Here is a 144,179-nt window from a genome sequence, read left to right on the forward strand (position 1 = left end):
TCCGCCTATTATCAATTTCTAGGGCCATGAATTTGGTGTTGCGCGGCTTAACCTCGGACACAGTATTAGCCTTTTTAGACGATATTGTAGTCCTAGGGCATTCTGTTGAGGATCACTTGCAGAACTTAGAGCAGGTTTTAAGCCGATTCGCAAGCTATGGGTTGAAATTGAAACCCAAAAAGTGTGTTCTCCTCCAGGAGAAGGTTGAATTTCTGGGTAGAGAGGTAAGCGCGAATCGGATTGAACTCCGTGAAGAACACATTAAGGCAGTTCAGTCCTGGCCAGTACCACGCAGTACCAAGCAGGTGGAGCAGTTCTTGGGACGGGTGAATTATCACCGCTCATTTATCAAGAACTTTGCGGCAATCGCAGTTCCACTATATCACATCACTGGGAAGTGGGAATTCCAGTGGAATGCAGAACAGGAGGAAGCATTTGAGGTCCTCAAGCAGCGCTTAGTGGAAGCTCCTGTTCTGGCTATGCCAAATTCCCATGATTTGTTCATCTTGGATACAGATGTATCCAATGATGCCATGGGGGCAGAACTCCTACAGTTGCAAGAGGGGGAGGAAAAGGTGATCGCATATGGAAGTAGCGCACTCTCCCCTGAGCAGAGGCGATATTGCGTCACAAGGTGGGAATTGCTAGCCGTTGTAAAATTCACACGGCAATACCGCCATTACCTACGTGGTAGGAAGTTCACGGTCAGAACAGACTATAGTAGTCTGCGATGGCTACTCAACTTCCGTTACCCGCAAGGGCAGTTGGCCCGTTGGCTGGAAGAGCTGAGCCAATATGATATGGACATTCAGCATCGTCCAGGTAGGCGCCATGGTAACGCAGACGCACTATCGCGGAGAGGTATCGACTCTTCATACTGTGAGGGGTATAAGCATGGCGTCGATTTGGAAGATTTACCGTGCAAGGGGTGCAAATATTGCACCACGGCCCATAGTAATTGGGCACAATTCGAGGACGAGGTAGACTATGTAGTCCCTCTCACTGTGAAGCCAAAGGCACAGCTAGTGAAGGCAGCGACAGAAGACAGCATACATGTAAATGTAGTGCACGCTGTCTTAGACGATTTTGGGAGAGATTTGCAGTGTTCCCAAGGTCACTTAGAGGAGATAGCTGTGGCTCGGGTAGGTGATGGAGGGGCAGGGGATGTTCCCCATGAGCGCGTTAGGGCAGAGCAAGAAGGCGACCCTCATTTAGCGCATTTGCTAGAATGGCTGAAGGAGGGGACAACCCCTAATGAGGCCACTACCATGCTGTGGAGTCCAGCGGAGAAATACCTGTGGATCAACAGGGATGTCTTCCGCAAGATCGATGGACTCTTGTACTTTCATAAAGATGGAAGGGATCGGCTGGTAGTCCCACGCTCGTTAGTGCGGGACGTCCTGCAGTCTATCCACGACCTCCCATCAGTAGGCCATGCAGGGAGGGACCGTACCAAAGCCTTAGTAAAGGAGCGTTACTTTTGGTGCGGCTTGGGACATGATGTCGCGGAGTACGTGGCTTCCTGTAAAACCTGCAATCAGAGTAAAAAATCTAGCAGGTATGGACATAGTCCCATGAAAATGTACCATGCAGGATCTCTAATGGAGAGAGTACACCTCGATTTTTTGGGTCCATTACCAAAATCTTCGAGGGGCAATGAGTACATTTTGATGATGGTGGATCAATTCACCAAATGGGTGGAGTGCATTCCACTCCCCTCCCAGACAGCGGTGCAGACCGCTCGCGCAGCAGTAGGGGAGTTCTTTAGTAGATTTGGCTATCCCCTTGAGATTTTTACTGATCAAGGAAGGAATTTTGAAAGCCAACTCTTTAAAGAGCTGTGTAAGGTGTTGACCATTTCCAAAGCGAAGACAACGCCTTACCGCCCTCTGCCAATGGCCAAGTGGAGAGGTACAATCGCGCATTAATGAACGCCGTTAGGTGCTATGTAGGGAAGACCCACAATAAATGGGATGAGTTTTTATCCCAGATTGCTGGGGCACTCCGAGCCACGGTGAACAGGAGTACTGGCTTTACAGCAAATATGCTGATGCTAGGGAGGGAGGTTAATCTTCCCTCTGCTTTGATGTATCCGGCACCGAGGAAGCAACCCCCTATCGATTTAGGGGAGTATTCTATGAGTTTGGTGGATTCCATGAGCAAGGCCCACAAAGCTGCCCGTGAGACCTTGCGTTCCACACAAAGGAGGATGAAGCGAGATTACGATGTGCGTTCACATCGTAGACAGTTCTCAGAAGGGGATTTGGTGTATATCTTGGATAGTGCCAAGATCAAGGGGGTGTGTAAGAAATTAAGCTCCCCTTGGAAGGGACCAGCCCGCATTAGGCAACGGCTTTCCCCTGACCTCTATCGTGTGGAATTAAGGAATATTGTTTCCACCAGACACCATGATAGGTTGAAGCCCTGTAGGGACAGGGATATCCCTGCATGGTGTAGAAAGGACAGTCACCCTAGAGAGGATGCTCTCTATTGTATTTGTCATGGACCAGACAATGGTGCCTTCATGATACAATGTGATTATTGTGCTGAGTGGTACCATGGCTCCTGTGTGGGAGTGACTCCACAGGAAGGGGAAGCCATGAACAAGTACAAGTGTCCCCCTTGTCAGCAGAGGAATTGAGGTGAATAGGATTCCATTGAGGGGGAGTATTAACTGTTCTTTCTTTTCACTGGTAACCAGTGAGGTGGAAGTTTGGCAATGTGGGTTCCACAATGCCCACTTCGGGTTCACTTCCCGAGTAAGGTTTTGGTGCAAGCCAAAAGGAGGCATTGCGGAAGGTACCACTTGCTCATTTGCTGTTGGAGAGTGATTCTCCACACCTTCCTTCCAGTAGGGGCTTACCCTACATGACCCCAGTGTACATCGGGGAGGTAGCTTCCCTGGTAGCTGAGGTATTGGGGAAGGAGATTCGCGTGACTCGCCTCCTGGAGGTGATGAGGGAGAATGCCCTCGAATTGTATGGAGGTAAAAGCCCCATAAGAAAGGTAATTCACCTCCTAGTGGTGAAGAGGGGAAATGCCCTCAAATTGTATGGAGGGTAACTCCATATGTATGGAGGGCAACTCCATATGTGTTCGCGGGGTTTTATTTATGTGTATACCCGCGTTGCAGCCATATATATTTTTGTTGTTATTGGCATCCTAATCACCCATTTATTACAGGTAGGCAGGGGTATTTTATTATGTTCAGGGACCTTTTTACTCGTGCCTGTTGTATATAGAAATCGGTTATATATTTTTTTTTTTATAGTAAGGATTTCTATTTTAATATAACCGGTGTTTTCAATTGAAAGAGTTTTTCGCCAGTTGGCTGTTTTTATTGTTAAGCTCAGTTGAGTGTTTTTAGGCTGCTGTTTTGCTTATGGCAATTGCTGAAGTTTGCCAAGTTTTGTATTCAAAACAGTTTGCCAGATTGTTGCACAATAGGTGCGGTATAGTGTACATGACCATGTTGGTCATTGTGCATTTATATTAGTAGTAGTTATTCATCTTGCTTGGTTTTTGTTTTGATGCCAAGAGAGGTGTTCAATTTGTACATGATTGGGTGATTTTGGGGTGATTTAATTGGATTTCGTAGGATGGGCGTTTTCCCGTCCTATGGTCCTTAATATCTGTTTTATCCCAACAGGGGGGTTATGGGTCGTAGGGTTTTTCTCCCTCCCAATATCGACGGTCCCTTGCACCCCCATTTGGTACATGAGTGACCTAGGCGGTGGTCCGCCGAAATGTCCTTGACAGACCCCCCAAGGACGGGTCAGATTGTACATTAAGACGGGTGGGGCTCTGCGAGATCCCCGGTTGTGAGGGATTTGGGAGTTCATATCCTAAGTTTTACATTTGGTCTGGGGCCATTTATTTCTATTATGCCCCCAGTTTTTCAAAACGGGGGGGGGGGGGGAGTGTAGTAGGAGCACCCCTGTGGGGAATAGCGGGGCGTACCATACACCCGCTATGGCTATAGCGGGGCACATCACACATCCGCTATGGCTTCCCATAGACCCCTTATGGGAGCCTACCCATATATAAGGGGGCACATTTTCCAGCATCCGCAGTTGGTGCTCAGGTTATGAAAGTGAATGGTTATAGACAGTTTGATACGGACAAATCTACCAAGTACCACAGTGCCAACTCGAAGGAGAACGAAAGGACAACCACGGAAACAGGTAAATACTTATTGTGGATGTGCGATTTACCTACCGGGACTCCACGTCCACAACAAGTCTAACGTTAGAAAAGAGACGCAAGACTCAAACGTTACTGTCTAGACAAGTCTTAGACTTGGACTTGGATCTAAATATAGGGTCTAACATGTTTAGTTAGTATAACGCGACGTTTATCCGATACAACACAAATAGATCTAGGTCTATTGCCTTTCGACGAAACCTTCAGATTTGGAGCCTGAGGAATTTTGACAAGGGTCAAGCCTATCAAAGTTACTTCACAACAAGTTAATATTGAAATAGTACGGAAGATGTTCATCATCGAGGTAGAATATGAAAGAAAAGCTGATCGTTAATCACACGAAGCGAGGTAAACATGCATTTGTGTTTAGAACTCTAACGTTACCTCGCTTCGTGTGACAAACATGCATTTGTGTTTACCTCGCTTCGTGTGACAAACGATCAGCTTTATTCTTTCAATATTGAAATAGTTTTGAATTACTTACTCATTATCTGCAGATAAATTTTTCTTGAGGGCTAGGCTCACGAGTAATTTTCCCCGCGACAACATTTTGTTTTAATCCAAGACAAGTAGGGTTGGGGGTACCACGTATCGTCACCCTAAGGATCTGTAGCTTGTTTATTCTAAAAATATAATACAAATCCGCCTAATTCTTACCTCAAATATGACATAAATACTGCAGTTTTGAATGTCGTGACCGTCTCGTTGATTATGAATCTCAGTTTTTAAATAGCGCAATTTTAGTGCGTGCGTTCCGTTTTCTTCGCGCAGCTAAAAAGGGAACCTTGCGATCGGCACCCCCTCCCCTCCATAGGTATACACGTGAATTTCACAGCATAGGTAGTACACGTGAATTTCACAGGCCATAGGTAATACACGTGAATTTCACAGCATAGGTAATACACGTGAATTTCACAGGCCATAGGTAATACACGTGAATTTCACAGCCATGCGTCGTTTCTGAGTGGATATGTAATTTTTAGCTTGGTTTGTTTGAGTTTGATTTTCGTTTCTTCGTTTTTATTGTTTTTATAGCTAATGACACTAAATCCCGCGCGTACTTTTTCGTTCTATACGCAAACAGCCATGATACGCAGGGTGCCAATGGGAAGGTGCCCTGCCGATAGGTGGTGCCCCAACCATACACACTCACACTGTATGCTGACTAGTCGGCTGGGCCCTGTGCAGCTGACTGCATGCTCAGTGCAGCTAATATGCAAGCTGTCAGTGTTGTGCTGTATTGTTTAATGTGCACTCGGTTAGTCTTAATCACACACTGTGTTTTATATTAGGATCACGATCTCATCGAAATATTTACTAATCAGTATTGTTTCGGTTAGATATTTTGAACATTATGTCTTATTTTTGAGCAAGTATATCTAAAGAAAGTAATTTACGTTCAAATTGCAGAACAACCGGCAAAGAATTCACATATATAAATAACAGTGTCTGGTAATTAAGACTAGCTTTGTAGATACTGCGTTTTTCCTTGGGGTAATATTCATCATGTAGATACTGCGTTTTTCCTTGGGGAAGAATGGCCTATGGGTGTACATAATAAAAATATAAAAACTGACAAAATATCTGGTCGGGAAAGGGGTTGCCAGACTGTCCCCCCTGGCCCCCCCCCCCCCCCCGGCGGGTGTAATTTACCCCATGCAGCCCATGCACCAAACTTGGTCCAATGAAAGTACTATGGGTGTACATAATAAAAACATAAAAACTGACAAAATATCTGGTGGAAAAGGGGTTGCCAGATCCCCTCACCCCCCCCCCCCCACCGCCCAAAACACCCCTTCGTGGGTTTAATTTAACCAACAGCACCCATGGATCAAATTTGGCCGAGGAAAGTAGGCCCCACTATGGGTGTGTAAAAAAGAAAAATAAAAGCTGACAAAATATCTCACTTAGAAAGAGTTATCAAACATATCCCCTACCTTTGCTACTCTCCCCCCCCCCCTCCCCCCTTTGTGAGTGTGAAGGGCCTATGCGGTTTGGAGGTATGAATGAGCATGTCATAAAAAATAATAATATGGAACTTCTTGAAGTCAGATGGAGTCATAACAACAAAAGCATTGTGTGTGTGCATATATTTATATCCACATGCCCCACCCCACTCCCTCCCCCCAAAAGAATGGAGTTATCGATATCTACAATAGAAACATACTCAGAGAGTGCAGACCTTTGCCAAGCAGCTCATTTCCACCCATCCATACATGCTAAAAACTGCCAAATTTTCCATATAAAAGCATTTTGCTTTTAAATGCCATCAACTTCCAGCTGTGTGGTAGCGCCTTATACCTTGAGCACATGCTTTTATCTTCAGTGCATGTATGCAAACCTCAAATTCATGCAGCTTGAACTCCCAATTTCATTGATCTCATCTGCCATAAGATAAAAATCATCAAAATTTCATAAAAATTCCGGGATCACTACCAAAATTTATATTAATCATCTGTTCTTAAAATGTAATTGTGTTATTACACGTAGGCCTATCATCTTTTCATACAAGTTTCATCCAAATGTGTTCTCAACCTTTCAACTTGTTTTGCATACAAACAAAAATGCAGACAGTACTACTATATAAGTAACATGAACTCCTCAAGAGGCAGAAATAATTACAACTGTATCCAACATCCTACAGTTCAACTGTGTTACCATGCATGTGGAGCAAGCTCATGTACAAGAAACTGTATTGATACAAAATTGTACATGCAGTGCCTGCATAGGCCATAGTGTGGTTAATTGCATGCATATATTTGTATGTTGTATATACATTTTATTCGTTGCATGCAATTAATCTCTACATTTCGAAGATCTGCAACACGTGTATCATTAGTCTGCAAACAATGAAAAAGCGGTGCTTTCCTGACCTTGGTAAGTGAACTGGGCTTTCCTATTGTAGGTACTAAAATACTGGTAGGCCCCTATGACAGTAGTACATGTAATGATGCATTTCATCACTGGATGACAATTATTGTCAGTAACAGAGCAAGCAAAGAAAGGTCAAGAGTCTAAATCTTGGACTAGATCTAGGTCTCAAATATGCTATGATATGGCTAGATATCTAAACCTATTTCCTATACACGCTATAGCTTGCAGAGTACCTGGTACTATTTGGCGAAACCAAATGAACTGGAACAGGAGATGGATTGTCAGCTAGACGTAGTGTATTATGAGTCATTACTGAAAACCCAATATATAGAATGTTCATTGAATGTTCTCAGCCTATATAGGTTTAAGTGTCAAAGGTGTGCATTGCTTTAAATTTGCATAGAACTCTTAAACCCTGAATTTGATAAAGTCACTGCACTTCCTATCATTCATAGGGTCAAAAAGGCAGAATTATACTACATTTCAATTTCTCTATCTAGGACATCTTTGACTTCAGGATTAGAAATAGCCTTATAAATATGTATCATAAGTGTTGAAGATGCAGATGTTCCAATGAATGAATACTTGGAGAATTGGGTAGGAAGATTAGGCAAATAATCTGAAACTCTCTTTAAATATAGCAAAAGAAATAACAAACAGCCTGATTAAAGTTGCAAAAATTGTGATACTGATGTCTTAACAAGATACAGTACATGCAGCATGTCTACCATGCCAGAAACATGGACAGAGAGCCTTATGATTGAAGACTGTGACAAAATGAAGCGTCAAATTGCATAAATTGCAGATCAAAACCATTGGTAGTAAGATAATATTTTAAATACCTGTTCATTACTTTATAGATATGCAGATGATATGTCCCAAACTATGAGATGACATACACTACTGAGTGTGTAACAATGGATGCATATCATATCTGAAACCATTTCTCCTTGTAAATCCAGAGCTACCAAGTCTCACGCATTCTGCGTGAGACTCAAGCATTTGGGGCCGTCTCACGATCTCACGCATGGCACCCATTTTTCTCACGCATCGGGCAAAGTCTGCAACTTGGGCCTATAATAAGGAGCATAGCTCAAAAGATTAAAGTGATAGTTGCAATTGAAGGTATATTTCCCTTTTGTCTCTCAAAATAAGTAAAAAAATAGTCACTTAAGTATGCACCTGATCGCACCATTAAGAGCTAAAAATTGAAAAAGCTCCCTACCGTGGGAGGCCACCGGGGGAGAAACCCCTCCCACACCCTCGCTCGCTGGCACATTCGCGCGCCGAGATGCCGAGCGATGCCGAGTCATGGAAATCTCACTCATAAAAATTTCTTGAACTTGGCATCCCTGTAAATCTAATGCAGCTTATTCCAACTGGAATTTACTAGAGCCACCGTAATGTGAGCCTGAATGTTGTGATCCTAGCACTACCTCATACAAAATAAGGAAATGGTGTTTTTGTCAGCTAAAAACATGACAGGTTATTATGAGGTTTTAAAAAGAATCTGAGTGAAGGACTGATAGTTGTTATTTGCATGTTATTAAAGGCATGTTGATGAAAAGATAAACTTTAATTTGGTGTACAACTGGCCTTAAGTATTTGTGGTGTTGGTGTGAAACCGTAGTGTACTCTCAACAAAGGCTTTCTTTAAGCATTTTTTTAATAGCTACTTGTTTCCTATAAGGTGAATACATTATATAAGTACTCAGTAGGCTGTATATAGAGTAAAACATGATGCAACTTCACACACATAGCTTTCAAAATCTGTTCAGTGTTCCTGCTTGGAGGTCCACTGATAGTATGCCTGTACAGTATAACATTCAAAAGGTATGAACATCTTACAGACCTACACTGTATTTGGTTTTGGTGTTGTTCTTTTATTTTCATATTTACTTCTGCCACAACTGTGAAGATTCGATATGCCTAATATCAGATAATTTATGCACTGACATAGCAATGCATCTGAGTCATTCAATTCCCCATTTAATCACTTTTTCTTCATATGTTGGACGCTCCACATTTATGATTGATGTACAAGCTACAGTGTTATAATCCGAAATAGTCTTAAGTCCGACCAGTGCAAGTAACCACGGTTGTGAGACATTTTATTTACCACTATGTACATACAGTATAAGAATACATGTATGTCCATGGTCATGTGTAAGCAGTATGCATGTGTGTGTGTGTGCGCACGCACATGCCTACTGTTACAGCTTATATACACACCACAATATCCAAAATTATATACAAAATTGATCAAAATAGGCATATAACTACTACATCTAATATACAGGTTGTGCTCTATGGATGATAGGCCACACAACATGAATGGATATCAATACTTAACCCTTTCTGTATGGACTTAAAAGATATGTATCACCATACAACGTACCTCTTCCTTCGGAATGACTTGGTACATTACAGTACACATGTGGGTGCGTATTGCTTTGTGTGTAAATGTGTGTGTTTGTGTGTGTGTGTGGGGGGGGGGGGTATAGGGGGAGTAGTTGTCCCAGGGGCAGTTTAACCCCTTTCCTGCCCAGATGTAATGTCAGCTTTTCTAATGTTATTATGTACATGTAGACTTCTACCTCTCTGCACACTACACTGAGAAATCTCAACCCATAAGGGGTGTTTATGTGTGTAGGGGGCCTCAGGGGGGCCCGATGGGGCAGTCTGGCAACCCCTTTCCCGACCAGATATTGTGTCAGTTTTTATGTTTTTATTATGTACACCCATAGTATTTTCATTGGACCAAGTTTGGTGCATGGGCTGCATGGGGTAAATTACACCCGTGAGGGGGGGGGGGGACGGTCTGGCAACCCCTTTCCCGACTAGATATTTTGTCAGTTTTTATATCTTTATTATGTACACCCCTAGGCCATTCTTTTAGACCAGGTTTGGTCCATGGGGTCCATGGGGGTAAATTACACCCGCCGGGGGGGGGGGGGGGGAGCGTTTTGGGGGGGTCCCTGGGGGATGACCCCACCCTCAGGTATCAGGCTGACGCCCAGTTTTGTAATGAGGGGGGTGGCCCCAGTAACTTTGAGGGGTCAAACCTTTTGGGCTTGATGGGGTAAATTGACCAGCAGCCAGCTCCTGGTCTATGTGTTACTCTGTCGTCTTAGTGGGCTTCCAGACTTTTTTTTTTTCAAATATTTTCCCAGCCCTTTTTACCTTTGTGCATCAGTTTATTTTTGTATTTGACATTCTGTACCTGAGGGGCCTACATTCTACAAGCTTTGCGTTTAGCGGGTCCCTCCATTTTTCGATGATGGCGTGTTGTTATTTCGGTTTTATCACTTCAGTTCTCATGACAACGTATTGTTACTCCAGGGTTCCACAATTATATTTTTCTCAGTTTACTTTGTTTTGATTACATGCAATCTTATTCTCTGTTACCAAAGAAAGTGAAACGTCTATGTTCTTTTCGAAAAATTTGATAAAATTTGAATTTGAATCGAAATGAACATAGAGCTCCCTTTTATTTTTCAAATTTATTTCTTTTTTCTTTTTCACTTATAGCGCATCGACCAGTCAATATCGCCCGAAATGTAATTTACGGTGGAGTGAGTACAAACTGAAATTTGTATTTGGCCTCTCAAAATCACCAACTCATATTTGTCAAATGTGTCCATCAACGGTATTCGTCAAAAGTAACATTCAATTCAATCAGAAGTCACTAATGTGTTTCTTACTTGAGGTGAGCAAGCAGTAATCTTGGGCAATTGACTAATTCGTGTGTATGCATGTGTGCGTGTGAATTTGTGTGTTTGTGTTTGAGTGCTTGCAATACGTTCAATGACAATTTTATACAATATCAATAATTCCTTTAACGGCGCTAGTCGTTAAAAGGGGTTTACACTCGCTCACTGGCTTGTTTTTGTTTTTTTGTCTTTGTTTTTTGTTTGTTTGTTCTTTCCTTGGGGGCGCCCGGTGCCAGTCAGGCCTGATAGCAGGCGGTATGCGGCAAAGGGCGCGGCCGGTAACATGAACAAGTGATCTCCTTTGATAGTTCCCGACGGCGGAATCGCCTTAGTACGCATAACACTGCGCGTGGGAAAGCTTAATATTTAGCGTGGGAAAGCTTAGCCGCTGACATCAGAAAGGATCATTCTGTACGTGGATTTCATGGAGATAACATCGATTTTGGGCTCTCGCTTAAATTACCCACCCCACAACCACCCCCTACACTTCTTCCCATTAACAATGCATTGTGTATTTGTGATAGACGTCGGTACACAAGTAAATTTGGAATTAGTATGATTAAATGCCTATTGACCTATATCGATGTGGTAGGTAGTAGACGTTGAGTAAAGTTGGGCCGTACAATTCAAACTAATTACTGATGTAATATGATTTTAATTCTTGGTGTCTAATAGTTCGAGATCGTTGTCCTCCTTAAACAGGTGTGGTGTGTACCGATATCGCGATAAAAGCGGATTATAGGTCTGAGAAATAATACACTTGATATAAGTCTAAGTGATTATGGATTCGCAATGCATGATCGTCTAAGGGATCCCAGACAGGTTTATCTTGTTGTCGAAGTCTAGCTTGGCAGGTTGGGGCTTTTCTGCCATTTTTTTTTTCCTCAAAAGTTTTTTTTTTTTTTTTTTTTTTGCAGTTTTTTTGCAGTTTTTCACCCAATCCTGGGGTCTCATTCCCGCCGGGGATACGAACGGCTCGCGCCGTGGGCGCGCGGCGGTGCTGTGGATAATATGAAGAGTTTGTTTGCAAAAACCGATAAGTCCATATTATTTGCCAAATGGAGATATTTGCGATTAAAGGTCAAGAAAAATAAAGAGAATAATAAGAAAATTTTTGCTTCTTTTGACCATAAATTCAAAAATGTACCTCTATAATTATGTAGTGACCAATATATCATTTAAAAGGTATTATTTTGTACTTTATGACAGAGACCGTACTTCAAAATCTTCAAAAATGGACATCTGTTTTTGCAAACTCTTAATGTTCTTAATGTTCCTCACGGTACGGTGGGGTGACACAAATTTGGGTGGTGTCGCTTTGTGTTCGGATGTGGTGCTGCGCGTCCTTTCTGGTGAGAATTGGTAGAGGCGGAAATTATTCATTTCTGGGCCTCTGCGCAGATGTAGTTTATACAGTACATGAGATGTTTTCCACTTGTTATGCCATACTCGTAGGGAAGGTTGTACTTCGGAATGTTTGCTTTATTAACAATTGTTATTGTGGCCATTTATGTATCAAGAGGCACCGTGAGGAAAGCCGGTCGGGTCACGGACACGCCCGCCTGAGGCAGGGGGCTTTTGTATATGGGTCCGTACGCGCTTGTGGGTTCCGAGTTGAGTGGGCTCGCCTGTCAATCTGAGAAGTCCATTGTAGTTATACTCGACGGGGATACTTCTCGAATTACCATGCAGGGAGGAGTCCCGACAAGGGCCTAAGAGGCAAGACGGGATCCGGAGTGATTGTCTGTTGGTGGCCCGTATGCAGAGAGCACTGCCATGTTGTTGTATTCCACGGTGCAGATGCTTGTCATGAATTGAATACGAAGTTGCGAAGAGAAAACCCGGATCCTTCTAGAGTAAGACATGGCAGTGGCGTGCTTGAAAGCATTTAATGCTTGGATAATATTTATGTTTGTCGATGTAAAATTACCGAATCCTGAAACCGGAAAGTATAATTATGTATAACAAGCATTGGTATGATCATGCTATTATTTTCACGTCTATAAAGTGTACAACCCTGTCATGTAATCAGGGGTAACTATCTTATGGAATGTGGTGAGCATTTTTTTTTTTTTTTTTTTGTGGTAAACTTGTACTCTCCAATAAATCCACGAACATGCATACGCCATTCTCAGTTGTATTTATGTCGGAAGTGAAGTGAGTGTAAATGAAGAAAATACTCTTTAACCCGATATAACTCAATAATTAATAAGAAATGTTTATTACAGCCATTCAAAATAATTAGAAACATTATTAATTCATCAAATAAAACAATGTACACACTAGCTACGATTTCATATACCATCGTCATTGCAATATCTAGTTTATAGCCATACCGTGTAATATTTTAGGCGCAAAAGTCCCCAAACAAACGAAAAAGCAGGTGATGAAGTTAATGAACTTCAACCACATTGAATGTAGTTAATTTATTTTTCACAGTTTGTGTAATTTAACTCAATTTTAGAAACCAGTTCTGTTTCTCAATTTTTTTTTAATGCATGTCCATTTCAATTGTTTCGTTCCACACTCTGTTAAAAACAAGAAAATATATAAGGTTTCGATAATTGGAATTTTGAAAAGATCGTTTAACTTTCCCCATTTACACATACCTGCTATCTTGTCTACATGAGTGAAAAGACAATAAAACTATATGAATGATTAACATTTCTTTCCACACGTAATAATGACAAAAATTCATTGTTGGTGTACTTTTGTTTTATATTTCTAATTAGCTGACATTGTCATTACTTATGATGTGAATTACGGAATACGGCAGTCATGAACAACTACTGTATAAGGGCCGACATTTTATTTTGTTTCTTTGTTAATACGAGTTGAAATTATCTAACGACATTCCAATATAGAATACAAACAAAGTGTGAAGTGTGTGTGTGTGTGTGTGTGTGTGTGTAAGTTTTGCATGTATCGGTGTTTAGTGGTTTTCATTCATAGTTATGTTTCCTGTGCATTTATTGAGTGGAGATAATATGTTTTGTATATTTGAAAATTGGTATATTTGTTTACATGAACATTCAAACAGAATGGTTTTGATGATATAGACTTCTTGACCAGGAGGTACATTGTATTTTGTGAAGTATTGCATCTATAAATAATTATATATAATTCATATATATCAGATATATATGATTATATATCTATATATATATATATATATATATATATATATATATATGAATGTATTTATATTGTACATGTGTCTACTTCAACATTCAAGTAGAATGATTCATGTGCACTCCTTGATAGGAAACATTCTGTTTCGTGTACTCATTGATTTTTGTTAATTCACACATTGTATTTTAAGTGGAATGTACAGCAACGAATGAAATCGTATTAAGACAAAAATTTAGAGTAAAATCTTTTTATTTCTTTCGACTCCAGGACAAAACGTGGCACATACTGATTTTACAAACTAACATTAAAACACTACGTTACTTTCCATACTCGAACATAGTTATCATTACATTATATACTAATTTGTACATCGAATGAAAAGAGCAGCCGCAAAGTACTTCAACCTATCTATTCCAAAGAATTGATAGGGTAATTGATTAGGCGTATCATTATTATCATAATTATTATTACTATTGGTATATACTAAAGGAAATTGGCTCCAGATAAAACACTTGTCAATTATTGCAACTCTTGGCTTATATGTGTGGTATGTATTCAAGTATTTAAGATTATGAAATTGTCTTTCATACAGTCCTTTGTGTTAGTATCAGTGTTTCATTCAAGATGTACGTCGAATGAACGATAAACTGGACAGAAATGACATCAGAACAAATGGTAAGTTTTTTTTTCTTTTTTAAACAATTGTCATGTTCCAGGCCCAAATGTACAACTTTAAAATGACAATTTCATAGAACAAATATTGTTGACAGAAAACATTTTTACACATTACACAATTTTTCAACACCTACTCATACATTTGCACTTTATGACATTAGGCATCCGATCGATCAACGCTGAACGCAACATCGCCGGCTCCGCTCATTCTCACTGCATTCTTCAATTCCTACAGCAAAACAGGAGAAATGTGGGAGGAAAATTTAATCTTGTATATCAAAATTGAGTAATCGCTACGACCGACAACAGGTACTACTGCTTCTACTACTTTAACTAATAATAATAATGCTAGTAATGGTAATAACACTAATACTAATAATAAAAGTAGTAATACTTATACTAATACTTATAATGATAATAATCACCATCACCATCATGATAAGACACAATAGAAAGATAGAGAAAAACATCTTGACGAAGAATGTCATGAATTTGAAGTTAGAGAAAGTATAACAAGTTGTATACATATGTAGGTTTTTAACAGATTTGACAAATTTCCAATGTCCTGATGCTAGGTTATGAATTATAGGAAATGAATTAGACAGACTTGAACAAACGTGACTTTTGTCCGAGCCTTAATAAAGTCTAGCGAGGAAAGCTCTGAGTATAGAAATTAAATATAGGATGATGACTGTCACACAAATTTGGGGCAATTAGAGAGAGAGAGAGAGGGGGGTCCCTTTTTAATTTTCCTGCGTTATAGCCGCGTCATACGATCAGCGTCGCATATCTATCAAACGGAAGTAGGGACATATCTAGGCGTTGATTACTGCAGAGTATTAGATTCAATAGTGTTTAATCTTGACAGGGCACAAACCTATTCTCATTATACGATGATGAATTCACGCCGTGTACCATAGTAGCAAAGGTAAGGAATTACAAGTAACGTGGGCGTCGTAGTTTTATTCAAAAAAGACTTTATTTATCAAAAAGACTCTATCTATCAAAAGATTTGAAACCACATTCATGTACTGAATTCAAATATGTTAGTTTCAGTACAGATATTTGATGTAGAGTGTTTTATCTAACCTTATGTTTTTTCAAAATGCGTTATCAAATTTAATATAATTATAATGAATGAATATCGAACGCATTCTTTAAAAGACTTTAAAAGGTGATAATGAATCGTTCCTTAATCGAAACAACACATTTTTCTCTCTCGCTATATTCTTCCATCTAACGTCCTACACCGTGCTTATAGGTAGGCCTATTATATCCAACTTATTTTGTTACTTTGGAAAGATATTATAATACCTTCCTTAGAGCATAAAAGAGTCGTGTCCCCCCCCCCCCCCCCCCCACCTCGCACACCTTTTCGACTCTGTCACCGCAAAACCAGTTTGTCCGATCAGGGCCCCGTCTTATAAAGACTTGTGATGGATTCAAATCAATCGCAACTTTACGATTGAATGCAAACCCATCTTATAATCTTATGATTGAAATTAAGACGGCGAAATGCAATCAGCCAATCACAGGTGCGCCTGATTGCAGCTTTCAAGAGATTTGTGATCGATTGATTGATTGATTTGATCACAAGTTTTATAAGACAGGGCTCAGGGCACCATATCTGTTAGGCTATGGTCACAACCCCCAAAATCAGCCTGCTCGGCGACCGGTCGGCGAGTTTTTAGCTAAGAACGACCGGTGACCGACCAGTAACCGACCAGGCGCCGCTGATTTTTAGGGCATCGGTCGGTCGCCGCTGAAGTTTTAACGCGGAGTTAAAATTTCAGCGGCGACCGACCAGTTTTCACTCGCTGCCCAAAATACGCTCGGTGTGCGAGCAGGAACCGCCCAGGTACTGACCTAATCGAGCGGTCGCTGCCGAGCGATTTAAGGAACAAAAATACTAGAGACAAAAATAACAACAGCACAGAAGAAAACCAAGAGAATAGATCGAGCGGTAGCCATCGAGCGATTTGGGGACTAAAAATGTTAAGATAAAAATGACAGAGGCACTGAAGGAAATCAGGGCCTAGATGGAGAAGATAATCTAGCGCAATGTGGAAGAAGCAGGGGGAGGAATAAGAGGCAAGGAAACCCCACCAACAGATCAGCATCTCAACGTCTCGACAACCAACATGAGGGACATGGAAGTCAGAGGCAACCACTTTGGGGCAAAAGTTAGTGTCGATATGTTGACGTAGTAAAATATGGTTTGGTTACCTTATCATTCATTAAATGCATATTGATCGAAGAAGAAATGAATAACAAGAGATGGGGAAAATTAAAATATGAAATCAAATAGGAATAGAAAATACTGTAAAATATAGAAGCAAAAAAAGATATTTTGGAAAATTCAAATCTATTCTAATCTTTGTTCCATCTTGGGTGTTTCTCCCTTTTGTTTTATTTCCTAATTTCTAGTTATCTGTGGTATCACATGGCGGCGTTTTGTTAGTTGATAATTTAACTATTAGATGTTTTGCCTCAAGTTTTCTCTTAATTAATTAATTAATTAATTAATTAACACATCACAAATCACATAGGAACATTAATAAACACAGGTAGCTCGTGAGAAATTTCTGGCAGAGACCGGCGGGTGGCCGCCGGTACGCCTACGGGTCACCGGTAGATGACCTATCGATCACCCGTCGGTCGCAGAGCTCACACATACGTTGTATCAGCTCACATGGATTTATCTCCCCGTTCATTATTCTGTCAATTTCTCGCCTTCTCTTCTTCTATCTTCCCGGCCTCAAAGTTATAAAATCGTCGGTCCTATGCCAAAAGGGCCTTAAAGAACTTCCCCTATTATGCCAAAAGGGCACTAATAAATGTTGTGTACAAAGTCTATAGCGTTAAGGGTCATTTGACATAACACTGGAAATAGTGTACAAAGTCTCGTTAAGGCCCTTTGGCATAAGACCAACGAAATACCCTTTATGTGCGTGTACTTGAACCCCATCCGACTGAGTTAATGTCAGTTTATAGACACTTTAAGCTAGGTGCATAGTGACATAAAGGTATTTGGTATGATTTTTCTCGTTTCCGTATTACTATTGGGGAAAAAGGTAATAATGAATCGTTCCTTAATCGAAACAACACATTTTTCTCTCTCGCTATATCCTTCCATCTAACGTCCTACACCGTGCTTATAGGTAGGCCTATTATATCCAACTTATTCTCTACTTTGGAAAGATATTATAATACCTTCCTTAGAGCATAAAAGAGTCGTGTCCCCCCCCCCCCCCTCCCCCACCTCGCACACCTTTTCGATTCTGTCACCGCAAAACCAGTTTGTCCGATCAGGGCCCCGTCTTATAAAGACTTGTGATGGATTCAAATCAATCGCAACTTTACGATTGAATGCAAACCCATCTTATAATCTTATGATTGAAATTAAGACGGCGAAATGCAATCAGCCAATCACAGGTGCGACTGATTGCAGCTTTCAAGAGATTTGTGATTGATTGATTGATTGATTGATTGATTTGATCACAAGTTTTATAAGACAGGGCTCAGGGCACCATATCTGTTACGGAATTCCATCCGTCTGTACCAGTGTATTCCTTTCCATACAAACTTGTTAATAATACATGCAAGTAAAGCTTACATTGTCATATCCTGGATTTGGCACGCCTTTATCGAATGACACAGCTCCCCTGCATGAGAATGAAAAATGACAATTTAAAGCTGAATACTATCTTTGAGCATGATAGTAATTGAAATAAACACCTCTTATATATACTATAATGAGACCATACACCTTGATTACATTCAAACTATAGAATGATGAAAGGGAAACAAACTTTCATGCAAGGACGCACTCATACTTGTGAGAGAAGAGCCATGTTGTAATCACATATAAAATTTGCATGAATTACACGTAAAGGAAAAGAATGTTTAACCCGACATATATTAACATAAAAGCGATAGTTCTTTTCTTGTTATAGTTTTACATTTGCAGTTAAGAAGAACCCTTGAGACCTACAGATCCACAACACCGTGGCGCTGGAATTTTTCTTGTGTTCATAATGTTGCAAAGAGCAGAGTCGATACTTTCATTGTTTTTATAGAAGAAATAACTCCAAGAAGGTACATAGTTTCCTCCTTAAATAATACATGTAAATAATGGACACTCTTTCCTCACATTTTCTCTCAGGAAAAAAAAAAGCAAAAACATATTTGCCAGTCTTCGTCATTGTGCGTTGAACCTGACGTCATAATTATTACTATATACTGTACTTTATATCATGTACCGTATACTATATACTATACCGGTATACTAAATGCAATCTTATAAAGAAAATGAATGAAAAATTCAACAGAAGTTCATTATTCATTCCATTAACTCAATCCATCGACTTTTTAGTGACATTTATATGTTGAGTGCAAATTCATTCCCCACGTTTTCTGAGAGGTTGAAAGTCAAGTGCTCTTACATAATGTTAGAAAAGGGAATATGTTAAATTTTCTTTATATTTTCTTTATATTGTTGTCCATAATGCCGTCCAGAAGTGTGTCAGTCTCCCTGTACAACAATGACTGCAGTGAAAATGCTTAAGTTTGGGATCCATTGTCCCATTTCCCCCCAAACTTTCACTGATGTGTTCTATAGGCCTACTGATGTTGCTACTTTCACTCAATCCACATTTACATTTGGGTTTTGGTTTCCTCTAAAGAAATAATTGACATCTAATGAACTGTACCTGTTAAGGCTGCTTAGAAGACTACTCTTAGCCCTAACCCCATCCAATTCTGAGAATTCGACAAGCAAGACAGCGCTATGCTATACTTACGGCTTTTTCACGCTCCGTTGTCTGTTGACTAAATAGAAAGCCAGGGCAGCAGCACACACGATGGCCAGAATACCAAAGGTCACACTCAGGCCAATGATCAGGGATGTATCTAGACAGAAACGTTATCACCAAACAATATTAGAGAAGTAACAAAAGAATTTTCACCTTTTGTCACGGGTGTTACAAGTAATCATTTAAACAGTATTACAACTCATCTCAGGGTCATCTTCTCATTTCAGTTGTTTTCACCGATTTCTGGTGAAAGGGGGCTTTGCCGCCTCCCGACCGTTTAGCATTAGCCTGAAATGGATGGTATCAGATCCTCTTCCGTGCACACGTGTCACGAGAAGTAGTCTCGCGAAAGTCCAGCAAACTGTCCTAATGATTAAAACATTTTTTTTTTTTAAATAATCGAGGAATAAGTCATTTCTACACAGATAAGAACAGGCATGTTTTCTTATATGCAACCAGACCAATACGTGGGATATACATTGACTAATTTGCTACTTGAATGTTTGTTGTTTCTTTTGTTGTCACGGCAATGTTACAGACTTGTCGCCAATCAGGCATATACATGCGTTTGTAGTGCACTGTTATGTATTACTCATCGTGGTAACTTTTTCTTTTCTTTTCTTTTTCCTCTTGCCATAAGGTTTGAAACGCCGGACAAGAAGTTGAAAACGTGACTGACAATTTACTGTGCCGGACGAAGAAGCAAAACACACTATCATAATCGCAGAGAGGCCTGATTGATATCATTTGTATTTGCAAAGAAAAGGTAATTGTATACTTACTCTTGGGATTAGCTGAAAGAGTCAGGAGATAAAAGAAATTAACAGCAAATATCTAACACAATTCCATGGCAGTTTTACTCAACAAATAACGAAAACAACAACAACAATAACAACGCAAAACAGAAACATAATCAATGAATAAAAAGGTCGTTATTCCTTAACATATTACTACAACCATTTGGAAGATTTGAGACTGGAAAGACAATGAACTCCTGACTATAACAATGTGTTTACACCCCGTTCTTGATTGCATACACTTTGAGACATTGGAGTGCATCCACCGAGGAAAGCAATATAGCTGCGTGAACTCGTGCTCCCTTGTTGTTTTGTTTTATTTTGCATTGTGCGTCTCTCTGTGGTGGTTGGGGGGGGGGGGGCATAGGAAGGGGGAGAGGGAATGGGGAATATGGAGAAGGGTAGTTTGGTCATAGGAGGGTTGAGGGAGAGGGAGATCTCATGAATGTTACACTATTACCTTGTCATTACAAACACCTCAAGAAAAATGGATTCCTTCATAAAACAGAAAAAGTCAGCCATTAAAGCTTCAGCACTCAGTCATTAAGAAATTGCTTTAAGTAATGACGTAAATATAGGATATAGAAATTGACTGCATGATCGTCCCATACCCTAATGACACATTTCACTTTAATGTCAACTTCATTATTAATTCACTTTCATATGTTTCTAGAAAATGTCATACAGAATACAAAATACAATCAGTACAAAGTAAAAACTAGGTTAACCTTCACTTGAATGTACTGTCTCGATATGGAAATGTAAACAAAGATTTGTAAACAACAGTACTGGAGTATATTGAAATCAAATCACATGAAATATGATGGGGCCTATAGGTTATCATTTTCCGTGTTCTAGAAAAAACCGACCAACCAACCAACCAACCAACCAAAAACAAACAAACAAACAAACAAACAAACAAACAAACAAGCAAGCAAACAAGCATCAAACAAACAAACAAACAAACAAACCTACCCTTACCCCCAGCCTTAACCCAGTGCCCTTGTCAGGGTTCGAACTTTCGCATCTCGATCAAAGTGGGAAATTGTGTTGGGACAGAAACGACTTGTTTAGAGATAATTATTAACTAACATGTTCGTGTCCCTTCTTTCTAGAAAGCGTATGCATGGCCTTAAATCTATCATTTCATAGTAAGGAGTAGCTACCAATTTTCCGAAACGGAGTTGCAAATCTTTGATCGGTCACTTACGGCAATCTTCCTCGTCTTCGCCGAGAGAGCAATCGTTGAGGCCGTCGCACACCTGGCCGTTGTCGATGCACGTCTTGCTGGAGGGACACTGGTAAAAGCCGGGATCACAGTTTGATGCGGTGGGATTCACAGGGGTACCTGGGATGAGAAGTAGGCGGACAAGATAATTTAACCCGTTGAGGACGATTCCCGAGTATACTCGGGCAGGTGTCTGTGGGAAATGCGTGTCATTTTGTCTTCAACGGGTGAAGAGGGCTGGACAGCGAAAAGTTGTCAGAAATGGAGGGGACAGTGGCGTATCTAGGGAAAACGGCGCCTGGGCAAGCACGAAAATTGCGCCCCTAATTTCTGAAAAAGTGTTCAACCCCAACCCCATCCCGGTAGGGACTTTAAACAAGGTCCACATGATGCTTTTTTCAAGCACTTAAAAGGGATCTTTTGAGGGTGATTTAAATGTAATAAATTTTGATAGATTTTTGCGAGCGAGCGCAGCGAGCGAGCCGAAAATGTTTGTATTTCAGCTTACAAAACATGGAATTCTTGTCAATTTTTGCTTACCAAATCTTACAATTCTAAACAAGATATAGTGACGGCCTTATAGATAACGATTTATACCAAAAAACTGAGGACTTAAAAAAAATACTCTACATTAGTACGCGCGAGTGAGCTGAAATTTGTGTATGTCCTCGTCATCATCACGTATTGTTCATATCTTTTCTAATATAAATTTTGGCGAGTGAGCGCAGCGAGCGAGCCGAAATTTTTTGTACTTCAGCTTACAAAACATGGAATTCTTGTCATTTTTTGCTTATTAAATCTCACAATTATAGTGACTACCTTACAGATAACGATTTATACCAACAAAGTGAGGACTTGAAAAAATACTCTAAATTAGTACGAGCGAGTGAGCCGAAATTTGTATATTTCTGCGTCATCATTATGTTTTTTTCTTATCTTTTTTGATTTTTTTTTTGCGCCCCCTCCCCCGTATGTTCGAAACCGTTGGCGTCCTCTTTCGATAAAATCGGCGATCGCTTCAGAACGAATGAAATTGCAGACGCTGCTCCGTGTAACATTTTTCCTGCTAAATATAAAATGACATGAGTGAACACAATAGACATTGTCATTTTGTCCGCGTCATCGTCACGTTTTGTTCTTATCTTCTTTTTTTTATACAAATTTTGGCGAGCGAGCGCAGCGAGCGAGCCGAAAATTTTTTATATTTCAGCTTACAAATCATGAAACTCTTGTCATTTTTTTGCTTATTAAATCTTACAATTTTAATCAAGATAATAGTGACGGCCTTATAGGTAACGATTTATACCAACAAACCGAGGACTTGAAAAAATAATCTATTAGTACGAGCAAGTGAGCCGAAATTTGTATATTTCCGCGTCATTACGTTTTGTTATTATCTTGTTTGATTCGGGTTTTTTTTTTGCACCCCCCCGTATGTTCGAAACCGTTGGCGCCTTCTTTTGATCCAATTGGCGATCGCTTCAGAACGAAAGAAATTGCAGCCGCTGCTCCGTGAAACATTTTGCCTGCTAAATATAAAATTACATGTGTGAACACAATAGACACTGTCATTTTGTCATCATCACGTTTTGTTCTTACCTTCTTTTTTATATAAATTTTGACGAGCGAGCGCAGCGAGCGAGCCGAAAATTTTTGTATTTCAGCTCACAGAACATGGAATTTTTGTGTGAACACAATAAACATTGTCATTTTGTCCGCGTCATCATGTTTAGTTTTTATCTTGTTTGATTTGGTTTTCTGCCCCCCCCCCTTTCCGGGCGAGTTTTTTTTTTTTTTTCCCTTCTTCTTCTTCTTTTTTTTTTTCTTCTTCTCCTTTTTTTTTTTTGCGTTTTTCTTTGCGCCCCCAAGGAGTGGCGCCCGGGGCACGTGCCCCCCTTGCCCCCGCCCCCCCCCCTAGATACGCCACTGGGAGGGGATTGCTATGATGGACCCTCTTCATTTAATATTTCAAATTGTTCCGTTTTATACCATGATTTGTGTCTCCTACGGAAAGAGTCGCTGTATTCATGATCGTGACATTATAGCATCTCGTCGGTGGCGTACCTCTTGGTAGGTGCGTCAAGCGCAAAGCTAATCTATCACACTTTGACTCGTAGCTGTTCAAACGATTAGACACCTACATATTCTGAATATGAGAGGTATGATGTGTGCCTCCGTCACTCTGTCATTTTGCTATGAGCAAGACTGTGAGGACCTTTTTTCAGATTTTCCTTTAGACAATCCTGTATAATTATAGCAGAATGTATGAATAGACACTCATAAATCCTGATTTCAAGTCCTTAATATAATCATTTGTTGTTCCTTATACAATCTCGTCTCTATGCCGTGGTGTATTTCTGCCTTCCGTGCATTATTTGAATCCTTCAATTCTTCTTCCTTCGCCCTGATCCTCTTGTCCACTTCAGTCTCTCCCTATACAAATATTCCTTCATTTTTTTCTTAAACAATAGAGCTGCCTTTGTTGTGTGTGTGTGTGTGTGTGTGTGTGTGTGCATTTCTTTTTGTCTTTCTTTTTTGTTCAAGACAATTTGCCTAGTTTTGATAGTCCGGGAATAAGTTATTGTTTACAAGCCGACTGCAACTACAAGCCCCCCCCCCCCCCTTAAAGTTTATAGTCTCCTCCATTTCCAACAACATACGACTTAGATTCGGTATTTAATAATAATAATAATAGTCAATTCTTAGAAACGCATAATACCATACAAATAGTCTCTATGCGTGTACAAAATAATGAAACAAAATCTATCACATATTTCTCTAATTCAAACATGTAATCAACAATTGTCAAAAAGGTGAGTTTTTAACACAGATTTGTCATAATTTGTCATAAAATTCACAGCATTGACTAATTTCAGGTCACAGTATTTTCCTGGATGACACTGTTGTACATTACTTGTACTGACTTATTTTCTGTCATTGTGTTTATTCAAAATGTCTTACAGCAGTTGTTTCTTTGGTTAGAAATGAAACTCACAAAATGAAAGTGAAATAAAAACTGGTTTACTCACTCGAACAACCTTGTTCGTCCTCCCAGTCAAGACAGTCCTGGACACCATCACACACTCTGCTTTGCAAAATACACACCTGGCTGGAAGTGCACAAGAATCTACCGGGCAGACACTGCGGCAGGGTTCGTGGAGCGTCCGTTACTGTCAGCAGAAAATCCGAAGAAGTATGGGGGTATGATAAAATGGCAGTGTTCTGTGATACATCTTCAGCTATTTCCATGTGTGAACGCCATTACGTGCATGATATTTTGCCCGCAGAATTTTCAACTTGTAATCAAGGACCAAATCATTCCAAAATATTAGCGATAGCATCTGCTTAGGAAGACAAAATATGTTACCGGTAAAATTAAGCGGTCATAAAATGTTGACAGTTTATCTGTTGAATGTACATATCAATCACTAAATGTCATGAAAAAAAACAAAACAGAGTGAACGAAACGAAAATGAATGTATATCATTTCCACTATAGAATCATGTTACGTTGATTAATTCTATATTACTTATTTCAACGTTTCTTATCTTATTATAACAATTCACGAACTGATGTAAATATTCATTTAAAATGTTGTCTTCATTCAATTGCTTCATTGCGTTGTTCTCATATATCTTACATGACGTAACAATTCACGAACTGACGAAAATATTCAATAAAAAAAAAATCCGTCTTCATTCAATTGCTTGATTGCGTTGTGCTTATTTATCTTATCATGTGACAATTCACGAACTAATGTAAATCTTCAATAAAAATTGTCTTCATTCAATAGCTTGATTGTGTTGTGCTTAAAGGTACTAGCCCACATTTGTAAACCTGCAGCAATTGGTCTCATAGTTAGCATGGAGTTTGGGTATGATTGCAGTAACACCTGTGCAAAATTTCGTTCCAATTAGTCCATTACTTTCATAAAAATAAATGAAAATGCACCGTATGCATACGTATAACGCTCGCTAGCTCCGGTCCACGTACGTACTACTCGCATGTGATACATGTGTAAGTTACATGTACGTACTAGTAGCTAGCCCCGGAGACCGCGCCGCAAGGGGCGGTCCTGGCGGCAACCTCGCAGCTGAGCGGGAGAAAAATCACTGCCACATTCACGGCGACTTCACAAATAAAGCACGGCTAAATTTCTATCATAAACACAGTGACAATTAATACATTACCTTTTCGACTTGGTTTTTCTCACCCATTTATCTAGAAACTGCAACATTTTCTACATTTTTTTAGGAGTAATAAGCGGCCTGCCCTAGTGCAACAGTGGAGAGACTTGCTGCTATATCCATTAGTACGCACTACGCATGTTCTCAATGCACTGCACTGCATGCATGCTGCGCGCCTGTGCAAGTGATTGTGAGTTTCAATGAGCATTGGTGAGCTGAAGATATTCGCGTTATAAGACAACATTTTCTGCATCATAAGCAATGAAATGCATCAAACAGTCGCCGAAATTAATCATTTAGGTTTAATCGACCCATGTAAGTATTCCTAGTAGTTTTTGTTGAAAAATTAAGGAAATATAGCGCCGAAACGGCACCCGTTTTGTACAACTCCTCGATCTGAATGCGAAAACGGCACAGCCCCAACGCTGCACGTTGGGGCTGGTCGCAGATAGTACGTAGCTAGCCCGCGCTCGTAATTCGATTTTGGGTCGGGTTGACCCGGTTTGAAAATTGATTTTAAAACGATGATTTTCTCTCTTTTATCGAATGGTATAGACAAAGAGCAACAGGTGAGGTATGTTACTGTTATAACTTGTACTTGAAGTCATATTGGACCTGTTTTATGCAGTTTTGATTTTCGTGGGTTTGCAAATGTGGGCTAGTACCTTTAAATGATCATGTATAATTCTCGTTGGAAATGAAATGAAATGAAATAAAATGAAATTAAAAGAAAAAAAAAACAAGTAGGCCTACTCTCCCAGGCTATTCAGACAGAGACAGAGAGGGAGACAGAGAGAGGAAGAGAGAGAGAGAGAGAGAGAGATGGAGAGAGAAAAGAGAGGGAGGGTGATAGGGGGCAGGAAGAGAGAGGGAGGGGAGAGGAAATTGGTTTGAAGGGGGAAAAATCTAACCTGGTTTTGTCGTGGAGATTACAGGTAGGGCATTCGCAGAGCGTTCACACTGTGGCGTCAAGCTGATGTCATCAAGCCCAATGTCTCCCTCTATGGTGTATCCAATCACGCCCTCAAGGATGATCTGACGTGGGAAGGGAAAACGACCAAAAACGATCAAATTCCTTATTAAGTGATGATCAAAGACATGAAAACCCGACATCTTCAAAAAGGGGAAAAGGGCAGAATTATGACAAGTATCTCCGCTATCCACATCAAAGAAACATATCAAAACATAAATTATGTATTGATCTATGTCAACTGCTTTTCTATCGGATAAAAGGGGCAAACAAGTATTAGTAGTACTTGTTAATGTGTCATCATTGCAATGCTAGCAAGGAATATTTTTGAAATATCGGTGTCGACAAGCGTATTCACAAATGTGAGAAGGAAGGATAACTTGCACATAAACGGTGTCTTGAAATTTCGTATCTCTCGATACTTGCAGAATTCATAAAATTTTTCTTTTGTACAATGCATTCTGTTATTATTCCATGCTCAGTTATATATCATCAGTACTTTTTTCTTACTTGACATGTTTCAATATTTCAAATCAGCGACTATATCAGACATTATACACTCTGAGTAATCGAATTCCTATTTCGACACTGTCGGTTACAACGATGCTTTCTTATGTGCTTAAAACCAGACAACACATACAACACACAAAGCTACCAACTCCCCCGCCCCCCCCCCCCCCCCCCAAAAAAAAAAAAATGCAATCTTCAAATGCAAGACTTGATTGATCAGCCTCTTAGAGTAAAATCCTCATCATTGAAACATTTGGGAGTATAACTGTAATGTAATTGTCTGAATTTTAAACGTGATTGACTTATACGTCAGACGTGCCAAAGGGGAAAAAAACTACAAAATCATGGTCGGTAAATGTACTTTTTAAATTGACCTTAGAAAGGGCTCTACAAAGTAAAATATGAAAAATTAGATTAAAAGTTTGATGAGAATATTTCTTCCTCTTCGGGAATCTATGATGAAAATAATCGATTTCCGAAGACTTTATCTAATACTGTAAGCGTCATTTTATAGCAACAGTATCGCTGCACCTCGTCCCATATCACATGTTCAATTACTGTTACCTGAATGAAACCAAACGTTTGTTGAACGTAAAGATATGCCTATGGAAGACTTTGCAGGATAAACTAGACTCGTTCTGCGGTGTAAAAACAAAAACACACACACACACAAAAAAAACTATAGTATTCCTCGTCCTGACCAGGAGAAAACAAACAAATAAAACACCCTAATAGTCTTCTGACACCAGTCGTTTCTCTTTTAAAGGCTAGTCCTCAATGCATTCCATACTTCGATGATCGATTTGTGTATTGTGGCGTCGAGTGCACAAAAGTATGGAAATTCACACGAGAGCTTGGCATGTCAAAAATTAAAGGCAAACATTTCTACACAAACCTGGAAATCCTGTGTGCTGGAGATATCTAGAGCCTTGTATGTCCAGTCGCCGCCCACCTGTCGGTCCTCCGACCACAGAAGGCTGAGCGGACCGTTGATGGCCGTACGGGTGTAGACATTCAGGGTTCCTATTCCCTTCCCTTTCATGTGGTAGAAGAACCTCACCTGGTGTGCAGTGGTGTAGAAGTTAAGATTTTCGAAGGTAGATACTTTTCGATCGGAACACCCCTTTTCCGAAACACCTTTAAGAGACAACAAACTCAGGGGCAGAAATTTAAAAGAGAATGCAAACCAAATGTATGGATAGAGGGGATAGTGATATGAGCAAGATTTAAAGGGGAATGAACTCCAAATATACATGTTGATTGAGTGAATGCAGCAATATTAACTAGAACACATCAGTGAAAGTTTGAGGAAAATCGGACAATCCGTTGAAAAGTTATGAATTTTTGAAATTTTGGTGACGAGACCACTGGATCAGAAGACTACTACAGATCATGACATCACATTTGGACTACGATATAAAGAAAGTGCAAAGAAAATTCCACAAAATATCATTTCATATGAAAAGAGCACATTCCCTGGACTTGTTTACTGACATACGTCAAGGGTAATACTATTCCCCCTGCTTTCTGAAAGAGGTAAGTCTAGTGCTCATTCATTATGCTAGAAAAGTGAAAAATGTTTAATTTTCTTTATATTTTCTTTATAATAAATGATAATAATAACATATTATATAGTGCATAATACAATCATACAATGTAAGTCTCTATGCGCTTTATGACATAACATTATATGGTAGTCCATGTGTGATATCATGATCCGTAGTAGTCTTCTGATCCAGCGGTTTCATCACCAAAACTTCAAAAAGTCATAACTTCTGAACGGATTGTCCGATTTTCCTCAAACTTTCACTTATGTAATCTACTAACATTGTTCCATTCAGTCAATCAACATGTATTTTGGGGGTTAATTCCCCTTTAATAGTAGAACACATCAACGAGGTTTGAGGAAAATCCGACAATTCATTGAACAGCTATCAACCATTAAAGCTTTAGTACTGCAGCCGTCATTGGGTGATGACATTGCAACATTTTGTGCCGTCAGTCATGGATGACTATATGAACAAAATATTAAGAAAATGCACCATATTTTCTCTTTCCCTGCATAATGAAAGAGCACATGACTTACCGCCTTCGGAAAGCAGGAGGAATGATATTACCCTATTGTGTATAAGTCTAGGGACTGTGTACTTTTCATGAAACAATTGAATTTTATGGAAATCTCTTTGTTTTCCTTACAATTATGGTTATTTTGCAGTGACGTCACGAACTGTAGTAGTCTTCCCATCCAGCGATGGTCACTTTAATAATGTCCAACTTTTCAACATGAGCGTGCGTCAGTTTTGAACCAAGGAAGTTGTCTTGTCGGTATTTTTGTTTGTTTGTTTGCTTTTTCTCCGTTCTTCTGTCTGCTTGTTTTTGTTTTTCTGTCTGAGTGTACCACCTTACACAGGATTTGGATAAAACCTACTGGGAACTTAGGAAATAAGCAAAGGAAGAAGTGATTAAGGTGGTGACAGAAAATAAACGTCTTGGTCCAACATTATTTTCTTTTTAATTACTTGTTATCCTGTTATCCTTACGAAAACGTGTGAGTTTCACATAAAACTTAGACAGGGGCAGGATTTAAATAAATCACTGTCAAATAATGGGACGTCTCGTCAAGATGATGTTTGAGTCAAGCTAATGCCAAACGAGAAGGAAATTATAACATTTCATGGGAAACAAACAAACAAACAGACAAACAACGGTAAGAAGAGGCAATATTTTGGATTGCGAATGTACGCACTAGGATAACTTCTTTCTTTCTATATAATTCTGTATACAGATGACTTCAAAATCAAAAGGGCAACGCGCGGCGACGCAAGTGGTACTCGGGCATTTACCAAAATTTTGTTTGTTAGTTTGTTTGTTTGTTTTCTTACTTTATAGTATGATAGAGTAGTGTATGAGAGTTCAGGCTATAAAAGGTTTAAAGACGGCTACTGCACTTGTAGTAAAGGACAGGAGTGAACGATCTATTTCGGTAACTGTTATCTGCGGGTTCACCATGGCGTATAGAGAAGCATCCCTGTTTTTGACACTGTACCTCGCACTGTCCCATTAATGTACGGCTGATAGTGAAGCTGGCTAGCTGGGCACGGTCACCGTTGCGCATGGGATTGCTGGCCTCTGTGTATAGGTAGTAACCTTTGGTGCAAAAAGGACAACAAAAGAAGATAAATAAATAAAAATGGAGGGTACTGGAAAAGTACTCTACAATAAAAACTAGAGAATAAAAGAGAAGGCAACAGTTTTGTATTCTGATTAATAAAAGCTATTATAACTTGGGTAAAATTGAGAAATCACACAAATATAGGGAATAATGGGTAATAGCGGAAAGTGCTCGTGATCTCTAAACTTTTCTTTTTAAATTTAAATTTGTTTACCTTTTTATTCCTTTATCTATTTCCTGGGGGGGGGGGGGTTGACGAGTCCCTTTTCATCGAAGGAAGGTTACAACGTTTTTGCGTATACGGTTTGCACGGTTTGCAGTGATTTGTTCCAACCTTTTTGAAATCACAATGAAGTATTTTTTTATATTTTTTCCATACATTTGTAAATTTTTGTTGGGTTTCTATAGCTTCCAGCAATTGCTTGTCACGATCTGACCCTCCTCACTTTATCAAAATTGTATTTATTCTATCAAACAAGGTTTAGTATCGAATGCCCGTCTATGCACACTGAACTATTTGTATGTTCTGAGCGAGAAGGTCTTACTTGTAAGCTATATTATGAAAAATGCGGACTGAAAAAAAAGACTAGTGTGCAAATCTAAACGCCATCGGAGTTATCATACTCATTAACAGTTGCGTTAAGGTGAAAAATTCAGTCAACAGTTTATTAGCAATGTGATAGTATGTTCGTAGCCGTTGTATTTATATTGTATTTCATATTCATATTCATAATCATGTAAACATCATCAAATTAGTCTTAGACTTTAAACTTCGTTTTCATTTGAATTTCAGCCACCACGTTGCAAATGTTGAAGTATTTTTACGTTCCATGAACGTTTAACTCGGAAGGTCAAGGATTCAAAATTTATTTTCTGTTTTTCTTTTCAACAGAATGTACAAAGAAATATGTAAAATTTGACATGCGTGTCGTTAAAATATACACAGCCAGCTGGAGAATAACTACATGTCCATGTCTATATGATCAGTAAATACACACACATACACGTAAACACACACACACACACACACACACACACACAAAGACATACAATCGTATTTATACACTCTGCGCAAAAAGTGGAGGTACCCACTCTATGTGCTTGCATTACGTGAGTACATCTGAGGAAAGGGGGAAAGAGGTGTGAAGGGCTTACAACTACAAAGAGTGCGGGATATTGGGGATAGGGAATATAGAATAATTATTCTACAGAATAGAATGGAATGGAATAGAATGGAATGGAATAGAATGGAATGGAATAGAATGGAATGGAATGGAATGGAATAGAATAGAATGGAATGGAATGGAATGGAATAGAATAGAATGGAATGAAATGGAATGGAATGGAATAGAATGGAATGGAAAGAAATAGAATGGAATGGACTAGAACAGAATATAATAGAATAGAATAGAATAGAATAGAATAGAATAGAATAGAATAGAATAGAAATGGAATGGAATGGAATAGAATAGAATAGAATAGAAATAGAATATAATGGAATGGAATGGAATGGAACACAATGCAACAGAACAGAATAGAATTCTACAAAATAAAAAAATAATAATTTATAGAATAATATTATCTATAGAATGGAAAATAAATAATTCTATTCTAACTCGCACCAGATCCCGTTGTGTGGTCATGGTCCGGGCCTGTGTCGTCGCTGCTCGTTCTACCGTTCTCTCTCGTCCAGTCGAATTCATCATTGGTCAGCTGTTCCCAGTCACCCTCACACTGGTCAGACTCGAAATCACACATGGAGTAGCCCAGGTCGACTTATTCATAGAAGATAGATAGAGAAATAGATAGATAGATAATTATATATGATCACCACGGAGACTTCACAACGCACAATGACACTTGTGAAGCGCGGAAAGGTGAGACCTCTTTTGGGCATTGCTTCATTGGAAAATTGCCGCGATCTAAAAAGAACACCAAATTTACTGGAAAGAAAAGGTTTAAAGTTCTTCCTTGCAAAGAGGGAAATGCGTTTCCATTCTCAGTTTCACAATCAATTAATTCTAGAGTGAGAAAAAATAAAAAACTTAGAGAAAGGTCTATTTCTTTGTGAAAAAAATGTACAGTAGATAAGAAGATTTTACAAATAACTAGTACAGACGAACAGAAAGAAGGACCAGATTCACTGACGTTACGAAAGTGAATGTGTACTGTATAAAGAATCATATAAAGAGTAGGCCTACATGTATAATACTGCTACAGAATTATATCATACAGGAAAAAGCTGAGCGGTGGAGGCCGTCAACAGAATCCTGTTTAACTAACAAGACCTCGAAGTTGTTTCTAGAAATTGTTCTTGAAAAACGTAATGATAATTACACACATTTCTATTGTGATTAACAGGGATTTTATGTTCAGAAATTTGGCATCTCAGTTTAAGAAAAGAAAAGGAAATATCAAACAATTCCCCCTCCTCCCCCTCGAAAAGAAAAAAACAAACAAACAAACAAACAAAACCCACCAAATCGAGAATCATCCGAAATGTGCCCCTGAACTTACTGCACGTGGCACGCAATTCATCAGACCCGTCGCAACAATCTGCGGTGAAGTCACATGTTTGCGCGGCCGGATAGCATTCGCCCGCCTCGCACTGCGCCTCCCCAACGCCGCAAGCCCCGTCGGCCACTGGCGCCGGGTAGGCACAGTCCTGGAAGAGCATGTCGTCCACCGCAAACCCGCCCTCCGTATTCGGAATCAACTGTCGATCTTCGGCATCGAGCACAATCTGCCCACAAGTCAATTTTTCAATTCAATTCAATTCAATTCAATTCAATCAATTATAGTGTATAGATTGACTGATGAATCAATCAATAAATCAACCAACAATTACTCACTGGGTTAATCAATCAATCAATCAATCAATCAATCAATCAATCAATCAATCAATCCTATAATGAATCAATCAATCAGTCAGTATAAAACTCACCAATCACATCATGCATTCAGACGCAATTACTCATTCACTCATCCACTCAATCAACAAACAAATCAATCAATCAATCAATCAATCAATCAATCAATTAATCAATTAATCAATCATTCAATCGATCAATCAATAACGAATCAAGTTATTGATGATTCAATCAATTAGTCGGTAAATCAGACAATACACAACCAGTCAAGGTGACTATGAAAGGACCCCCATTTTTAAAATTGCACACACGTCATTACTTTTACGACAAAGCTACGTGTCCACAAATACATACCGGCGGTAGACACACACGCAATTAAACACGTGCAGCACATACACACATGTAAAGGGCCTACTCAAACCTTTCCCCCTTACCTGGAAGTTCGTAGTGCATGGCGGAATCTCGGTCTGGTGTCGGATCCACTCGTTATAGTCATCGATGTCGTCATCGGCCTTGGTCAGCTTGACGTCGCTGTCCGCCGTTAGGAGGCGCACTTCGAGGTCGCCGTACTCGGCACCAAACATGTAGTACCACATGCTGAAGATGCAGCCCCGGCGAGCCTTCTTGAAGAGTGGACTCACCAGGCGCGCTCTCTGGTCTTTCTGCGACGTCGTGCCGTCCACATAGATGTAGTGGCCTACACGGAAGCCGAACAATCATCATCATTGTGATTGTGTTTGTTATTATGTCGAATGACACACTACTACTACTACTACTTCTACTACTACTACTACTACTACTACTAAGGTCTTACCCAGGGTAGCCTCTTCAGTGTTGCCACTGCTCTACCAGGAGAGCCCTGCCATTATTACCCTAGCGTTGCCATGTACCCATTTCTACATCTGGGTCGAAAGGAACATGGAGGTTAAAAACATCTTGTCCAAGCACTGCTCAAGCACTTGGCGGGATTCGATCTCGGGTCCTCCGATCGGGAGTCGTGAGTCTTATCCACTATGCCACATATTGTTCCCACAATGCTGTCATTCATCATCTTTCAGACCAGAAACCTCCTCATTTTTAAGTAAACAGATGACAATATTATACTGCCAACCACGTACTTTCGACATTGTGGTTACCACTTCAAGTCTGGCGGCAGCAGATCGAGGTGGTACCTGAAGGCAAGATGACGTGTCAGGGGGGATCCACATGGGGGGGGGGGGGCGCAAAGCAGTTTATTTACCATTTTCGGGTTTAATCAGCTGACAAAAAAAGTCTCCCATTCATTTTTCCCTGTTATTTCTTGTTATTTCTTTTATTCAAAAAACACACACAATAATTAAAAGGGCGCCCGTTACGCTCCCTCCTGGACACGTGTAACTTTTTTTATTCTCTTTGGAGGAGACTTGAGACCATCATCTTGTAGTTTCAATGATACAGAGTAGTTATTCCATCGTTGCCTTTACAAATCCTCAACCAAAACTCAAATTTAAAACACAAATTCCCTAAAACTAAAAACGAACAAAGAAACAAACCCAACAACCTCGAATTCGGAATCGAACTCGAACACAAAATAATGTAGACTCAGACTCCAACTCAATCAGAAATATGGCTTAGAGGTCGAAATCAATCGAGCTCGAACTCGTACTTAAAATTCAAACTCGTACTAGAGCCCAGACTTACCGACTGCTGTGAACGTGGTGTGGTCAGTCTCTGGGCCTTTGAAACCCGGGTCGATACCTTCATGTGGCTCTAGCAGAGTCCAGTCGAAATCATTGGCGTCGTCGTGTGTCCAGTAGCATAGATGCTCGTCTTCAAAATCGCAGAAGACGGCTGCAAGGCAACATGACGACGGCGGTAAGGCAGGCGTTTAAAGAGCATCACTGCGTTTCATCAATATGCTATTCTTCCTTTCTAATCTATTACAAATTTTACAGTCTGATTCACATCAGCTGTTTGTTAAATTACACGTACCTTTATAGCTTGATATTAGAATTCAGCACAAATTCATATTCTACGTTAGTATACTCATTCCCGAAATTATAAGTCTCGTATGTAAAATCACCCTGTGACAGCGCTCACCTCATGAGGGCGTGTTCGGGAAAACACCCTAAAGTACGTCTGCGGGAAACAAGTGGAAATGCTTCCAAGCGAGCAGAATATTCGCCAATTGCCATGTTTTACATAATGCACTGTACTTCTTTTCGTCAGGGAGTATTCACTTAAATGTTGTAAGGGATTTTATAGATAAACTGTGTCAACAAAGACTTATTCAAGTTTAATTCCTCAATATTGCTTCCTTAAATGATATCACTCTTTACCAAGATAGTCTTGCCTTTGGTTTGGTGATAACGTTGATAAAAACAAAGCAAAATCAAACAAGATGAAATACGGAGTGACGCTTATTTGCGACTTTCGAAAATGAAATTCAATATCTATATATCGAGGAACACATTAAAGTGCATGTAGCATATAAAGTGGATGTCGTTCCTAGTCACATCCAAACTCCTTGATTTTCAACCGGACTTGGATCTGAGATGCGTTCTTCTATTTTTCTTCGTTAAACAACGCCCTGTATATTTGGCTGTAATTATAATCTCTTTAAATACTCACGACATTTTTCTTCGTCCTGTTCGTCAGGCATACAGTCATGTATGAAATCGCAGTAGCTAGACTCATCTATACAGCCGTTATTACAAGGCAGTGTACCTGCCTGACATGGTATTTGAGCTGAAATACAGGGAGGAAAAAAAAAAATATGTGTAGTCTGGTGGTAAAAGTTTCGCAAACAAATGGTCGGTCGTCCTTCCTTTCGACTATTTTACCTCGAACCTTTTGACAGACACACTACTTCGATTTTCATCAAAATATTTCGATGGATTTCAAAGAAGCTGGAGAAGGGTGAAGGATAACAAACACAGACATTAAACGACGATTTTATGGCGAAAATGTATGCTTCTCTCCTTCCTAGTTCTTCTTCATCCCCTCTTCATTATCATCATTCTCTTCTTCTTCTTCTTCTTCTTCTTCTTCTTCTTCATATTCTTCTCCTCCTCTTCCTCCTTCTCCTTGTCTACTCTTCTTCTTCTTCCTCCTCCTCCTCCTTTTGCCCATTTATTTCCTCTGCTTTGATTTGTGTCAATAGGCGGTGGCGCTCTATTACAAGAGCGAATAGTGAACAAAGCGATTGATTATTAGTACAAACACTGATCTTCATAAGAGATGTCTTGATATTCTATAGGTCAATCGCTTTGAAGCCACCTTGCCGTCATCTTACCACGTACATCTATTTTGCGTATGGAGCTCTCGACATCACGTGATCTTCGTGACAGTCTTTATTCGAAAATGCGTGCCAATTAATTCCCATAGAGGCGTGCGTGGTAAGATGGCGGCGCGGCGGCTTCTATCGTTTATACTGCTTGAATGGGCCAATGAGATAATTATCTAGATATCTCCAATAGGGATCATTGAAACGTAAACGTTTGTGAACATTACTAACATGATGGAGGGGTGGTGACAAGAGGAAGACTGGATCCAAGAGCCTCGCAGCCCGGTGTCAGACTGATGTCATCAAGGGAGATATCTCCATAGGCCGTAAGACCCGCCGTTCCCATAAAGATGATCTAGCGAAATGAAATAAATTATTTTGTGTGATCTCAAAACAAAGGGAACTTCCACATCGGTTAAACATACAAGGTTATGATGCTGGGTGACTCTTCAGAAGTGTGTTGTTATTTTTAACTGACATGAATTAATTGTATATACTTTCCATTTCTGAATAAAGTTTACACCATTTCAAAGAAGCATATATCTTTTTTCCATGGCATATAAGTTCAGTGGTATACAAACTTTCGGAATAATCACTTAATGAAGAGACTGACAGTGTATCGTCCAAGCCATATTTGTATTTGTCAGTGATATGTTGCACGGTGTACTTTCAAAATACGAAACACCCACAGGAAGCTGACAGCTTAACGGTATTAGTACACAAATGATACGCATCAATGAGGGCATTCGTGAAACAATGTACCCTTGGAACAGGCAAACACACCCTAGGCGATAGCCGAGGGTGTTCGAACTGTTTCGAAGGTACCGAGCCATGGGTTATTGTAGAAACGCCCAAACAAAATGATGTGTGTTATTTGTTTTATAAAACCATGAATCCGATCCTTGTCGAAAGAATGACAATAATAATGTAGACGTTTTGGATGCAGCAACAGTCGATTTCGTGCCGTAGGAAAAAAACCCCAACAACAACGATGAAATGGTCACCATGGCGACGTGAAAGCGCTAATGACAGTTCATTATACTTCATTCATGACCAGTCATTAGGAAAATTACGTATAAGTTAAGCAAGATAAATGCATGGTCACGTGTACACTCTTAACCAATTATGTGATTAGGATCTGCTTCATCATTTCATCATACAAAATAAACACGGAGGGCAGCTGGAAAACGTTAAACATTTGCGGGAATATCTCTCGGCTGTTTTCGACGTTTCCAGCGGGTTTTCATCGACTCACTTCGAAATCATCGTTGCTCCTGATGTCGACCGTCTGAAAGATCCACTCGTCTTCATTGGGCTGGTCCCTCGACCACTCCAAACTCATCGGGCCGTTGATGGCGGTCCGGGTGTACACTCCTAGCTCACCAATACCACCGCCAACCATGTGATAGTAAAACCTCAGCTGCACGAAGTTACAGAGATCATGATCAAAATAGATAAATAGAATTATGATCAGGTGTGAGTTTCTTCAATTTGTCTCCCTCTATGAATTAAATTTGTTAAGATCGCAACTGCATGCTTGTCTGTAAATTAACAAACATGTCGAGGAAAAAAGGAGATAGTGGGACTCGAACCTGTCATCTACTGCTTTCCGGTCAGCGACACTACCACCAGGTTGTCCCTGGTTGCCGGCAGTGACACGATGAACAGTCATTATGATGATGGTCATGCCAGCAATGGTGCCTATTTCAATATAAAGGTTAATGTGTATTCATTTCAATCAAATTAACAAAAATATTCAAACAGCAAAGATATTACACGTGAATTACCAATTCTGCTTTGCTGTTTTCAACTAGTCTTCTAATAGTCTCTAAAAGATTATTTTGGGTTTTGTACAGTCTATGGTTCCAGAGGTCAGGGCAGACTGGTTTTAACTGCGAACTGCCTTGTAGCAGATGAAATGGTTTTCACAAATGAAATAATGTGCAGTCTAGCCTAACAAGACACCGTGAGGACGGCGTCTGATAGCGAAGTGCTCAATGGAGCGAGAACAGGGTCGAAGAAGACAAGGATAAATTATGGAAGAAAAAAGAAGGCTTACCACATTTCAGGCAAACGGGGCTGCCGTGGCCATGGAAACATGATGTAAACATAACATTAAAACTCAACGACAGAATATGCTTTCTACCATACAAAGCATGATACCAACAAATTGAACGCACATGGATGGCGCCTGTCTCGGAAAGATAATCAATAGCTTTCCGCATCCTTGACTCCGCTGCAGAAAGCAACAATGTTGACGAAGTGAATTTGAACACCGCCCTCAACGGCGTCTAGACTAAGAGTCCGTGGTCAACTCACCTCACACGCGGAGGCAACAGACGTCGCCTGTAGTGGGATGCTGACCAGCTTGGCTCGGTCTCCACGGCGTCTGTCGGAGACTTCCGTGTATATGTAGTAACCTGTGTGAAAGGTCAAGGAGTAAAGGTAAAACAAAAATGATTTTATCATATTCTAATTCCATATTCAAAAGATGGCAAAATGGAAGATGACAGGTGTGAAACCAGTTGTTCCTGCGACGAAATGCCTCTGAAAGGCTTTAAATCGTATTAAATATGGAACAAAATTATGGGGGGACAATTTGAATAACGTCAGCTGAATATTTAGCAATGTCAGTGATGGTAATGAAAGGATGAAGGGATACCATAAGACTTTTTTTTCATACATAGTTATGTGTAAATCGTAGTGCTGTGCATTTTCAATGACTGACAAGCAAAGGGAACACTTTATAGTCGATCCCCCCACATGAGAACTAAAGATATGACGAATTGTGACTCTCCATTGCATTCTCCACTGACAGATTCATGGATAAAAGCTACTGAAAAGAAATATCAAAATCCCGTTTTTTTTTTTTTTTTTTTTTTTTTTTTAGCACTATGTCTCGGTAGAGAAGCAAAATATAAGGAACACAAAATGCTTTCTTGTCATTACACAAATTAACGCAATAGAGATGTCGGCCACCTATCTCAACAATTTCACTGACAGCATCTCCCAAATTGCAATACGACAAAGGGCTTTGATCACGTCAGAACTGTGCAATACTTAATACCAATCACCTACACTGTACTATGTTTTGAATTGCGCCTTTCTTTCCTTACTAATCAGGAAAAGCTTGACGCAGGCCCTGTCTTCTGGGCCCAATTTCATAAAGAGTTGATACAATAGGAACTCTTGCTGGAATGACAATTGTCATGGTAATGACAAGAATCCAGCTTCCCGATTGGCTGTTGCTGTTGGAAGATGCCATTCCAACAAGAGTTGCTATCCTTACATCTTTTATGAAATGGGGACCGGGGCCCCGTTGCAAGAAAGTTGCAATCAATTGCAAATAATAGCTAATTTTGAAACAACCATTCTGATTGGCTCAGGGTCTGCCCTACTAAGAAGACATGCATGCAACAATGATTTTGATTGGCCAGTGACAATCAGTTGCAAGTTGCGTTTAAACGCAAAGTTTCTAGCAACGGGGCCCTGGTCTTCGGCCTCCGCGGGCGGGATTGCTTACCGAAAGGGGTACCTGTCGTGTGGTCTTCTGTTGGGCCAGTGTTCTCACTCCCCGTATTACCTTGGTGACGCCTCCAGTCAAACTCGTCTGTTGTCATTTGGCTCCAGCCGCAAAATCCATCCTCGAAATCACACAGCGTGTATCCAAACGACTCTACCCGACAACATAAGTATTCAAAAACAGGGAAACGCACTTATCAACTATAGTTATCATAATTAATAAGTAGTTCATAATGCATAATGACAGGTTAGTCAATACGTAGTTTTGTGATCTTCGCTAAGAAAAGAATTCCCCGAGTTTGATGATATTACGATCTTTTCTGGCCAACGGATATTTTGCGTTCTTACTTGTGTCAACAGTCAGAAGTAAAAAAAAAAAAAAAAAAAAAAAAAAAAAATGAATAAAAAAAAAATCGCCATGTAATCCTGTTTTCGCTCTAGGAATAATACCTACAGAACGAACAATTGTCATCCTTCAAACAGTAAAATAGCAGTTAGCATGCAATTCGTAAAAACGGAAATGATTTTGACTATTATTTTCTTTTTTCGAAAATACGTTATTTTCAACGCTTGGCCAAACCGATAAACTCGCTGTAGGCCACCATGATTAACCGTTAACTGTTACATATTATCGTCCCCGTGCACAAGCATGCTGCTAACGGTGATAAGAAAATTAGTAAAGAGATGGTATGAAAAACAACAAACAAGCATAGTCCTTACCGCAGTCCACTCGTAGTTCGTCCGAGCCGTCGCAGCAGTCCACAGTGAAGTCACAATACCTGTCGCCGTGGTAACACTCCCCGGAATGGCACTGCGCGGTGTTCAGTCCGCTGCACGACCCCGTCTCGTCTGGCTGCTCGAAGGCGCAGTCGGTAAACTTCACGTCGTCGACAGCGAACCCGCCTTCGGACGGAATCCTCTGTCTGTCTTCTGCGTCGATTACGACCTGGCAAGAAAATGTCACTAACATTGGAACATTGTAATAAACAAAGCGACACAACCCTACACCACACTATTTTTTTTTTCCGTGCCTCGTGTAGGAAGTGTCAAGCAAAACGGAAATATTTCTAGTCTAGTTTCCCCCTCTCTTTCAGACCTCGTGTCGTAAATGATAGTAGCTAGGTCGAACATTTCATAGAAATTATCATCTTTCTCGAGAGTGTTTTACAAAGAGCGAATTGAAGACGTAGGTTCATTATACAATATTTCCGAAATTCTTGCTTGCTCTGCATGTGAATCGTGTCATGTATCTACCATCAATCCTTTACCATTAGAATAAAATGAAATCAATAGAAAACAAAACAAAGCGTTCTTTAAAACTTCGTCATACACCTTGGAATTCGATGCTGAGATACGAAACTATCCGTCATTATACCTACACCCTAAAGAAGTAATATATGCCATAATCGCAATAGTGGACATGTTGTATTCTACCGCGTACATGTTCTCAGTGTTTTATGTATAGCATCTATACTTTTACACCTTGGAATATGACGTTGCTGTGCCGGCTGCCGGCTGGGAGGGGGGGGGGGGGGGGAACTGTACTGACAAAGTGGGCACCTGCTCAGAGAAAATTCTCATTTGTGTTTCCTCTCAGTACCTACCAGTACCGGTTCTTATATTTGCTAGCACCTTTTGAGGTGTTGCACTTTAGCCTTTTAATGAAAATGAATGCTGAAACTCTTACCCGGCCAAATTCGTTAGAACAATATGACGAACGTAGGCCTATATATTCAATTTCATGTGATTGCTAGCGATGTGCAAATTATTCGTTAACGTACTTCTTTTTGCATAATGCATTTAAAGGGACGGTACAGTATTGGTGGAGATGAGAATTGGGCTTTTAACTTTTTGCGAGATACCAAGAAAACGCTTATGAAATAGTACAGAACATACCATTTTAAAGGGAATTCAAAGTTTATTTGATGAAAATCAGGTTTGGAATGACTGAAACATCCAAAAACAAAGTAAAACAAAGAGATTGTAATAAATGGTGGGTCCCACACTTCAATTAGAATCGATCTGTTTTGGATATCTCAGCCTTTTCAAAACCGATTTTCATCAAATAAATGTTTTTTTTTTTTTCATGGAATTACATACACTTTAGCATTTCATAAGAGGTTTCTCATTATCTCACCAAAAAAAAAAAATGTTAGAAACCTGAAATTAGGTCTCAACCAAAACTAAAAGATTCCCTTTAATGTAAGCAAAAGTTATCCAGTTAAAACCACCACCACTATCCACTACCACAACAACAACATGGCAATGATACGAGACTATAGGGTTCACACACAGCATTCAATAAACTCTCGGTGAAATCTGTCGGCTTTCAGGTCAAAGGTTGACTGCCGACTTACCTGGAATCTGCCAATGCATGCTGGGATTGTCACGGTCTGTTCGATCCACTTGTTATAGTCCAAAAGGTCATCACTGACCTTCTTGAGAAAGGTATCCTGTCCGTCGTCCAACGTTAGGAGGCGCACCTCGAGGTCTCCATACTCCAGACCAAACATGTAGTAAAACATGGAAAAAGTGCAACCTCTCGCCGAATTCTTATAAATGGGACTGATAAGCTGTGCTCTGGTATTGATTCTGGACGTTGTCCCGTCGACAAATATGTAGTGTCCTAAAAAGGTAAAATTACAGAATAAGCACAGTCAAATTAATATTGACCGACAGTTGAGAGGTAACACATAAGGTCAATCGTAGTACCAGTATGCGGATTGATGACGGGGCTATCTTATTCTAGACGATGGTTGCGACAATGAATCAGGCCAATAAACTTATCAAAACTTTTAAAAGAAAGAACATCATTATTTCAGAAATTTGTGTTTTATCAAGGCCCCTTACGTGGAATTCAATACCAGATGACATTCGTAAAGTTACCTCTTTTAATGTATTCAAACGTAAACTTAAGGAGAATCTTAAACAAAATTATCATTCCTAACTTCTTGACATGCTTTGCTGGCATTATCTTATCTAATGATCATAACTTATTTTGTGTTTGTAATGTCTTCGTAATGTAATGTAGTGTTTTGTTTATCATTGATGTATTTCTTTTGTTTTGTTCTTACATGTATATTTGTTCATCCCTCGTTGTTTAAAAATATGAAAATGATTACCACCAATGCATTTTTTATTGATTATCCGGGTCGGCCAGATTTTAAGGAAACTTTTAATTCTTCGTTGGCTGCTTCCCTTCAGCTTTATGTATTCCAAAGATCCGTCTTTACTCTGTGCTTGTCATGATTGTTAATCATTGTTATTCTCTGTTGTTGTTTTTATGCTGAACAAATAAATTCAATTTCATTTCAAAAGATACGGTTATACTGAAAGGTAATATCGCTTCTTTTTTTTTCGGAGCGTATCAGGGAAGCAAATTTAGCAAGCACTGGACGACCATGCAAGCTATCGAAGGAGTAAATAATGAATCTGATTGAGATAGAATAGCTCTGGCATTGTTGTAGCGCTGAATATAGATAGAAACTATAACTGTTCGCAACATGAACATTCATCTTTGTGAATAAATCTTAAAAGGAAAGTTAAAAACCAAAAAAGACAAAAGATCCTCTAGAATAAAACATGGAGAGCACCAATGCCAATATACGAGTTTGTCTCGCAGATACATGAAACGAATGAGTGTTGCTGAGAATTCCTCGCCATATTTCTAACAACAATCTTTAAGATTTCTGCATAATAGTTGGTATAATATCGCACTTGAGAATAAAGATAGCAACGAACCAGTTATGTAATACATATACTATCGATATCACCTTTCCTCAAGAGATTTACATTATTATGATTATTTTAAACTTGTCACATCTCTCCTGTGTTTTCTATGCTCTACGCAACAGACAGCTTAAATTGTCTGATGACATAAAATTCTGTTAAACAGTGTGTTCCGTTCGAAAACGTTCGATTTAAAGGGTTCTATAGACATGTTACCATGAATACAGAGCGCGAGTCCGTAAGCGAAAGCTTCAACCCCTTTATTTGAGCCCCTAGATTACTCATGATAATACGAAATATTACTTTGCAGTTATCCATGACTGAATTGTCTTATGTATAGGTTTTACCTTGTGTAGTATCGTGCAAACTAGATTTGCATCAAGCTATTAAAGCAGCAAGGATATAGTAGGCCTATATTCCCATTATTGTCGGGTTGCCAGGGAAGTAGAATCACGTAATTACTCTGTTGCCTTACAAGTGCAGGATAAAGTTTGAAGATCATGGTCATGAAATCATCTCTCCCTTGCCTTAATTCTCTGTTAGTGCGCTTCATTGTGGCTTTGGTGGTGTGTAGATGCAGACCACTGATCTTTATAGGGAGTGTATCTATATTTCATTGCCCCGTTCATGCTGTACAAACAATACATTTATTGAAGGAGCCGCGTCGCCATGCTCCGCACACTTCACGAAGCAGAAACTTTCACCCAGATCATGTACAGATTGTACGTGATGTCGTTAGCTCCGCGCACAAGTGTGTGGGCGCTGAGCGTGATAAGATGAAGGCCTCTTGGCTTCAAAGTGAATGGCCAGAAAAATATCCCGCTACTTCCTACAGGGATCAGTTGTTCAGACCCTGCGGAACATGTGGAAATCTCAAGTCATTTTTTTTCTTTCTTTTTGTTCTTTTTTTTTTTATTTGCTCACCCAGATTTGAACCCGAGGTGTGATCTGTCCCGGGTCCCTGGTAGTCGTCAGACATCGATGGAGCGTCGAACCAGGACCAGTCGAAATCGTCGTTGACGTCCTGACTCCAGTAACAGAAGCCGAGGTCGAAGTCACAGACCGAGGCTGGATATGAAGGGATAATAAGACAGTACATGTGATCCAGTGATCAAAACAAGTACAGTAGCAGATTTTTTTTTTTATGCCGTTCTTTTTCTTTGTCGAGGAAAACAACGGCCATGCCCACAGCGTCTAAGTAGTAATAGTGAGGGACATAACAACCGAAACGTCACATGAACATTTGCTAAACAGCAAGAATCATCGGGATTTTGTTTTTGTTTTTGTTTTGTTTAATAGATACTTTATTTTCTGCAAATCACAAAATCAATTAGCAAATCAATATACAGAAGGTACATAATCATGAACATGTGGGAAATATACAAAGTAAATTCAGAACTGAGAACAGGGTCGTTTGACTTGCATAAACAAAGATATAAAAGGAAATGAATGATATGATATACTGCATGCATGTCTATGCAGCGGGGATTACAATTTCTAGTTAAGAAGCGATTATGCAGAGGGCCGCCATTGTAAGCATAGCTTGAAAAGATGCCCGGCCCGAGGAAAAGGTATGATAGGGACGTATAGATTCGTAACAGTACAAATTCTGCTGCGAAGATAGCAGGGGAAAATAAACTCTGGTGTGTGATGGTGATGGTGAATGTGCGTGCAAGTGCTTGAAAGTGCACAAAGGCAGATAGGCTGGAATTTAGAATAATAGAAATGGTTTGCTGGAACAAGGAACGATATGCGATGTTGCTATCGGGAGACCAACATTAGCCATATAAATTATTTGTTTTTAGTTCGTATTTGAAGTATACTGTAATAAAATGTGCTTCTTTAAGTTTGCTTTGAATGAAAACAAGGAGGCACACTGTTTCATTTACGATTCCTTAAGAATAGCTTTGAATAGCCTCAATGGAACTTCCTATCATTACTTATGTCTGTTACTGTAATCAATCATAATTTATGGTAACGTCGAGTTGATCAGTCAGAAAGCCTTCCGCGATTTTCATCATGTTCATAGAGAAAAGAAATAAAAAAAAAACCCGAAAGAATTATTTTTCAAACGTTTCCTCTTCACAGGAGCCACGACAGAGGCTAATGGCTGACGTACAAAACACGCCAATTTTATCCGTTATCTTTATTTGTGTATCATATGTATTATGATACCCTATCATACGACCCCTTGCGCATTGCATGGATTATCAAGTATTTACAAAACTGAAATGCTGACATAATCACTGTACACAAGTCATAGTGGACTTTATACGCATGACTGAACTTCAAGGAGGAGACTTATTACTTTTTTTTTAATGCAAAGAGTGGAGAGCAGATTGCCAGTGTAATATGTTATCCAGGATTAATTTGAGAAACCTCGTCAAGGGTGATTCTCATTTTAGTGTACGTATTTACTTTTAATGTACCTTGGCTCTCAAAGAGCGGGGACAACATTATACGTCCAATGCGCGGACATAGTGGTGACGTCATGTCAATATATAATAAATGACAGAGGGCGTGACGTTTTTCTAATTTACCTTATGAAATGAGTGTGTGCATTTCACACACACACACGCACACACACACACACACAGACACACACACACAATTTGTGTTTGTAAATGTACATGCATGTTTATCATATTCTCGACATTGAGCAATGAACATGGAGCCCGAGTCTTCGACGTGGACGGGAACAGTTCTACCACATAAAACTTTGACTTTGCTATACTAGTATAACTCTATAGAAAAAGCTCTCGATGCCTTCGAACAAACAATCAAAGGTGACAATTAGATACAGTGTCCATTAAAATGTTTACATACTTAAGTGCCGAGGCATCGGGCAATTACGTACGTATCTACAGGTGCATAGTCTCCTTACTGATCTTAAATTCAATCGTAAAACCTTTATTATTTCAACGAAGGCTACAAATACTTTTCAGTTTAGCATTTTTAAAGGCGCAATGATCTGATACTTCTAAAGTTCAGCAAAACTCTGGGGAAAAAAAGCAGAGAGAATATGAAAGCAATCAAAGACTTACGACAATATGCTTCGTCATCGCCAAGTTTAGTGCAGTCGATGTTGAAGTCGCAATATTTCGATTCGTCAATGCACGTTTCGTCGTTGCACGGCCGCTGTCCGGACGGACACGTCACACCTAGACGATAGGAAGAGAGGAGCATCAAGGAAGTGAACGCCCGTTCCACAATCATTGCCAAATTGTCATTTTTTATTTGTTTGTTTGTTTTTTCATTTCCATCTGAGAAGATGGCTGGATAGCCCATATTCAGCTACGTTAAGCTGGTCTTCCATGGGGTCCAGTTGGATGTGAGGTGGGACCACTTCACCGGGTTAAACACCCTGCTCTTTGTGATGAATGAATGAAGCGGGAATTTTTTACGTGCATGAGTTGTGACTCTCTCATACACGGGACCTCCATTTTATGTCCTATCTGAGGGACAGAGTCTTTTGCTTCTTGCTAGAAGGGACGGTATGTTTACACACAACATTGCTCAGTCCAGACTCGGGTTCGGATCGTGAGGCAGACGCGCTACCGACTGAGCCAACTCACCGCCCTATTTATATATATATTTATCTCTCTTGTTTTCTACAGTTGGCAAATGTATATAGTTTGTACCTGTTCCCCTACTTAGTTGTTAAATGATTATGGAGTCTTGAGCTAGTTCGATTTGCCTTACTGAAAAAAAAAACGCAGGAAAAGTTTGACAATTCTAATTGATACTTAGAGTACCTAATAATGCAATAATGCGTACGTTTTCTTTACGATGAATCACCAGTGCCGTCACATTCTAATTCCAACTGCATTTCATCTGCTTGTACAAATTATCATCATTTGTGATTCTTTTGTATTATCTAGATATGGAAAGTAAGTGAAATGGAAATGAAAATGGAAAATTATCGACTATAGGGTTTTTATAAGGAGTTGTGTTTTTCAGGAAAACTGCAGAACGCAGCAAATTAAAACAAAAAAGGAAGAAAAGAAAACGAAACTTTTGCCAAACTGTTGGTGTCTTTATTACAGGCCTCCTGGTACGGCTCATGTTTACCTATTAAGTGCGCCTCTGACAGTGCATATAATGCATATCCATTACATTACGTTGTAGGTCTGTCGTCTACAAATTACATGATTGATGACAAGCTAAAATTAAATCAGATTAAAACTCTGATCGTTCCACTCTTATGATGTTCCCATGCAAATTATTTGTTCTCAACTTTAAAATCGAGTAGGAGGATTGGGCATGTCTATAACGGACTGACGATGAGTTGAACAAAATGCAGCTAACCTGGTGTCGGGGTTGCATCTGAGTCCGGCAGCGGATCGTTGGACTTGACACATCCAGGTGTGAACGAGATATCATCCACGGCAATGTCCCCAATATTGCTGTCTCCCCTAATGCCTTCGATGATGACCTAAGCAAGCACCGAAAACAGCAAACCGGGAATTCAATCAGCTCGAGTCGTTCTACCTCAATGATTGCATTGTTAATATACACGTACATTTGAAATCAAATGTTACTCACAAAGCCACCGACAGGGCCTACTTGAAGTTGGAACGTCCTATGGACCTGCATGGTCCTAGCAACAGACCAAAGCCCACTCCACTGGACGAAACCGCCGAATACCTTATAACGCCATGGGCAGATTGGGGGGGGGGGGGGGGGAGGGGGGCAAGCCTAAATCTAAGGCGCTGTCTCCAAATTTACTGCCTAGATCAGCTCGGGCCTCAATTAGCTTGTATCCGTCATAAGATCAGTCGAAAAGCTGCCATTAAAAACATGGTAAACGTGCTACTGCGCCTTCGAAGATCACCTTAGCCACATGAGACAAAACTGAGAAATAATTAGAAATCGTTAACCACAAATTACGTTTTACCAGGAATAAGCAATAAGAACTCTGTACTTTGTCAACATCGGTGCTAATTTGCACCCGTGAGAATGCAGCAATTTTGTCTCGCATGGGAGTGCAATGTTGTACCTTTTTTTTCTTAGATTGTATATTTATTATCAATGATGTTGAAAAAACAAAATAAATTTGAAACCTGAAACTTGACATTTTAATCAAATAACTATCCTTCATGATGGTATCATCCCGATATTTTCATGTTGATTAAGCACATGCATAGTGCCGTTGCGTGTTTCTGCACCTTTCCTCAATGCAGACTTCCAGATGACGAGTGAAAACTAAGTATTGCAGCAGCTGATACATAGTGTGATAGGAATCACTGATGTTTTACACGTCTCCCTGTCTTACCTGGAAATCAGCAATTTCATCGTCTAGGTCGATGGACTCGTACAGCCAGTAGTCGCCATGGGGCTCTAAGGTTAGCCACTTTATGGCCATAGGTCCGCCGATTTGTGTCCGCGTACGGACACTCAGCCTGCCGATTCCCCACCCTTGCTGGTGATGGTAAAAACGCATCTGTAAATGCGACAGACAACGATTTATTAATCTTTGCTGTGTCAGGAACTTTGGACAATGTCTTCAACGCCACGAAATTATGTGCGCAAAATGGCACTCAAAGCACAAAAAAAGATTCAGTACCGAAATGAGGAACACAAACTTTTTGACTTGTTTTATTTCTCTATGTACGTGTGTGAGTATATTCTTTTATACTGTATTTATTCGAATAATGTGTGGTTCTTTAGGACTTTATTTAAAAGGTGTGGTTTTGAAGCGCCTTGTGCCGATGCCGCAATTGCCACCTATGAGAACGTGAAACTGAGACTGACAATCAGAATAAACGCATAATGCCTTCCCTGTTTAAAGGGATCGTACAGTTTTGGTTGAAACCTAATTTCAGGTTTCTAACATTTGTGTGTGTGTGTGTGTGTGTGTGTGTGTGTGTGTGTGTGTAATAATGAGAAACCTCTTATAAAATATGAAAGAGCATGTAATTCTATGAGGAATTCAACATTTATTTGACGAAAATTGGTTTTGAAATCGCTGAGATATCAAAAAAAGAGCGATACTAATAAAGTGTGGGACCCACACATTACGATCGCTTTGTCTTACTTTGTTTTTGGATGTTTCAGTCATTCCAAACCCGATTTTCATCAAATAAACTTTGAATTCCCCTTAAAAAGGTATGCTCTGTACTATATCATAAGTGTTTTCTTGGTATCTCACAAAAAGTTAAAAAGCCCAATGCTCATCTCCACCAATACTGTACCATCCCTTTAAAACCTACACGAACACAGCGTGGACACAATGCCACCTTTTGACCAAAATGTCCATACTCTAACAACAGAGAGTTCTCAACATTTTTTATTTAAATTAGAGTCCCTTTCTGGGTATTAAGGAAGGCTGATCAAAACACGTGAAAGGTTCGGTTTGATTTGATTTGATTTACATTGTAATTTGATTGCTGCATACTTTTTCTTCACTAAGTAAATATATGTGACCCTGCATCACAAAACCAACAAAAGGTCGTCTGACGTGGGTTTTTTAGTTAAAGGTAGATCTAGATTTCAAAAGAACTGAATCCAAGCATTAAAATGATGTATATCTGAATGCAAATGGACTTTACTAACCTATCTGAATGAGAGAAAGAAAAGTACACACTCTGGAGAAGTGTTTACTGAGAAAAGATGCCCTGCAGTTTAGGGTCTATTCATAACAGCGCCTAATCTCGCACGAAGCTATGCTCTGTCCAGTGAATGGAACAAAAATTAGGAAGGAAAAATCCACAATAAACACAATGAAAGGATTATCAGATTGAGCTGAAATTTAGCACACTCTTTAAGCACATTCTTTCCATGAGTAATGCCGACCTTCAATGCATTATAAACATCCTTTTAAGATTTACTAGAGCTGAAAGTTTTTTTTTTTTTTAATTGAATGACTAGGGGCCAGTCAGACGTATCTAATCATGATAGTCCGCAAAAAAGTGTTCCAGAGAAACTACCAAAAAGAAGCAAAAAAAAAAAAAAAAAACAATCATTGCATATTCAATTAAATTACTATGAACGGGTGTAGACTGCCAAGCGGAATGTTGATTTTGGTGGCGCCTCTGGGAAGAACAAATGCCCATGATCATCATTTGACATTGTGAGGATTATTACCTGACAATCTGTTGGGTTTCCTTGGATGTAGAAACTTCCAATCCTGTACGTATCCCCTGGCAGGGCGTCGTTTGCCTCAGTGTAAATATAATATCCTGAGGAATGGTAAAAATAAGTAATTTAAACCTATTGCCAGTGGAACGTAAAACGAAAATGCAATACTCGTAAACACGTTGTTTTCGCTGTAACGCATCATCATGTCATATTTTGAAGCACGCAAGCACACACACACACACACATACACAATAAACAATAGTAAATAAAATGAATGGACACTAAAAACAAAGGATGTGATACTCAATTACCAAACAAACGATAAGAAAACAACAATTCTGATAATTAAGATTTAAGCCGGACACCTTATCAAAGAGTTATAACATTGCACATTACTGTTTATACACACTGTTATAATGTAGATGATAATGGCGTGCGATACACAATTTTCTTTTTGTTGTTGTTTTAATCATAAAAGCATTTCCCGCTTTCCTTATTTAGTGTAATGAAATCACCTGGTCTTAACTTTTATCCGTGCTCCGTTTCCTTTTCACAAACACTGATTACTATAAGGGCTTACAGCCAAACAAGATGGCTTTCATGTAGGTCCCATCATACTTCTCTTTATACAACCCGAACCGAGATTTCGACCAATTATCATTATAACTACATGTACTGTATATACGATGTATGTACATTATATATGTTTTGTTTGTTTTGTGTATCATTGATAATCTACAAGAACATTAATTATGCTATTACTTTTGATGTAATATTGAAGTATCAAATAAATTGAAATTAAAATTGAATTGAAATTGAATTACAATCATTTTTCCTTATGACGTCATGTCATGAGAGCATATTTTATATCACAGCGTTAAGAATGTTTTCATATTTTCAAAAAAGTAAGTAGCAATGACAGAAGCACTATGATTTTCACAGGAACCAGGAATCGGCAGCCACAGTGCATTCACTCCCGCAAAGCCGCCAGGGAAACGCAATTCCAACCTCATCAGAGTTCAGATCCATTCTCGTGTAATCCATATGTACACTCGCGTAAAGAAATGCGAAGTGAATAAAATATCTTTGCTAAATGACATTTTGAAGTGTTAGTAGTGATAGGGCTCGAACCCTAAACTTGCGGTATGCATCAAAATGGGTGGCTAGTAACTGATCAGTGGGAATCAGTGGGAATGCTGGGGGATGATTATTTCAATCCTTGGGGGATGATTGTTCCAATCCTTGTGGGATTCATTTAAAGGGGATGGCTAGTAACTGATCAGTGGCAATCAGTGGGAATGCTGGGGGATGATTGTTCCCATCCTTGTGGGATTCATTTAAGAGTACATTGTATATCTATTGTTGTGTGAAAATTATTTGCTTCAGAATGGTCTCGTATTCAAGTAATGCGCAGTTTGATGCTTCCAGGTTAGTATGTCTGTATACAGTGACGGGGCATTAAACTGCACATTACTTGAATATGAGACCATTCTGCAGCAAATAATTTTCACACAACAATAGATATACAATGAACTCTGAAATGAATCCCACAAGGATTGGAACAATCATCCCCCAGCATTCCCACTGATTCCCACTGATCATTTACTAGCGATCCCCTTTAATTGCAACGAAACCACAAGACTGTATGGTCGCCAAGAAATAATGGCTCACCGCTGCCCGATGCCGTGGTGTGGTCCCTTGCTGGTCCCGTGTTGCCGGTCCCCGTTGTTCCCGACCGCCTAGTCCAGTCTCTGTCGTCATCGGTCAACTGTCCCCACTCACACCATCCGGACTCGAAGTCGCACTGATTATATTCCACTGTGAAAAAAGAGGGGTTAAGACAGTAGACATCATCCTTTACTCTCCACCGCACCGGGTTGTCGTCATTTCGTAGAAACGACGGTAAAATCATGATTAAAAAAAAAAAAAAAAAAAGCTCTCGATGACGTAACGATAAAAAATATATTTGGTTCTCAGGAGTAAAATTCATCTGAATTGATTATGATAATAATAATGATATGATGATGACAATAGTAATAATAATGATGATAATAATAATGAATAATTACTATTAAATGTCTAAATAAAAAAAAATAATAATGATTTATGGGACCGTGCAAGACAAAACTTAGATACAGGTACATAAGAGAAAGAAAACGACAAGTGAAACAGTGCAGGACATTTTTTTATAGGTCCCTATACAATAATGATGATCAATTATTGCAAACGAAACAAACATTCAAACTCGCATTCAAGCTCAAAGTCAAACACTGCTTTCAAAACCATAATCAAAGCAATCATTATGAACATTGAAATGGGTATTACTATTAGGATAATCATTATTATCATAATCGCCATTATCATCATCATCGTCATCATCATCATTATCTTTATCTTTAAAGGTATTAGATACCAGTAGATTGGGACATCGCTGATCTCAACTCATGGTTCGAAAAAACATATTTATGACAATAAAATTGTGTTGGAGGTATTGTATGATAAATCTCCTGAAAATCCTGACCACAAAAAAAAAAAAAAAAAAAACTGCTTCTTACTTATTCTAGAGAAGAAAAACATGAGGCCTTCCGATCGGCTAAATTCCCTTATTTTTAGGGCTATTCCATGTGAAAAGTTACGATTGACCGTTATTGTAATGCTGCCACCATGCGGTGAGGAGCGTGAAATGCCACACTGAGCGTGCGAAGGAGTGTCCCCCGAACTCTAAATTACTAAATTCAACCGTACCACAGTTGGAGAGTAGCTCGTCAGTCCCATCGCAACAATTCAGTGTTAGGTCGCACTTCTCGTACTTCGGATAGCAGTGATTCGAGTCGCACATCTCTTCGTCTGCTTCGCAGGAGCCGCCCGGAGCCAGGGGGAAGGTGTAGGCGCAGTCCACGAACCTCATGTCGTCTATGGCATAGCCTCCTGTGTTGGCATTGTCCATATTATCCTTAGCCTCGATGGAAAGCTAAAGGTGGAAGAGTGAAAGGTTGATGAGTTAACCAACTCATCTCGATTTGATTCTCTGTCTTATTTAAGTATCTCGTGGTTGATTAAAGAGGTTGATACGGGCAGCTGCCCATTGAATGTTGGTATAAATGACGGATGAGGAGGCTGCCAAAGATGCCTGGAGCTGTGGTGTATCTCTGAGAGTTCGTGCGGTACTGAAGTATTTTATTGCCCTCAAGTCTAAACATGTCAGTATTGAGTGTGGCAGGTTTGTTCCCACAAGAAAAGAATACACACACACACACACACACACACACACACACACACACACACACACACACACACAAACAAAACAAAACCAAAACAAAACATATCTACTCGGCATCATGAAAGTATTCTGGAGCATTAAAAAACAGTACATGCAGAGTGTATATTAACAAAAGTCTAATGCTATGAAATGACAGATTACTTTCTAGCTTTCCAGCTCGGGCACCTGACTGCCTGAGCACTGCCTGTCGCACCTTCTCACGACCGTGACAATCAAAAAGAAATGATGCACAACTAGTTATGACTGCAATGAAAGCAAAAACTTTCTATGTAGCGAGTATGTATGCGAGTATTAACGTTTCTTTTTCATTATCATTTTTATTTTTACAATAAATTTACCAAAGGTTAAGACAATGCTAAACAAGGCAACCACTTCGACATTGTTCCCATTGTGAAATTGATGCGCTCTCATTATAAATGATGGCGCTAAAGGTAAGGTCACAACTCAGGGCGGCGTCCGGTCGATTTGTAGCCTACTAGATCACCGCTGGAATTTAGGCATCGCCCAACGATTTTGGGCAATCGTATGGGCCGTAAAGCCCCATCAATGCCCAAGCGATGCCATGTCAATTTTCCGTCGGTCTCCTGTCGATTATAGGTATAAAAAAAGGTATATAGGCAAAAAAAAAAAAAACCGAAACAATATATCTACATCAACGTAACAACCAAAGCTTTAAGTTTTCAGGTCATCCGCCTCAAAGTGGGTGTCCCCGCCTTCCCTGTCCCCCATGTTGCTAGCCGAGTCCTCTTCTCCGTGAGCTACCTGAGAATGTCAGGTAGGATCAGCAGCTGCCCGTTCCTTTTTTTTTTCTTTTTTTTTTTCAGAGGGAGATGTTGGTTTGGGATGCCTTGACGCTGTCCCTCCCCACTCCCGAGAGCCCAGGCTCCTCCTCCACCAATAGTCCCTTGTTTTTCTTCTGTACTTCCGGTCATGTTTATTCTTTTTTTTTTCTAAATCGCTCTTCGGAGCTCGCTCGATTACGTCGGTGCCTGGGCAACATACCGCCCGGCCACTGAGCACATATCGGGAGGTGAACGAAAAGTGGGCAGTGGGCCTAAATTTTAAACTGAGGAGTAAAACTACAGCGGCGACGGAGGGTTGCCCTAAAAATCAGCAGTGTCCGGCTGTCGCCTGTCGACTGTCGATGCCCGGCCGAAATTAGCTTGAAACTCGCCGCCCGGGCGCCGAAAAGGCTAATTTTGGTGATTGTGACCTTTTAGCCTATCAGCTGAGTACCAAACCTCATCCTCATGCAATCCGCATGTCATTCGTGTCCTAATTAAGATCCATGGTAATGTTATTTAGCAGCCCCCCCCCCCCCCCACACACACACACATTGCATGGTAGAGTAGAGTCAATGTGTTAATTAAAACATGGTACACGTATGGAGAATTCAAACCTTAAAGTCCTGTGCGCACGCCGCCACTTCCACCTCGTATTGGATCCACTGTTCTGCCAACGACGGGTCATCAGTGATGTCTGGCGCCCTCATCAGGTTGTAGTAGCGATCGTCCGAAGGCGTGTACTGAAACACTTTCAGCGTCCCCATGTCAGCCCCGAAGATGTAGTACCAGAAGGTAAACTTGCAGCCACGGGCCGCTTGATTCCATTTGGGACTGCGGAGGATCGCGGTGTCACCTTTAGTCGTTTCGGTGTCGTCCACGTAATAGTAATGACCTGCCAATTGATATTTTACCCCACAAAGACATCGTTTAAAGAACAAGTTTATTGTTATTTAATACTTATAATGATAATGATTAACAATGAAGACGATGACGATATAATAACGATGATGTTGCAATCTGCTGATAAAGAGAAGTATAACAATTGGTAAAATCAATATTGAAAATAACATAGATAATAAGAACATTTATGCATTATGCAGGAATAATGCGGATATAATCACCATTGGGCTGTCGCTAGAATAGATATGTCTAGCCATGTCTAGGAGGTCAATGTGAATATCACTAGCACACCTGTTTACTCGGTACAGTATATGGTTCAGTATGGTTCAGTATCGTTCATAAGTCGTTCGTAAGTTTACGAACAGCTGTATGAAGAAGGGCCCTGGTCTGTTGTACCACCAGAATCCTTCGACCTACAATGATGAAATGATGAACATTTTCATGAGGGCATCAGTAAATCTGGCGGTAGGGTTTTGAGGGAGACGTCGTTTGCCAGAAAGTTAGCATTTAATGATACTCGAGAGAACGAAAGCGCAGAAAGTCATTGAAGACGTCGCCTTAAGTTATCAGTTCAGGTGTATCAGTTCCACCTTTGATGTTTTGCCTTCTCCAGTAAATCTTAAGGGATCGTATATTTTTGGTTGAGACCTAATTTCAGGTTTCTAACATTTTTTGGTGAGATGATGAGAAACCTTTATAAATGAAACATGAAAGAGCATGCAATTCTATAAGGAATTCAGCGTTTATTTGATGAAAATTGGTTTTGAAATGGCTGAGATATCAACAAAAAAAAAAGAGCGATTGTAATAAAATGTGGGACCCAAACTTTATTACGATCGCTTTGTTTTACTTTGTTTTTGGATGTTTCAGTCATTCCAAACCCGATTTTCATCAAATAAACTTTGAATTCCTCTTAAAATGGTATGCTCTGTACTATATCATAAGTGTTTTCTCGGTATCTCGCAAAAAGTTAAAAGCCCAATTTTCATCTCCACCAATACTGTGCCATCCCTTTAAGAGGTGGGGCGTTGTGGAGGACAGTGGATGTAGGGTTTGCAATAAGGCGAAGGGCTCGGTAGAGCCAATTTTATCAGCATGTGGCGGTTAAATTATTACAGGCCTATACATGGAGGCACAACCAGGTGTTGAAGGAGATGGCGGGAGTGGCGAGGATGACAGTGGAGGCGAGAAGGAAGAATGGGCCTCCTAGAGTGAGGGGAATCCGGTTTGTGAAGGCCGAAACAGTGGTGATCCCTGGTGTGCTGCTGACGACCCATTGGTAGTGGCGGAATTAACATCTTTCTGTTATTTTTATCCTTGAATGAATCATCCAACTGAATTTAATGAAATATTGTCCACATTTTTGTGTCTGCACGATGGCAATGTCTGGTGACGCAATCGGGACCGGAGTCGCGAAAGTAAGTCTTGAGACAATCGCGTTTGCGATTTTCGCCTTTCCATATGCAATATTTATTATATTCACATTCAATGTGCAATTCCGCTAATATTACACTGGCAAGGCAGACTAGGGTTTCCTAGTGTGTTTCATAAAAGGGTATCTACAAATGAACATTAGCAACAATTTACACTCAATTTACACAATCGTTTTTGACTAATTGGGTGGGACTCAAAGTAGTTGCCGATCTAATTTGAAAATCGATTCTGTAGTGATTATTTACTTAAGTACAAGGAGTAAAGTACAATGAGTAGAATATACCACTTACCATTTGTAAATACCTCTATGATTGTCTATAGAAAGTACTCAAATTGCTTAACAGAAGTGTTCGGAGAATAAAACTAATCTTGTTGCAAGTTTCAATTTACACATACTCAAACGCAAGTGCAGAAATGACCTTCATTTATTTCGTATTACTTTTTTAATGTTATGCTGTAATTGCATTTTGTTGGAAACAAAAATTGAAAAAAAAATGACATACCAAAATACACAACACACACACACGCACACACGCAGACACGTGCACACGCATTATACTTTAAAACATTCTCTAATTAAACGACCCTTCTCGACCAGCTCTAAATTCCTAAATTGCACTCAGTACGAACAGAGCACATCATGCAGTACAACCGATGAGACCAATACCTTATATTCGCTACAGTTCTTGTTGCAGTTATTTGCATTGTTCTTCCCTTTTCATTTAAATTTAAATTGAAGAGACCCCCTCCCCCCCCCCAAAAAAAAAAAAAAATTAATGTGAAGATTTAGATTTAAAAAAGTAACAACGAAGCATTATAAGTGGTTCGAGAGGTCGAACTTTAAATTGACAGATAAGGGATTCTGACAATTAACCGAAGTCCAAAGATGAAGGGGGTATTTAATCTCAAAATAAACACGTTTTGATTCAGGGCCAGAAACAGTCGGGGAACTAAATGAAAAAGAGGGCTGCGAGGGGCATTCATGAACAAACGAAGTTATCGGGAAATGTTGAGTCGAATCAGGGAATATGAATCGGCTACCATGACTATTACAGATTGAAACAACGGTGATTCAAAGCTATTGACATTTTAGATTGAAACCCGCACATCGTGAAATTGATTTGAAGATTGCAGTCTAGAGAACATAATGAAGAAAAAGAATAAATTGACGACAAAGTCTAACTCATAATGAATGAACGTTTTCATCCTTGCAAATGTATGGCTGGTGACAAGAAAAAAAATCATTTTGTTTTCTATTTTTTGTTTCCATTTGACCGAGTTTTGTGAGAGAATTCCCGTCGTATCATAAGTTCATGTTAGCGTGTATCAATACAGCCATCATAACACTTTACAAAGAATACATGCAGTCGTAGCTTTTTGGGGAAAATTTGAACTTACATTGCTTTTTGGACAGCGAAGGAGAGCAGGTCTGAGAAATTCTTTATTGCAAACAAGATTACATCCTCACAGTCAAACAAACAAAGTAAACTGTGACTGCTACAAAAACACACCATGCAAGTTACATCTTATTTTGCAAGCTATCTCCGCATGCACGACGTGGACAAGGACATTCAGAGACAAACTTTAACTCTTTAAACTTCGACCATCACTTTCCTATAGGATCAAAAATATACCCTTGAAATTAAAGCGCGGAACTATGGGGTTCATCCCACTAGACCGACACCCACGAGTCATACAGCCCATGAGTTCTGCATTTAAACCAGGTTCATGAGTCAAACAGCTCACGAGTCAAACAGCCCACGAATTCGACAGATACAAGACCTTGTTGGCTTAGTGTCGAACTAATGGGCTGTATGACTTGTGAGCTGCATAATTCATGGGCAGATGACTTGTGAGCTGTATGACTCGTGGGCTGTATGACTCGTAGGCTGAATGACTTGTGGGTGTCGATCTCGTGACGTGAACCCGAATTATGATGACCACTTCTATCTTACCCTTGAGGCTGTTCAGTGTATGATCAGCCAAAGGTCCGTTGAAATCGTCCGGTGCGCTGCCGTCATACAGGGTCCAGTTAAATGTGTCCGCTTTCGTCTCCTGCCACCACTGACACAGGTCGGTCTCGTAGTCACATGTCCCCGCTGTACAGTACGTGCAAGAAAATGAAAACGCGTGTATTCAAATAATCGGACAGGATGCATTTTCACCGCTACACCCCCCCCCCTACAAAGCAAAGCAAAAGGTAAAAATTCAAAATAATGGGCCTGCGATTGGCAATCTTGCAATGAAATGATAACAAAAACAACTCTGTTTGAGAAAAAAAAAACCCCGGAAATCACATAACGTCCTCTTACTCTTACATTTCATTTATTTCCAGATTGGGCCAGGCGATCATGATATCGCCTCACAACACTTCAAATCGTTTCTACATTACAAAACAAAAACAAACCCCCCCCCCCCAAAAAAAAAAAAAATAGACATGGAAGTTTGTGTCAGTTTGGGAACAAATGAATTGAACTTTTCCTGACTTATAGTTATGATATTTTGATGGTTGAAATGGAAAGTTTTGATAAACGAAGGATATAATTGTACCTTTTCTTGAAACGGAATTTGAAGGTAGATTTGCATACTATCTTGGAGTCTTGGTAATTTGTATAGACCATGACGTCATCACTTGATTTAATTGCTTTGCCTACCTAATTGTGATCGGTATACGACTAATCCCTGAATACATGCATGACTTCACAAATTTATAACATTATCGATATTTTTAAGTTTAGTCGATTGTTAAAGAAAAACCCATTATTGTCCTGTTGGTTCGATGTTTACATGTATTTTCAAACTCTTACTAGTACATGCTGAGGATTTCGTTCAAAACCACCATCTCCTGTATAACCTATTCAGTCTCCGTGCATTTTGAATATCTGTAGGGTCTATATTATTGAATATTTCCTTTGACAATATTGTGTGTAAGTACTGAGGTACTGTAGATAAGAGATAATTTTTTACCCTTTGAACATCTTGAATAAATGATGCCCCTTTTTAACGAATTTAATGTGTGTAATGATTGGACTCGGCAACTTAATACTGGGATAACAATACCCCTCTTACGTTTGGGCAGCAATGACGACACGGCCCTAATGCAAAGCAACTGAGCATCGATGAGGTTGTTCGCATGGTTAAAAACCCACTGGTTATTGCTACATTTTATACCACTGTATGATAATCCTTATCTTCAATTCAAATCATTATAACTTATGGATAACTAATTAACATTTTCTAATGTCGCTGGCACCATACATTATTATATTGCTCTCTCTCTTTCTCTCTCTCTCTCTCTCTCTCTCTCTCCCCACATACGCACAACTAATTAATTTTCCTTACAAGCGAAGTCAAGAAGACGTTAGCGAAGGACAAAATTACAACAACAACAACAACAACAACAACAAAAACCCACTATTGAAGGGAAATGCCACAGACTGTCCCCTTTTGGGTAGACCTTTAATGCCTCAGTTTCTATTAACCAGTGCAGGACCTCATCTTATTTAAAGCTGCCATTTTTGCAGTCCTGCCAGTAGGGCTGCGACGTTGTTATTCATGATGATGTGTGAAATCTTCTCTCCAGTCGTGATTTAACCAAATGCTTTCAACAAGCTTTAAAATAATGGCGTCGTCATGGATGTGATCTTCTTGACACGTACATTTGAAGATTTCATCGCAGCAGAAGTCTAGCATTATTTTTGTGCCCAGACATAAATTTAATGATGACACAGCCGGTACCTAAAACTGTCATAGCAACTTTAATGAAAGCAGAGAGACCTCTTCTTTCCTTTTCCCTTTCTTGTATCCTATCTCTACGCAAGTCACCCCTTCCTCCTATTTTTCCGATATGTATTATGTAGGAGGGTTGCGTGCAAATCAGGCTATGCTCAAGGCAAATCAGGCTATGCTCAAGCTGTAGCCCTTTAGTATAAATCATTGTATAGATCTTAATTACGTTTTGCTTTAAAATGCAAAGACAATGGAAAAGAATACTTTGGTAACGAATTATGTCTATGAAAATACAATGTACAAGATGTATGTCATCAACAATGTATGTCTACATGTACATGTATGTGCATGTACAGTGATGATACAGGAACCAATCAAAATCAAATCAAATCAAATCAAAACAAATTAGCAGCTAGAAGAGATGCGCGTTAGAAAAGCCATCACTGCTAAATCATGTACAACCAACGAATACACCTGTTTGGTCATGTTGGTGCAAATGATGTGTTAGTTCTTTAACAGATATAAACTGTAGACGGTGTGCTGTTTAAAATGGCATCAAGACGAGTTGATGAGAGGCTTGTGAGGTGTTGAGGATATCACATAAGTCACTTCACGCGATATTAAGATTTTGTACAACAAAAATTGAATTATCATCCCCTTCTTTAAAGTTTCCGTTTAAACAGTTTTACTTGTTTGATTCTTCATTTGAAATCACGTTTTAACAGATGTGTGGCAATTCACTTTCATTGCGGACAATCTGAACTTACGACAAGATGACTCGTCTTCGCCTTCCGGACAGTCCTCCCTGAAGTCGCACTCGTTCTCGTCATCTATACTCGTTCCGTCGCTGCACTGATATGCTAGACCTGATGGACAGGGAACACAAGGATGATCAATTCTTGGGCGGCTGTAGTTGAATTTTCAAATGTCGCAAATATTCATAGTTGGAGTCAAAAGCATCTTCTTTGGTGAAATAACTCATCAACTATCACGAAAAGTTTCAATTGTAATTAGAACAATCAGAAGTACAAGAATAATGGTAGAGAAGGTTCATTATCTAATGATTTATTCATGAATCAATACAAGTAGAATTACTGCCTATACTGTCACACTCTTTATGTGCCATGGTGGAAACCCCCTGTGTGCGAGTGTGCCACATTATTCTGAGACACCAACGTAGTCATGCGTTGAGAAATCAATCTGTGTTTGTTTGTTTTTTCAAATCAATATAACTTTTATAAATTTCTGTTAAATTGTGATGAGAATCTGCGAAAATGATTTTCTATTTTCAATTTTCTGTTCTTTTTTTAAATAAAACACTTACTGTCATTATTCACTACTGTCTTTTTTCTTTAAAGATAGATGAAATCCAGGTTAAATAAACCCATGTTACAAAAAGTTTTGCACAAACATCTATTCTTACCCGAGTATACATGAAGAAACAGCACAGTTGCCAGAAGCAAACTCCTATTCCTCAACACAGACATCTTGAAATTGAGATGCTTAATCCCATGCGTTCAGATACTGTCCCGAGAAACGATCCTTTATTGTCGGAGTCGAGTATTTCTCTCTCAAAGGTAAGGAAATGAGCTGACTCTCACATGCAAATGAATTCAGTGATTTTTTTCGTGAGTCAGGGCTCGTTTAGATTTGTGCTAGCAGCACACCAGTACTGCTTGGTACAATAACTAACCTCCCAACAACGATACGAAGATAAAATGATTAGCTAAAGATCGAGTTCAGTTTCAAAGTTCGACAAGCAGACAAGGGCGCAGGAAAGTTAAGATTAAGATAGGAGCTGTGCTAGTTATCACATTTTTAAACGCATTTATCAAAGATCAAGAACGTTGTATAAATGTTTGCAAATATTCTGAATTGATAAATATTTAAAGCAAAGATGCCAAAATACACAGAAAGAAGACACACTGAAATATACACATTTATATTACGTATCCAATACAATATCTTGACGTCGGGAATACACCTACACTAATACACTCAAACACACACACACACACACACACGCACACACACAAACACGTGATTTTATATGACCGTGCATCACAAAACCAACAAAAAGTCTGATTTTGTGTGAGGACTGAAAATAAGTGAAATAGGCCAATCTGGCAAATCATGAGTTTTTCATATTTTCTGAAAGAGCAAGTCGTCTTCTACATTATACGAAAGTTTGGGATCATAAAACAAACAGGAAATTGTGCTTTCAGCAGTTTTTCTCCTACACTTTTTTCCCCGTAGAATAGTGTGATCAGGTATGTCTTATAGTGTCCCCTTTTCATTTCTTCAAAACCCTGTATGGTTGAGGGGTCTAGATATCGCGCACGAAAATTTGAAATGCTCTTATAATAGAAGTTATTCCATAATTGTACCTGAATTTCTCAATGAATATCACGAAAATGCAGAAAAATCACCTCCCAGAATCTCCTGATGATACGATGACGGAGTAGTGCGCTGTCGCCGTTTGTATGTCGGACTTTTTTTTAATGCGTTCACCTTCTCGGGGTATGTAAAGATCGCGCAGCTGCCCTATGTAGTTTCATGCGTGAAAGTGTCTGCCCCTCTCTGCGGCTCTAGCGTGCTTCGGCTTTCGTAGAATATTATCAACGATCGATCGAACAAATTACGAATTCTATCGGCTACGATCATACGAACGAGACAAGCGAGACGACACGTCTAGGCTACAACATCCTTACAAAAAGATTTTAAGCTAAGGTAGGTAAATTATAACGTAAAAAATTGGAAATTTAGTGAAAAATTTGTTCCAAAAAATTGGAAATTTAGTGAAAAATTTGTTTGAAATCAAAATTTCTTACCTGCTTTCTTCTCATGTTTAGCGGTTGTCAGGTATTTCTATTCCATGGGCGTATCGGCAAATTTTGCGCTTAGTCCTACGCGTAATGTTGCTTGCTATACGCAGTTACGCTATGCGCGATCATTAAGTCCCTGCGCGAGACCTAGTACCCTTACTATACATAATAGTATTATACATACTGAACTGTACTGTACTGTATACTCCGTACTGTCAACTCCAGTAACTGTAGAAAGGATGATGCTTCTGCTTTGAAAGTTGACATTAATCATGGACAGATTGTTTTGATAAACTAGTGTGCTCAATTTCAGCTAAATCTGATAATCTCTTCATTGCTGTTGCTCCGATAGTTTACATCCTGCTTTTTGTCCAATTCATCGCACAGGGTTTGGTAAAGATCAAACGCTTGAATAGACTTTATACTCCAGAACCTCTTTTCTTAGTTCACACTTTTCCGGAGGATGTGTTTTCTTTCCAATATTTAAATAAGTTACGAGAGTCCATTTGAATTGAGTTATATACTTCGTTTTGAAGCTTAAATTCTGCTCTTTCAGAATCTGCTATTAATTAAAAATCCATATCTGGCGACTTTTTGTTGGTTTGTTGGCTATTTCATGGGATCCGCGTATTGGCAGTATTAGTAATATGGAAGGACACGATAGAGAAATGCATTGATTGTCAATAGAAATTTATCCAAATTCCACAGGGACATTAACAAGTGGTTGTTTGATTTTTTTTTTTAATTAGGAATTTTGATAAACATGTATTGGCAATTTAAATCATTTCTCTATCTTGTCATTCCTAGTATGTTTATGTATGTACATATATTATATATATATATATAAGTAACAAAGCTGCAACAAAGTTCATGCTGTATTCACCAACGGTTTATTTCTTCACACAAATTTTCGAGCGTCTCGCCGCCCTTTCTCAAGTGTTGATACTAGCCATGTCTACACCTATCCAAAAACTTGTAGTTATACTAACTATGAGCGCAAAAATGCGTTCCCCTAACCACGACAAAACTTCGATGCCGTTCACACCTACATGCAGTTAGCAAAACCTCGAGGTAAAGATAACTACGATAGAAAATAAAGGGCGCCTAGTTTGCACATAGGGTTGCGCACTATTGTGGAAAAAACTGAGCGTCGTGGTTAACAAAACTCCGTTCACATCTGACATAGTTTAAGCGCGCTGCCACAGCGCGCTTAAACTACGCGCTTAAACCACGACAACACCCTAAGGAATCTTGTGGTGTTGTCGTGGTGTCTTCGCCTTAAGGTTTTGTCGTGGTTTTCTAAACTACATGCGTCTACATCTACGCTAACTTGGAGTTTAGTGCCTCGTAGTTTACAAAACCTCGAGGTTTAGAAAACCTTAAGGTAAAGGGGCCTAGGTGTGAACCTCACTACTGAGAGAACAATAACAAAATTAAGCCATAACAATATATTGCAACCGTGTTACCAAGGATGCGCGCTTTAACGCATCAATGCTAGGCATCCTAACACCCAGCGCGCATCCTGGCAACAGTGGCGAGACGCTCGAAAATTTGTGTGAAGAAATAAACCGTTGGTGAATACAGCATGAACTTTGTTGCAGCTTTGCTACTTATCTTTTTATCTTGCCAACACGTGGACTACCTTATCAACATATATATATATATATATATATATATATATATATATATATATATATATATATATATGTATGTATAACATAAAATAGCTCCTTTATGTACGTACACATTGTATATTTGTATGTGTGTGTGTGTGTGACGATTAAGACAAAGCGAGATGCATGTATTGATAGTAATTTACTCATTGAGTAAAAGAATTTTAGGTTCATTCTTTGTAAGAGCCATGCATGCGGTTCAAACTTGAAGTATATCTACCTTTTCGTTATGTTCGTCAAGCTGTCCCTTTGAGTAATACGACATTTCTTTGCTTGGTTGGAATTTCATGTGGCTTACATTTCAAAAAAGCAGTATTGGAAGCATGTATTTTGTGAAACTGATGGATTTCGTAAACTTAGTGTATGTCATGTAATTTGCAAAAGGAGGTTATCATTTAAAAACATACAAAATGCGGCATCTTTATCCTTTATATATACAGACCTTCCAGGAAATGGCATAATCCCATATTCCACGAAAGAAAAAAAAAGAAAGACAATCAGTTTATAAATCAGTCAAAAATACTCCTGCATAGTAAATTGATATGCCCTTTCAAAATGTTATTCTATGCAGACGATAAATAATATGAATTTCTAAAAGGTCTCATTCACTCAGAACTATCTGAATATTCCTTATCAGCAGGTTGAGTGCATGACCTTAATACTTCAGCAGTGATTGCTTGTGTTCAATTTAATTTTATATTGGAGTGCAGACGGCATTAACATAAAACGGGCCATCATCCATTTCTTCTCATCTTTCTCTTAACTTTTTTTTTCTTCAAATCTTCTACATCATTCTCATTCTGTAATCCAGGTGATAAGTTGTGTGAACAAATAGGCAAATCTTTTCCGGAAGCAGTCAAACCTCTTCTTTCCTTCTTCCCTTTCTTCCATCCTACTCTACGCAAGTCACTCATCCCTTTTTTTTTCTCCTGTGTATGTTTTATGCAAATTTGTAAGGGCTGCAAGCAAATGAAGCTACCCTTAAACTTTAGCCCGTCTGTATTATTCGTTGTTCCGTATATACACTTTGGTTATACAGCATTGTGTAAACAAGGAATGCTATACTATTAAAACAGTGTGTACCATGCAGAATCCAATAAATGAAACTCGAATCAAATCAAAATTTGTTATGCAAATTCCGCGGTACCTTTCGGTTTTTTTTTCCCCTTGCACCGCTAATCCATCCTCTAACTCCCTTTCTGCCTATTGACCGATTCTGTGACGCGCTATGTGTATTTTTAGCATGGGCGCAGCCATAGTGGGTGTATCAGCCGACCCCCCCCCCCCCCCCCTCCGCACTCCCCCACCCCTCTCCCTACACTAGCACGCGCGCAGAATGAAAAACTGCTTTAGCCAATAGGCGTCTCGTACTGAGTGCGCGAATGCTTGCTTAGTGCGCGAACCTTTGTTACAAGTGCGTGTAAACATGTTGCCCCTGGGTGGGGGAGAGCAGGGGGGGTCGGCTGATACACCCACTATGGCTGCGCCCTGTGCCGTAAAATGTCTGCTGCCCTCAACGAACCCGAATCGGTCAATATTCTTCTGTTATCTTCTTTTACTTTGGTCCTTCTTTTCCCTTTGTCATTTTCGTTCTTCCTCCTAACCTTTTGCCACTTGCCCTCTTTCCTCCTTCTTGGATCCATCGTATTCTCTTAGTTCCTCGATACCATTATCGTATACTTTAGGTCTTTTTGATCACATCTATGAACATATTTATAGAAGTCAGCAAAACGATTTGTCTTTTGACGCTATACGTATAATGCTTATCCTTATCCCAACACATCCTGGTATTCCATGACAGGGCCACTCAATAACGTAATATCATCAAGTCACAGGTGTTGTTTTTATGCGGGGAGAAACATATTTACAGAGCATCATAACTAATCCTTTGGACTTTTCCTTTTAAGATGTTCTTTTTTTAAAATATATTTTGCAAGCTAATCAACCGTCCTCGTTTCTTGCAATCCTGTGCATGTCGTTAATGTACCTACATCAAACATACGCGTGACTGTCCCAGGGTCGGTGATAATTGAAAGACTATCTTTATGTCTACTAATTATCTGGGTACAAACTTGACCCTTGTGACGTGAGGTATAAGGGAGATTGCATCATTCTTTAAAGGAGTCCTCCGGATGATTTTCAGATTTTTACATTTGAATAACTATAAATCAAGTATACTGAGGACAGTTTTTCAGAATTTATGATAATTGGGATGAAGAATAGGAATATTTTCAAAATTTAGAACCAACTGCAATGAACAAGGATGATGACATGGCAGAGTCACCATAAGAATGCATGAGTTGGGGCTCAAGGAAGCAGAACAAAAGAAGAAGGCATGCATAGATTATACACAGGTGAACTCGCAAGCAAGTGGTATTGTAATGGAATTACACTGCTGCATTTCTGAAATATGTGAGCCTCCTATGTCATCATCCTTGTTCAGTGTAATTTGTTTAAGGTTTTTCAGAGCGTTGTTTCTCTGCTCAAGAACCACTATAAATTCCACAAACCTATACATGGAGTTGTCAATTTATGTACTACGTGATGTGCAATTATGAAAATCGTCTGGAATGCCCCTTTAAATTATCACATTGCGCCCTGGGTCGAAGACCAGATATTGCGATGGATAATCGCAGTTCCATCAAACCAAATTTAGCTCCTGCAAGTGTCCTTACATTAACGAATTAATAGAGCGGAGCAAGCAAATAACAAATAAAGAAAAATTTGAAACACCAAAGAAAGAGAAAACAAGAATAACATGATAAGCTTATATATCCTTCAATAATGCATTAGCATGTATAATTATCCTTTAAGATAAAAATAATACGAAAAGACCAATTTAAATAATAAGACACAATCATGAACGATTAGCCAAAAAAAAAAAAAATCGTTCTCTTGTATCTTTTAATTTCCTATAAGAAATACAAAGTGGGAAACTATAGGGGAAACATAAATTTTTCTGTCAACTCCAACTTCAAATGACTCAGGCATTAAGTCGCAAAGGTGATGAAATGGTCAGAATGTCTTTATGTAATTCTTTTAATTTAGGAATATAAGAATTAATGAGCCAAATTTAAGAATTGAATATCACTTTTGAAGTTCTTAATCTGAAATAACATTCCTATAGAAATTCTCTATCATTTTTGTTAATATTGCTTCTTCCCTAACGTCATTTGAATTTGGATTTGACACAGGATTCTTCATTCAACCCCTTTTATTTTGCCTTTCTTTGCAAATTAATTTGTGTTTCTTATTGTGTGAAATTCATCTTTTGCTATTTGGAATAGCACATACGCATGAATGACAGCTTGTCTATTTTTGCAATACTTTTTGCTTTTGTGCTTTGGAAGAGAAAAACGAATGTGTTCACTCATGTGTGAAGTTTCCCTTTCCATTGACCTAACAGGTAGAAAGCATATGAAATTACCATAGTCAAATATTCTGTGAGAAATAATGAACTATAAAAGTGTATAGCCTTAAGGTACAGCGTGACCAAGGTGAAAGCTAATCTAAAGCTAAAGACCTCGTGTGCTGTATAGACTATCAAAGTTAGCAATTCCAACTCTTTACTCTGTATATTCCGCATAACAAAAATTTAATATACGCAATTAACATGATTTTATGAATCAAGGAACTCAATGAACACGCAATTGTAAAAAAAAAAAAAAAAAAAAAATCAATGTGAATGAAATTTTGAATATTTCTGTAATTCAGGCATATAACCTTCAAACCTACACTTATAGTGTGATACAGCTTTAGGATTCAAACTACAGAAACAGGCGAACATGTCAAGGCTGTGAACACGCGAGCAAAATTTTGTTTGTTTGTCTGTTCTTTTGTTTGTTTTCTGCACCTTAAATTCTAACTCCTTTACAGCTCCCTTCCATAGCACGTCAGACTGTCAGATTTGCCGATTCTAAAGGTTTTAAATTGAACACTGTAATTTATCTCATAACAACATAGTCATAAAGGGCGGTGAGTTGGCTCAGTCGATAGCGCGTCTGCCTCACGATCACGCGGCCCGGGTTTGAACCCGAGTCTGGACTGAGCAATGTTGTGTGTAAACATACCGTCCCCTCTAGCAAGAGGCAAAACACTCTGTGCCTCGGATAGGACATAAAATGGAGGTCCCGTGTAAGAGAGAGTCACAGCTCATGCACGTAAAAGATCCCGCTTCATTCATTCATCGCAAAGAGCAGGGTGTCTAACCCGGTGAAGTGGTCCCACCCCACATCCAACTGGACCCCATGGAAGACCAGCTTAGTGTAGCTGAATATGGGCTATCCAGCCATCTTCACAGATGGAAAATGAACAACAACAACAACAATAAATCAATATTAGAGAAACACTGGTTCAACAATGCATAAACCTCTTCTTTCAACCACATGCTAGACGATACTGAAAAAAAAAAAACCCGAAATACATATTAAATGTTCCCGATATTTACATCAAACACACAGACGGAGGAAGACGGATGGTGATCACCTATTATTATCTACAATGTATATTTATTTGTTTTTGCTGTTAAGTTTGATAAACAACTCAATCCATGATGATCCGTTTTGTTCAGATACAAACCTATTAATAGGTTGCCATTGTTGCTGATGCACGTTTCCTTACATTTACGAAAGCAACAGAGCGGAGCAAGCAAATAAAAAATACCTTGGAATACAATAGTAAAAGAGAACATGAATAACATGAACACAATGATAATCTTATCTATCCTTCAATAATTATATTATATTGGATGGCTATGAATGGGATACCAGGGAATATTGCACGAGTTAGGGCCAATATTGCACGAATCGAAGATGAGTGCAATATTGGCCCTAACAAGTGCAATATTCCCTGGTATTCCATGAATCAAGGCCATCCAATATAATTATTATCATCTATACAATCAAGTAGAGCAAGCATTTGTAAACTGCACAAAATTACTTGGCTTCTACTCGTCTTTGAAGATAACTCGGCAGTCACATTCCAGCGCTGAAAAGAGGAAGCCCCTAAAACTGCGTACATGAAACAAACAACTAGCAAGATGCTTGCGCGCTGGTGAATTGTAACAAAAACGCTTAAGCGCTCGCGCAATAGAGACAGTATACAAATATTGACTGCTCATGAGGATGATGGTGGAAATTATCATTCCCAAGGGGCTTTTCATAACGACCCTTCTATCACCCCGAGGCGTAAGCCGAGGGGTGATAGAAGGGTCGGTATGAAAAGCACCGAGGGAGTGATAATTTCCATCACCATCCGAATACAGAGCAGTTAATATTTGTTTTATATACCTCATCGTTTAAGACTAGGTCTAGCACAACTAATAACTAGCTATGTCAAGATCTAGGGCTAGTCAAATGCGAAGTAAATTCTAGGCCATTTTGGCAGCGATCGCTTGCGTGGTTTTCGTATATTTCGTACAGACCCTACCCAGTACTCACGCGGCCTTCTGCGAGCTCCTGCATAAATCTTGGCAGATTACAGCAATACAGTATGTTATTAGCCAGCTTCCCGTCGCTCGTGTTTTAATTCGATATTTCCAACATGTTGAGATTTGCTTCGGGATCCTAAGAAATCCTAAAGACAAAGTGTACGATCTTTGATTTAACTCGCTTCAAATCACGGAGGAGCACTCGATCGCCATGCCATGTTGAAACATGCCTGCTGTGCGCTAGTGTGATGATTGTGCATGTGTTGTATACGATGCGCGTAGTGAACGTCCTTGGAGGGGTTGCGGACACCGCGCGCAAAATCTAGTGTACTTGTTATGTGTACAAAAGTCGCGGAGGGTTTACGAATTCTATCACGAGGGTTTTGACTATCACGAGGGTTTTGCCTTTCTATCACGAGGGTTTTGCCTTTCTATCACTTACATGAAAACCCTAAGGCAAGATAGACGGGACTACACCTTGTCACATGATATACTTTTGACCAATCAGTGAAAAGAATCTTACTTATGAGGTATATAAAATTGAATATGGCATGATCTTGAACGGCAAGTAACAACGGTAGCCTATGGGGAATTAATACGTTGGCCTATGCGTTTCGTTCAATATGCTCTGATATTGAACGGTAAAAATTGAGCGGACTACAATACGCGTTTTTAATGCGCCGCTAAAACGTCCTATATAGATGATAATGTAGCATATTAATGAGAAGCTGATAAGGTATGTGAACATGAAGGCTAACGCCCATCGAAGGTACTCAGAAACAATTCGACCGTATGGTTGAGAAATAGAGACAGACCGAGAAAATAACAAAAAAGCCTTGAAATACCAAAGAAGGAGAAAACATTACAGGTACTTAAATTAAGTAAAAGCATTAAACAAAGCACTACAAAATGTATAACAAGATAACCTTATCTATCTTTCAAAGATTCATTCGCATATTATTCCTAAGCTGATAAGCTGAGTGAACCTTGAAGCTAATGGCCATCGAACCTGCTCATAAACAATTTAATCGTATGGTTGACGACAAATATAGACATTATATACACGTAGGTATATAAACACACCTAGTAATGTATATGTGACCCTGCATCACAAAACCAACAAGAAGTCGCCAAAAATGGATTTTCAGTCAAGGACAAATTCTTAAAAAGCAGACTCTAAGCTTCAAATGATGTATAACTCAATAAGCCAGTTCGGATTTAGCTCATGGGCACATTGGTCCGAATGACCTTTCCTTTTTCTCAGTCGGTTAGGGGCACTTCAATCGTTTTAGAGCGACATAATGCGTAAGCTTTACATAACAATTTATGGAATTCATTGATCCTGTTCAAACAAAGAATGAACATGCGTCGACCAGATGACCAGAATGATCCGTGAATTAACACTTGGAAAAGCATCCATTTCGTTATTTTGCATTGAATGTATTGACGATCTCTTTCTATTTGCCAAATACCACTTTTGCTGCCAGGTGGATGTGCTGGCAAGCAGCATTTATAAGTATTCATGAATAATCATTACATTACAGATGCTTATCCCAGTGAAATTAAAAACCAACATGCCTGTTGGTCCGCATGACCTTGTTTCTGCTTATGCGCAAAGTGGAACTCCGAACTGGCTTATTCAAATGGACTCCCCTAACCTGTCGAAGTATTGGAAAGAAAGCACACACTCTGGAAAAGTGTGAGCGGAGAAAAGAGGCTCTGAAGTAGAGGGTCTATTTAAGCGTTTAGTCATTACCAAGCCGTGCTAGCCGTGCAATCAAAGGGACAATATATGGGATGTAACCCACCGGAGCAACAACAATGAAGGGATTATTAAATTGAAGGGGTGGTACAGTATTGGTGGAGATGAGAATTGGTCTTTTAACTTTTTGTGAGATACCAAGAAAACACTTATGATATAGTACAGAGCATACCAATTTAAGAGGAATTCAAAGTTTATTTGGTGAAAATCGTGTTTGGAATGACTAAAACACCCAAAAACAAAGTCAAAATAAGTGATTGTAATAGTGTGGGTCCCACACTTTATTAGAATCACTCTTTTTTGGATATCTCAGCCATTTCAAAACCAATTTTCATCAAATAAACATTGAATTCTTCATAGAGTTACATGCTCTTTCATATTTCATGAGGTTTTTCATTATTTCACCATAAAATGTTAGAAACCTGAAATTAGGTCTCAACCAAAACCGTACGATCCCTTTAAGATGAAATTGAGGATGATCTATTAAAGGGAAGGTAAACCCAAAAAGCAATGTGGATTGAGTGAAAGCAGCAACATTAGTAGAACACATCAGTGAAAGTTTGAGGAAAATCGGACAATCGATGCAAAAGTTATGAATTTTTAAAGTTTTGGTGTTGAAACGGCTGGATGAGGAGACTACTAGAGGATATGACGTATGAGTAGACAACAATACAAAGAAAATATAAAGGAAATTCAACAAAAATTCACTTTTCTAGAATTATGAAAGAGCAATGGACCAACCTCTTTCAAAAAGCAGGGGGAATAATTGCTACCCCTAACATATGTCAATATCAAGTTGATGGAATTTGTAATTTTCATGAAAAATGGATTTTTGCAGAACTTTTTTTTTTATATTTTCTTGGTATTGTTGTCCACTCATACGTCATAACCTCTAGTAGTCTCCTCGTCCAGCGGTTCCAACACCAAAACTTTAAAAATTCATAACTTTTGCATCGATTGTCCGATTTTCTTCAAACTTTCACTGATGTGTTCTACTAATGTTGCTGCTTTCACTCAATCCACATTGCTCTTGGGGTTTATCTTCCCTTTAACACATTCTGCCCATGATTAATGCCAACTTTCAAAGCAGTAGAGTTATCCTTTCAAAAGTTATTAGACTTGAAAGTAAAGAATGTGTAAAGGATTTGAAGAAATGAAAAGGGGACTCTGAGACATACCTAATCATTCTGTTCTCCCCCCAAAAAAGGTTGTAGAAAAACTGCTGAAAACACACTTTCCCATTCATGTTATCATATCAAACTAAAGAATAATGTAGGATAGCTCTTTCAGAAAATATGGAAAACTCAAGATTGACCTGGTTGACCCATTTCACCTTTTTTGGAGTCCTCGTGTAAAATCAAGGGGTGCGACGTTTTGTGATGCACGGTCACATACACACACACACACACACACACACACATATATATATATATATATATATATATATATATATATATATATATAGAGAGAGAGAGAGAGAGAGAGAGAGATAGATATAGATATACATACATATACATATACATAATTCATAATTATAAATACTACAATACTACGACAAACACGCACAGGCACACTGCGCGGTTACAATGTGCTGTAGCAGCAGCCACCAGACTTGACGCATTCCATCACAAGCAGGTTAGTTTTGAAATCCGTCCGACCAGCAGACGTATACCCTTGTGTGTATGATTTTAATCATCACATCGCATCCCTGGGTCGGTGTCTTGTTTCTAAAACTTGCGCTTTCCTCGCCAGGATAAAGCGTTTTAATGCCATTTTAGATTTTTATCACACACACGCACACACACACATACACACACACACACACGTGTGTGTGTGTGTGTGTGTGTGTGTGTGTGTGTGTATGTGTGTGTGTGCACGCTTGTGTACTTATACACAATTCACTTCGTGGACATGCTTAGACACAGCGTGTCCGAGAGTATCACTGCAAAATTTTGCCATCATAATCATAAATTTGCTTTATGAGATGTACATGAAATTGAAAGATATCCTTCTCTTCATTCATTCGATGCACGACTCATTGTTCATAATTTATGCATGAGTTAAAACGATTAACTCTAACAAATTTTCGTTTGCGTGAGTTTTTCAGGCCTATCGGCAATCTATGGCGAAAAAAATGAAATCGTAGCCTAAATATCTATTAACTTTCCTTTCGTACAATATGTAATGCGTTAAAAAAATCATCTACGTCTGATCGAGAAAACTCAATTTCAAAGTATCCTAAATTCTACCCAGATAGGTTGATAGTAGATAAGGAGCGTTTAGCTTTTCCGCCTCGGCAGATAACTATGGCCTTCATGCTTCAGTGAATGTAGACAGACATGAGGTGAGGGGGATTTTCGTTGGGTAATATCATACAAGTTTTTTCATTACAACACAGAACTTTGTCACTAAAAGAAGTTAATTTCATTTTCGTATTGACGAACCGTATTCAATTTTGGATTAAAGAACCTTCGGAATAAAATGCTATTTCATACTCAGATTAAGGAACCTCAGGAACAAAAAACAAAACAAAAACAAAAACAAAACTGTAACTGTTTTCAGTAGGAGATGAAAGAGATGGAGATTGATAAATCGTACGAATAAAAATCTTGAGAAAAAGAAGAAGCAATAGAGAAGATGTAGCACATTGCTGTTTTTTTTTTCAAAAATAAAAAGATAACAGAAGAAAAGGGGAAAACGGTTTTTACATTTAATAAGGGAATTACACCCATTACCATCTAGGTCTTACGTGAGACACATGGGTGACATGCGAGCATCGTGTTTTTGCCATGGTGTGTGTATGTCTATTTTTTTTTTTTTTTTGCTTTGTTCTAATTCATTTTTCACATTTTTTTTTTTGCTTTGCCTGAGGCTTTAAGCTCTTTCTCACCTACACATACTGTATCAGACCCATGTGTGTAAGATTATTGAATGAATAGAGCAAGTGAAGTATAGTGTTCATGCGAATGACGCTGTGGGATTCGGGGTTCGTGGTTATTACCTTCATCACACATCTCTCCGTTTATCAACCGACACATACAATCCATTATCTGGGGTTTTTTGTCTTAGTGGGCCTGTATTTATCTCTTCACATTTGGTGTCAAAATTCAGTGACGAATAAATTGCAATGAGAAAGGGAAGGCGGACAGCAGTATTATCGATGTTTGTGTTTCTGCATGTTATAGGATATGAATGATATATATATAGGCCTAGAGAGATAAAGGTGGAGATTGTTCACGTTCATCTTGAATCAGCAGACTCTCTCACGTTAGCATACTCTTTTCGATAGATCACTGCTGTTCTCAGATAGGTATCTAGCAGTATAGATATTGTTTTCAAAGCACGTGACAACCATTGATATATAACATTCTTTTTTTTTTCAAAATATAACTGATGTTTGATTGTACATTATTACAAGTAACCATCAATTAAAAAAAAAAACCCAAACAGAACATGTTGAATTATTTCGACTTAAACTGATAATCGTGATAATAGAGCTCATTCTGAAAACATTCCTGCAGACTGAAATATTTCCTTGGGAGTACGCCTAAACATATAGTCAAACACACACACACACACACAAACACACACAAGAATACGGCCTCAAGTTGGACTTGAAAAAAAAATGATAATAACAAAGCTCTCTCATCACCTGAAATAAGAGCACGCACGCATAAGTATTGAAATGCGAACTTTATTTTATTGTTTATTCTTGTTTACCTTTTTGACGGAAAAGAAAACGTTATGAGATAACAAAGGCTATTTTTCATTTACCAGAAGGTGAGACTGACAGTAAGGAGGTATAACAAGCTTCAGAGATTGTTGTGCATCTTATTCTAAATTCTATTTCCTGGCGAGGATAGGATATCGAGAATATCGCATGCAACAACAATGAATGCCCGACACGATAATACTGACATAAGTAATAGTATGAAAAAATGAAGAACAGATTGTAATACATGTCAATCTTTAAGAATGTCAATAATGAAAAAAAAAAAACACCCACTGATAATGATTATATCATTTAACATAAATCATACTGTGACTGACCAACGTAATACCGTATCCATGTAAATCCCGTTTATGGACTGATTATTATGAGTACATGGAATATGGAATATTTATTCATCTCGTAAATAGACTCCCGAATTCATGAAAGGTACAAAGTCTAGAAGCTTAGGGTGATTATAATTGATCTCTTTGATATGACATAATGATTACGTAAAACGTAAAACTACTAAATTTGGTCTCTGTCATTTTATCCACTTGAATCTTGCATGCTTTTATTTTGCGTCAGAGCCCACAAGATTTAGAAGCATCTTTGAACAATGGTTGAATTTTAGTGTCAAACCAGATTTCCCAAAGTAACTCAATTCTTAGCATTAAAAATATGTATCAATTTACAATGTCACAATGTCAACATACTGTCTGAATGTAGAAACGCACAAACATAATATTCTTTAAAAATTACAATCAACTTCTTTTGTTCCATTCCAATGCTTTTAAGCTATGCTAAAGATTAGATTGTACATGTACATTGCATGCACATATCTTTTGCCATTAAGTCTTCCACGGAAGATTTTTTATTTGAACTTGCTTTGTGTCGGTATAATTGTTAAATACGTGTTTGGTGTCACAGTCAAGGGATTCAAGAAATGAATTCCCTTGCCAAGGGTTCTGTCTTTTGAACGTTTTGTTTTTGTTTTTACACAATATATATATATATATATATATATATATATATATATGATTAATATGAGATATATATGAGTAATAATGCAATGTATAATGTCAATGTGTCAAGAATGCTGCACTTTTTTGGCATTTTGGACAAGAATATTAGTATTTCTGTCACAGTCATGATGATGTCTTCTTTCTCTCTCTCTCTGTATATATATATATATATATATATATATATATATATATATATATATGTGTGTGTGTGTGTGTGTGTGTCAAAGCGCACAATCATACTTTCTTTTCCTTTCAAGATTATCTTCTATTGTCTTTCTTCAAAAATGTTCTTAAATTTCCCCCGGTACCATTTGCAAATGTTTTTCCAATCTTAATCTCAGGTCACTACTTTTTGAATTGATAAAATGCAGTGGAACATTTACTTTCATTATATAGAAAAAGTATAATGATGTTGCATTCCCATTCCTATGTGTTAAGCGATTTGACTTGTCCTTGAGAAAATATATTCCGACGTTGCGCACTTCGTATCCTCAGAGATCATTCGAAAAGGCCTGCGAAAGCGATAATTATAACAAACTAAAGTGGATATTCACATTATTTTTGGATATTCAAAGCGATGTCATGTTATCCATGCAGCTGAAATTGTTGCTATTGAAATTCAGTATTGTCTTATTGTCTCTTCATGAAGGTGAGAAAAAAAAAGTAAATATGAATGAGAATCTCCATGAAGTGATATCAGTCAAAAGATAGGTACGTTTTGGTTGTTGTTTTTTTTTCCGCCAGGATGCTAGTTGAGGTGGTCATTCACACTGAGAGAAGTGTTCAGGTGCCGAGGTCGTTCATCCGTAAATCCGTTCCAGCCTATCAGGGTTAAGCCACATCCTCCGTCACGACTACGCACTGACGCCTGTAAACATGAACGGTTTAAAGTCATGAACACGTACACTAATGTCAGTCAATCCTAGGTAAATTCTTTCTATGGTAACACCTCACTAACATTGGGTGGAATTTAATGTAGCTGTTTGAAAATTTGTTTTCCTTTTGTAAGAAAAAATGAGATAAGTAAATACGTCATTCAAATTCGGTTTATTCTTTATCTTTGGGAAAAGATGTAGATGTAAAACAGAAATACGTTCTGTCATACACAGGATATTGTCAGTATTGATTAATTGTAAGGGGTTGCATTGAAATCAGAATTCGATTACAATTATGATTATTAACGAATCTATAATTCATATGAATTTTACTCATTAGCATTGATTCAAAAATTTTACTTAAATTACATGATTACTAATGAATGAACAACACATGTCCTATATAAAGTCTGAAGGGTTTACGAAAAATATGGTAATAAGTCCTTACCACTGATGTTATCATGGCAATAAATGTTGCAACGATACAAGACTAGAAAGTCTATTATTTCTTTCTCCTATTAGAGTGCAAAGAAATCATATCACGATTTGCCACTCTATCGTTTTAACCAGTGACAGGATTTGGATTGTGTGTGTATGTGTGTGTGTGTGTGTGTGTGTGTATGTGTGCGTGTTTGTTTATGTGTATGAGAGGGAATGCAGTGACAGACATAGTTATTCATACCTCTTCAAAAATTGTAATCTTGTCACTATAGAATACTTTGTAACCCTTCTCAATTCTCTGTCTCTGTATCTCACTCCCTATTAACTATCTTAATGTAATGTTGCTGAATGAGGTATTTTTGTCATTATGTAGATTCTCTCTGTCTCTCTCTCCCTCTCTCTGCTTTGAAGTTACTGTTTTTGTTTGTTAAAGATTGAGAAATTTTCATGCTTGTTATTGACGTATTTTTTCTTCTTCTGGCTTCCATTCTTTAAGCTTCTTGACCCTATGTTGGCAAAGATTGGTGCCACTGTCACACAGTTGGTGATTGTTAATCCAAACTGTTGTTGTTTCTATTGAAAAAAACAGATACGATTAGGGAAAAATGTGAAAAGTGCGATGATCGGAAAAAAAAAGTTATATTGTACTCCTCGACTTCGTATTCAATATCATCTTTAGATATGCGGTCTTTGGGATTGGGTATATCCCATGATTTTCTTCATGATGCTCAGGCTGGTATATGTGTGTTTCGGGGCTATGAGATTTACTGCTTCAGTTCATGAATACACTGCCTCTATTCAACTTTATTTTCATTTCCATTAAATAAACAGGGAAATTATATACAAAGCATTAACAGAACATATTTGTAATAAATTCAAAGACGTACAATAACAAAATACATTTGATCGTGAGTAACAACATAATTGCATTTTTAAAGGATATGTACAGTTTTGTTTGGGGTGCGGATTTAGCTTTTAACGTTTTGCGAGATATTCAGAAACCACTGTATGAGATGTCAAAGAGCATGCAATACGGGGTTTCAAAAGTCTATTTGATGAAAATCGGTTTTGAAATGGCTGAGATATCCAAAAACAAGGTAAACAAAGAGATCCTGGCCTGTTGCCTTTTATTATTATCACCTTTTTTTAAATATCTCAGCCATTTGAAAACCAATTTTCATCAAATAAACGTTGAATTCTTCTTAAAATTACATGTTCTTTCGTATTTCATAAGAGGTTTCTCATTATCTCACTTAGGAATGTTATAAACCTGAATCTCCACCTCAACCAGTACTGTACAGTCACTTTAAGGTATATACCTATGCATAGTAAAAGGATGGGAATGGAAATGGAGGGTCCCACTAAAAAGTCAAGCTTGTACGATAGGGACCCTCAGAAATACATAAGAGAACGAGTAATGACTTCACTGTACAAGCAAATATATGAAACAAAATCAAAGAAACCAATGTCAACTGACATAAAATGAAATAACAGGAAGGAACGAAAAAAAAAAAGGAAAAAAAAACAAGGGAAAAAGAAAAAAAAAATGAAACTGCGACACATGACATCGTGGACACAAGCAAACTGGATCCCATGATGTAGGAGTATGGAATGACCTATATTGCGAAGAATTGGGTTCATATACCGGAAATAATGCAGAAGAGCGGACATATAAAAAGGAGAGAATAGACACAATAATACACGGTTAAATAACAGTAACATGTGAGGAGGACTTATATTTTGACAGATGAATTATTTCACTCTAATAATAGAAAATAATTGATATGTAATTGATTAATGCATATATAAAAGAAAGATGATGACGTAATTGAGATAATGAAACGAACCTAATTCGGTTGTATGTTATAAGATTTCAATAAAAATAATTTCAATTTATTCATGAAAGAATTCAAAGTTCTTGCTGTTACTATATCGTAAGGAACGAAGGGAGTTCGAATACTTTGGCCCATCGTAGATGAAGGTGTTCTGAGCCAGCAGAGTTCTTAAAAAAAGGAAAATGAAATTCATTCAATCGTCTTGTTGGATAATTGTGAACGGATTGATTTATTGGAAACATTATTCCAAATATATTTGGAAGATTATCTTTATCATAATTATACATTAATTGCCCTAAACTATAAAAATACAAATCCTTAATTTTCAATATTTTGTTTTCAAAAAATAACGGGTCAATATGAGACAAAAATGCAGCATGAAATATAATACGGAGTGACTTCTTTTGTAATAGAAGTGATTTATCTAAGAGTGTTTGATATGTATTTCACCAGGCAAGAAAAACCTTCCCATAATTTAAGTATGGCAATATGAGAGATGAGTATGATATAAACAGGGACGACAAAGGAAGACAAAATTTAATCTTGTTAATTAAACCCATTATTTCGTAAAATAGTTTTGCATTTACTATCAATACGAAATTTCCATGAAAGCTTATTATCAACTGTTATTCACAGAAATTTAACATGGGAAACATTTTTCCAGTGGAGTCCCATCAAAAACAACGTCAACAGGTAGTGTCTCTATAGAGTTCCTAAAAAAAACAACAACATATATTTCGTATTTTGAAGATTGAGAGATAATTTATTTGCCTTTATCCATTGGGCGACATTTTCTAAATCAAAGTTTATTGTATTTACAAGAGTAAGAGGATTATTGTGCGAAAATAAATTTGAGTCATCCGCAAAGAGAATGAAAAAAAAAAAGGAACATCGTGATGACCTACAAAAAAAAAAAATCATTTATATCAACAAGAAACAGAAGCGGACCTAATGAACTTCCCTGTGGGACCCTATTTGATATCTAACATTTGTGAGTTACAACCATTTAAAGAGACATTGCTTCCTGTTCATGAGGCAGCTCCTGAACCACTCCAAGGCCTTCCCACGCACTCCGTAATGATGCAATTTATCTAATGAAATATCATGATTAATGGTGTTGAAGGCCTTGGAGAAGTCCAGAAACAAACCTATTAGATGTGAAGATCTGTCAATAGCATGTTTTTTTTTTTTCCCCCAGAAAACTTAATAATGCATGTGTAGTATAAATTGCAAAGTATATTATTGAATTTAAAAAAAAAATGTAACAGTTCTTTTATAAACAATTTTTTCAAGAAGTTTGGACAATGTACATAACAAAGAAATTGGTCATTTATTAATACAATCTAATTTGTCACCTTTTTTAAACATGGGGATGACTTTTGCTATTTTCATACTTTCGGGGACAATGCCATCAAATAGAGATAAATTGAATATGTAATCTAAAGGATCCCCAATTGAAGATGTTACCAGATTTAAAAGAAAATTACTGATGTCATCGTGTCCAGCACTTTTTTTAGAACTAAAATCAAAGCTTTTTTTTTTTTTTTTAAACTAAAAACTCTTGATACTTACACTGAGCAAGAACTTTCAGGTACTTGGAAATACCAGGACATGGGTTGCCAAACACGCTGACTGAAGCAGGCAGCGAGCAAGACGTCTTCCCGTTACATCTAGCCCTTACTATAGAAGAAGCCGTTTTTGAAGATCGGCATGGAGCGATCTGCATTGACGTCTGTGTGCTACAGATGGACGAACTCCGGCGTCCGAAAGCTGCATACCCTACCGACAGCTTCCGTCCATTTGGGCAGCGAAGGCTGAGCATTCTATTCTGACAGACGTATTTTCTCTGCATGATAAAGGAAGGCACGCAGGTGTACGTGACGCCAAGGTACTTCCTTGTTCCACTGCAAGGGTCACCGAATACCCGGTTGGTAGCCGGGATGATGCAGTGCGATTTGCCGTTGCAAGCAATGGACATTGTGGACCTCGCTCTGCCGTTGCGGCAGTCGGTTCTGTCAATGGGCCGGCCCCCACAGACACTCGCTGACAATCTACCGTAGTTGGCGGTTGAAACCTTGATCCGCAATGAGCCACAGCTGATAGCAAGATTCTTATTTTCACATGCGGTACCAGCTGCAATAAGATAATAATAACAACAACAAACATAGATACATAAATTATATATATATATTATATAATATATATATATATATATATATATATATATATATGTATATAAAAGTGGAACAAAGTTCATGCTGTATGCACCAGCGGTTTATTTCTGCACACAAATATTCGAGCGTCTCGCCGCCCTTTCTCAAGTGTTGATACAACTATAAATCAAAATAAATAAATAAATAAATGAATAAATAGATAAATAAATCACTATATAATCAACATATATATATATAGCATATATATATATATATATATATATATATATATATAAGTGTGTGTGTGTGTGTAACGGAGGAATGACTGCTCGCAGACGTTGCAGTATGTTTGCTAATAGCCTTTAATTCTCCCGAGCTTTCGTCCGAGTTGCCGGTCTTTTTCAAGGACGTAAACACAAAAGCAGAAAAGCAACCAATTTGCATACATATCAACAGAATAAGGCAAAAACAAGGCAAAAGAAGATCAAAAGAAAACCAAACGGAATATAGACAGCAACATGATATTTACTACAACGGAGCGGCAATGTTATGACATACACTGGCATTGAAAATAATGGAACAGTAGTAGTAGCAGTAGTAGCAGTATAGTATAAACTAGCAATAACAGCGGTAATGATTGCAATAAAATCATTCGAAATACATAAACCAACATAGGTGGAACCGTATATTAAAACTAAAACACACTGGTTACCTTGGTTACCACTGGCATGACTGGTTACTATATTCCATTTGATTTTCTTGTAATTTTCTTTATGTTTTTTATTTTGCTTTGTTTTTGCCTTATTCTGTTCAAATGGATTAGTAACAAGAATGAACTAGAAAAGCACTCTGAGAGATCTCCACCGAGGAGATTTTTCTCCTCTCCACCCCTGGGGAAAAGCTCTTTGGGCTCTTCCCTAGAGATCAGCGATTTCCCAAATCGCCCTATTTTCCAATATAGAGGCCTTTGTTACGTCATAAACGCTCTGTTGCACGGCGCGCCTCGCCCTAGCAGAAAGTGGAGCACGCACTTTGGGTGCGCGTTTGAAAACTTCAAAAATACGCAGCTTGAACTCCCAAGTTCGATTGACCCTACCTGTGAAAATATCAAAAATCCTTCATAAATTCCCCCAAAATTCTTGGATCACTACCAAAATTTAATCATCTGTTACTTGTGTCATTTTCAATCTTTCCTGTAAGATTCATCCAAATCCGTTAACTACTTTTTGAGTTATTTTGCACAGGGTCAAACAAACTAACAAACTAGAAAAGCACTCTGAGAGCGCAGACCTCCGCCAAGCGTGCAGCTCATTTCCACCACTGATCTTGTTCTTCCATAGAGAAATCACTGCAACAAGAGCTAAGGAGGGCTTATTGGAATTACATTGTATGTGGAATGTATTTTTTTCTATCGATGAAGATACCACAGAATTTGAGAGTATGAAGAGATTTTAGGGCTTCATCAAACACAATTCAACTTCATATTTCAATTTTAGATTATTTGCCGATGATTCTAATCTTTTTCGTACTTTCAATACAAATGAGCATAATATAAACTTAGCAGATGTTAGTAAGAATATAAAAGATGTGATTGCATAGTGTAATTCAAACAAGGTAACAGTTAATATCAATAAATCTAAGTATATGGTTTTCAAAAGCAGCGTAGAAAAATTGAAATATTTGGTCAATTGTCAATTAACGAATCCGTTTTAGAGTCAGGTGATTCAATATCTTTTCTCGGAATCTGTATTGATGAAGACTTAAATTGGAAGAAACACATCAATAACGTATGCACTGTTTTAAGCAAAAAAAAAAAAAAAAGGACTTTTGTACAGAATACGACACTTCGTCTCTAAACAAATACTGCTACTGTTATACAATGCTTTTATTCTACCTCACATAACCTACGGATTGGAGGTCTGGGGCGGAACAAACGAAACTTTCTTAAATCCTATTCTAATTCTACAAAAGAGAATGTTGAGAGTGATAACATTCCAAAGTTTCAGCCATCACTCAGCACCTTTATTGTATGAACTAAAATTATTGGATGTATTTAAGGAACATAGCTACCTAATTGGAATATTTATCTATGATCTATTGAATGATAACCTACCTCAAAAAGCATCGTATTATTTTTCTCATATTGACCATGCATACGAAACAAGAAACAAAGAAATGTGCAATTTTAAACTAAAAACTGTCAGAACAGAATTAGGGAAGCGATCAATAGCATATTCAGGTGTTAAAATATGGAACAATCTTTCAACTGATTTACGTTATACATCCTCTCGTAAAAATTGTTGTAAAGTCTTCAAGAAGAATTTATTGGAGTACACATAATTGGAATAAACTTGTTTATTTTGTAATCCACAAAGCAAAAACTTCAATATCAGTAATAATATAAGTAATGTAAGTACACTTATCAATTTCAAAATGTTAATCTTGTACATAGTGTAAATACACTTGTTTATAATGTAAATAATTTTAAAAGCAGAAAGGTGCAACACGTGTATCATCTTAATAACGCACCTCTTAAATCTGTTGACTCCGGGAAGTACTTGGGTGCAACCATCGATTCTGATTCGAAGTGGCCCCAACACATCAATAATACTGTCAATAAAGCCAATAACGTCCTTACATTTCTAAGACGCAATCTTCGCATAAAATCTTCTGATGTTAAAGCCACAGCTTACAAAACGTTGGTTCGACCAATTGTTGAGTCCACAGTTTGGGACCCATCTTCCAGGAACCTCATCCACAAAGTGGAAATGGTCCAGAGGAGAGCTGCGAGATTCACTTTAAATCGCTACCATAACACCTCAAGTGTAACCAAAATGCTGCAAGTACTTGATTGGACCACTCTGGAACAGCGCAGAGAAAATGACAGGCTAATTACGATGTACAAAATACACAATAATCTTACTCATATTTCAGCACAGGACTATAGTATCAAACAGGTAACTCAGCTGACGAGAGCCTCGCAACCACATTCCTATCAGGTACCATACTCGAGAACTGAATCGCATCGCCATTCGTTCTCTCCAAGAACTGTAAGGAACTGGAATTCCCTGTCGTCAGAAATTGTTTCAGCGCCATTATTTGTGGGATTATTCCGAAACCGACTAATGGTTGATCACAGTGGCTAGTTATTTTCTTCAAATTTTCTATGTGCTTGTAAATATCTGTAAATAAACTGTATTACAATGTAAATAGCACAGTCTGCAAGAATCTTCAGCCTATTGAAGGAGGCAGACATAATCAGAAGAAGAAGAAGAAGAAGAAGATATCAGCGATTTCCACCCATACGTACTTATAGCATTGTGTGCTGAAAGTCGCCCGATTTCCCAATATAGAAGCCTTTGTTACGTCATAAACCCTCCGCTGCACGGCGCGCCTCGCCCTAGCAGATTAAAGTGAAAACAAAGTTCTGGTAAGGGCCTGAGAACCCGTCTGGCACCATTTCATATTTGCTTGCAATATATAGAAAGAGTCTACAAAGAAACTTACCTGGCTGACGCGGTTTGCCGGAATGATGAGTCATTTTGGAGTATTTTGAGAAAAATGATAAAAGTCGGTAGACCGACTTTTATTCCAGAAGGCTCCAGACTAACTCGGTCTCAGGGAAAACTCGACCCTATTTCAGACAATTTACACACAGTTCGTGATCGCCATGTTCATCAGTACTCTATACTACGGGTACCAAACGAGGCCTTGATGAGCAGACAGGAAAGTGCGTGCTAATCCTATTCTTGCGGTCGGCTACACGTCACTTCCGGTTGACTGGAGTGAAAACAAACAGCTTGCAAGCGCTAAAGCCTGCATAATGCGCATATTGCATGCTGTGCATGTGCGACGCGTATAACTTATGTGCAACTCTACGCAGACATGGGGACTGTTTTTCATTATTCATTTTGTCATTTGTGCCATCATTCATGAGATACATGCATCATGTCTTGCCAGCAGTATTCTAAAAATCTGGATCCTGTCGATCGATCGGTCCCGGTATTTTGCCAAGTTGAAGGCAACCGGACTGGACCTGTGCCCGTATGAAATCGCGGCAGGACTCTGGATCAACGACCCGACAAAATGGCCAGATGTGCAGTAGAACCTCTTTGAGTAGGCCCTACCCCGATATCTACGCTTACTTAGTACCTCATAGAAACTTCAGGTAGGTCTATAAGCCTAACGTTAGTACTGTAGCTTAGGGTAGGGCCTAATTTAGGGTAGGCCTAAGGCCTAATCCTGCCGCCCGCACAGCTACAGTAGTACAGCTTGCGCTAGCGCTATGCTCGCGGGGCGCCCCGGCAGAAAACACGTACAGCGTTACCACTCCAGGCTCACGCGACTGTTTGTTTTCACTCCACCGCTATCCATGACCCCGTGACACACAAAATACCCGGATGTCCGACCATGAGAATACAAAACAAATGGACAGCGCGCGGTCCTCAATCCTATTAGTATACGCACATCACCTCAGTTGCTGAGACGCGCGGTCTTTGAAGTTTTTGTTGTTGTTTATCAAGTGTCTTTGATTGTTTTTAGCGGTGCTTGAGAGGCGCACACTAATTTTGCATGCGCGCCAAAGAGTTTTTTGATGCGCGCGTTGTAACAACTCGGACCATTACTGCGAGTAGCCAGAACGCTACAATGTAGTTTATACAGGCCGCTCCCATGGATAGTACCTGTACAACGCTGTACAATCCAGAGGGACAATCAATACAACTCATCCCGCCGTCAAGCAAAGCGAGGCCGAGTTATCCCCGAGTCCGAGTCTAGCCTGACCCCGTTCGGGTAAGTTCTGAGACTGAACGTTTTTGGTTAATATTTCCCATTTTCGGCTATTTCCCATTTTCGGCTATGTACTTGATGTCCCCAGGGGACATCAACGTTTTCAGGTTTTACCTTGTATATTTTGATGAGAGATACCTGTCGCGTAGATCGCTAATATGTTCCACAACTTTGAGATATCCATCCGCGTGTGATTCGGCAGATCGTGTAAGAAAAAAAGTTATGGGGGCACCAAGTGCAAGTAAATATAGAGAGACGAGCTCTAGCTATCAAGCTTAATATAGAGATCTTCCTATAGCTATCAAGCTTAATTCGCTATCGATGTGAATGAAGGCTTGCGCGGCTAGAACTAGATAAAGAGGGGAAAACGGGGTTAGTGGAATATAAACTTCTGAATAAACGCGCTGAATTATGGCGATTGTTTGGGGGCACCAAGTGCAAGTAAATATAGAGAGACGAGCTCTAGCTATCAAGCTTAATTCGCTATCGATCCGAATGAAGGCTTGCGCGGCTAGAACTAGAAAAAGAGGGGGAAACGGGATTAGTGGAATATAAACTTCTGAATAAACGCGCTGAATTATGGCGATTGTTTGGGGGCACCAAGTGCAAGTAAATATAGAGAGACGAGCTCTAGCTATCAAGCTTAATATAGAGATCTTCCTATAGCTATCAAGCTTAATTCGCTATTAATCGATGTGAATGAAGGCTTGCGCGGCTAGAACTAGAAAAAGAGGGGAAAACGGGGTTAGTGGAATATAAACTTCTGAATAAACGCGCTGAATTATGGCGATTGTTTGGGGGCACCAAGTGCAAGTAAATATAGAGAGACGAGCTTTAGCTATCAAGCTTAATTCGCTATCGATGTGAATGAAGGCTTGCGCGGCTAGAACTAGATAAAGAGGGGAAAACGGGGTTAGTGGAATATAAACTTCTGAATAAACGCGCTGAATTATGGGGATTGTTTGGGGGGCACCAAGTGCAAGTAAATATAGAGGGAGAGACTAGCTCTAGCTATCAAGGTTAAATTATAAATCGGTAGGTGACGGAGGGTGGGGGTGGGGGAGAACGGGGTTACTTGAGATTGAACCACTGTGAGAACAATCGCAAACTCAGGTTGCCTTTTTACTCCCCCGGAACTTATTTCATACGTTTTTGGGGGCACCAAGTGCAAGTAAATATAGAGAGATGAGCGATAAAAACTGTTCATTGCGCGCAGTGGACAGGGGGGTAGGATGCAAATGCGCGTTTTGTTAGGGGTACGCTTTGTTACCCCTTTGCGCGGATTGTGCACTATCAGGGGTATGGTTGGACCTACTACTAATCGAGCGCCTAATGTTTATTTGCTGGATAAGAATATTTAACACTGAAATTCACGTAAAAAACTTGACCTACGTGATTGAGAAAATCCAGCTCTATCAAATGCCGTTGTTCCCTTTTCGATTCGAAGTTTCAGTGCAAAAATATCGCCGACGAACTTGCGTGGCCTCGTTTCAGCTCCCCGCGGTAAATCGCGTTATTAGGATCGACCGCTGTTTTTGCATTGACAATGCACGCAAACCGAGTTGTATTGAACACCGTGTTGTACGAAGCTTTTTAGAAGCCTTTTAGAAACTTCCATAGACATTACATTGTGCTGTCATTACAATTCGGTGAAAATATTCATTCGAAATTTTGTCCTTGATTAAAACCATTAATGAACAGTGAATTATCGCGTTTTCCCACACCATCCTCATCTACATTCAAAGCCAATCCATTTTTATGTGCTTTGCGCGCAGAGAAGTGCGTACTAAGTGTTCAGTGCGCGAATTATACGCGGTCGGTTTCAATAAGGGTGGTCGATATGTAGTAGGGCTACCATACACTAAATACCCATTTGCGCAAAGTTTGTTTTTGTTACCACGCAATGAAGTAGCAACTCATGCGCGAAAGACCATTCTTTTATTTATTTACGCTCGATAAAGAATGCTTTGACCATTGGCAACTTGTCATTTTTGGCATAGTGTTCAAAGAGACGACAATTACTGTCCGACAGCTCGATATTTTTGGATCATTTAACTACACTCGTTACTCCATAATGGCTTTCACCAGCAAACTGGAAGACCCAAGTGCGGCTAGTACTGCTGATTTTCAAAACCCTTGGAATTTCTTTGGACTTTTCGGGAACAGAAATGATAAGCAAATTGCGGAATGGATGCGGGACAATAGGTTTATCGCCAGCAGCATGAAGTGTGAAGTGTGCGAGGAGGATTGCAAGAAGATGCCAAAGGAAGATCGACGTCTTGGTTACGTTTGGAGATGCAGAGGATCCAAGAATAATCCTCACGACAGGAGTTACTCTGCCACGCGGTTTTCATTTTTTGAAAACACTCGCTTTGATGTACGGGATATTTTCGTTTTCATATGGTTTTGGGCCATACAGGTGAGTCTCCGCACAGCATCATTGATGTCTGGGATGTTTTATGGCCACACACCAGTCAACTGGGCAAACTTTCTGCGTGATCTTTGTCGGCAATTTGTTTATGATCTCTATTATAAGAACAGCTACATGTTTTCCGGTGATGTAGAAATTGATGAAAGTTTGTTTGGAAGGCGGTGTAAGTACCACCGTGGCAATCCCATCCCGGACAAAAGGTATGGATATTTGGGATCATCGAGCGAGCTACTAACAACATTATACTTTATCCGGTGGACCATCGGGACGAGGAAACGTTAATACCGTAGCTCTAATCGAGAGACACGTCAAAAAGGGAGCGAGAATCTTTAGTGATGGGTGGTCCGCGTATGCAAATCTGAATAACATTGGTTACGAACATTTCACTGTTTGCCATAAATATGCTTTTAAGAAGAACTATCGCAACGTAACCACAGGAGAAGTGATCACGGTTAATACTAACCGAATAGAAGGAGCATGGAAGCACGCTAAAGCCCACTTCCGGAAAATAAATGGCACGTCTCTCGCCAATTTTGAAGCCCATCTGGCGGAAATTATATGGCGAAATAGAATGTGCTCAGATCGGAACAATTCCATTGCGGCCATATTTGAGCTCATTCGTCAGTATTATCCCCTTGACGGACCTGCCAAATTAAACTGTTCGGATCCTCTCTTTGACTCTTGGTCGAAGGTGAGTCGTGACGCCCGCGATGGCAAGAATGACTCTGTCATCAGGTGCGAGGATGACGATGCGGCTGGTGATGGTACCGACGATGAGGACAATACGTCGAGTCTGCATTCTACCAATATGTCTAATCACACAATCGCTGATCTAAGTCACGGGGATTATAATTCGTTTGAGCGAGGAATAGATGCAGCTGGCCCAAGTACATCTGGACATCGCGTCAGCACACCCCATCAGCAGAAAAGAGTGCATTACTCGCAAAAAGCCCGTTGTCCAAGAAATTTCATGCCCATTGACGAGCCGCCACAACAGAAAGTCAGGAAAGGAAAGGCATCGAAAAAAGGACGGCACCAAGCAATCCATACAACAAAGACAATTTTGTTTGGGATGAGGACGGAGATAACGATTTCGATTTTTAGGAAACAAGGCAAGACTCATCTTTTTACGCTATCCAACTAGCATATTAAAAAATAAAAAACTACAATAATAAACTGCGCAAACGTTAGCCTAGCAATAACTTTTGGATACGGGGGACACCCCCGAACCCCCGTTGGATTAGGCGTATCATACCCCCGACGTAACAGTGCCCAAGCGTACTTAATTTTTTTTTTTTTTTTTTTTTTTTTTTTTTTTTTTTTTTTTTTTTTTTTGCGGCGCCCGACGCTACCGGATTGGCTGCGAGTAAGCGAAAAACTGATTTGTACTCAGTATTATAGTCCGACAACAGCAACAACAACTGACCATATTTACTGCGCATGCGCTTACCGGAACTACTTCCATGATCAAGCTAGTCACAACTATAACCAAGAAAAGCACTCTCCGATCTCGGGTGGCTAGTATGATATCGTATGGAACTCACAAGGTAAAAACGTTGATGTCCCCTGGGGGCATCAAGTGCAATAATGCCCCTTCGTCGTTACCCATCGAATATCTTGTTATTACAGCGCTATTCTGCACATTTCCTAGGCATACGTTCACATTTTGGAGCAAAATTTGACAACTTTTGCAGGCGTACCAGAACTTTGTTTGGGCTTTAAACTAGAGCAAGCATTTTAGTGCGCGCATACAAACCTCAAAACATTACGCGCAGCCTGAACTCTCAAGTTCAGAAACATTTTCCAGAAACATTTTAAGAGTTTAAATGATATTAATGATGGTATGCTGAGATCAACACCGACGAGTTTTGCAAATACTTGTAATACAGCACATATCCCTCTTACCATGCATATTGAACATGATTATAATGACCGAATATCTGAAGAAGAGGTGACTGCCCATACAAGCAATTGAAAAATAATAAGGCACCTGGTTTTGATTTGATATTAAATGAATTTTTAAAAAACAGCAATGCGTCCCTAGTGAATGTAATAACCAAATTATTTAATTTAGTTTTAGATAGCGGAATAATTCCAACGGATTGGACGATTGGTATGATACGCCCTATCTACAAAAATAAAGGTTCTGTTAATGACCCTGATAATTATCGTGGCATATCTTTATTAAGTTGCATTGGCAAATTATTTACTTCAATAATTAATGATAGATTGACAGATTTTCTCGATGATAATCATGGCATTGGGGAAGAACAAGCAGGATTCAGAGAGACTTATTCAACTGTTGATCATATATTTGTGTTGCATGCAATTATTGACTTGTATTTATCACAGAGAAAAAGATTATATTGCGCGTTTATAGATTATAAGAAAGCTTTTGACTCTGTCGATAGAACATTGCTGTGGAACAAAGTTGCTAGATGTAACATACAGGGAAAAGTTTTTGATGTAATCCGAAATATGTATAAAAATCTAAAGTCATGTGTTGTCAACAATTCAGAGCGTTCTGACTTTTTTAATTGTAATATTGGAGTGACCTCCTTTGCTATTTGCATTGTATATAAATGATTTTCAAGATTATGTAAGTTCCGCATATAATGGTGTTGATTTTTGCCTAATGATTTGTTGACCGTATTACATGATAAAGGAATAGATGTATTTCTAAGACTCTTCTCATTGATGTATGCTGACGATACTTTAATCCTAGCTACTAGTGAGAACGAATTGCAATCTGTACTCAATGCTGTTAGTGATTACTGCAAATTATGGTTACTACAAGTTAATGTCAGTAAAACAAAAGTAATGATTTTCTCAAGAGGAAAAGTTAGAAAATTCAAGCCCTTTATGTTTAATGAGAATGTTTTAGAGGTTTCTAGATGAGTATACTTACCTTGGAGTGGTGTTTAATTATAAAAATGATTTTAAAAAGGCCCAAACTAAACAAGTTGATAAAGCGAAACGAGCAATGTATAGTCTAATGGTTAAGTCTCGAAAGATGCGGCTTCCAATAGATATCCAATTAGAATTGTTTGACCGGCTTGTTGTACCCATTCTTATTTATGGTAGTGAAGTTTGGGGATATGAGAATTTAGCACTCATAGAGAGTCTACATTATCAATACTGCAAACATTTACTGAGACTAACAAAAAATACCATGAATAGCATGGCTCTGGGAGAACTAGGAAGGCTTGAAATATATAGCCTGTACTGTTAAAGAAAGAATGCTTAAATTTTGGTTAAAGATTATTACAGGAAAAGAAAGAAAATATTCATCTATTGTATGTAATATCATATCACTTTTGCATAATTGTAAGATATATTCATCACCATGGTTGTTGAAAGTTTATGATACACTAAATGAGTTAGGAATGTCTTTTGTTAGGAATAACTTTGAAAACGTAAGTTCTTCGTGGTTTAGGTGTTCGATAAAAGTTAGATTAAGAGACGAATTTGTACAGAATTGGCAGTCTAAGATAAGTAACAGTTCATGTTGTACGAATTACAGAATCTATAAAACGAATTTATGTTTAGATCCATATTTGTTAAAAATCCCTTACATTTTCAGACAACTTCTTTCCAAATTTCGCTGTGCCAACCACAGATTGCCAATTGTAACGGGTAGGTATGCTGGTATTGAACATTGTGATCGATTGTGTAATTTATGTAATTCTAATAGACTAGGGGATGAATTTCACTATTTATTTGAGTGTCATACATTGAATAATGCCAGGAATAAATTCATTAAATCCTATTACAGAATAAGACCAAACACTTTAAAGATGTCTCAGTTATTTAATTCCCAAAATCGTAGTGAGTTGATAAATTTAGCTAAAGTTTGTAAGGAAATAATGAAGCTCCATAAGAAATAATAATTATTAATATTATTTGTATTTTTTCATGTAAATATACCTTTTTACAATGTTTTGTTTTATATTATTGAAATTGCTTTTATCTGCGTTATTGTTGCCCTGCTTTTTTTTAACTGTTTTGTTTGTCTTCCTTCTCTCTTTCCTTCTCTCTCTCTCTCTCTCTCTCACTCTCTTTCTCTCTTCTGGGTCCTGCACCATTCTGTATATTTTGTAAATATGCAATTTTCTGTATATATATGTAATTTACAATGTATTAATGTATTAATTAACTGATTTTATCTGTTACGGTGTTTGTTTTTAATTTTCTTCAATACCCTGACGTTGGGTGACATAAGAAAATTAAAAAAAAAACCATTGTCATTGTCAAACCATTGTCATTGTCATTGTCATTGTCATTGACCCTACCTGCCAAAATATCAACAACAAAAAAGCCTTCATAAATTGCCCCAAAATTCTCGGATCACTACCAAAACTTAATAATCTGTTACTTGTATCATTCTAAACCTTTCCTGCAAGTTCCATCCAAATCCGTTAACTACTTTTTGAGTTATTTTGCACACGGACTAACTAACTAACTAACTAGCAAACAAACTAACGGTAACGAAAACATAACCCCCCCCCCCCTTGGAGGAGGTAATAATGGAAAGTAAGGATCTAATGAAAAGTGAATCTTGTAAAACGCAGATCACTTGAAATAGAAAAAATATGTACAAGTGATATATATTCCAAATAAATCTTAATGTGTAAAAAAAAAAAATATATATATATATATATACACTCTGACATAAAAGTTTCATGGTCTGGACACTGTTCATTACGCTTTGTGTTTACCAAGAAAATACGATGGCAAACGATAATACAACCATACACAGGTTTTCACTCAAACACTTTTTTACACCAGTACAAGTAGTTTTCACTACTTGTACTGGTGTAATTTTAGTTGGTCAAGACAAACATATCCGTTCTCCGTGTAAAATTATATGCCTATGAACTCGGGAACCTACAGTTTTACAAGCTTTAAAGCTTTTATGTAGGCCCCATCATATTTCTTATACTTACTAGTGACATTTTCACACGATATGACCATGTACATTTGAAGAGTTTGTTCGCAAAAACCGATAAGTCCATTTTTGAAGATTTTGAAGTATGGTCTCTGTCATAAATTACAAAATAATACCTTTTAAATGATATATTGGTCACTACATATAAAGGTATATTTTTGAAGTTATGGTCAAAAGAAGCAAACAAATTTTTATTATTCTCTTTATTTTTCTTGACCTTTAATCGCTAATATCTCCATTTGGCAAATATGGACTTTATATTGGTTTTTGCAAGCAAACTCTTCATTTGTGTCAAGTATATTTTCTTTTCTTTTTCGTCTACAATCAAAAGACATGATTGTATATATATATATATATTGTATTCTTGTTTTGTTGTCAATAATTTTGTAATCTCATCATTGAGAAATGGAAATATGAAATAAATTTGAACTTTGAACCAAAAAAAAGTAAGAAAGAAAAGAAAAGAAAGTGTTTAGAAAAAAAAAGCGACCCAATATTGCAACAGGAACCAGAAGAAAATAACATCATGAACATTACAACCCAACCAGGAACGAGGAGAAAGGAAGAGAAGGAGGAGAGAGAGAAAAAAAAAAGAGAGGTCTGGGAACACGTTACTCCATCGCCAGGACACTCTTTGTGAAAGTACAAAAGTCATTACATTTGCTAAATTAACCGATCAGAAAAACGATATTGATGTGTGTGTGCGTGTGTTTGTTAGTTTTGGCTTTTTTGTTTTGTTTTTGTACTAAAGAATAACCAATTCGAGAGATGTAGGATGATGAAGACAACATAAAAAAAAAGTAGGCTGAAAATCGTTCTTATTCATTCCTTTTGGCTTGATTAGTAGTTGATACCATTAATCACATTAATCAATTATTTACTGGTATAGGTAAAGGACTAAGAGGATCAGTAAAAAATACAATTTGAGAATATAACCAAAAAGCAAATAGATGTACAGTGTACATGTATCAAAGCAAATATAAAATAATATCTTTAGAAACTGTACATACACACATTTACAAATTAAAAATAATTGATAATCAATGTTTGCCTCGCTATGCCACAATTTTCAAACCTATTGCCACACGTACGTACGCACATACATCCACACGCACATACGCATGAGCATACACAGACACACAAATACAAACACACAAATGCATACGCAGATACACACACACACACACACACAAATGAATACAAATACACACATGCACATACACACACACAAAAAAAAATTTTTTTTTTTTACTTTAACAATACACCTTGTCCTGGTCTTATTGTCAAAAAAGAAAGAAAGAAAGAAAGAAAGAAAAGTTTGCCTGCAGAAGCATGTAAGTCAGAAATGAAATGTGGCGCTAATGACATTGTCGATGAATCTCCATGCACGCTCAGTAACATCACTATAAGAGTACTAACATGCAGCATTAATTTCACTTACACCTTGTTGCTTGGCATGTGATTTCCCGGCACATGCCGATAAGGAGGCAGATCAACAGTACGTTTCCCCGCATTCTTGTGCGATTTCTGGAGAAAGAAAACAAAAGGGGACGACGACCATTAAAAACAAAACACAAACAAACAAACAAACAAAAACAAAATAAAGCGAAACAGAATGACACTCATTGTCATGAATGGTGCTTATCTCTTCCCCCATTAGACGGAATTTATCTGAGGATGAAAATCTTTCGGGAAATAAATTTGGTTGTGGTTTTTTATCTCTATTTTGTATATATATATATATATATATATATATATATATATTGAAACAAGGAAGGAAAAAATGACCAGAAACAATTGTAATAATAAATAGCGAAAACTTTGAGCAAATAAAATGGGTTTTCATCGGGATTCGAACCCGAGACCTCCGGATTACTAGACCGGTGCTCTACCGACTGAGCTATTGAAAGCCCTAGATCGGTGCTCGTCCCAAACCCTTAACTCTCTTTGCTCGTGTCCACACGCTTCTGACCACACGAGCAAAGAGAGTTAAGGGTTTGGGACGAACACCGATCTAGAGCTTTCAATAGCTCAGTCGGTAGAGCACCGGTCTAGTAATCCGGAGGTCTCGGGTTCGAATCCCGATGAAAACCCATTTTATTTGCTCAAAGTTTTCGCTATCTATCTATATATATATATATATATATATATATATATATATATATATATATATATCTTTATATACACACATATATATAAATATGTATATATATATAATCATATTTGTTCTTTTACAGACACAAATTGTAGTGTGTATTGCTTGGGAAGGAAGGGGGATGTGCAGTACAATGTGCAAGATTGATCCAGAGGTGAGGGTAATCATGACGTTTTCTCATTCAGCAGTGACTGCACAAAATAATTCAAAGATTCACAACTTTTGAACGGATTGTCCGATTTCCCCTAAACTCTCACTATGTTCTGATGATATTGCTGCATTCACTTTATCCGCGTGTATATGAAGGTGAACTTGTCCTTTAACGCTAAACACAAAGCAAAGAAAGCCACCGAGATCTTGAGATATTATACTATGGATTATCAAAGTATAAATGTCTCTTCGTTGTTGTTACTTGCCATAATGTTTAGGGTTTCGCTATGCGAATGACCAGCGGTGGCAGATATTTTGGTTGGTAGGCTGAACAATGCTGAAACGTTAACGAAGCTTGACATCATTTACTTTTCTGTATTTTGTCTGCTATGTAGATCCCGGTACGTTGGCTAACGACCATTCATGCAAAGTTGGACATGGCAACGCACTGCTGAAGCGCTGCTAGTAAATCAATGTTGGGTTTGTTTGTTTTTTCTACTTCAATACAGGGTGCTCAGACTGTAAATATATGGCGATCCCTGACAGGCTGCAGCAGGATTTCCTCATACACTGTTTCACATAACCTTTGGTTTTATTGATTAGAACCAACACTTGTTGTGGGGCGAAAGCTCGGTGGTCTAGGAGAGATGACGCCTGTCCGAAGATCAGGAGGTTGTAGGTTCGAATCCTGCTCGAGTACGTACGCCCATGATTTTTTTTTTTTTTTTAATCATGGCTACTACTGAAACGCTGATCAATTCAGTGCTTATTTACGTCGATGTAGGGCAATTGTCAATCAGTTGCACCTTTGGTTTTGTTTTGCACAACCTTAAAGAGTTGTACGGCCATTACAAGGAGGATTAAAAATGATGTAACAGATAGTATTCTCGGAATTCTTGTCGTGACTCTCAGCGGATTCTGGTACTGCATCTGTCCTGCTTTACGCAAATAGGTGATAGTGAATTCCCACATTAATATGTTTTCAACGCAATTTTAAATCACCTCAAGTAATATTTCATTTCGGGAAGTTTTGCACGAAACTTTTAAACCATTCTAAGCTCAGCAAGCAAATCAAAAAATTATAATATCTCATAATGGGGGAACATCCAAGTTTCTATATTAGTCTGTCACAGATTAAAACATTCCTATCCTGACTCAAAAACATTGGCTCGACGACATAAACAGACATCTTAAGATTATTAAGAATGATCGTGCACTTACCTACTGGTTGGAAGACCTCACTTGGATTCAGGTAAGCAGAGAGAAGTGTGAAAAGTCCAAAGGAGTGGCAGTACTTATAGGCAATGTGCTGAAGGTTGCACGTTGCCTCAGATTCACGGAGAAATAGAGTGGAGTAAGCAAGTAGCAAAAAGCCTTGTATGGACTATAAAAGTAAAAGAAAACCAAAGAAAGCAATGATGCCAAAGGAAGAGAAAACAAGAATGACGTTATAACCTTATCCATCCTTTGATAATACATTAGCATATAAATCATAAGCTGATAAGGTGAGTGAAGTTTTTTAGGCTAATGCCCATCGAAGGTACTCATAAACAGTTATTTAATCCCGTGGATGGGGTACCAAAGAAAGAGAAAACAAGAATAACCTGATGACCTGATCTATTTTTCAATAATGCATTAGCATATTAATCATAAGCTGATAAGGTGAGTGGACCTTTTAAGGCTACATAATGCCAATCGAAGGTACTGTTAAACAATAATGTATTTCAGTTATTTTTTATAATAATAGAGTGGAGGAAATAAATAACAAAAAAAAAGCCTTGGAATACCACAGAAAGAGAAATCCTGAATAACATGGTAACCTTATTTATCTTTCCATAATGCATTCTCAGTGCACCTTATCGGTTTACGAATAAACTGAGAATGCATTATGGAAAGATAAATAAGGTTACCATGTTATTCAGGATTTCTGTTTCTGTGGTATTCCAAGGCTTTTTTTTTTTTTTATTTACTTCCTCCACTCTATTATTATCAAAAATAACTGAAATAAAATAATAAAAGGTCAGCTCATGAGCTGACCTTTTAGGCTAATCCCAAACGATGGTACTCATAAACAATATTATTTAATCATGTGGTTGTCAAATATAGCTCCTGAGCGTTTCCTTACATTGACGAAGTAATAGAGTGGAGCAAGCAAATAACAAACAAACAAACAAAATCCTTGGAATACCAAAGAAAGAGAAATCCTGAATAACACGAAAACATAAAAACCTTATCTGTCTTTCGATAATGCATTTTCAGTTTATTCATAAGCCGATAATGTGAGTGGACCAATATGGATACAAATCTTCTCAAGATACATCATATTATTATGAATATATATATATATATATACAGTCAAACCTGCCTTAGCGGCCATCTGTCTATAGCGGCCACCTGTCTATAGCGGCCACTGAAAAATCCCCCCCCCCCCCCGAGAGAAAAGCCCTGTTAAAGACCCTGTGTATAGCGACCACCTGTCTAACGCGGCCAGCGGCCACAAAGTTTGTTTCCCGCGGTAGATTTTATCCTGTCTATAGCGGCCACAGACCCGATGGAGTCGTGGCCGAGCCAATAATTCAGCGTGTTTTTCTGCTTGGTAGGTGTGCCAGTTATTCCTTGGCAACGTTCAGTGGTCGCCACCGCTGCATTCATCGCTCATTCAGTTATAATACTTAACGACAGTACACATGCTGTACAACAATTTCGTAATTTTATACCGGTATTGCTCAATGCATGAAGCACACGTGTGCACACGTACACACATACATCAAGTAAGTACTTATAGATGTATACAACGATGATACATGTACATGTAGGCAATGCGCACAAAGTTGGATGACCTTTCTATAGCGGCCACCTGTCTATAACGGTTACTTTTTCCGTTTCCCTTGGGTGGCCGCTATAGACAGGTTTGACTGTATATATATATATATATATATATATATATATATATATCATACTATATGTATCTCTTTATATCCTCAAACGAACACAAGGTGGGAAACTAAAGGGGATATATAAATTTTTCTGTCAACTCCAACTTCAAATGACTTAGTCAGTAGCTGCAATGGTGATAAAATGGAAAGAATGCATGTCTTTATGTAATTCCTTAATTGAGGAATATAAGAATTATTGAGACAAATTCAGATTATTAATTTTAATTATTTAATTAAAAATTTTTAAACAATTTTAATTATCTAATTAAAATATTATTTTAGCACCTTAATCTGAATAATATTCCAATTTTCTACCATTTTTGTCAATGTTACTTCTTCTCTAATATCATTTGCATTTGGATTTGACATAAGATTCTTCATTTTCCTCCCTTATCATTTTGCCTTTCTTTATGTTTGGGGGCTACAAAGAGAGAGATCGTATGTTGATTTATGCAAATTTATTTGTGTTTCTTATTATGTGAAATTTGTCTTTTGTTCTCATGGCTTTATGAAAGAGCATAATAATACGTATGAAAGACAACTTGTCCATTATTGTTGCAATATTTTTACTTTTGTGCTTTGAAAGAGAAAAACGAATGTGTTCACTCAAGCGTTAAGCTTCCCTTTATTATTGACCTAACAGGTTGAACGCCTAAACGTTATTTACCAGTTGCATATTAAGCAAAAAACAAACAAAAAAAAAACAAAAAAAAACAGCTTAAGTGTTTCAAAATAGTTCTAAAATGTGAGTTAGGGATAGAGACGTCCAATGTCAGAAAGTTGATTTGTATAATCAATGTTAAGTATTGTTAAATGAACACATTGTGAACAACTTGTATGATAGAATTGATACTAGAATAAACTGTCTACAGTTATGATTTATTGAGAAAAATAGCCGAGTGCTCAAACCGAAATCCAGTGTGTTATCTCAAAATCAAGTGCAAAACTACAGAAGCTGGCGAACATGTCATGGCTGTGTGTGTGTATATATATATATATATATATATATATATATATACACACGATCGTGTATAGATATACACAATATAACTCTAGGACACGCTTAGAAACAGCGTGTCCTAGAAAAAAAGAAAAGAAACCGAGCTTCATTTCAAAATTTTGCGACCATAATCATAAATTTGCTTTATAAGGTGCACATGAATGAAAAGATATATACCCTTCTCACAAGACATTCGATGTACAACTCATTACTCATAATTCATGCATGACTGAGTTGAAATAATAGGGTGCGTTCGAGCGCTCTCCTAAAGTGAACTGTACCGTACCGTACCGCGCCAGGGGAGCGTTCGAACGCTCCTAAAGTGTACCGTACCGTACTGTACCGAGCCAAAAGTGGACCACTTCCCGATGTGCTCCAAAAGCGTACCAAAGCGTACCAAAAGTTCGTTGTAAAGCATGCGCGTATTATGCGCATACGTCACAATGCAAAAACATCATTCTCTTTGTTCGGGACAGCTGTAAGTAGGTCAAGCGCAAGGTGAATGACCTTCTTGCTACAAACAAGCGTGACCTTTTCTAAAAATAACTCGAGAGGTACGCTTTCTCAACAGAGCATTCGAACGCTCCCAAACTAGCACAGTACGGTACGGTACGCTTTAGTTCAGTTCGCTTTGGTTCGCTTTAGAGCGTTCGAACGCACCCATAGACTCTAGTGCTGGGACGCGACGGAAAATATCGTGTAGTTTAGCCTGACCAGACGCCGTGGAAACGGGTCTGATAGCTGCATGTTCACCAGAGTGAAGACAAGACTAGAATACCAAAGGGGGGGGGGGGGGGGGTAGCACGGCGCACTACACAATTTGGGAAAACGGGGTTGCCGTGGCCAACGGGAACATGGTGTAAACGTAGCATAATAATTGCGTATATGAATATAAGAACGACCCAAGTCCATGGAAGACCATTTCGAGTAAACTTAAAAAAACTTCATATCTTTTTTATTTGTCCAATGATATTCTGTTTAACTGTGATGGGAAGGCAACATTGTATATACAAATTAGAACATAATGACAATTAACATTTACATTAAATGTGGAGAGGCCATTTTGTGTGATGGACTTGGGTCGTTCTTTTATTCATATGGACTTGGGTCGTTCTTTGATTTATATACATGATATTCTGCTATAGAGATGAGAGAAGGACTAGAGAGGGCGCTATAATATGATTGTAAGAATGACCCAAGTCCTTCATTCTCACATTCATATAACATTTAACTCATTTATTTCAGGCACTTCCGGGGGTAATTAGGATTTATCATTTATACACAAGATGAGTCCATGCATAAGCTACAATATCCCATAATTATGTCAAACTGAATTTGGCCAAAAATTGGACTTGGGTCATTCTTATATTCAGGTGCTCAATTGTATACTCATTCATCTATTAAGTGTGAATTGAAAATAAGATATGTTTAGAGTTTAAAACCAAGACAGTAGGCCTATATTCAAATTATTTGGGACTTCCCCCGGACATGTCTCCGTCCAAAACTGAAAAAAAAAAAAGGTCAGGAGGCCAAACCAGTTAAACCTTTTTCCTCCCAATCTCCTCATATTTCTTTCCAATCTCTCTTCTTCGAAACTTTGAGAGTAAGGTATAACTCGTAAATTGAGGAGATGCTACAGGCAGAAATGTAAGGCAGGCCAATATATAAGATATAGAGTTTCTTACCCGGAGTATGACACGTAATTATTTTGCCCCGATTGGAAAGGCCATGGTTCTCCACACCCATCACTGGAGGTTTCCCGGACATCAATGTGAACGGACAGGAACACCTAGCGGTGGCATACCACCAGAACGGCGTGCCAAGTCAGCACACCTGTGGAAATGCGGAAGACTCTCAGTGATGCATGTCACGTGACTACACACCAGCATATCTACAACCAGCCAAACTCTCTTGCATAATTCACGGGAGGAGGGGGATTTTCCACATTATCTGCATCTGCCTATATCAATTTCAAATTAATTCAATCTAGTCAACTTTTGATGAAATCATTCGTTAATGCAACAGGGAACGACAACGCACGTGGTGACAAAAATAGGGATGTCGGGGAAACAAATTTAGTAATGATTGGCATGATATTTACCCTACAAGCCCAGCTTACAGTGTATATTTGGCGTCTATCATTGTTATTTGGTCTATTATATACGTGTATTGAGATCCTAAATTGAAGTCCTATCACTTGATATACATATTTGATATATACCTGCCAAGTTTGGAGAAGATCTATTGTATGGGTTTCAAGAAGAAGCTGGAAATGTGAAAGTTCCCCCCCCCCCCTTAAAACTACATTCGCAAATCAACTAACTATAGCGATCTATTAGCCCCATCACTTCTGAAAAGAAGTTTTTTTTTTTTTTTTGCTTTTTGTTTGTGTGTGTGTTTCTTTTTTCTTTTTTTTTAGCTGAGATGGGATTCTATTATGCTAGAAATGTGTGGTGCCACGTTTGATAAAGATTTCAAGAAGATGATGAAAAATTAAAAAATATGCCTCTACCCAATTCCCTCCTCCTTTTGTTCTTGTTCAATAATCCCTTATTTGGGCTTTACTCTCACCCCACTCGCCCGTCCCCCTCATCGCGCACTTGTTGCCCCTTCGAGCAAAGTGGGATCTTCTCAGCCTACGTAGTATACTGTGGATACTTGATTCCATGATTAGTGAAAATCTGTCATAGATTTTTAAAGAAGATGCTGAAAAAAAAAATGTGAAAATTCCGCATCTTCCCCTTCCCCGTCCTATTAGCAGTAATCAAACATGAAATTTCAGTCATTAATGTCTTCATAAGGGTGGGATTTCACGGAGCACGCGAACGATTTGCGAAGGACGCGAATGGCAAAATCCAGCATTCGTATTTTAGTCTGCAAAAGATCGCCAAACGAACGTGAGGGTTCGGAAGCGTCGTCAATTGTTCGCGAATGTCGTTTTTACTTCCGCGAGAATTTCAAAAAAGTTTGAAATTTTTTGCGAACCTTTTCCGCACACTTGGTGGTGATTTGCTGGTGAATTGTTCTCGAAAGTGTCTTTAAAGCCTCGTCATATGCGCAAGACCTTCGCAAGACACGCGCGATGTTCGCAAAATGTTCGTGAAACCCCAAACAGACTCCGAAACTTTGGAGAATGTTTCGCGAAATCTGCGAAGTTTTTCCGATCATTTTACGACGTAATCGCAAACTGTTCGCGTACCTTTTGAGACATTCTCGCGAACGTTTAGCGCACGTTTGGGGGATGTATGACCTATACGTTTTCTACAAATAAAGATCGTAGCATACATCTAAACATCAAACAATTATTAACAACTATAGTAACAAAAGAAATTAAAGACTAGCAAAGAGAAATAAATGTTTGATATACAAAAAAAAAATCGCAGAATACACTTAAAAATAATCTAAAGTATGTAAGATTATGTGTTGGAGGAACTGCAAAAAAAAAAAAAAAGATCAAATGCTTTACTAGTGGAGATATGTCCTAGCAAAAAAATGTAGGCAAGCACACGGTAGAGAAATGAGAGAAAAAGAAAGGAGAAATAGAGGAAATAAAAAAAAAATCAACTCAAGACAGCTTCCACCTCTCCTTGGGTACATTTTCTCCCATGATTATTGAAAATTTTTCATTGTTCGCATTTCCGTCGCGTGTTCTTCGTGTACGTAACATGCTGTACTTTAGCAATGATACACACGACATTCGCACATACTGATTACGTCGTGGAAACTTCGCACAAATTGCGCAAGAATAGTTTCGGCTTCATTGTCGGAAAACATTCGGAGAAAAACTTTTCCGAATGTTGGATTTTGTCATTCGCGTCCTTCGCAAATCGTTCGCGTGCTCCGTGAAATCCCACCCTAACACTTAACTGTTAACTTAGCTCTTTTTTTCGGTTTGACAGAAGAAGATAAAAAGAGTAAGAGTTTACGGACCCCGAGACTTCCACTCATTTACACAAATTGCATATCATCATTAAGATGCTGCCTGACAAGTTTGGTGAAAATCCGTTGTGGGGATTACAAAAACGAAAACCACAACGGTAAAGGTTCATAAACATTTTTGTTAGACATCTAATTAATCTGTGGTATATACCATCGGTGTACGTAACACCACTGAACTTGAAGTACATGATTTCTAAATTCCCCGACAGCGTTTTTACGTTACCCGGCAACAGGATTTTACATTTCCCGGTGATGCAAGTTTCGAAACTCTTTTCTTTTTCGAATCCCGGCATTTTCACAAATCCCGGCTCCGCAGAGCGACTCTTCGTTTTCTCTCCGAGTCGTCGAAATCGCGTGAGAAGATATAGATTCTTTACCGTTTTTTTTTTTCTCGATGAGTCTGCTGCACCTGGCAAGAATATTGTCTTCGATTCGTCCCCTCTACTTGTAGTTAGCAATATTCACATTCCTAGAGAATTCGATATTGTAAAAGGATACACATCTGAAGACCGGCTTACATATTGCATCAACAAGGAATAACATGTATTCAGAAAAATTGGCTTATTTCAAACGAGAAAGCGGTCCTTGTATACACTGCAAAAAGTCCGGTGTTAAATATGAAACACCGAGCTGGTGTTAAATTTCCGGTGCTCATTCATGGTGTTAGATTAACACCTCCGGGTGTCATTTCAAAATTTAAATTTGTTTTTTGAATAGTTTCTTAGTTACTGCACTTCTTGTTAATTTTGAACTTCAACAAGACGATAAGAAAGTACTTGATTTTTGAAAAAATCTGTAAATACATTTACACTACAGTAACACCAGTTGGTGTGGTCCCCTATTGAAGCTGGACGGGTGTTATACCATTTAAATTAACACCACCAATATCAAATCAACACCATGCGGTGTCATTATTGAATTAACTCTAGCGCAGTGTCAAAAATATCACCAGCCACAGTGTCAAATTAACACCACGAAGTGCCAGGCGAACACTTTTTAACACCATGACAATACATTTTCTACACCTGTGGGTGTGGTCCTCTATTGAAGTTTGATCGGTGTTAATTTTAACACCCATGGTGTTAAATCTAACACCGATGTTTTTACAGTGTACGGCATAAAAATGCCAAAATTTGAAATGTTATTTCATGACACTTGACCTTAAATGGCCAAACAATTTGCTGTTTCACAGTCATCCTCGCTGTCGTGTTTCAGAAAATACAGTCCACAAAAACTGGCCAAAAATGGCCTTGAAACAAACAAACTTTTAACAGTACTGTTCCGTTACCTTGTTTGGTCTAACGGTCAAGTCGATGTCAGCTTCCTTGCATCATGGCTAGAAATTGAGGGTCCATATTCCCCAAGGGTCCATGTCACCTCCAGTTACCCTCTGAATTTTGTGATAAACATTATCTCGATTGTAAGGATCTCTTAGCATTTCTGTGGCTGCATACGCATGCTAATATTAAAGAAAACGATCAACATTACTTACATGTCAAACCGACAAATTCGCGTTTACTGAACATGCTTTTCCCCCTCTTTTTCACGTCTTTGATTTCAAGGAAGGATGCAACGTTGAGTTGGGTGTCGATTGTACCAGTCAGAATAGATGCACGATGTCCCTGGTAGTCAGAGCGGGTGTCTATTCACACAGTTACCACTTGTCGAAGATTCGTTGCACCATCTATTCTAGCTTTAGACAAAGAAATACTAAGTATCTCCCGACTCATTTGAGATTATGCTTCATTGACATTTATTACCACGAGAAAGTAAAACGGATGAAAGGCAAACAACATCACTCTTAAAGACAGCAATTAAATTGAGAAAGGTGGCATAAACGAGCCGGATCGAGTGAAAACTATTTATTACAAGTTGTCTGTTTAACGACTTTCTTGTAACTCCCTTCCATTAAATGTAATGATGTTTTGACGACATCAGTCTTCTGTAGTAAAATGATGAACAAAAATCCCTCAGGTTCAATAAAAATCCCTCAAAGTTAAACTGGCAACAATTTGATGTAAATTGGCAAGCTCCTATCACTTAAGATGCTTGCTCATCAAAACCTAATAGACTCCTCCTGACAAAATGCATCTCTGAATTAAATGCATGTATCCAAACGGGTTGGATTGCTTTTATCTCATACATAATTTCTATAAATTGCATATTGCGCAAATATCAGATCTGGTTTATACAGTTATCAGACATTAATGCTCATGTGTATTATTTTGAGAGCCAACTAACAAACTCTAATTATCAATCTTTGCTTCCGCATGTTTCAACAGAAAAGAGTTGATTTCTTTTATCTTCAAGAAAATTCTTTGACACTTTGACGATGTATAATGATATGGGTTAAGATTTCTTCGTCTTCAAATGTCGTGGGTAGTACAATCGAAGTCTTCAGAGAGGGAAGTTATTTGTAATTGTTGGTCATTTATTCATGAAGCAAAAAGAGCCCTGTAAAACAGGAAAGAGTAATCATTCAATACATCATAAAACATGACGGTTACATCTCTTGTGACTCTACACAATTTATATTTCTTATTTCTACTTTTAATTTACATGTATATGTAAAGTTCCTCAGCTACCGATACAAGCTATGCATTAATATTCTACCTCTCTATACCTCCCATCCTGAATTCACAGAGAATAATGAATAAAGTTACTGTTGAGTTGAGTTTATTTTATTTATACACGGAAATAAAAGCCTGCTTTTAGCTGGACAGCTGTTTTTCAGCAAGGCCGTGTTTCACATCGAATAACAAAGCATACATACACACGGCGAAAATGCAAACATATACAATGATATACAATAAATGAAAAAAACTGAACAAGTTACAAAAGAAAATAAATGAAAAAAGAAAAAAAATACAGATATATTAAAAAACAAAAAGAGAAAATCGATATACTTCTATGGACACATTAAGGGCTTTCCGCTAACTTCATGATCTCTTTCGAGAAACTTTTGATATCACTAATTGTTCTTAAATGAAGAGGAAGATTATTGAAAGTTTTACAAGCAACATAATATGGGCTGTTTCGGACAAAATTAGAACGAGGTTTTGGCATCACTTTTATTTGTGTATTTGAGTTTCGTAGAGTGTATTTTCAAATGATCTGAGTAGAACACCAGAGGACAGAGTTGTTGGAGCAAGGTTATACAACAGTTTGAATATAAAGATTAAGGCTTGCTTTCCTCTTCTTTCTTTGAGTCGGTCGACCTGAAGAGAAGAATAAAGAGTTTCCCTATTGTAACGGGTGCCAACACCTTGCACCATTCTTAGGCATCTGTTCTGAATAACTTGCAATCGATTTAGTATATCAGGAGAACATTGTCACGTCGCAATTACATGCAAATCCTCCTCGTTATCCTGTGATATCACTCATGAAAAATTAGTATACAAATTAGCACTGAGAAACGAGTCCAAACTGTATACTACTGTAAATGCAAGGCTTGGGTGTCATGATTAAACAACAACTGCAAAATTACAAATTCAGATTGTACCTGTATGTAATTAAAGGTAAGTATATCGAATATGCCTACAATTATATGTGACCCGCTACAACAAAAGGATCCTAAAGTCGCTGACGGCTGAGCCGAGAAAATCGAGTTTGAAGTTAAATAATCAAAATTGGTCAAAACAATCGGATTTCTGCTTTAGGAATAATTTTGTAGTCTCATGTTTTGTCTATCTTTTGCCGAAATTTCGAAGCTAAATGATCAAAGGAAAGGCAAGAAATCAGCGTTTTTCTGGGTCATGATTTTCCGACTTTCAACGTAACAGAAACGTGTCCGAAGATATGGATTTAGCGCCGCAGCTAGACTCCGCCCCTAGCAACAAGGGTGTGATCTTATTGGTCAGTGCGTGGCACCCTGATTACTGAATAGTCGTGCGTAAATCGCTGGCGCTAAAGCTTGAATGAACATCGTGGAAGTCGCTAGGAGCATACCTTCTATTGTCAAGCGGTGAAAACTGTCTCGCCTCCCCTTGATCATGATAGCGTCGGAAGGATAACCTTGAAGGCGTTTTTCTCGAACTCTGGTTTCCTCAACCACTTGACATGCGGTAATAAAATCATCGATATCTCCGCAACCCAGTACTTTTATGAGTTGTGCTATGAAATTAAAGTAGAAGAGTAAGGGAATAATGTCATGCCATTTTCAGAAAATTGTCCCCTCCCGACTTTCGGATCCTTAATTTTGTTGTAGCGGGTCACTCTATGCAAATAAATAATCAACTATCCTACATTACCCTTTAATATAATCACCTATTACTACAATATTACTTGCTATCAATTGTGCTGATAGACTAAACGACACACTCTTGTATGTATACATGTATAAAGTTTAATAATTACATATATATATATATAATTATATATATATATATATACACATATATATATTCTGTTATACAAAATAAAGACTGTTAAATTATTGCCCACCCGTGCTCAACATCCATCTTTTACGGATTTTACGCGCCATCACAGTCTCAACGGAAACTGACGCCTTTTATAATGGTCATGGCCCTGACTGTATAAATCAAATGAAAGTCAATGATTGTTACAATCATAAACAGTACTACAGTACTTTCTTCTGCCTATCTTTCAGTTACGGATACAAACTTCCGATTTACTCATCTGAAATATACAAGATGTAAGTTTGGCTACTGTATCCAGAATTTCAATCGCCAAGAAAAAAGTTAACGTAAATAAGAAAATACAAATGAACTGAATAATCATCTCTAAGGGCGGACGTCCACTTGGGAGCGGACAAGCCCCGGAAGGGTTGCGGAAGCAAATTTTGTCATTTCGGCATCCTGTCCGCGACAGACGCGGAATAACTTTGTGAATCGGCTTGTCCTGGGACATTCCTGGGACTGTCCGCGGACTGTCCGCGGACTGTCCGCGGACTGACTGCGGACATTCCTAGGAATCACTCCGGAAGAGCGCGAAATACCTCGGAATATGCTAATCGTAGCCGGGCAGCGCGGAAACATCTAGGATTACACCAGGAATGAACGCGGACAATCAGGATGCCTTCCGGACAACACAAGTTAGGCATGCGGACAAACTGCGGACAATACCAGGAAAATGGAAAAGTATAAATTTGGCGCTGACTTTGACTTTTCCTCATTTGACTGCTAACCGTCATTGATGCTCCTTGTTGTGCTTCCGCAGTAGCTGTTGATATTATATTGATATGATTTGTCAATAAATGTGACCACCAAAAGTCGAAGAATAGGATTGTCTGCAAGTTGGCTGACGACTCATTTTTTTTTTGTTTTAATTTGTCTCATCTCGGAGAACAATCTTTTCTCTGCTTACAGTCACATGGATGATATTCGCAAACTTTTTGAACCATATATACTCTCTAAAAAAATCGAGTGAAAATATTCACTCTTAAAGGAGTGAATTAAAAAAAAAGAATGAATTTAGAATGAAATTGGAGTGAATTTTGAGTGAAAATGTTCTTTTTCACTCGTTTTAGAGTGACCTCAAGAGATCACTCCAAAATGAACATTTTCACTCAAAATTCACTCCAATTTCACTCTAAATCCACTCTTTTTTTAATTCACTCCTTTAAGAGTAAATATTTTCACTCGATTTTTTTTAGAGTATATATATATATATATATATATACATAAAAATGTAAATGTATATACATATATATATATATAGAGAGAGAGATATTAGTCCACGTGTTGGCAAGATAAAAAGATAAGTAACAAAACTGCAGCAGAGTTCATGCTGTATTCACCGATGGTTTATTTCTTCACAAGAAATAAACCGTTGGTGAATACAGCATGAACTTTGTTGCAGTTTTGTGCTTTATCCATCGTGAAGTATATACATGTTTTGTCTGATACTTCTGCAGAGCATGCCAGAATGATCCTAATCATTAAATTTGTTTTTCTTTCTCTCATTTTTATCCTTGTGCATCTCTAACTCTCTCTTATTTTGATCACTTGTGAACATTTTGCAATGATGCAAGTCCGAGATTTTTTTTTTTCATGCTTAGAGCTTACTAGCCTATTGTCAATGAAATGTAAAAATGGGGAAATATCTTCAACCTACTTTAATTTACTGTCAAATTGGACAATCGAGTTTATTTGCAACTAAAACAAAAAGAGAAGATAAAATTATTAGGTTATAACAACTACGAAAATCATTCATGTAAAGAATATTTCTGAAATGATTTGTGATGCTTAATGTGTACTTAAAGATATACACTCAGCAAAAAAAAAAAAATAAGACAGAAATTCAACACTTTTTCGAGTTCATAATTTATTGCTTTTTCTCTCATTTCACTTGAATTTTGAATTGACAGAAAATTCTTCATTTTCCTCCATCATCTTTAGCTTTCATTGTTATTTTGGGCTTCAAAGATATTACATTGTAATGAGACCACAGGTATATCTTTGCAATTGAATTCATGCTTTTTAGTGTGAGGAATTTGTCTTTTGTTCTAATATGTTGTATCATTAGAAAGCATTTACGTGTGAATAACAACTTGTTCATGTTTATGTAATATATTAACATTAAGATAAAATTATATGCTTTTTTTTTCTGAGTGTACTTCCACCTACTTTTGTGATTTTTCAGCTGGGCTGTCACATGGGACAACCTAGTTCGTTTGCAAATAAAATACGAGAACAACATAAAGGAAAATGTACCATAGTAAGTAACAGGAACCAGGAAAGTCACTCAGATGAAAAATAATTTCTGAAAAGATCAAATCAACATAAACTTACTAGGAAGTTAGGGGGCTGATTTCACTTCTTTCTGGTTGCTTTTGGCACAGTCTCTACTACCTTCTTCTTTGCCTTCTGGGACCGGAAATTCCTTAGATTTACCTGTTCTTCATCACTAGACGAAAGGTGTGCCTGTGATGGGGATATTTGCATGGGGGCCTCGCCTCCCTTCTTGCTCATTTTGCGTTTCATTGGCATGACGCTCGCGGAAAGTGTCGACATTTTCGTGTCTGGATCACAAAATTTCCGCATCGGTTCCGGACACTTGCATATATAGATCCGCATCGGCTCCGCGCTGTCCTAAAACATTCCTGGTGTCTTCCGCTTTCATTCGCGAAACTTCCCCACACCGCGGGATTCTTTCCGGAGCGTGTGCGGAAGGAGCGGAAGGGTTCCGGACAAGCGGGACATCCTCAGGACATCGTCAGGACAAGTCGCCGAAGGTGTCAGGAAGTTCATTTCCGCGTCCAAATTTTGGTCTCGATCAAAATTTGGACGCGGAAATTTTTCTCTCTCCCGAAGGTGCCGAAACGCCCGGACATGCTTAGGACAGTGAGCGGACACGTTCAGGAACGTGCGGACAGGTTGCCGAAGGAGTGCGGAATACCAAATTTGCATTCCGGGTCTTGTCCGCGCCCTAGTGGACGCCTGGTCTAACCGTGTTTTTGCCGCCAACAGTATTTTAACACTGTGTATTCATATCCAACTCAATTCAAATCTTCATTATGATTCCACTCACTTAACCTTGCTTCTAACCATAATATTCCAATTTGAACGCAAAAAAAAAAAAACCTTCTGACGAATCTAAACGAAACCAGAAATATCACTGACTATACATCTCAACACAGCCAGCTCACTTGGCTTGATCTCAACAAAGATACTACATACTTGTGTATATACATACTTTAACACAAATTGCTGACCAAGAATACATTACATTTACATGTTATATACCTGCACTAATCATCAATCATATTAACAGAGAACTGCAGGAATTACAGCAAAATCTATCTCAAACTCTTAAAAAAGTAATTCTATGCATACGCAATGGTTGCCACCCGGGCATTCCCAAAGCCGATGCGACAGAGCTTCTGACCAGCGATCTTACCCGCTCACAGGTTACTGTATACTGCTGAAGCAATATTTCCACCTTTATTAGTATATAAATGTGTATGTACATAAATAATGTATGCATATGCATGTATGCACACATATTATGCGAAAGTGAAAAATAATGTTTTAAGTATCCACCTTCCCATAACGCTGTGACACCATCTACAAACAATGCATTAATACAACACAATACAGTACAATGAATGTTTGATACCCTTTTTTCCATAAAGCTCAGGCCATCCACAAAATTACAACAGCACAACAACAAAAAACAAAAACTGATCATTCAACGGAGAAACGGAAGCAAAGAAGAATCGGCTATAAATACTGGCAAATTGTGATAAAATTTGTGTCTCCACTGCAGTATTCGGTGCCAATGGCTGGCGCTTTTTTTTTTTTTTTTTTATTTATCGTAGACCTGCTGATGTAGAGAAAATGTCATTCAAGGGAAGATATGATCAGAGCTAGAGGTTTATCTTTGACTGTAAAGTACAATATTTTGACAATTGTCTCACCCCCCCCCCCCAAAAAAAAGGTAGAGCACAGGGCAAGGGGAAGCTGCATTCAATAGATACTATTATTATGAGCTACCTGATATTGAGTTACGTTTATTTCCGAGTTAAGTTCTATACTTCGTTATTGTATTTCAAGGGGATGAGTTAGACATACGTACATGATGTGTGTGTGTGTGTGTGTGTGTGTGTGTGTGTAATATACATAATCTATATAATATGAATATATATATATATATATATATATATATATATATATATATATATTCATATATAAATTATGTATGAATGTATATGTACATTTTATAGTGCAAAACACATAGGTTATCATCAAAGATCAATGAAGATGAGCATGTCGAGACAAATAAGGAATTTTTGTTATCCCGTTATTTGATTATACATGCAGATATGATTTCAAGTTCAGGGTCAAACAATATTATCGAAGCCAATTTCATGAAAAAACAAAACAAAACAAAACAGACTAAAGGTATAGGTGCCATGCGAATATGGGAAAATGTAAGTACTCTGTATTTGAAGGGAGTTTGGAATATTAGATATTTCCCCCCTCTATGCTTGAGACTAATTATACATAATATACTGAACCCGTTACATTTATAATGTGATGTGTGTGTGTGTGTGTGTGTGTGCGTGTGTGTGTATGAGTGAATAAAAAAAGAAATGGCTCCTTGCCGCGTCATCAGGAAAGTTTACAACTTCCTATAAAGGGTGCTTATTCTTGCTTATTGAGCTTCCCTGGAGTTATGACCGACTAATCAAATTTTCAGCATGTTCAAGGAAGCAAAGTCGCTGTACGACTCAAGCACTCTCATCTATACATCAACACGTACTGCTGTATGCAAAGCATTCTATTTTGGGTAATAAAAACGGATACTGATGCTTACGAGGCGCTTTCGAAAGTGGAACTTATTTACAACAAATAACAAGTGGATTCTTACAGTCTGCAGAGCCTTAACGAGCACAACAGAGGAAGGCACTAGACCAAGGAAATTACTATTGCATAGAGATTATGCAGCCAAGATAATCGTTAACATCAACACTTAGACATTTAACCGCAGCAGCCAAAAATAACTTGAGAGGGCAACGTCGTTATAACATACATAATGATACCAACAGAAAACGCATATTAATTTTTTGATTTGATTTGATTTGATTTGATTTATTGGTTTCTGTATCATCATTGTACATAATACACATTCATGTACAAACATAAATATAAGTTGTTCGCAGAGTATTTTCTTGTTCATTGCCTGTGTACAATGTACAGCAAAAGTACAACAAAACATACAACAATGAATAATACAGAGGGGCTGCAGCATAAGCGTAGCTTGATTTGCGTGCAGTCCCCGTAGCATAACATGATATACATCGGAAGGAGAATAGGAGGGAGGGATGACTTGCATAGGGATAGGAGAGTTGAAAGGAGTAAGGGAAAGGAGAGGTTTGTCTGCTTTCACTAAAAGTTTATACAAAGTATATAAAGTCACCTGTATCACTGATTAGCAAGACATGACAAATATTTCCTCACCGAGGTACAGGTGGACAGTTGATACAGGTCATGGTCGGTTACATAATCATTATTACATGGGTCGATATTTCTACGAAAAAATTTCGTGTATAATACATTAACAATAACAATGGAATTACTGATATTCAGATAACAACTTTGTTTTTACAGCTTTCCTAAAAGAATACATGGACTTGAAGCTTCGAATTTCAGAAGGAAGAGAATTCCAAACATCGGGTCCGGTGTGTATGACAGATTTCAGAGCCATCACGGTTTTGGGATTATATAAGTGAAACTTTTCAGATTGTCTTGTTGGATAAGAATGTATGTCCTTGTTTAATTGAAATAGTGAGTAAAAAGAAGATGACAACTGACCATTATGTAAGCGAAACATAAAGAGTGAGTTTTGCAAAAAATTAATGTCATTTACCTTAAGTGTTCTTGATTCTGCGAATAAAGGATCTGAATGGTCTCGATAACCTGAGTTGGTGCATATACGTATAGCTTTTTTTTTTTTTTTTTTGCAAAAGTAATATACAGACTGTACTATCAATGTGGCTTTTTGAAGTTGCCCATACAATGTTACAATAAGAAATGTGCGATAATATCAACGAATTATATAACATGAATAAATATTATGAGGGACATAATACTTTAACTTCTGAAGTATACCAACATTACGAGACACTTTATTAGAGATATATTGTACATGAACGTTCCATTTCATATTTTCATTTATATATATTCCGAGGAATTTAATATTCTCTCTTTGTTCCAATAATACACCATCCACCATAATATTTAAATGTTGCATTTCGTTATTATGCTTCTTGTTATAGAAATACATAAAATTTGTCTTTTTGAGATTAAGTGATAATCTATTACTCTTAAAACCACAAAGATAATTTCGGTAATTCAGTATTGAGAGTTCTTAGGAGCGATTAATGTGCACAGAACAACGAGAGACACTGAGAGAGGGAAATTCAGGATGAGGCCAAAAGAAAATGATAAAAATTAAAAAGATAAACACCCTTTCAACAGATACACATGCTTGAATAACATGTATTTTTGAATTTTTCCCTATAGTATTTGATTATCTCCGGAAACATGATCAGACAAGAGTTTATCTCTGTCCGTTGTGTTGATTGTGTTTTTTTTTTTTCAGTTGCAATTTATCCCCCACAAAAAAGGTATAATAATTATCGAATCAGCTGATATATGCAAAAAATCTGAGGAGGTACTCATGAGAAAGTTAATATCATTCAAAGCCATTATATTAGTGTATAACAGTTAAAACGTATAATAAATCTATCAGAGTATTTGTAAATTGCAATCATTAAACTGATTATCAAGAAAATATGCAAGGGGGGCATTAGTAGGTCAAAACATTTCAAGAGCTTTTGTACATGATTGTTATCGGAGAATAGAGGACTACATGGTCACAAATCTGTTAATGATGTTTTCCAAGTTGATATGAAAAATGTATTCCCTGTAACATGTTAGTACTGTAACAATAATGAGGAAAATGATACATACCCTGTAATCGACGTAAAAGTTGAAATATTTATCAAAGGCATTGTATATCCAACAATTACTGTTGTATTTCAAATCCACCCAGAAACACACAGCTACACACACAAACACACACACACACACATGAACTGCGATCAGTCGTTTAGTGACGAAAATGTAGCGCAATGTCAAATTTCTTCATTTTATTCATTTTACTTACGATGAGTGAACATTGCTCAAGGCATTGTGTCTGATAGACTTTAACAGCTTTATCTGGGCTAAAATATCAAATCTGTGTAAAATTTAGGTAATAGCATACTGTACATGTACATACATAGTTTGTTAGGGATAAACATTTGAGAACCTCTCTCCTTACGGGATATACCATTGAAATGAAAAGAAAAGCAGCGGTTTGATTTCTCACGTATATCAGTAAAACTGAGTGACCATCGATTGCTTTAAACCAATGACCAACTTTTACCAAATTTTTGTTTTAATTTCTGTTACCAAACCAACGTACGTTTACCCAATTTATGTTGAAATGCAAACATGTTTGTCTCATAAACCAACAAAACGAGACATAAAAAAAAAAAAAAACTCAGAAGATAATATAGAACTACGATAATTCATTTCAAAGTGAAAAATAAAACTGAGCCAGGTTTGGAGCCCTCACAGACTCCACACCACGTTCTATCGGGTGCTGTTCGTTATTCCGAAGGTTCGTTATTCCGAAGATTCGATAATCGAAACACACAAATTCCCTATACTGATAGAGGTTAATCCGAAAATGTAAAAGGGTTCGATAATCCGAACATTTGTGGCGTTATTCCGAAGGTTCGTTAATCCGAAAATGAAATAGGGTTCGCTATTCCGAAGGTTAGTTGATCCGAAGTGATGTAGGGTCTGTAACGAACCTTCGGAATAGAGAGCTTTGTTTCATTTTCGGATTAACGAACCTTCGGAATGACGAACCTTATTTCATTTTTGGATTAATGAACCTTCGGAATAACAAACGTCATCACATTTTCGGATTAACGAACCTTCGGAATAACGAATCTTCGGAATAACGAACCTTCGGACTAAAAAACGTTCGGAAAAACGAACCTTTGGAATAGCGAGCTGTAACCCGTTCTATCTCTGTGTGAAACAGGAGGCCCGACTTTATTTGGCATTAATAAATAACATCAGTTTAGTGGTTCTTCATCTTTAACATTATCACATATAACTATATGAATTAATTTTGTATGGTATCTATACTGATTAATAATACAAAATATTTCCAAGAGATGAAAAGATTTCACACCGTGTTCACAATTTGTTCACATTGTGTGTCATAATGTGGGACACTGTGTTCTTTCCAGCAGGGTGTATCTAATGCTTTTCCACAGAAATAATTATTTTAAAAACATACGCGGATATTGAGAGTGAAGTGAAACAATCGGTTCATTTTTCTTTTCTTAAGAGTATGGTGTATTGTAAAATTACAGGGGAGAATCAATGATAGTGGTCATTAGATGTAAATAACAATCCATGTGTTTACTATATCAGGCATTGCTAAAACACTTATTGTAGAACTCTGAGGGACCTTTGCCCGTTCAAACGAAGGAAACACAGAATAATAATAATATTGTACATTTTACCTCAAACTACGTAATGTACGCCATGAAGCACGTAAAAAAATAACAAACGTTGGTTGACATTTTAAGATAATTGGACATCGACTTAGTCGACTTAATAGCAAGCCGCCAGAACGTAGTTTATTTCTCTTCACGTCTAGTTTAGCTGCTGTTCTTATTTTCTTTCTCAGCAGCGTATACATAATACTTTGCGAATGATTTCTTCAATATTAATGTGCTCCTGAAACGTCAGTCCCAATAACTGCTTTACTGAAAGAGGCTAAAATATCCAAATACACAACACACACACACACACACACACACACACACACACACACACACACACACACACACATTTATAAATAAAATATTAACAGCAGTTATGCTAACAAGGTGTTTAATTCAAACCTATCGTGCTTCTGTCTGTGACGCGCAACATCAAGTTCATTCAAGCATCCGTCAAAGCACGTGCCATATTTTGTCATGCAGTGGCTATACACTATAGTTCATTAAGGAACCGGTTGATGCTTCCGGACCTCAGCTAATTATATACACCTGTACTCGACACACGCACTTGTGATCAGTTCAACTCAGTTCAACATCTCTGAGCAAAGAAAATACCTCATTCGTAAACCAAACTGATATGATAAACGCAATCATTCTTGATTTTAATGTTGTATAATAAATAAATGAATATTTTGATTAAAATAAAGTCACTGTTGATGACACTATGTATGAACCGATAGTAGTATAGGCCTAATTTGATAAAGCCTACGGCCTTTTGGATTCTTTTGAAACAGGATTACTACTTTGAAACATATTACTGACTTCCTTGCTGCACTTTGTGACTAGGTATGTGTGAGATTATCAGAACAATTGAAAGGTCCGTTCCAAAATTCCAAGTTCTGGTCCCCGTTCCACTTGGACTGGATGGCCAAATAGGGACCGATAAGCGCGAAGAGCAGCGTCCATCTCAGCTCCCGGCTACCTACGTTATTGATGTACATGGTGTGCATTTGAATGGCATTCCAGAAGGACCGATGCTGGTAACTCCTCCGGCGCTCTAGAGCGTGCCGAAATTTCTGCCACAGATACTCTAGATTCACGCCACCCAAAGCAAAGTATGGAAATGTCAAAAACATGGCTTTCTCCGACCAGACAACTACATCCATATAGATACGATGTTTGTCACTCCACACGCTTGTATCTTGCGCGGCGATTGCGTAATCCCAGGAGAGGCGAGACATTATACCCCACGTGGCTGTGACCATGGTAAAAGCCATCCAAACGCCCATCATCTCGCGCAGCACGAGGTAGTCCCGATGGACTCGACAGATGTAGCGGCGCGCATCATCAACTCTTTCGTCGACGGACAGGCGCTGCGTGACGCGCGCTACGCGCTTTAGTTCGTAATAAAGAGAGACTCGATGTAAGTACATAATGTACCAGAAGGAGCCGTACATGATGAAACCAACACAAGCAGACACGTCGCTGAAAATATAAAATTCAATGTGACATTTATGGTTAATAATCTTTGACTCTGCACATCGAAGGACCGCATGAACCAATGGCCACACGTTGAACAGAAGCATGAAATGCGGTTTGAGGATTGTCTTGTGAAAGGAGTGGATGATGCTCACTCGACGGTAAACGAACTCTGGATCCAGCGGACATCGACTAGCGACGCTGGGTTTTACAAAAACTGCACGTAAACGAGTTGCCAGGCTGTACGCTGGGATGACGAGCACTTGAATGAGGTAGGTGACATAGGAGAAGAGAAAGAGAAGTTCGCTTGAGCGCCCCCACAGTTCGCTCAGGTACACGTAGCCGTCGGCGCACAGCATTGCCGTCGCCAGTGACAGAAACAGAATTGCCAGGAAATCTATTCCAATTGAGCACCATGACCCTGGAATCATAGAGAGAGATAGAACAAAGAGATAAAGAGGAAAGGAAGGGGGAAATGAGTGGAAGGAAGAAGATGAGAAGTAAGTATAGGTGGAGAATAAAAAAAATATGGGGAAAGGGGAGAATGACATTAATCGATTCCGAAGGATTTAAAAATAAAGTTGGAGAAAACTATAAAGGATATAAGTAGTGTAAACATTGATTATTGTTCTCATTTCCATTTCAGTACATATGCGCCTTGTGACTAAGCGAACCGTGTCCTGATAACCGTGTACTGCGAAAAGTCAGGAAACCAATGTATTCATAAAAACGATCGACAAGATAATATTATGTTCCCAACGTTTGTTTGTATAATTTGTTTACTTTTATTTACATTCAAAAATACAGGGCTTGGGGAGCTTTCACACCTATGTACGACCCTATGCCAGTCTGACGAAATATCCGTTGATGCTTGATTCAAGGATTTACCCACACACTTCCCATACTAGTTTGCTTCTTGCACTTTTTACAACCATGAGGTCGCAGTAATCACTAACAATCACTGAGCTTTCGTTTCCTGATTATGAAGCAATGCAATCTGATGCATAAAACTATTGCTTAAACTAAAACATAGTTCTCAGAAGGACTCAGAAATCACCTTCCACAATTCGGAATTTGCTTGCAATCATTTTGAAAGACTCTACCGAGAAATGTGTCTGGCTGACTCGATTTGCCAGGATAATGAGTATACTGTTGTTTTGGATTAATTCGAGATCAGAAGTGGGAAATGCCCTATAAATGTCGGTGTACCCAACAGTTATTCCTGAAGCGCCCCTCTGTATAAAACATCAGATATAGCAAACATGTTCTCAGTTTGCAGTAACTTCGGCGTATCTTGGGTAATATTTCGCAATTCGTCTTTGCCCAGCTATTGGGGTATCACAGCGTTATTTCACATATTTCTTATGCATAGGTCTCGATATTTTTATTAGTACAACAGCAACAACAACAACAAAAAGGCTGCAAGAATTGTAACTTCATAGGAGCTGTTTTACCTCTAACAGCATATACTAAATAAATTATCACTGTTATTATCATCATCGACTATTTTTCTTCTGATTTATTTATTGATTTATTATATTTTATTTGTTTGTTTGTTCATAATCCATCTGAGAAGATGGCTGGATAGCCCATATTCAGCTACGTTAAGCTGGTCTTCCATGGGGTCCAGTTGGATGTGAGGTGGGACCACTTCACCGGGTTAGACACCCTGCTCATTATACGATGAATGAATGAAGCGGGATATTTTACGTGCATGAGTTGTTGCTCTCTCATGCACGGGACCTCCAATTTATGTCCTATCCGAGGCACAGAGTGTTTTGCCTCTTGCTAGAGGGGACGTTATGCTTACACACAACATTGCTCAGTCCAGACTCGGGTTCGAACCTGGGCCGCGTGATCGTGAGGCAGACGCTCTACCGACTGAGCCAACTCACCGCCCTTTCCTGAAATTCTGAATTTCTGAATTTCCTTTCCATACATGGAAAATACAAAGTCAATTGAACGAATCTAATCTAACAGTTAAAACAAATAAATGATTAATTCAAATAGCCAACATTTTTCTAACACAATACAAAATGAAAACAAACAGGCATTATTATATGCATATATATCTATGCATATATAGGACCCCATATATCTGTTGTTCAAAGACAATATCGTTGATGTACAGAAATTCAGGAGACCATCATCATAAGCAAACGCTTGACGAGGACAATAGTCTCAGGCCATTTAGCAGGCGCCACCGAAGGAAGATTAATGTGAGAATTGAATATGTATTGTTTGCTGCTTATATGGAATTATGAAGAAGGAGGGTGGCCACTTCTTTTTATGGCGTTTTATTCATGCCGTTCTGAGAAGACTTGCATAGTTACCTTGTTGATATGGCTTCAGCAGTTCAGCCCTTTACAGTATTTTTAAAGAAGAAATTTATAGGAAATAATATCATATAAATTGACTGTTTTCCATCATTTAATGTTATTTTGATTAATTTCTGACATAAATCATGTAATAAAGTTGTCTCTGAATATAAGAATCTTATTTTTACCAAATTTGAGCACTGGAAAAAGTTCGATGCGGCTACGGAAAGTGCCAAATTTGTGACGTCACCACGTGTGTATGCAACCCAGTGGGATTTACGTATCTATACAGGCGCGGTGGAGCACCCCAATTATCTCGCAGAAATCCATCGGCAGCCGAGCCTCATTTGCATAAAGTAAACAACATGTACTCGCGTAGTTGAGAAAAAGTAAACAACTTCTCAAGCTAATAACAATTTAAGGAAACCTATTTTCGGATTAAAATTGAGTTAGTTTGAATTTGAAAACATGTCCGAATATGCACATATAACATATTAAAGGGTTTGACAATGATAAAATGTGAAATTTTAGCGAAAACCTGGCGAGCAAAATTACCAAAAATATGCCTCGAAAATCATCCTAAAATTCACGAAGTGTGATTGCGGAACCAAAACGCCATTCGAACAAAGTACACCGAAATTTATTTATCTGCTTGCATTTTAAATGTCATACCGTAATATTCCCGGCCATGGTTGTGTCGGAAAAAAAAAACAACAAAAAAAAAAAAAAAACAGAAGGTGATGTCAAAAATGACACGAACGCAAAGCGTACAGGTCGGTCCCATGTATATATAATCGCGTGACTGTAGCGTTGCATGTCACAGCACACACAACGCTTTGCTGCATGCAGCGTGCGCGGCAGCAGCTCAGCAGTCACCGCCGTGCGACACTCAGCAAAATTGACTGCGTCACATGCAAACCAACAATGAGCACGAAATCCTGAATCTCACGTAACACGCATGCCCAATATTACGGGAAAAGAAATGACGTCATTTTCAATTGTTTCACTGACTACAATTTTCTATTCCAAACCCTGTAGAAACAAGTTGATTTCTCAAAAAGTACAGGTGGAACCAAGCGAAAACTTTCACCATATTATGGATTGAGGCCTGATAAACTTATGTTGCCAATTTCGGACACATTGGAGCCCGGCCATAGTCCAGTCGGAAAAAAAAAAACAGAGAGCATGTTTTGCGAGAGGTGATTTTCAAAACGCTTTAATATCTCAAGTTCTAGTGCAGAAAATTTCATATTTTTTTCATCAAAAGGAAGGTTTTTAAAAACTTAGATAGTGTGGGAAGTTTGAGTTTACTAGCGGCACGCATAGCGGCACAAGGAGAAGGTAAAGATTTGACTTTTTCATGCACACAGTTTCGGGCAGCCGTGGATGCCCGTTGGGAATTCAAATAGAACGGGGCGATAATGAGATGCAAATTGGGGTGCTCCACCGCGCCTGTAACACGTAGGTTGCTTGTAAACAAGGGGGTCTGTGGAGCCGGGAAATGTGCAAACGCCGGGAAATGTGCAAACGCCTGGAAATGTGCAAACGTCTCGCCGGGAAATGTGCAAACGCCGGGAAATGTGCAAACGTCTTGCCGGGAAATGTGCAAATCTCTAAATTTCATCAACGGGAAATGTGCAAACGTGACGCCGGGAAATGTGCAAATGTTCAATTTTGCCGGGAAATGTGCAAAACATCGCCGGGAAATGTGCAAACCATTCATTTCACCTATATTATGTAGAGATGGAAGAGAAACTCTCAATCAAAGCTGCGCACGAACCATTACCATCTTTACCACCTGTCTTAGCGACCATCTGTCTTTTTATGCCTCCGCCACGAAGTGGTACCGGAGGCATTATGTTTTCGGGTTGTCCGTCCGTCCGTACGTACGTCCGTCCGCTTTCGTTTACGCGGTAACTTGAGTAATATTGACTTGAATTTTACCAAACTTGGTCCAAGTATAAAGTATGATGGGGCAATTATTTGATAAGATTTTGGGTGAAATCGGCCTAAGGTCAGAGGTCAAAGGTCAAGGTCAAATCATGAAATTGTATCCGTTTACGCGATAACTCAAGACTGGATCGAGCAAATTTCACCAAACTTTGTCGGAGGATGATGTATGATGGGACAATTACTTGATAAGTATTCTAGTGAAATCGGACAGAGGTCAAAGGTCAAAGATCAAGGTCAAATCCTAAAATTTATATGTTTACGTGATAACTCAGAACTGGATGAAGCAGCTTTCACCAAACTTGGTCCAAGGATGATGTATGATGAGACAATTAGTTGAGTAGATCTTAGTGACATTGGCAAGAGGTCAAAGGTCAAAAGGTCAAGGTCAAATGCTAAACATGTTGCTATTTCCCCCATATCTATGCGATGCCCAAAGGTATTTTCTTGAAACTTAGTGTAGACATGTACTACTGCGTAAAGATTCTCCAAAGAGAGTTTCATGTCATAAGGTCAAAGGTCAAAAGGTCAAAGGTGAGGTGAAAATGTTGCAATATCACTTTTCTCGCAAATGGTTCAATGTATCTTCATGGAACTTGGTGCATACGCATGTACTGACTGGCAGGGATTATCTAGGGAATTTAGGGGTCGTGGGTCAATAGTCAGGGGGTCAAAGGTAAAGGTCAACTCCTCAAAATTAGACTACATGTATTTCCCTCATATACTAGTATATGCAATGCTTGCATTATTAGTTTCAAAACTTAATATATACGTGCATTACCTAATGGAGATTTTCCGGGAAATTTCCAGCCAGAAGGTCAAAGGTCAAAGGTTAAGGGTCAAGGGCCAGGTTTTAATGCCCCCCCCCCCAAAAAAAAAAAATATTTTGTACTGTAATTACATTCTTTTTTCATACCTTGGAAATTACTCAATGCATAAACTTATAAATTCTCAATTCCCTAAATATGTGTACCTACACTCTTAGACAATTATAGCAAACCCAGTTTAAGGAAAGTGAACATTCAAGATATTTCTGACAAACCTGTCATTTCAATATTTTGCCAGTTATGTGAAACTATTATCACACATTGTGAAGACATTGTACTATACACCTATTGGGAGAATCATGCATTATGGCGGAGGCATCAGTCGCCATAGCGACATTTCTATTTCTTTATTACATTTTCAGCATTTTCTTGCAAACCCTACGATTTTTCACCAGATTTGGCAGATAACATCTTAAAGGGATCGTGTGCACAGTTTTGGTTGGGACCTAATTTCAGGTTTCTAACATTTTTTGGTTAGATAATGAGAACCCTCTTATGAAATATGAAAGAGCATGTAATTCTATGAGGAATTCAACATTTATTTGATGAAAATTGGTTTTGAAATGGCTGAGTTATCCAAAAGTGAGCGATTCTGATTAAGTGTGGGACCCACACTTCATTACAATCGCTTTGTTTTACTTTGTTTTTGGATGTTTCACTCATTCCAAACCTGATTTTCATCAAATAAACTTTGAATTCCTCTTAGAATGGTATGCTCTGTACTATATCATAAGTGTTTTCTTGGTATCTCGCAAAAAGTTAAAAGCCCAATTCTCATCTCCACCAATACTGTACCATCCCTTTAATGGTGATATGATCGTAATTTGTCAAAATGAGCCCCCCCCCCCCCCACACACACACACCAGTCCTAAGAAGGGGGGGGGGGGGAGGAGTTGAAGCCTCAGAGTCCCTATACCATATATAAACGCTTGATTTTTTTTTTCTTCATCTGTCGAACCGAAAAAGAAAGAGCTAAGTTAGTGCTATGAAGACATTAATGACTAAAATTTCATGTTTGATTATGGCGGACCCAGGGGTGTCCTGATCGGGTGTGAGGGGGAGGAGGAGGATTTTCCACACTTTCAGCACATTCTCGAAAAATCTAGGACGGATTTTCACCCATCTTGTGAAATACAGTCATATTTATGGTAATATAATCTTGATTTGTTAAAATGCCCCCCCCCCCATCGCCGAAGGATGGAGGGGGAATTAAAGCTTCACTTTTAACATCCCAAAAATCTGGATTTTTTTTTTTTTTAATCTTCTTCTGTCAAACCGAAAAAGATAGAGCTAAGTTAGTGCTAAGAAGACATTAACGTGATTAATGAATGAAATTTCATGTTTGATTATGGCGGATCAAGGGGTGCCCAGATCGGGGGGGGGGGTGATGGGTGGCGGGGGATATTCCACATTTTTAGCATCTTCTCGAAATATCTATGAGGGATTTTCCCCAAACTTGACAGATAGCAAGATTATGGTAATAATTATGATCTTAATTTGTTCAAATGAGCCCCCCCCCTTCCCCCACCGCCGAAGGGGGGGGGGGGGGGGTTGAAGCTTCAACGTCCCTAAACTCTGGAATTTAATCTTCTTCTGTCAAACCGATAAAGATAGAGCTAAGTTAGTGTTATGAAGACACAGCGTTAATGAATGAAATTTCATGTTTGGTTATGGCGCGGATCAAGGGGTCTCCAGATCGAGGGGGTGAGGGCAAAGAGAGGAATTTTCCACATTTTCAGCATCTTCTTGAAAAATCTACGACAGATTTTCACCAAAATTGGCAGATTGCCTCTTTACGGTGATATGCACTTAATTTGTTAAAATGAGCCCCCTCCCATACACACACACACACACACACACATTGCTTAAGGGGGGGGGGGGGGTTGAAGCCTCGGCGTCCCTAAACTCAATTTTTATCTTCTTCTGTCAAACCGGAAAAGAGAGCTTAGTTAGTGCTATGAAGACATTGAAATTTTATTTCACGTTTGATTGTGGCGGATCGGGGGGTGTCTTTATCGGGGAGGGGGGGGGGGTTGAGGGGGAGGAGGGGGATTTTTACACATTTTGCATCCTCTTGAGAAATCTTTGACGGATTTCCACGGAACGTGAGAGGTAGCATCTCTAGGGTAATAGAATCCCACTTTGTTCGAAGGGGCAACAAGTCCAAGTTGTTCCCCTTCCCCAAAGCTAGGGATAACACCAGGGTAGCCCCCACGTCATTCAGTAAGCAGAAGTGAAATTTCATCAAAGTATAGATCTACCTTCTAAAAATGTGATAAGATTGTGTTCTATTACTCTTGGTTGTATAGAAAATTTCTTTAAAAAGTATGTATTCCGTTTTTTTCCATATGTATAGGGTTTTCAATAAAATTCTGAATTCCACCCGAACGACCCCACCCCCCTCGTGTTGGTCCCTTTCAAGTTCAAGGGGCGGAGATGATGGGGGGGGGGGTTCCATCTCCTCCCACTTTAGAGTTGGGGCAGTGCTCATTTAGACAAATTGAGGTCATATCACCAGATAAATACGCTACGCTCCGTTTCAAGCTTGGCAAATATCTAGTATATAAGGGTTTCAAGAAGAAGCTGAATATGTGACAAATCCCCCTCCGCCGCACTTAACATTAATATTCATGAATTAACTTACCATAACAGGCACCAGCACTCTATTAGCTCCATTATTTTTGTACAGAAGGTTTTTTTTTTTTTTTTTTTTTTTTTTTTTTTTTTTTTTAAAGCTGATATATAATTTTATTATCCGAGGGATGCGTCTTGAGTTTTCAGGAAAAAGACAAAAAATGTGAAAATTAAGCCTCCTTCCTACCCACTCACCTTTTTGGGCATTCCTTCATCTGTCATTGTAAACTTGAGCCTACATCATGCATTAACTGTATTTACAGTACTATCACCATAAAGATGCTATGGCCAAGTTTGGTGAAAATTCGTCATAGATTTTTCAAGAAGATGGAGAAAATTGTGAAAATCCCCCTCCTCCCCCTGGTTACAGTTCGTTATTCCGAAGGGTCGTTATTCCGAAGGCTCTTAATTCCTAAGATTCGTTATTCCGAAGGTTCATTGTTCCGAATTTCATTTACGGATTAACCAGTCTTCGGAATAACGAACCTTCGGAATAACGCCACAAATTTTCGGATTAACGAACCCTTTTTCATTTTCGGATTAACGAACCTCTGGGTATAGGGACTTTGCGTATTTCGGATTAACGACCCTTTGGAATAACGTACCTTCGGAACAGCGAACCTTCGGAATAACGAACAGCACCCCCTCCCCCTCACCCTCACCTACCCCCGATCAGAGCACACCTAGACCCGCCATAATCAAACACGAGATTTCGGTCATTAATGTCTTTACAGCACTAACTTTTTCGGTTCGTCAGAAGTAAAAAAAAAAAATCAAGAGAATAGGGACTCTGAGGGTTCAACCCCCCCCCCCCTCCTCGTCGGCGGGGGGGGGGGGGGAAAGGGGGATTCAATTAAAAAAAAAAAATAAGACCGAATCACCATAAATATACTGCCTGCCAAGTTTGGCAAATATCCGTCATATATTTTACAAGACTATGCAGAAAAATTATATAATGTGGAAAATCCCCCTCACACCCCTTATCAGCGCACTCCTGGACCCGTCATAATCAAACCTGAAATTTTAGTAACTGTAGTGTCTTCATATAACGTAGTTCCATATTCTTCGGTTCAACAGAAGAAGATTACAGATTCCAGAGTTTAGGGACCTGAAACTTCAACTCCTCTCCCCCCCCCCCCCCCCCCTCCCTGGCGGTGGGAGGGGGTGGAGCTCAGTTTACCATATAAGGCCATATCACCGTAAAGATGGTATCTGCCAAGTTTGGTGAAAATCCTTCTTGGGATTTATCAAGAAGATGCAGTAAATGTGTACAATCCCCCTCCTCTCCATCACTTCCCCTCCCCCCACCCCCAATCAGGGCACCCCTGGATCTGCCATAATCAAACATGAAATTTCAGTCATACAAGGCACTAACTTAGCTCTATCTTCTTTTTTTTTTGCACGACAGAAAAAGATTATTAAAAATCCAGAGTTTAGAGACTCTGGGGCTTCAACTCCCCCCCCCCCCCTTTTTTCGGCCGGGGGTGGGGGGGGGGGGGAGGATTGGGGGCCAATTTCAATTCATAAAATCATATCACCGTAATGAGGCTATCTGACAAGTTTCGTGAAAATCTGTCCTAGACTTTTCAAGAAGATACTGACAATGTAGAAAATCCCTCTCTCCCCTCACCCCTTCCCCCGCGATCCGGACACCCCTGAATCCGTCATAATCAAACATGCAATTTCAGTCATTAATGTCTTCATAGCACTAGTTTAGGGACTCTGAGGCTTCAATTTGAAGACTCCTCCCCACTTATGGCCCCGTGCCCTGCATCCCTGGATCTGCCATTAAACGTGAACTCCTGTCATCAATATCTTTAACCCTAAAAGGGCGAGGGGGGGGGGGCGGAATCCGCCCCCCGACGTTTCGCGCTATAAATCTGTAACGCGAGAAGGCCTCGTCGCGAGGCTTCTTCATTTTCTTTGTTCAAGTCTCGCGCAACTTTTGAGACCAAATTTGCAACGTCCGCGCATACTTTTGCGAAGCCACGCCCATTTTTGTAACGGAATGTCGCCCCAAAACGGGCACAATTTTGTGATTTTGTGTACGTTTCCTATGGAAAACAATGTTCTGTCATGAAAGTCATAAAAACCTGATTATTTTTACAATTAATCACTTTCATTTATTCATTTTGTGCTAATTATGGTAGAAGAGTGGTCAGTGACAATTTCCAATGAAAAAACAAAGAAAAAAAGTTTAAAAACAAGGAAATACATAAGAAATTCTGAAAACAATGAAATAAATAAGAATTGAAATGAGTTTTGGAAATTTTTGTGAGGTACAATTGTTGAATATGCAAAAATAGATTTACAGATCAAAAATTAGATTCTCAATGCTTTTAATTAGGCTAAAATATCATCTTGAGCTTAATTTGCATAATTAATTAATTAAAATTAGAAATTGATTGTTTCACAAAATCTTATGACACAATCTTGTAGATTATGACGTGGGTCTCACGCATGCGAAATTTCATCGCTATCGCACCACCAATGGCCGAGATCTCAATTCAATTCAATTTCAATTCAAAGTTTATTTCATTTTTCGACAAAACATATAAGTTGCACTTCTTTTGACAACAGAGAATAAGGTAAACATAACATTATGTATCGAAAAGAATATAAAACAATTGAGGAGGACCACATAGTAATTATACATTATATTAAAAAAAAAAACAAAAAAAACAGAAGTGATCGAAATATAGTACATGTATAACTTTGCTTAAAGTGCGAAAAATGGAGAGACCCACTAAAAAGACAGAGCTTGTAGAATGTGGGCCCCTCTGGAATAATAACGTCAATGGAAAAATTAATTAAAGCATTATAAATACTATAGGAGAGGGGAAAAAAAGAGGAAGAAGTCTGGAAGCCCACTGAGAACTAGAATCACAGATAAATACACTTACTATTACAGACGTGAACAACATAGGACAAGACTAGGCAACAAAACAACTACTGGAGAAAAGGCTGTACGGGATAAAACGGGATGGACAAGACTAACAGACGCGAAAAAACATGAAACAAGACTAGACAGCAAAACAACTACTGAAGAAAAGGCTGTACGGGACAAAACGGAATGGAAACGATGAACAAATAGAAGACAAAATAGCAAACGAAAATGCACAAGAGAGAGAGACAGCGATCTTCGACAGAAGTGTATCAAGGGACACAGAAAATGGATGTGGAGGGGAAAAAAGTGATTGTAGCGTCTGAAAGGAGAAAAGCAAGGAATTGAAGGGACGTGAGAACAGGAATAAGACAGACATTCATCATTATTGTTCATGTCTTTGACTCTTTTGGCGAAAGCGTGGATAGCAGCAGACATCCAAAAGATTAGAATTTATTCTTCAAAGAGGAAAGAGTAAGTCTGTATGTGAGAGAGAAGGCCAAATGGCTAGTTGAGTCCTGGAAAGTCATACGACTGCAATAGAAAGGACTTCAGTCTCCTCTTGAAAGAATGTATGGATGGGGCGTTTTTTATATCATGATTCAGAGAATTCCAATAATTTGGGCCGATATAAATAAGTGTATTTTTAGCAAGAATCGTGCGTAAGAGGGGTAAGTGAAATTCATTGGAACGCCTAGTGGGATATTCATGAAATGATTGGTTTTTTAGGAACATGGAATTAAAAATAGACGGAAGCAAATTGTTACAATACTTATACATAAATTGGCCTAAGTTATACAAAAACAAATCTTTAATTTTTAAGAGCTTATTGGAGGTAAACAACGTGTTTGTATGAGAACGTACAGGGGAATGGCAGATAATGCGGAGGGCTTTCTTTTGCAAGAGGGACACTCTTTCAATTAAATTCTGATGCGTGTTGCCCCATACTAAAACTCCATAATTCAAATGAGGCAATATTAACGACGAATATAACATAAGTAATGTTTTTTGAGGAATATGAAATTTCAATCTATTAATAACACCTGTATTACGCGATATTATATTACAAATATTATCAACATGTGATTTCCAGGAAAGTTTATCATCTACAATGACCCCCAAGAATTTAATATTTGATACTCTTTGTAGATGAGAATCATCTAAAACTATATTAGTGCTTAAACTATCAACAGTATTGCTAAAAATCATATATTTCGTTTTTTGAGCATTAAGTGATAACTTATTAGCTCTAACCCAATTTGTCACTTTATTCAATTCAATGTTAATTTTGTGAACAAGAAAATCAATATCATTATGGGCAAAAAATACGTTAGTATCATCTGCAAAATGAATAAAAGAGAGATCATCAGATACACGACAAAAATCATTGATATAAATAATGAACAATAACGGCCCTAAAAGACTTCCCTGTGGGACGCCACATTTGACTTCTCTGATATCTGAATCATTGTTTTTAATTGTTACAAATTGTTTTCTATCGAACAAATAACTCTTGAACCACTCCAAGGCCTTCCCACGTACTCCATAATGCGATAATTTATAAAGTAAAATGTCATGATTGATGGTGTCGAAGGCCTTGGAGAAGTCCAAGAAAATACTAACTAAATGAGAGTGATTATCGATGGCATGAACTACTCTATCAACGAAATATAAAAGAGCATGCGAAGTACTATGTTTCTCACGAAAACCAAACTGATAGTTCGTAAAAACTTCATGTACCTTCAAAAAATTGCTCATTCTCTTATAAATAAGTTTTTCTAAAACCTTAGAAAGTGAAGACAATAATGAAATTGGGCGGTAATTACTGACTTCAAGTTTATCACCTTTCTTAAATATTGGTATTACTTTAGCCAATTTCATTTTATCCGGAAACACACCGTTGAGGATTGACAAATTGAATATATGAACAAGTGGATCAGCAATCGAGGAAATAACACCCTTAAGTATGAAATTATCTATCTCATCATAACCAGAACTTCGTTTGTTCTCAAAACAGGAAACTATATCAATAATTTCAAATCTATTAGTTGGTGTCAAAAATATGGAATCAGAGTTGCGCTGACCTAAAAATTCAGTAAAATGAGTTTCTGTTGCAGGAATAGTTTGAGCATAATTTTCACCTATTTTTGAAAAATAGGAATTGAAAATATTTGCCATATGATGAGAATCATTAATCACTTCATCATTCACTTTAATTTTATCAATGTCAGAGTGTTTACTCGGAACATTCATGGCCTGTTTCAGAATTTTCCAAGTATTTTTCATATCAAACCTATATCTCGAGAATTGCTTGAAGTAATATCTTTTCTTTTCAGAACGTAAAATCATTGTCAGAGTATTTTTGTATGATGTATATCTATTTTTCGATCGCTCAGTTTTTTCCAACTTATACTTATAATACAAACGATTTTTCCTATTAATTGAACGAAGGATTGATTTTGAGATCCAAGGTAATTTGGGTGTTTTTTTATAGTCTGTTCTATTTTTTTGTTTTGGAATTACATCATCTAAATGATGATTAAATATTTCCATGAAATTATGAAAAGATATATTGATATCATCGCTGCCAAACACTCCTGACCAGTCAGCATTCTCGAGAGCCACATCAAAACTAGCTAGCTTTTCGGGTGAAACTCTACGACTAAACAAAGGAAGTGACAGAGGTTTAATATAAGATGATGTTTTAAGAGTAAAATAAGTCATTATTGGAAAATGATCAGTCATGTCTGAAAGAATTATGAAAGAATCGGGGAGGGGTAAAACATTACAAAAAAAGTTGTCAATGAGGGTGGCAGAACGATCTGTAGTACGTGTGGGTTTGGAGATAAGCGGGAGAAAGGATGAGGATAGAAGTGTGTGAATAAAATCACTAGAGATATTGTCATGCTCAGACTTCAGCAAATCAATATTAAAATCGCCGAGCAAAAAGCAATCCTTATTTCGGAAAACATGTGAATTTACCAAATCTGAGTAATACGTTAAAAAATCATTGGCGTTTGAGTTAGGAGGTCTGTATACAATGCCTACCATAAGATTTCTACATCCTGGGATGAGAATTTCTATGAACAAAGATTCAACAACATTGTCCATTCTAGAAATACCTTCATGGACAATAGTTTCAAAGCAACATGATATATACAATGCCACACCCCCACCATTCTTATCAGGCCTATTATTAACAAATAAATCGTAACCATCGATTGCAAAAGAATTTCCTGCATTGGAAGTCAACCATGTCTCACTTAATCCGATAACCGATAACGACTGACTTTCATCCGATTCTAATAAAAACTTTAAATCATCAAAATGTTTATTCAAACTCCTTATATTTAAGTGTAATAAAGAAAACGTGTCCTCAGAGAAGTTGTGAATGATATCTTTGTATTGATTCACTGTGATATAATTGCACAACATATTTTGAGTGGGATCATTACTAAAATCATGAGGCAATTCACTAGCTGCTGTATTCAGGCTTTCGGTGACAAAATCATCATAAAGGGTGGGTCGTGTGTTGGTTAACCAGCTAGCAGGGTCAGAGTCTAAACTGGTGTTCCTAATCAATTCAAATAAATCATCATTCGATACCGAATTAAAAGGAGCATTAAGAAAATTAGCCATGGTTAAAGATGCAAGACGAGATTACAAAAGTCTGCGATATCAGCAAGACTAGGATATCGTAGATAAGTAGATGGTACAAGAAAATGACCAGTCGCCAGAAAGAGGCAAAACACTGGAGTAATCTATAAGCATAAACGACGTCAAAATCACGATAAGCAGAAGATCGCTGCGGAGAAGAAGAAAGTGAGACGAGAAAAAGCAGAATGAAGTAAGTGAGAATGTACAGAGGCATTAGCAGAGAGTGACATAGAACACACACAACACAATAACAAGAACAAATCAAGTGTCTCTGTGGGCTTCCGGGGCAAAAATACACAGAAGCAAATGGCGGAAGCAAATGGCAGAAGAGTAACATAATACATAATCATGGCGTTTACTCTAATGACGAGTTTGTAGAAGATATCAAATTATATATACACCTTTTGGTATACTTTTGTTCGACAATATAGGAAGAAGAAAGTCAAAAGGAGCGGAACCAGTGTAAAAAATAGTTCAGACAGAGTCTGTACCGCTGTTGTATGGACATCAAATAATGCATGGCTATTGAAGGAAACTCATTCAACCATTAATATACATGATCAGGGAGATGTGACTATTAACGAACAAAATGAAAAGGTAGCGCTACAAGGGCGCCAAAATAACATCTGACTAATGATAAGTATGTCGACTTGGCGAGCTGTGCGGCCATCAGGCATGTCAGGCAAGTACAATAGTCGGACAAAACAAGTACATTTAAATGTAAGCAGGTGCTCGTAATACTATAGAGATATCATGACAGCATAGAATGTGGACAAACAACAGTTCAAATGCATGAGCATAGATTAGCATTACCAAGTTGAGATTGGATAATATTATGTCAGGTCGGTGAACCTATTCTGTGTTATAGGGTGGTTACTGCACAATGAATTATCATTGCAATGCCTTGTGGCAAGTCACAGTCATTTTCTTTTTTATGTTATTGTTGAACTTGGAAATAACTTATTCTGTGGAATAACTTGGAAATAACCTATTCTGTGTTATAGGGTGGTTACTGCACAATGAATTATCATTGCAATGCCTTGTGGCAAGTCACAGTCATTTTCTTTTTTATGTTATTGTTGAACTTGGAAATAAACTTTACACTCAAATAACATAATAGTTCACAGAACGCAAGAGTGTTGTCTACATTTTTTTCTTCTTAATAAACTTAAAAGGATGCGATAAATTGGCCAATACCATTTTTTACTTGAAAAAATAGGAAAAACAACAAAATTCTAATGGATTTAGCAGAGTCCTCGCCGCTCTGATGATAAATAATGGGTGATGCGTATTTTACATTTCCTATCATAGCAACACATGGCCGGTATCAGACCATGTGATGAAATCGCGCCACGAGTGGCTCCGAAATGAAAACAACAACAGATTATAATGAATAGTGCCAGATAGCTTAGACACATCTTCTAAGTGTTGTTGACCATCCACTAACAACGTGATAAATTGCATAATATAATTGCACTAAAAAAGGCGACAAAATAACAGCTGACTACTAAATACCGGTCGTCTCAGTGGACTGAGCAACCAATTCAGGCATTTAAGGTGAGTAGCCGGCATGGCCTGTTAGACCAGTATATGCGTTAATATGTGAGCAGGTGCTCGCAATGCGACAGAGAATCATAGCAGCATAAAAATGTGGGCAAACAGCAGTTCAAATGCATGAAGCGCAGATAAACAGTAAATGAAAAGATTGGATAATGTGCCAGGTCGGTGAACCAAGCCTGTTAAATGGTTACTGCTCATGTAAGCTCAAACAGATTTTCTAAGTGTTGTTAACCCTCCACAAACAATGTGATATATTGTATTAAAAAGGTGCCAAAAATAACAGCTGATTACTAAATACCGGTCGTCTGAACTGAGCGACTAATTCAGGCATGTCAGGCAAGTAGCCGGCCAAAACCAGTATACATTTACATGACGAAGCAGGTGCTCCTGATTCGAACAGAAGATCATAACAGCATAAAATGTAGACAATAGCATTTCAAGGTGCAAGAAGCATAAATAAAGAGTGAATGTTGAGATTGGATAGTATGATAGGTCGGTGAACCTATCCAGTAGGGTGGTTACTGCTAATGAACCATCAGTGGAATACCTTATATACAAATCATAATTTTTTTCTCCAAAATTTAAACACGGAAATAAACTTTCAACACTGACAATGACAGTCATAGTGGTTCAGAGAACGCAAGAGTGTTGTCTTAAACATATATTTTTACGGCATTAACGGCAGGAGGCACGTCGGCCAATACATGTACCATCTTTCCTTTAATAACTTTGATATTCAAAAAAAGTTTTTGAATAATTTCAGCAGAGTCTTTGCAGCTCTGGCAAATTGATGATGAATAAAGCGTATAAAACGTTATCAACCATATAACAGTGCATGACCAGTTACAAACTACTTAGTATGTGACAATATTGCGCCACAAGCGGCTCCGAAGAGAAAACAACACAGACTAACTATCAACTCAGTAGGCAGAGCAGCCAATTCAAATTACAAAATCAGTTAGTACCATGTGTCTGGCACTTATATATACAGTGAAATCCAATATTTGGGCACGTGGTCATATCACAGAAAAGAAAGTTATAATACACGATTTTATATCCTTTTAAATGACTTTAAAGAAAAATTAACAGAACCCGTGCCGCTATTGCATATAGCGGCGGATAACATCTTTAATTGCGCTTAAAGCATTTTCCAACGTTAAAGTATTTGACCAGCCACGAATCGTGTGACAAAAGTAAGTGGTGTCAAAATGGCAACGACTATAGACCTTTGTATGTCAGCTAAGTGAGCTGAGCGGCCAATTCGTTACCAGGGTATTAGGAATACAACAGGTGCAAACCAGTACATTTATATACGAGCATGCAGAGACAGAAAAGAAGAAAAAAAAAAAACATATCCGTATCGTAAAAACGTGAGCTTTTAAACGTCAGTTCGAAAGCATGAAGAAGAAGAGGAGAAAAAAAGCAAGCAATAAGAAGGGGGAACAACATTCCAGTAGTTTCATTTAAAAAAAAAACAAACAAAAAAACAACTTTCCAATCATTAGTGTACATGCATATAGGCATAAAACAAGTTCATGAGACTAAATCTCGCTGCAAGTGGCGCCAAAATGATAATGATAGATTGTATGTCAACTCGGCGAGCTGAGCAGCCATCTTAGGTCACAGACTGCATAGGGGAGTTTATAGTCGGTCAAAACCGGTATGTGGGCAGGTGTATGCTCATTTGCGAAAGAAATATTTGTAACTTTATCAGAACGTGAACAAACAGCATGCTTAATGCACAGTTTAGCATATACGTCAAGACTGTAATATTGAATAATGGGTCAGGATGGCTGGTAGCCTGAGGCGAAAGCACTATTATTTGAAATATCCGGTTTGCAAATAAAAAAAAAAAATAAAAAATGTAGGTTACCTCAATTTCGGGTAGATATATATATATATTTTTTTTTTTTTTGGAGGGGGGAGGAAGGGGGAGGAGATTCTTTATGTAATTATGAAGCACACAATAATTACAAAGAGTATGTGACCTGCATGTATTTATACATGTTTTGTCACAGTTCAGTGCAGTATGAACGTTACAATTTGCCACACATGAGAAAAAGAAACAAATATGGCAGTGCCACCTAAAAAATGAAAGTTTGTTGACTGAAGTGGAAGCGTATGCGGATATGCATAATATGCAAAACAAAGACGTAGATCACACAACATCCCATTGGTATGATGCTACTACAATGACCACACTCAGCATTGAAAAAATAAGGAAAGGCTCGTAGCTATTAGCGGAGTGATGTGGTCCATACAAACATAATATTGATGGTGTTGACAGAAAAGTATTTCTGCAAATAAATCGGGAGAAAATCGAAGGGTTGTATAGGGATATGGACTGAGGAGTGAATTGATAGCAAATCATTGAGTGTAGGACTTTGCCATGTTTTAGGGCAATAACAACGCTGTAGAAATGTAGATTTATATGACCCCTGTAATAAGCTGCAGATTGAATGATCTGATAAAGGGAAAGTCGTTTAATATAACCGACTGATATGCGGCACTTTTTTTTTTTTTTTTTTTTTTTTTTTTAGTTGGCCGGAGTATGAATCAGTAAAGTCTATGAGCAGAAAGGCAAAATGATACTCCGCTTCATGGAAATGTTTTTTTTTTTTTTTTTTTTGTTGTTTTCTTTTTTTTTGGCCAATGTATACATCGATACAGTCAATGAGCAAAAATAGCAAAATGATACTCAGCTTTATATCAGAACACTTAATGACTGTTCTATTCCAATATACATTTATTAAAGTAATATCATTTATGAACGTAATGATAATTTACTGTGCAATTAACCCTTGTCATGCACAGTTTCGGAGAAACGAGGGATTCGATTTTTTTTTTTTTTTGTCAGAAAAGAAAAAATAAATAAAAATGGTAGTTGTAAGTTAGCATACATACTTGCAGAGAACAATTCATCAATCTCTACAATTACATCTAATTGTTTGCTATTAATGCCAGGAACGTTTTTTTTTTTTTTTTTTTTTGTCCCTTGATAAACAAATTCAAAGTTATTATAATCTACAGATTCAATTCGTGATACAAGACATCAGAGTTGTATCTATAAACATAGTAAAAGAAGACGAGAGCTGGACATTGACAATAGATGCAAAAGTGCTAACCTGTTCTTTTCCCTTGCAATATTAATGCATTTTCTTTTTACTTTCCTGACTCACTGTAGGTCGACCAAGGATCTGGACGTCCCTCGTCTTGCTTTTTCCTAGTTTGCAGGATGACCTTGGTTTTGTTAATGATGATTCTGGTGGAGACTTTCTGCTGCTGTCGAAGTTTGTACGCGATGGCTGCGAGCCTTCCTCTTTCTCGCTTCATACTTGGGGGTAGATCAGAACGGATCGTGATCCGTTCGTTGGAGACTTTGGTGGCGCCAGGTGCAGCAGCTCTGGGTGCGGCAGCTCTCGGCGGGTCCTCGCGCTGTACCGGCCTCTCGAAAGCTCGGAGGACTCTATCGCGGTCCACCATACGGCTGAATCGGACAATGATGGGGTCCGGGGGGTTGTTCGCTCGGTCACTCTGGTTTTCCCTGGGATTCCTCGCACGAGGCACTCGGTGAGCGTTGGTAAGAGGTATTTTCTCCGCCTGGTCCCGGGAAACCCCAAGGAGGTTTGCGAGGACAGTGTAGACTTCTTCGTAGACATTTTCGTTGCTTTGTGGGGTGACGCCGTATATGAGTAGATTTAGTTTCCGGTTGTGAATCTCGTAGAGCAGCATTTTCTCTTCCATATCATATCGTACTTTGTCTATTTCTTTTCTCAGGTTGGGCAACTTACTATCTTCAACTTCGGCGATCCTGTCCGAGGTGTCAGCTACGCTGTGCTCCATTTCTGCAATGTTCTTTTTGACTTCGGCTAGGTCTCTCTTGAAGGAAACCACTTCCGAAAGGACAGTGTCCATTTTTGTTGTGATAGTTTCTTTCAGATCAGTCATCATGGACATAAGCTCCCGTATGGACGGTTCGCTCTGGTCCTGCGCAGCCTGCTGGGCGGAGCCGCTAGGGATGCTGGGTTCCTTGGGCCGCACGGAGGGATCTGGCGATTCATCACGAGAAGACGCCCCAGTCGCACTTCCTTCAGTTTCGATTTCATTTGGCTTGGTTTTTGAACGTGATTTATTTCCAGTTTGTTTTCGAAGATTGAAGTCTCTTTTTTCCTTGTCACGTTCAGATAACATTCTCGATAGAGATGTGAAAAAGTAAGGTGTATATGATTTCCGGAGAAGTAAAAGTCGAGAGCACGCCAGAACTACGTCCGTTCACTCCGCCATTCAACGTCCTTCATCTCATGGGGGGGGGGGGGGGGGCGGAATCCATCCCCTCCCCCCCCCCCCCCCCCCCCGGTCTGAGCATAGCCAAAAAAAGCCCGGCCCTTTAGGGTTAAAGAACCATCCTAGCTCAATCTTATTTAGTTATATAATACAAGAAGAATATCGATAATACCGTAGTTCTGGGACTTAATTGAGCCCCCTCCCTTTTTCGGGGGGGGGGGGGTGGCTGCTATATAAACAAATTGAGATCCCATTGCCATAATCGTGCTACCTGCCAACTTTGTTGAAAATCTGTCAAGGATTTCATTAAGAAAATCTAAATGGTGGAAGTTCATGGGCAGTTTTGATATGGAGTTTATCTACTATCTTTCTACACAATATCGCTAAAGTAAATGATTTGCACATTTCCCGGCGACGTTTTGCACATTTCCCGGCAAAATTGAACTTTTGCACATTTCCCGGCGTCATGTTTGCACATTTCCCGTTGATGAAATTTGCACATTTCCCGGCGAGACGTTTGCACATTTCCCGGCGTTTGCACATTTCCTGGCAAGACATTTGCACATTTCCCGGCGTTTCCACATTTCCCGGCGAGACGTTTGCACAATTCCCGGCGTTTGCACATTTCCCGGCTTCACATAGCCTTTTGTCAAGGCCCTCTCGCTGTAATGGGCGAGCGAAGCGAGCCCAGCCGAGCGCGCCAGCGCGAGGGCCTTTTGAGATCTGCTTCACACATTATTATTCATGACACGTGAACCCTTCTGAATACTCATTTTAATGGCTTCCGATCAACCAATGGAATGGCGCGCTCCCCGCATCCTCAGCCTTGGTGGTCATGCCTGTTCGCATGCATCACTGACCACCCGAGGAGGTCTGCCACGGAACTCTACACACTCTGTGTGTAGAGTTCTGTGAGGTCTGCGGCAGCGGCGTGCATTCGCTCTATTCAAATCGGGTTCGAGCAGACAGACACGCTGATTGGACCCCGACTTTTGCTCCCGAAATCGGGGAGCAAAAGTCGGTAATTCAAAGGGCTAACAAAAAGGATGCGAAGCAGATCTCAAAAGGCCCTCGCGCAACCCCACTCAGCTGGGCTCTCTTCACCATACAGCGAGAGGGCCTTGACAAAAGGCTAGGCTCCACAGGGTCCTCGGCGCAGTTGACCAATCGTGAACACGGATTTCGATCACGTGTCTTGGTAAGCAACAAGGCTATAGAGACGCGTCTGGGAGACGATTTGCATAAACTTACGCATGTTTCAAACGAATTTATGAATGAAAGTGAGTAGCATGATATTAATACTATTATGCCATGACCATATTTGGAATAAGCGTAGGTAGAGCTTTCTGTAGGTACCAATGTGTCAGGGTTCAACGCAGAATATCTAAGGCACGATCGCCAAAAGAACCGTCATTTTCGCCGTAATCGAAGGCGATTTGGTCTTTAGACGTTAGATTTTGGCCAACATTTGAGATTGCCATCCTACTTTTCTCTTCAAAATTCCACATTTTGTAGGTTGTATTTCGAAATGTTGTTGATATCAACATGGGCGTCACCGGGGGGGGGGGGGGGGGGGGTGCGTACGGACGCACCCCCCCCCCCCCAAAAAAAAAAAAAAAAAAAATCACCACTTCAGTCTGCGAGCAACCTCAACCAGACGCCGGACGCTAAATGATTATTCTTGGGGTTTTTGTTTAACTTTTTTTTTCATTTTGCACCAGGGACAAACAAATTCGTGGGCAAAAACAATTCTCATCCTGGGCTCTGTCAGCACTGATTTTATACATTGTATCTACGTGTATTCTACAGTGTTTACTACTTATCGACCGTACAGTACATCCGTACGGTACGGAGCATGTACACGTTTGTATGTACGTGTGCTACTTACAAGTATGTAGGGTCCAGTGGCGTACCGTGGGTCAAGACATGGGGGGGGGGCACCTCGTGGAAAAGTTGAGGGTGTGTATGCTTGTGCGTGCGTGCGTGTGTATGTGTGTGTGAACGCTGTCAATCTGCAAACTTAATGGGGACTACATTACATAAGGGAATGTGATACAATTCCACAGCGCAGTCATTGAGCAACATTGTAAGTTTTTTTTACATGTATTATTATGGAATGACGGTGTGAAACGACGAAATACTGGCAGCAACATCTGGGGGCATTTCATGAAGGAACTTGCCGGATAAAATATCTGACAAGTCAATTATATCCGATAAGTTTTGAGAAATTCTTTAGTCTGATTGGCTGATTTCTCTGAACTTGTCGGATATAATTGACTTGTCGGACATTTTATCCGACAAGTTCCTTCATGAAATGCCCCCAGGAGAATTGAATAACAATTTTTAATGCGAGCGAGCGAAGTGAGCGAGCTTGAAAATTTTGACATTTTACAGTCCCAAAACTGCCGTTTGAAGCTAATTATTTTTTCGCTTCGGAATTTAAGGGTTGGGGCGCACTGGGCGCAGCAACATCAGGAGAATTGAATAACAATTAAATGCGAGCGAGCGAAGCAAGCGAGCTTGAAAATTTTGACATTTTACAGTCCCCAAACTGCCGTTTGTAAAGCCCTTTTTTCGCACCGGGTTCAACTGCTGGCAATTACTGGCAGCAACATTAGGAGAATGGTATAACGATTAAAATAATGCGAGCGAGCTTGAAAATTTTGACATTTTACAGTCCCCAAACTGCCGTTTGTAGCTATATTTTCGCTTTGGAAATTAAGGGGGGGGTGCAACGGGCGCAACTGCCGGAATTACTGGCAGCAACATCAGGAGAATGGCATAACGATTGAATGCGAGCGAGTGAAGCGAGCGAGCTTGAAAATTTTGACATTTTACAGTCCCCAAACTGCCGTTTGTATATATATAGCCTTTTTTTTCGCTTTGGAAATTAAGGGGGGGGGGGGCGCACCGGGTTCAACTGCTGGCAGTTACTAGCAGCAACATTAGGAGAATGGTATAACGATTAAAATAATGCGAGCGAGCGATGAGAGCGAGCTTGAAAATTTTCTACGAAAGTCTATAAACTGCCGTTTGTAGCTATATTTTCGCTTTGAAAATTAAGGGGGGGGGGGTGCAACGGGCGCAACTGCCGGAATTACTGGCAGCAACATCAGGAGAATGGCATAACGATTGAATGCGAGCGAGTGAAGCGAGCGAGCTTGAAAAGTTTGACATTTTACAGTCCCAAAACTGCTGTTTGTAGCTATATTTTTTCACTTAGGAAATTAAGGGGGAGGGGGCACCGGGCGCGACTGCTGGCAATTAATGGCAGTAACATCAGGAGAATGCATAACGATTAAATGCGAGCGAGCTTGAAAATTTTGACATTTTACAGTCCCAAAACTGCTGTTTGTAGCTATATTTTTTCGCTTTGGAATTAAGGGGGAGGGGGCACCGGACGCAACTGCTGGCAATTAATGGCAGTAACATCAGGAGAATGGCATAACGCTAAAATGCGAGCGAGCGAAGCGAGCGAGCTTGAGAACTTTGATATAACAGTCCCAAAACTGCCGTTGTAGCTATATATTTTTTCGCTTTGGAAATTAAGAGGGGAGGGGGGCGTCCGGTGGGCACCTGGATCCGCCACTGATAGTCAAGGGTGTCGGTTTATGTTCATGATTGGGGGAGGTACAATGACCAGCGAGGGGGCGTCGAAGTGACCAAGCGGGGAAGGATGTCCAAAATCTGCACTTTAGAGCCTCGCCGTTTTTGTTTGTGTTTGTGTGTGTTTCATATACATGGAAAAGTTAGGAAATAGCCCAGGTCAAGTCTTAGTATTGGCAATGCAAAGCATTTTAATATGGACTAGTATGTAAAGCAACACTGCAAAATCAATGATCTAGCTTTGATATAACGAAGCGTAAGGTAAAAGGTGTACATTCTACATCAGATTGCGCAACATTGCAGCGACTGCTTTTGCCGTTCGGATGTTCTGAGTACACAGCGCAAATCCTGCTTATATTCAAAATGCCAACCAGGGGGGGGGGGGGCATTTCATGAAGGAACTTGTCGGATAAAATGTCCGACAAGTCAATTATATCCGACAAGTTCAGAGAAATCAGCCAATCAGACTAAAGAATTTCTAAAAACTTGTCGGATATAATTGACTTGTCAGATATTTTATCCGACAAGTTCCTTCATGAAATGCCCCCCTGGAATCATGTTGAATCACAATCTTTTGTCGGCTCCGGGCTTTTTGAACAATGTTTCACACATTATACCTCTTTAATTATGATTAAAAGAAATCTTAGAAAAATATCTTATTTCTTGATCACCCTTGCATGTCGATTTCAAAAGCAGTTTACTAACCCTTGAATTACCATTTTGGTAAGGATTTTTTTTTTCTTTTTTTACCAGCGGATGGGGGGGGGGGGGCACGTGCCCCCCCCCCCCCCCCCCGTAGTTACGCCACTGGTAGGGTCTATGTACAGTTCGTTACTTCTGACCAATCCATATTGATAATGCGAGCCCAAGTGCGAGCCTTATAGCCTCATTACAAAAAAAAAAAAAAAATGGAGGGGCAAGTATATCATTTTGCCCACCCCCCCCCCATAATTCCCGAGACGAGAAGATTTTCTTGCTTTTTGCCAGAAAAAAAGTTTACCC

General features: G+C 38.7%; 5 protein-coding genes, 1 long non-coding RNA gene and 1 pseudogene across 6 annotated transcripts in view; 3 read left to right on the top strand and 4 right to left on the bottom strand.

The window, feature by feature from the left end:
- Positions 1-2,641, top strand: part of LOC140241114 (uncharacterized) — a 3,196-nt gene extending 555 nt beyond the window's left edge. Inside the window, exons 2-3 of the mRNA XM_072320881.1 lie at positions 198-1,558; positions 1,867-2,641. Coding sequence (XP_072176982.1) covers positions 198-1,558; positions 1,867-2,641 — 2,136 coding nt within the window. The remainder of the gene's footprint in view (positions 1-197; positions 1,559-1,866) is intronic.
- Positions 2,642-14,208: 11,567 nt separating this feature from the next.
- LOC140241115 (MAM and LDL-receptor class A domain-containing protein 1-like) lies at positions 14,209-55,570 on the bottom strand. Its single transcript, XM_072320883.1, has 27 exons — positions 55,421-55,570; positions 53,487-53,712; positions 52,413-52,559; positions 50,748-50,842; positions 48,937-49,083; positions 47,970-48,096; positions 46,706-46,822; positions 44,586-44,729; positions 42,290-42,558; positions 40,653-40,878; positions 39,934-40,086; positions 38,730-38,830; positions 37,666-37,830; positions 36,642-36,765; positions 35,756-35,872; positions 34,826-34,975; positions 33,580-33,842; positions 32,793-33,018; positions 31,898-32,050; positions 30,150-30,250; positions 27,999-28,163; positions 26,535-26,658; positions 24,466-24,606; positions 21,419-21,556; positions 19,400-19,508; positions 18,214-18,262; positions 14,209-14,826 (listed from the first exon to the last, which is right to left on the bottom strand). Exons 1-27 carry the CDS (start codon positions 55,568-55,570, stop codon positions 14,755-14,757), a joined length of 3,999 nt encoding a protein of 1,332 aa, XP_072176984.1. The 3' UTR covers positions 14,209-14,754.
- Positions 55,571-55,654: 84 nt separating this feature from the next.
- LOC140240964 (uncharacterized) lies at positions 55,655-61,739 on the bottom strand. The gene is made up of 3 exons (XR_011902049.1): positions 61,637-61,739; positions 59,096-59,239; positions 55,655-55,698 (listed from the first exon to the last, which is right to left on the bottom strand). It is a non-coding gene; the product is annotated as an uncharacterized lncRNA (long non-coding RNA).
- A 20,249-nt stretch (positions 61,740-81,988) lies between these two features.
- Positions 81,989-82,420, bottom strand: LOC140241116 (L-rhamnose-binding lectin CSL3-like). Its single transcript, XM_072320884.1, has one exon. It carries the CDS (start codon positions 82,418-82,420, stop codon positions 81,989-81,991), a length of 432 nt encoding a protein of 143 aa, XP_072176985.1.
- Positions 82,421-82,563: 143 nt separating this feature from the next.
- Positions 82,564-85,741, top strand: LOC140241117 (uncharacterized). The gene is made up of 2 exons (XM_072320885.1): positions 82,564-82,568; positions 85,090-85,741. Exons 1-2 carry the CDS (start codon positions 82,564-82,566, stop codon positions 85,739-85,741), a joined length of 657 nt encoding a protein of 218 aa, XP_072176986.1.
- Positions 85,742-89,457: 3,716 nt separating this feature from the next.
- On the top strand, positions 89,458-102,864 carry LOC140241118 (uncharacterized; annotated as a pseudogene).
- Positions 102,865-118,747: 15,883 nt separating this feature from the next.
- LOC140241119 (uncharacterized) lies at positions 118,748-139,478 on the bottom strand. Its single transcript, XM_072320886.1, has 2 exons — positions 138,467-139,478; positions 118,748-119,878 (listed from the first exon to the last, which is right to left on the bottom strand). The coding sequence occupies exons 1-2, from the start codon at positions 139,476-139,478 to the stop codon at positions 118,821-118,823; spliced, it is 2,070 nt and encodes a 689-aa protein (XP_072176987.1). The 3' UTR covers positions 118,748-118,820.
- Positions 139,479-144,179: the final 4,701 nt, after the last annotated feature.

Source organism: Diadema setosum, chromosome 17 (genome assembly GCF_964275005.1).
Source record: "Diadema setosum chromosome 17, eeDiaSeto1, whole genome shotgun sequence".
Classification (NCBI taxonomy): domain Eukaryota; kingdom Metazoa; phylum Echinodermata; class Echinoidea; order Diadematoida; family Diadematidae; genus Diadema; species Diadema setosum.

What these genes read in the sequence shown, in the direction of transcription:
- LOC140241119 (XM_072320886.1), bottom strand. Translation starts at nt 139,478, where the DNA reads ATGTTATCTGAACGTGACAAGGAAAAAAGAGACTTCAATCTTCGAAAA. An exon ending in AGATCCTTGGTCGACCTACA is followed by an intron (nt 119,879 to 138,466) that starts GTGAGTCAGGAA and finishes CTATGATTCCAG; the next exon opens with GGTCATGGTGCTCAATTGGA.
- LOC140241115 (XM_072320883.1), bottom strand. Translation starts at nt 55,570, where the DNA reads ATGGGGACGCTGAAAGTGTTTCAGTACACGCCTTCGGACGATCGCTAC. An exon ending in CATGCATTGGCAGATTCCAG is followed by an intron (nt 40,879 to 42,289) that starts GTAAGTCGGCAG and finishes TTTTCTTGCCAG; the next exon opens with GTCGTAATCGACGCAGAAGA. An exon ending in TGTCACCACCCCTCCATCAT is followed by an intron (nt 35,873 to 36,641) that starts GTTAGTAATGTT and finishes CCTGTATTTCAG; the next exon opens with CTCAAATACCATGTCAGGCA.
- LOC140241116 (XM_072320884.1), bottom strand. Translation starts at nt 82,420, where the DNA reads ATGTCCATTGCTTGCAACGGCAAATCGCACTGCATCATCCCGGCTACC.